Genomic DNA, 111,096 nt, shown 5'->3' with positions numbered 1-111,096 from the left:
ACACTGAACCTCACTATGGTTCACCATCTTTACCTGCCAAGCCTGAGACATCATGTGTTACATATTATGTGCAAATGGTTTACTCTGTGTCATATAGTGGTGTTAGTAACATACAGCTTGTTAGGTGATGCTGAACCCCATCTGTGACTTAGCTCCCTCTGCTGGAGATGACACAGTACCTCTGGAGAGAGAATACCTGCAGAGACAACAAGTGCTAATAGACTGACTGAAAGGCAGGAAAGCAGACAGACAAACAAATAGTCTGGAGTTGTTCCCATGAGTGATTGTAACTGGCTGTAGTGTGTAGACCCTGAGGATGAACAACCTGCATCCTCAACCAGGGCCAAGCAGCTGGCCTTTTATTCATTACATTTTTTATGTAATTTTTTTATATTTTTGATTGTCTACATTCCACACTCTCGGTATTTGTGATTTAATGGTGCGTACCATTTGTGATTAGCAGATATTTCCAAGCCCTGCAGTGCTCTAAAATCTTGACTTCATTAGGGAAAGTGCTGGTGTGTACTATATACATACTTACACACAAGCAGAGACACACATAATGCTTTCGAAAGGTGATCTAAGGTGTAGACCAATAAGTAGCATTAAGAGAGTCCACTCCACACCATATATGGACCTATCTTGAGTAGGGAAGTTCAACACTAACGACAACAAAAAAGATTATGTTTACCAACACTCATATCCAAAGAACTTTCTGAAACTTTCAAATGGTTCCTTTTTTATTTACACAAAATATACAAACGTATGTGGACACCCCTTCAAATTAGTGGATTCTGCTATTTCAGCCATACTCATTGCTGACAGGTGCAATCGCCATCGATAAACTTTGGCAGTAGAATGGCCTTACTGAAGAGCTCAGTGACTTTCAATGTGGCACCGTCATAGGATGCCACCTTTCCAAACAAGTCAGTTTGTCAAATTTCTGCCCTGCTAGAACTGCCTCGGTCAACTGTAAGTGCTGTTATTGTGAAGTGGAAACGTCTAGGAGCAACAACGGCTCAGCCGCGAAGTGGTAGGCCACACAAGCTCACAGAATGGGACTGCAGAGTGCTGAAGCGCCTAACGTGTAAAAATCATCTGTCTTCGGTTGGAACACTCACTACTAAGTTCCAAACTTCCAGTGGAACGTGTTCTCTGGAGTGATGAATCACACTTCACCATCAGGCAGTCCGAAGGACGAATCTGGGTTTGGCGGATGCCAGGAGAACGCCACCTGCCCAAATGCATAGTGCCAACTGTAAAGTTTGGTGGAGGAAGAATAATGTTCTGGGGCTGTTTTTCATGGTTTGGGCTATGCCCCTTAGTTCCAATGAAGGGAAATCTCTAGAGCATACAATGTGGAAGAACTTGACTGGCCTGCACAGAGCCCTGACCTCAACCCCATTGAACATCTTTGGGATGAATTGGAACGCCGATTGCGAGCCTGGCCTAATCGTCCGACATCACTAAGGCTCTTGTGGCTGAATGGAAGCGTTCCTGCAGCAATGTTCCACCATGTGGTGGAAAGCCTTGCCAGAAGAATTGAGGCTGTCATAGCAGCAAAGGGGGGACTAACCCCATATTAATGTCCATTGTTTTAGTTTACAATGGAGCCCCTAGTTCCACTCTTCATACCTCTGATACCTCCTTTGTACCACCTCCCACACATGCGGTGACCTCACCCATTACAACCAGCATGTCCAGAGATACAACCTCTCTTATCATCACCCAGTGCCTGGGCTTACCTCCGCTGTACCCACACCCCACCATACCCCTGTCTGCGCATTATGCCCCAAATATATTCTACCATGCCCAGAAGTCTACTCCTTTTATTCTTTGTCCCCAACGCTCTAGGTGACCAGTTTTGATAGCCTTTAGCCCCACCCTCATACTACTCCTCCTTTGTTCCGCGGGTGATGTGGAGGTAAACCCAGGCCCTGCATGTCCCCAGGCACCCTCATTTGTTGACTGTGATCGAAAAAGCCTTGGTTTCATGCATGTCTACATCAGAAGCCTCCTCCCTAAGTTTGTTTTACTCACTGCTTTAGCACACTCTGCCAACCCTGATGTCCTTGCCATGTCTGAATCCTGGCTTAGGAAGGCCACCAAAAATTCGGAGATTTCCATACCCAACTATAACATTCTCCGTCAAGATAGAACTGCCAAAGCAGACGGAGTTGCAGTCTACTGCAGAGATAGCCTGCAAAGTAATGTCATACTTTCCAGGTGCATACCCAAACAGTTCAAACAACTAATTAAAAAAATGACTCTCTCCAGAAATAAGTGTCTCACTGTTGCCGCCTGCTACCGACCCCCCTCAGCTCCCAGCTGTGCCCTGGACACCATTTGTGAATTGATCGCCACCCATCTAGCTTCAGAGTTTGTTCTGTTAGTTGACCTAAACTGGGATATGCTTAACACCCCGGCAGTCCTACAATCTAAGCTAGATGCCCTCAATCTCACACAAATCATCAAGGAACCCACCAGGTACAACCCTAACTCTGTAAACAAGGGCACCCTCATAGACGTTATCCTGACCAACTGGCACTCCAAATACACCTCCGCTGTCTTCAATCAGGATCTCAGCGATCACTGCCTCATTGCCTGTATCCGCTACGGGTCCGCAGTCAAACGACCACCCCTAATCACTGTCAAACGCTCCCTAAAACACTTCTGTGAGCAGGCCTTTCTAATCGATGTGGCCCGGGTATCCTGGAAGGATATTGACCTCATCCCGTCACTTGAGGATGCCTGGTCATTCTTTAAAAGAAACTTCCTCACCATTTCAGATAAGCATGCTCTGTTCAAAAAATGCAGAACTAAGAACAGATACAGCCCTTGGTTCACTCCAGACCTGACTGCCCTCGACCAGCACAAAAACATCCTGTGGCGGACTGCAATAGCATCAAATAGTCCCCGCGATATGCAACTGTTCAGGGAGGTCAGGAACCAAGTCAGTCAGGAAAGCAAAGGCCAGCTTTTTCAAGCAGAAATGTGCATCCTGTAGCTCTAACGCCCAAAAGTTCTGGGACACTGTAAAGTCCATGGAGAACAAGAGCACCTCCTCCCAGCTGCCCACTGCACTGAGGCTAGGTAACACGGTCACCACTGATAAATCCATGATAATCGAAAACTTCAACAAGCATTTCTCAACGGCTGGCCATGCCCCCCCCCGCAGCTACTCGCCCAAGCCTCCCCAGCTTCTCCTTTACCCAAATCCAGATAGCAGATGTTCTGAAAGAGCTGCAAAACCTGGACCCGTACAAATCAGCTGGGCTTGACAATCTGGACCCTCTTCTGAAACTATCCGCCACCATTGTCGCAACCCCTATTACCAGCCTGTTCAACCTCTCTTTCATATCGTCTGAGATCCCCAAGGATTGGAAAGCTGCCGCAGTCATCCCCCTCTTCAAAGGAGGAGACACCCTGGACCCAAACAGTTACAGACCTATATCCATCCTGCCCTGCCTATCTAAGGTCTTCGAAAGCCTAGTCAACAAACAGATCACTGACCATCTCGAATCCCACCATATCACCTCCGCTGTGCAATCTGGTTTCCGAGCCGGTCACGGGTGCACCTCAGCCACGTTCAAGGTACTAAACGATATCATAACCGCCATCAATAAAAGACAGTACTGTGCAGCCGTCTTCATCGACCTGGCCAAGGCTTTCGACTCTGTCAATCACCATATTCTAATCGGCAGACTCAGTAGCCTCGGTTTTTCTAATGACTGCCTTGCCTGGTTCACCAACTACTTTGCAGACAGAGTTCAGTGTGTCAAATCGGAGGGCATGTTGTCCGGTCCTCTGGCAGTCTCTATGGGGGTGCCACAGGGTTCAATTCTCGGGCCGACTCTTTTCTCTGTATATATCAATGATGTTGCTCTTGCTGCGGGCGATTCGCTGATCCACCTCTACGGAGATGACACCATTCTGTATACTTCTGGCCCTTCCTTGGACACTGTGCTATCTAACCTCCAAATGAGCATCAATGCCATACAACACTCCTTCCGTGGCCTCCAACTGCTCTTAAACGCTAGTAAAACCAAATGCTTGCTTTTCAACCGTTTGCTGCCTGCACCCGCACGCCTGACCAGCATCACCACCCTGGATGGTTCCGACCTAGAATATGTGGACATCTATAAGTACCTAGGTGTCTGGCTAGACTATAAACTCTCCTTCCAGACTCATATCAAACATCTCCAATCGAAAATCAAATCTAGAGTCGGCTTCCTATTCCGCAACAAAGCCTCCTTCACTCACACCACCAAACTTACCCTAGTAAAACTGACTATCCTACCGATCCTCGAATTCGGCAATGTCATCTACAAAATAGCTTCCAATACTCTACTCAGCAAACTGGATGCAGTTTATCACAGTGCCATCCGTTTTGTTACTAAAGCACCTTATACCACCCACCACTGCGACCTGTATGCTCTAGTCGGCTGGTCCTTTCTACATATTCGTCGCCAGACCCACTGGCTCCAGGTCATCTACAAGTCCATGCTAGGTAAAGCCCCGCCTTATCTCAGTTCACTGGTCACGATGGCAACACCCACCCGTAGCACGCGCTCCAGCAGGTGTATCTCACTGATCATCCCTAAAGCCAACACCTCATTTGGCCGCCTTTCCTTCCAGTTCTCTGCTGCCTGTGACTGGAACGAATTGCAAAAATCGCTGAAGTTGGAGACTTTTATCTCCCTCACCAACTTTAAACACCTGCTATCTGAACAGCTAACTGATCGCTGCAGCTGTACATAGTCCATCGGTAAATAGCCCACCCAATTTACCTACCTCATCCCCATACTGTTTTAATTTATTTACTTTTCTGCTCTTTTGCACACTAGTATCTCTACCTGCACATGACCATCTGATCATTTATCACTCCAGTGTTAATCTGATAAATTGTAATTATTCGCCTACCTCCTCATGCCTTTTGCACACAATGTATATAGACTCTCTTTTTTCTTTTTTTCTACTGTGTTATTGACTTGTTTATTGTTTACTCCATGTGTAACTCTGTGTTGTTGTCTGTTCACACTGCTTTGCTTTATCTTGGCCAGGTCACAGTTGTAAATGAGAACTTGTTCTCAACTAGCCTACCTGGTTAAATAAAGGTTAAATTAAAAATAAAAAAATGTTGGATGAGCAGGTATCCACCTAGTTTTGCTAATATAGTATATGTACTGTATCTCTAAAGATGCTTCAGAGAGACTGTAGTGTAGTGGCAATGGTATAAAAGCTGTTGATTTGGGTTGTTGCATGGACAGGTGCAGTCTGGGGCCTGAGTCTGGTTCTAGGCCCTGCAGGGCAGGTAAGCAGTGTCAGGCAGCGACCGACCGGAGTCTCCTCTCCTCGGACTGTACAGATTTGACAGGAACAGGAAGAGATGCAGACGATAAAGCCCTTGCTGTGTTTGAAGCTGTTCAGCTCAGAGCGCACAAAGACACAGTCACACAGGGCTACAACCATCACCCCCTTGTTGCACGCAAAGGCATACCCCCTCTCCTCAGTCCTCAGACTGGACCAGGCCAGAAGGAAAAATCAAGGCGGCAAGGCAAAGCTTGCAGTGGTTTGGTTTGGACGGTCAGTGGTTCCATCTTTGCCATTCTTTCTCTCTCCCTCTCTCTCTCTCTCTCTCCCTCTCTCTCCGTTTGTTTATAGTCTGTCTCTGACAGGAGAGAGCTGATCAGAGGTCTCCTCAACTCATACAGTCCTATTTGGGTTTTAGAGACAAGGTTTCACTGGAGGAAAGGAGTCAGTTCAGTCAGTTCAATGTCTCTGGTTTACAAGAGTCAGTTGATTAATTAGTTCCCTTTGGCTTATCGTTTTGAGTGACCGTTGCCGTGGGCAGGGTTATGGAGTTCAGGTATTGAGCATGAGCTCTCCTTGTCCGGAGCTCCACTCTCCGAACCCTGTCTCTCCGCTGGAGTGGGGCGGGTTGTCTAAGGAGAGGCCCCGCCTCTTCCCAAACACTTGCTCCTGCAGCTCGATGATGTCAATGCGAATGTCGGCCATCATGACCAGGAGGAAGTCGAAGGAGCCGGGAGGTCCCTGGGGAAAGATATGGAGGCTTTAATTAATATCTCTGTCCACACATCAGTAAATTAGATTTCAACCTGTAAAGCATGTTGCATGCTTTAGGGTGGATTTATTATATGCTTGGAATCTGATAATACATAGAATAGATCAACAAGATGACTATGATGATAATGCATTTAAAAATACTTCAAAACCTAGCTAGCAAATATAGAGAGCAGACTCACTGGTAGACCTCTGGGACCAGGAGTTCCCCTGTCACCCTAAAGAGAAGAAAACATCCAGAAACATCCAGTTACATATTTCCAACATTCACACAGACTTCTATAAGAGTCCACATCGGCAGCTCAGAGCTCTCAGAGTGGGGAGAAAAGTGTTAGTGTTCCAGTTAACAGCTTTGAAAAGTTTACAGGATAGTTTTAACACATACAGGACACACACAAGTGTGTACTAAACACCACAGACACATGGATAGACTGTTATACTGACCTTCAGTCCATCTCTGCCTGGTGCGCCAGGAGGTCCCTGTTGGAAAAAGGAGAGACAGAAATATGGTTTTAAATGTTTTTATTTGGGAGCTACAGTTCCTCCCATGCAACACTTATTGTAATGATGTATCTCTGCAGCTATGGATGTGTTCAGGTCTGCTTGGACTAATAGGCCCAACAGCATGTTATCGGGGAAACAATAATAAGATTACCACAGCTCCTCTGCGACCCCTCTTGATGTGCTCCAGGTCAGGCTCGGGGCCCATAGGGCCCATGTCTCCCCGTGGCCCCAGGGGGCCGGTCAGGCCTCTCTCTCCAGGTTCTCCCTTCTCCCCCGGCACTCCTGATTGGCCTGGGATCCAAGAATAAAGGGATGTAAGAGGAACCAAGGAGATAACCTGAATGTCAGCCAACAAACAGCTGACATAGGCAGTAAACAGAGAGATACAGAGAGAGAGAGAAAGATTGAGTTAGAAAGATTCAGAGAAAGAGCAGCCAACTCTTACCTGGGACCCCACGGGATCCTGAAGAGCCAGGAGGACCAGGGAGGGCGGGGGTGTCAGGACCTTTCCCCAACCTCCCAGCAGAAGGCTTATCACTGCTGTTAGCCAGGCCAGGAGACAACACCTACACACACACAGGTAGTATAGTACAATAACCTGTCTCACTGTGGTCTGAATTTGGTCAGACTTCCATTGTGAGACATCAAGTCTGGCAAGGCTAGTTTATGGTTAGTGTATCTCTGGTTAGTGTATCTCTGTGTTTGTATGGAACAGCAGTGTAAGTAGGATGTGCAGTAGTTAGTGTTGTGATGTAGATGTACCTGGTTAGGTGACTGAGTGCTGCCCAGCCTCAGTTTGAGCTGCATCAGGCTGTTCCTCATGTTGACAAAGTCCTGACAGGTGAGGGAGCAGGAGCCAGCACTCATCAGGGTGTCAGACTTCCCCGACGAGCTCACTGACAGAAAGACACAGAGACAAAGAGACTCTCAGAGAGACAGGCTTGTCACAGAGTAAGTAACACAACAGAATAAGTAACACAAAAACAAAGTCTAGTAGTCTATGTTCACCGTCTCACAGTACTGTACCCTCAGGCTGAAGACACACAGGAAGGTACTAGTGAGCTAAGCCCAGAGGTAGTGTAGCTGTAGTAGCCAGCCTCATGTAGACAGTAGGACTAAAGTATAGTAGTATACTCAACACCCACGGTTGTGACTGGGTATACAGGAGTGCTTGTCCGGTGCCAGGATGTAACCCCTGTGACAGCGACACAGGAAGCTGCCCACGGTGTTCTCGCAGCTGTGATCACAGACACTGCTGTCAGACTCCATACACTCATCGATGTCTGTGGTGTGGGAGACACAACACCAGCTGTTACTTTACACCTGATTAAGGCTGCATTTATGCTGCTCTAATCAGAGAGAGGGAGAGAGAGCGGTTGCTCTGAAGCAGGATGTTAAATGAAGATTCATACAAAAGAAAACAGTGCTGATTGACTGATAAACAGGCTGATAAAAAGCTGATTGGCAGATAAACAGGTAGTGGACTTACCTAAACAGTAGGTCTGGTGGTTGCGATGCCTCTCTCGATCAAAGCGGTATCCGGGGTAACAGGTGCAGACAACGCGTCCAAAGTTGTCTGTGCACTGCTGTTCACAGGGGGAGCCAGAACACACATCCACATCTGGAGCAGAGAGAGGGGAGGGATTGGTTCAATAGGGACATGCACAGATAGGATCTTACATGCAAAGCTAACAGCTCCATAATAACCCTGGATGTCCAATAATATTCCTGTGTAATGTTGCCCTCTATTGGTCATGGTGTGTCATTGTACAATATTGACAATTTATGGAATGATGCTATTTTACTTTTGAAACAATTTGCAGTTCAGTAATGGGTTAAATTGGCATTGTAATGTGCATTCTGTCTGTGTACAGGTGCCCAGGTGTAATTACAGGCACTGAGTAAAGTATCTGACTTGGGGTGAGTAGAACTGCTGTATTTCTTTAACCTACTTTCAGGTATGCACTGGCCCATCACGAACCTGAAGCCCTCACAGCATTTCCTCCTGTGGATAAACACACAGACAGACAGTAGCATGAGCCAATAACTAATTTCCCAGCTGCTGTATCCTTCCCTTCACATAATGAACAGCTCTACACAGCCACTGAATGGGAGTCGTTGTCCCAAAGGCGGGAAGGCAGACGGTCTGCTTATCAGTCTGCTAATCGTGGACAGATTTTGACAGGAGTAAACCCTCTCGCTTCGCCTCTTCTTCTCTGGTAACACCCAGCCTGTCAATTGTCTTTTGAACCAAAGCTCCTCATTAGCACCAGATCCCTTACCTCCATCCCCACTTCCTAGCAGCACTAGCCTAGATGGTCAAGAGACAGCTGAACAAAGAGCATCATCCTCACACACAGCAAGCCAAAACACCACATGTTACAGGTATTAGGGATGGACCTGCGGAATAGGAAACGATGGAAAGGGATATTGGAACACTCATAGAATCACAGAACCCAAATAACACAGACCCTAGACGAGGAGGGGGGAACACAACTCCTGCCCTGAAAACTGCACGCTCTTGATGGAGGGAAGTTAGCATGGTACCTCACTGAAGGTCCCTCAAGTCCACAACTTGCTTTTATTCTTCTCCAACCTCCATGCAACATAACCCTAAATCACTCCTCTAAGACCCTCCCCCACTCCCTCTTCTGAATGATAAATAACTTACAAAACTATGGGCCTGGCCAGGGCCTGATTAAAGCCACATGACGGACTGAAGCTTTCATCTGTGGCTCATAGCTGGGATGTGCTATTTGAGCTGGGGATGGGATGGGACAGTACTGGGGGGCTGCTAGGGGACTATGGCCAGGGGCCCGAAGGACATCCCTCTCCAGGCCACCTCCTGTCCCTCCAGTCAGTGTGCCAGCAGAGGAGAGGGCCAGGCTGGGCTAATGGACAGCAGATGTGGGCCCTGTTTGTCTGTCTGTCTGGGCTGAAGATGTACAGCCAGCAAGGGGAGGCTATGGCTGGCAGCCTCTGGTCTCTCTGAGTGTCCACTCATAACATCAACACACAACCTCTGCTCTCATAGTCCACTGCTCCACTGCTCTACTCAAAACATCAACAGACAGCCTGTCAGTCACACAGTGACCTGACCCCACACTGCCCCTGATCTGATCTGGGACCTGCAAAAAAAAGAAAGAAAGCATTTTGTGAGCTAACTTTACCCCCCCCCCCCTTTCTTGCTATCTTTTCTGATAGCTACTTTATTGAGGAAAAATTGACTTACTATGACTGAGCTATGTGGTTGTCCCACCAAGCCATCTTAAGATGACTACTAACTGTAAGTGGCTCTGGATAAGAGCGTCTGCTAAAATGACTCAAATGTCAAATGAAATGCTAGAGGTGTCTCTGATTGATAATACATGCTCTTCAGTAGTCTGTATAAACTGCTCAGGTTAATAGTTACACCGTGTGATGACCTGTCTGTTGATGTTTGGGAATGTAGGGGTCTCTGTTGATTAACACTGTTCTCGGATCTAAAAGGGAAAAGACCAAACCAAACCATTAAAGCTACATCACTGTCCTCCACAGTGAGATAACCGCTTCTCATACTCCCCCGCGTGCATGTGTGCGTGTGTGTATGTGCGTGTGTCTGGGGCCCAGAGAAGTCAGTAATTGGGTGCATGTTGTTAATATCAGGAAACAAGGGCAGGGGTTATTAGTGAGAGTGATGTGTGACACTGACAGGACTGTTAAACACAGCCTTGAGGAGGAGAGCTCCCAGACCAGGCTCTTCCTTCAGTTCTCTGCTCACTTCACAATACAGACAAACATCAAGGTCAAGTGACTAACAAGGTTAGGAGAGTACCTATCTAGAACCTTAGAGTTTTAAGCTGTAAGGTAGAACTCTTTTAGGTTCCATGTTGAACCCTTTCTACAGAGGGTTCTACCTGGAACCAAAAAGGGTTATCATATGGGTACTGCTGAAGAATCCATTTGGAACCCTTTTTTTTATAAGAGTGTATCAATCTCTACTCCCAGGTTATCAACACTGATGGTCGGATTCTATGGTATTTTTGCCCATTCGATTCTTCTGTGTTTCTACATTCTGCATCAACATGTCTTTTGCAAGCATATTGTCTGATTAAGTTCCTTCAGAAGATGAGTGGAGTCCCTGTGTCACCCTGAGGGTATTGCTGCTGTTAGACACTGCTTCTCTTGATGCTCCACACTCTAACATAGTGTCTACAGACCCCCCAGGTCTGTCTGACCATGCAAGTCACCCAGCTACGAGTCCGTCTTAGGAGCACCATCCCTGGACATCCCTGTCCCTGTGTCACCCTGAGGGTATTCCTGCTGTTAGACACTGCTTCTCTTGATGCTCCACACTCTAACATAGTGTCTACAGACCCCCCAGGTCTGTCTGACCATGCAAGTCACCCAGCTACGAGTCCGTCTTAGGAGCACCATCCCTGGACATCCCTGTCCCTGTGTCACCCTGAGGGTATTCCTGCTGTTAGACACTGCTTCTCTTGATGCTCCACACTCTAACATAGTGTCTACAGACCCCCCAGGTCTGTCTGACCATGCAAGTCACCCAGCTACGAGTCCGTCTTAGGAGCACCATCCCTGGACATCCCTGTCCCTGTGTCACCCTGAGGGTATTCCTGCTGTTAGACACTGCTTCTCTTGATGCTCCACACTCTAACATAGTGCCTACAGACCCCCCAGGTCTGTCTGACCATGCAAGTCACCCAGCTACGAGTCCGTCTTAGGAGCACCATCCCTGGACATCCCTGTCCCTGTGTCACCCTGAGGGTATTCCTGCTGTTAGACACTGCTTCTCTTGATGCTCCACACTCTAACATAGTGCCTACAGACCCACCAGGTCTGTCTGACCATGCAAGTCACCATGCAAGTCATCTAAGACGGACACGTCTTAGGAGAACCATGCCTGGGCATCCCTGTCCCTGTGTTCCCCCTGGTCCTCCTTTGTGCTGGTGGTGACCGAGGCTCTACACTACAATGCTGCTGCCAAAAACAGCACAGAGACGCTGGAGAAATAGCAAGACAGGATCCAGAGTACAGGCCAGAGCAGGATCACTTTACACTCCAGATTATGTACTTTAGCAAGGGTCTCCCTCCAGGGAGGAGAGCTCAATGTTATTGTTTTCCATCCAGGCTGGCGTGATTTATTTGTGCGTTCGCGGCAGGAATGCGCTACAAAGACTGGATATTCATTATAGACCCCCCCCAATCGTCTGCAGCCTGGACAGACAGCACTGAGGTTACACAGAGACAGCAGAGCAGAGACCAATCTGGAATGATGCTTTCCATAAACCAGACGGAAATCACTATGTATTATCAGTTCCACTCACTCAGTACAGGATTGCTCCCTGGACCTCAGATAGTGTTTCTGTTTCTAGATTTGGGGAAGATAGCGAAGAGGGACAACAGTATCATTAGGTGTCTTGTGACGCAACGTTATGTATCATATTTACTCTGTCAACTCCCAGACTCATCAGAGAGAGAGGGGAGATGACTTAAGGGGGTTGTTATGGCGATGGAGGAGGAAACGCAGCGTGGAGGAAATGAGACAGGGAGATGTTGACACGTCGAGGAGAGGAAGAGAATGGACGGAGAGTGAGAAGGAGAGATGTAGCTTTTGTGTCATTTGTGCTTGATGGTCCTTCATGTGGTGCTCTGTGAATCAGAAACACAGGATGTGGACCTCGGTGGAGGTCACGGACCCCTTGACACTTCAGGACAGAGGAGACCGTGTCTGTGTGTGTTTCTACTCTTACATATCTGTCATGTTGATGTCTTTGTGTGGGTGTGTGTGTGCAGTGTGCTTTGCAGTTTTTTAATGAATGTTATCCTGTTTATAAGTCTGCCTCTCTATGTATGGATGATTGTCTCAAATCAAATTAAATTGTATTAGTCACATGCGCCGAATACAACCTTACAGTGAAATGCTTACTTACGAGCCCCTAACCAACAACGCAGTTTTAAAAAATGAATACAAAAATACGAATAAGAATAAGAAATAAAAAGTAACAAGTAATTAAAGAGCAGCAGTAAAGTAACAATAACGAGACTATGTACAGGAGACCCGGTACCGTTACAGAGTCAATGTGCAGGAGAACCGGTTAGTCGAGGTAATATTTCCATGTAGGTACAGTTATTAAAGTGACTATGCATAGATGATAACAACAGAGAGTAGCAGCGTTGCAAAAGGGGGGACAATGCAAATAGTCTGGGTAGCCATTTGACTAGATGTTCAGGAGTCTTATTGCTTGGGGGTAGAAGCTGTTTAGAAGCCTCTTGGACCTAGACTTGGTGCTCCGGTACCGCTTGCCGTGCGGTAGTAGAGAGAACAGTCTCTAACTGGGGTGGCTGGGGTCTTTGACCATTTTTAGGGCCTTCCTCTGTTTTCTCTGTGTTTCCTCATATAGCAGGGTGTTAGGCTGTTATGTAAAGGTGTGTGTGGGTATGTACGGGTGTTAGTGTATAAGCGTCTTGTTCTTGTGCCGTGTGAGTATACACGTGAAGGTGTTAGTGTGCTGAGATGTGAGCACGTCCTCTCTCTGTTTATTTATCCTGTCAGCACACTTCCAGCCTGCGGTCTCTCTGGGGACACATCAGAGTGGGGAAGGCTGTTAGTCAGACAGTGGACGCTTTCACTGAGAGCACAGGAGGTCTGCACCACTTCCACAAGCACAGCCACGTTACAGTTCCCAAACAGCACCAACACTCCTGCGTCACCTCTACCCCACCTCCTACCGCTTCTGTCTTCACAGGTCCTCACTCCATCACCAATGCCTGGTCTAAAATTCCAACAACCTATCTCTATTCCCACGGCTGACCTGGTAACACATCAACCATAATGGCTGGAAACGTGCTAGGAAGGACAATGTGGAAAATAATATATCAGAGCCAGCCCAGCACAGTATGGTTTGTGTCTGCACGGTAGTGTGAAAAGGGTATAACACCACTCATAAAGCCATAGCCAGTTAATGTTGGGCCAGAGAATGACACAAATCGTCCCCTCTCTCGCCCCCTATTCCTCTCTGTCACTCTCCATCTCTTTTATGACCCTTCTCATTACAGGCCCTAAAGTTCCCAGGTCTATTCCCAGTGCCAGTGCCTACCCTCTTTTCCCCCCAGGCAATATGAAGGGCCGCTGGCCTCTGTGACCCAAGGTCAACCCAGGGCCGTGTGTCACCCCAGGAATGTGCCATCTCTGACCCTTCTGAGCTTCACAACCTCTCAACGACAGACATGTGAACTGGCCTGGAGCCTTACCTGACGAGAGAGAGAGAGAGAGAGAGAGAGAGAGAGAGAGAGAGAGAGAGAGAGAGAGAGAGAGAGAGAGAGAGAGAAGAGAGAGAGAGAGAGAGAGAGAGAGAGAGAGAGAGAGAGAGAGAGAGAGAAGACTTCTCAGAGAGACAAACACCAAATCGAGACTCTGCACGCAGAATTCTGCAAAAATATCCTCTGTGTAGAACGTAAAACACCAAATAGAGAGAATAGTGAGAGAATAGTGAGAGAATAGTGAGAGCAGCCAGTAACTGAGAAGGGAGTCTAAAGCCAAACTAATGATGGATCTGTCTTAATGACATGTCAAAATCAAATCAAATTGTATTTGTCACATACACATGGTTAGCAGATGTTAATGCGAGTATAGCGAAATGCTTGTGCTTCTAGTTCCGACAATGCAGTAATAACCAACAAGTAATCTAACTAACAATTCCAAAACTACTGTCTTATACACAGTGTAAGGGGATAAAGAATATGTACATAAGGATATATGAATGAGTGATGGTACAGAGCAGCATAGGCAAGATACAGTAGATGGTATCGAGTACAGTATATACATATGAGATGGGTATGTAAACAAAGTGGCATAGTTAAAGTGGCTAGTGATACATGTATTACATAAGGATGCAGTCGATGATATAGAGTACAGTATATACGTATGCATATGAGATGAATAATGTAGGGTAAGTAACATTATATAAGGTAGCATTGTTTAAAGCGGCTAGTGATATATTTACATAATTTCCCATCAATTCCCATTATTAAAGTGGCTGGAGTTGAGTCAGTGTCAGTGTGTTGGCAGCAGCCACTCAATGTTAGTGGTGGCTGTTTAACAGTCTGATGGCCTTGAGATAGAAGCTGTTTTTCAGTCTCTCGGTCCCAGCTTTGATGCACCTGTACTGACCTCGCCTTCTGGATGATAGCGGGGTGAACAGGCAGTGGCTCGAGTGGTTGTTGTCCTTGATGATCTTTATGGCCTTCCTGTAACATCGGGTGGTGTAGGTGTCCTGGAGGGCAGGTAGTTTGCCCCCGGTGCTGCGTTGTGCAGACCTCACTACCCTCTGGAGAGCCTTACGGTTGAGGGCGGAGCAGTTGCCGTACCAGGCGGTGATACAGCCCGCCAGGATGCTCTCGATTGTGCATCTGTAGAAGTTTGTGAGTGCTTTTGGTGACAAGCCGAATTTCTTCAGCCTCCTGAGGTTGAAGAGGCGCTGCTGCGCCTTCTTCACGATGCTGTCTGTGTGAGTGGACCAATTCAGTTCGTCTGTGATGTGTATGCTGAGAAACTTAAAACTTGCTACCCTCTCCACTACTGTTCCATCGATGTGGATAGGGAGGTGTTCCCTCTGCTGTTTCCTGAAGTCCACAATCATCTCCTTAGTTTTGTTGACGTTGAGTGTGAGGTTATTTTCCTGACACCACACTCCGAGGGCCCTCACCTCCTCACCTCCTCCCTGTAGGCCGTCTCGTCGTTGTTGGTAATCAAGCTTACCACTGTTGTGTCGTCCGTAAACTTGAAGATTGAGTTGGAGGCGTGCGTGGCCACGCAGTCGTGGGTGAACAGGGAGTACAGGAGAGGGCTCAGAACGCACCCTTGTGGGGCCCCAGTGTTGAGGAACAGCGGGGAGGAGATGTTGTTGCCTACCCTCACCACCTGGGGGCGGCCCGTCAGGAAGTCCAGTACCCAGTTGCACAGGGCGGAGTCGAGACCCAGGGTCTCGAGCTTGATGATGAGCTTGGAGGGTACTATGGTGTTGAATGCCGAGCTGTAGTCGATGAACAGCATTCTCACATAGGTATTCCTCTTGTCCAGATGGGTTAGGGCAGTGTGCAGTGTGGTTGAGATTGCTTCGTCTGTGGACCTATTTGGGCGGTAAGCAAATTGGAGTGGGTCTAGGATGTCAGGTAGGGTGGAGGTGATATGGTCCTTGACTAGTCTCTCAAAGAGAGAGAGAGAGAGAGAGTGCTCTACTGCCAGGAAAGGAAACCAGGCTACAGACTGGTCTTTTTGAAGGATTCTACGCTGAGATCACACCAAAGAACCAGGGCTGAAGGTAATGGACTGATAAGACATGAAAGTCTTCCAGAACCTTCCAGGACTCAGAGGGAGACGACCTGGAGGTGGGAGGGTTGAAATGGCCCCACTGCATGGAGAGATTATGTTTGTTGTGTCCGACTGTGACTCCTCATCTTTACCACTGCAAACTTCCTTTATTTCATCTCTCCCTTTTCATTCCTTCACCCCTCCCCCTTTTACAATTCTGTGATATAAAACATGTACTGTCTATACAGTACACAGCTGCTTCTCTGTGCTGTACTTCAAACAACATGCTGACGATGCCATTACAGATTTTAATCACCTAGTGGGTGATTTGTATTGTTCACATATTAGTGTTGACATCATAGCCGTACAGAAATGTGCTTACCCGAGGGCCTCCCGGGTGGCGCAGTGGTTAAGGGCGCTGGGTTCGCGCCAGGCTCTGTCGTAACTGGCCGCGACCGGGAGGTCCGTGGGGCGACGCACAATTGGTCTAGCGTCGTCCGGGTTAGGGAGGGTTTGGCCGGTAGGGCTAACCTTGTCTCATCGCGCACCAGCGACTCCTGTGGCGGGCAGGGCGCAGTGCGCGCTAACCAAGGTTGCCAGGTGCACGGTGTTTCCTCCGGCACATTGGTGCAGCTGGCTTCCGGGTTGGATGCGCGCAGTGTTAAGAAGCAGTGTGGCTTGGTTGGGTTGTGTATCGGAGGACGCATGACTTTCAACCTTCGTCTCTCCCGAGCCCGTACGGGATTTGTAGCAATGAGACAAGATAGTAGCTACTAAAAAACAATTGGATACCACGAAATTGGGGAGAAAAAGGGGTAAAATTCAAGAAAAAGACATTTAAAAAAGAAATGTGCTGCTCTGTGGAACGGTAATGAATAACAGGCATTGTGTTTGTACAGAGCGCTGTTCAGGTGAATGTTAATTAGAAAAAGATGTACAATGATTACTTGATATTTACTGGAGTCCAACAATAATACCGATCTACGCAAATTATTAGACTTATTAGACTTTACCATTAAAGACAGGAAGTGAACCTCTTGTAAAAAAGCATTTTGTGAGAAACAGAGAAATGGATAATATTTCCCCTGAAATGAAACAGTATTACGGCAGTACTCAGAACAGTGTTGCATTGCTAAGAGAGACACTTATGTCAACTACAAGTGTGAGACAAATTAAACAGTTTCATTTTCCCACAGCTTGATTGACATTCAAAACACACTGAGGAAGAAATGGCAAATATAAAAAAGTATACTAGTTAGAATAGGACACCCCATGGAATTCCTACATGCAATGTAAACAATGTGTGATAGATCCCAGTTTCACTATGTGTTTAGGGTGAATGAGCTGTCCTGATGTACTCTTGGCAAGAGAAGACATGTCTCTGTGAACCTTTTATAATCTAAGCTTGTACCATTGGGTGGAAGTGGTGAGATATTTCACTCCTCATTTCGTGGCTAACGTGCTGGTTGCTGGTGGTGTAGTGAGTCTGATGAGGGCTTGGCTGAAGATAGTAACCCTGTCAGAACCTTATTGGAGCACAGCGTGGGGTTCAGACCTGACTGGATACACACACACACACACACACACACACACACACACACACACACACACACACACACACACACACACACACACACACACACACACACACACACACACACACACACACACACACACACACACACACACACACACACACACACACACACACACACACACACACACACATCTGGTCCTCGTTACTGCTTCGGAGCCTATTGCTCCGGACCTAAATCACATCGTCTCTGCCCATTCTTCACTATGTGTTTCCTGACCCTGACATGACTCGTTTTAGCACCTACTCTCTGTTTATTGTTGATCAATTTAGTGTCAGTGATTGACTGACAGGGCTTACCAGGGTAGGTATGGTGTATGTGTTATATAGTCCCTTGTTTTATGGCTTGTAGGGGGAGACCTCTTAGTTTCCTGGACAGCGAATCACAGGGGGGCTTAGTAGAGTTCAGCTCTGCACCCCAGCCACAGCCACAGCCACACACACACACACACACACATACATACACACACACACTTTGAGGATGTTGCAGGCCTGCTTCCTACCACCTGCTTTAATGATAAAACCAGAGCACAAAAGAGAGACAGGACTGTGAGAGCTTGGTTCAATATGTTCTGATCCCCCCTCTCCTTTTTCCTCTCTCGCTCCTGTGCTGCCTCCCTCTTTATTCTTCCACGGTGAGCTCAGGGGCCGTGGGATAGGATGGTTTCCAGACCTTACAGCAGGAAGCCACGTGTACTACAACGATGTTGAGGGAGAGAGAGAGATGGTACTGTTCTGGTGTTGAATCCCTCATTACACTTCAACAGTTTTAGCTCCAACACTACTGGCTTTGACTCTACCAGTGTTCCACCACATCAACTGGACTACGGGGCACCAATTGCAGCAGAATACAGAGGTTCATAAAAGCCAGACCTCTGTCCTATAGAGCTTCCCTTCCTCCTGTGATTTCCCCTTCCTGGTCCTTTTTATAGACCTTGACGTGGTGACGTGGTTTTCCAGGCAAGCCCCCTGCCGAGGTGAGCACACGGCATTGCCAGAATCCAGGTTTATTTCATTTGGATAAAAACAAATCTTAACGTTTTTCCCACCTTCTCCCCTCCCTCACTCACTCACTTTTTTACAGCCGGCCCCACCGCGGCCTGTCGACATGTAGGGACCATAGGGGGAGCAGAGCGGTGACGGAGGGAGTACGGAGCCCACAGAGAGAACACTACAGAGGTGAGAGCCAAGTCTAATGCAGTAAATCCACAAGGAAACAAATAAAGAGAGAGAGATGAGAGGGAGCGTAACACTCAGGAGTTAGTAGCTACAGTACGTAGTACATACACTCTGGGCCTGCATGCACTCCAGGCATCTCCTGCACTATCAGCTGTCAGAGCCTAGGACACAAGCATACAGGCACACTCGAATGACACACACATTATCACTCACTATGTGCTCTTTAACACCAGGGAGGTCACACACATTGCACTCAGAGAAGGAGGAAAGGAGAGGAGACGAGGGGAATGCAGCCAGTGTGAGTAGCCTGAGTGTTGTTCACCCTGGCCTGGAGGTCCCAGCCAGACTCTGCATCTCCCTGCTCAGTGTTATCTCAGGGTTTAATGGCTGAAACTCTACACATCTCTCTGAGGGACAATGACACCCGAGACCCTCTCCCTGGCGTCATTATCAGCCCCCATCAGCCCCCATCACCCCCCATCCCTGAGGAGGGAGTCCTGTGTGAGGAGGCCTGAGCCCGTAACACATACAGTAGCCCTGGGTTTCTCAACCTTCGTTCCCTGAGATGCTTGATGCTTGTAACCAGTCCCTTAGATGGTTGGCTGACATCAGAGTTAAAGTCAAGTTCTAAGGGCTTATCCAAGGTACTACTACTCCTTGGTACAGCCCCCGGTACAAAATCAAGTTGGGAACCTCTGGGCTACACTGGGGCCTGAGGCCTGTCAAGGTTTCAGCCTTCCAAACGAAGGCAGAGTCACAGTTAAAAGAGAAATGCTGTGTCGTGTGGAAGGGCAGATTGTGACCAGGCATGGAGCAGTCTGTCTTACTAATGAACACAGACCACTTGAAAGCCAAGTGGTTGACACACAGGGGAAAGGGAATGCTCAGACTTGGCATTTCTGATGGAATCCCGGTCACAGAGGCATATGATTGGGTGCAGAGTCAAACCTGTATAATGAGTTAAGCAGCCGGGTTTAACTGGGGTTTGCAGAGGAAATCTAGTGGTCGGAGCAGGAATGAACTGAATATTATGTCAATTCTTGTGATTTCTTTGAGAGGTTTGATGAGTGTGTGGCAGGCAGGCCCAGTGAGTGACTGAGTTCACAACAGTTTTCTTCAGAGTAACCCCACTCAGGCCCAGACTTGACAAGATGGATGGAACATTTAGAAAAAAATGTCATGTTCATAAGTGAGTCAAGGTAGAAAAGATCATATCATGGACTCCAGCAAGAACATTTCACTGATGCCAATGCAGCCCAAAGCCGTTTTGACTAAGTCAGTAGATATGTCTGGAAGCAAACTAGACAAACATTAACAGTAACCAACTTATCATCCACAGTTGTTATGCAAGTAACAACTGGAAACCGGAATTTCGGTACAATTTTATAAATGCCGACAGATCATTTGTTTGTTCGAGATGTTGGGATCTGTTTGTGTCTGTAAAATGTAATATGCGACAAATGGCGGTGGAAACGCCTTGTACAAATACTAATATAATAACCATCATGTCAAAGTAAACTTGGAGTCACGTGATGATATGGTGTGTGGTTCTCCCACTACGACTTGGAAAACCATGCAGTTTATTAGGCTACAGATAAAATAAGTTATGATGAACTTTACAGGTTGATGAAAGTGCACTGTGATGAGCTTGATGCTCCTTTCCAATAAATATTGAGGGTCTTATTCTGGTGACATGATGATCTATGCTTGACTGTTGTTTGACAACAACAACAAAAATTCCATCTGACCATAAAGGCCTGATTGGTAGAGTGCTGCAGAGATGGTTGTCCTTCTGGAAGTTTCTCCCAGCTCCACAGAGGAACTCTGGAGCTCTGTCAGAGTGACCATCGGGTTTTTGGTAACCTCCCTGTCCAAAGCCCTGTGGTTCATGGTGGTTCCAAACTTCCATTTAAGTCATGGTGGTTCCAAACTTCCATTTAAGAATGATGTAGGCCACTGTGTTCTTGGGGACCTCCAAACCTGCAGAAATATTTTGGTACCCTTGCCCAGATCTGTGCATCGACACAATCCTTCGACCTCATGGCTTGGTTTTTTGCTCTGACATGCACTGTCAACTGTGTGTGTGTGTGTTTGGGGGGGAACCACAGTGGAGGGGAGGAAAAATGCATCTCAGTGGCTGTGTGGGTTTGCTGCCCGACACCATAACAACCCAGTGTAATTGTGCTAACCACAACCACAGAGGTGGAGACATGGGAAAGCCTGCAGACTGCCAGGACACACTGAGCTATATGGTTAACTCACTCTGCTTGCACGGTTAGGCAGACCAGACAGAATCATTTTCATGAATGGCCATCATCTAAAGGATATTTTGCAGCCTGGGGCAGTCCTTTACCACGCTTCCCTGGGAGACATGGCAGGAAAAAATAGAAAACTAGCTAAAACTCCACCACCACCACACACATCTTGTCTGGAGCCAAAAATCAAATGAGACAACTTCTATTGCTGTGGTATAACCTTGACAGTACACAGATCATATGCTTCGGACTTAAACCAGACCTGCAGACTGGGGGTTTCTCGTGTGTGTGTGTGTGTGTGTGTGTGTGTGTGTGTGTGTGTGTGTGTGTGTGTGTGTGTGTGTGTGTGTGTGTGTGTGTGTGTGTGTGTGTGTGTGTGTGTGTGTGTGTGTGTGTGTGTGTGTGTGTGTGTGTGTGTGTGTGTGTGTGTGTGTGTGTGTGTGTGTGTGTAGGATATTGACACAGAGGATATTGGTAGAGTGGTGCGATTATAAAGACATTCAGTATGGTGGATGGTTGTGAAGATGATGGATGGGACATTTTTCGGAACAAACCACCCTATTTTGTCCCTGAACTATATCGGCATCGAACACATCACCCTCCCTAGGAGAGGGGGTGACCTTGACAATTTATTGTTAAAACGAGGGGCCATCTGCATCTTTGATTTAAAAGCCCTCGCTCCCTTCAGTCTCAACATAGAGTTTGATCTGAAGCCATTCCTGTGATTGTGTTTTTGTCATCCATTGTAAATAAAGTGATTGTAGGCCTATATGATGTAGCCTAATTGTATCTATGATCGTATGTTATCCATTCATGCTTTTTTATATGTTCTATTGATATTTGAAAATCGACCAATGAAATCATGCCACACCCGGCCATGATTACAGACACCTGTGTGTGTCCTTTGAAACTATATCAATTAGTGACCCGCAGTGTTTGTCATTAAACCCTGATGGAGACAGATTGGCTGTCGAAACGTTGCTATTAAATTATTGCATCTGAGCTCCTAGAGCAGCATTCCCCAGACGTGGTCCTGGGGACCCCAAGGGGTGCACGTTTTGGGTTTTGCCATAACACTCCACAGCTGATTCAAATGATCAAAGCTTGATGATTAGTTGATTATTTGAATCAGCTGTGTAGTGCTGAAGCTAAAACCAAAATGTGCACCCCTCGGGGTCCAGAGGACCGAGTTTGGGAAAGCCTGTCCTGGAGTGTGCAGCTCTCCTTTTCTTTTTAAAGGATGGGACACTCTTACCTGAGACAGGTGCCATCCGTGCCCCTTGCTGTAATACAGGGGTACTCCACGGTCACTACCTTGTTTTCTGGACACTCCTCCCTTTACAAAGCCACGAGAAAGGAGACAAGAGAGATAAGTGTAATGGTAATAATGTTGTTACTATAGTAATAGGAGTGGTATTAAAGAGAAAGTCACTCAATTAAATTGCAGTTATTTCATAGTGGAAATTTCCTTTCAAAGCAGTTCCCAAGCATTATGGCTACTGTAGTACATCATGCTACAATACATAATCACAATTCTATGGCAGCAACTATTGTATGTGAAGCAGTAAGAACATTTCAAAATGAAAGTAATAAATACAACTGATTGTGCCATGCAGTGGCCAGCACATTATTGCATTATTTGTAAGAAAAACGTTTGTTTAATAACCCTGCAAAGAGGTGCATTTATCATCAGGCTTTGGATGATTTAAAGCAGGTGTGTAGTGCTAATGCAAAAACAAAAATGTGCACCCCCTCAGGGTCCCCAGGACCAGGATTAAGAAACACAATAACTCGTTTGAAAATACAGATGTCTATAATTTTCTTTGAAAAATAAACTGAAATAATAATATCATGAAATCGTTTACAACTGGAATGCTGAACTAAGAGGTAATAAATCAAATCAAATCAAATCCATTTTTATTTGTCACATACACATGGTTAGCAGATGTTAATGCGAGTGTAGCGAAATGCTTGTGCTTCCAGTTCCGACAATGCAGTAATAACCAACAAGTAATCTAACTAACAATTCCAAAACTACTGTCTTATACACAGTGTAAGGGGATAAAGAATATGTACATAAGGATACATGAATGAGTGATGGTACAGAGCAGCATAGGCAAGATACAGAACGGACGGAATTCAATGATCATTTCTGAGAAAAATTAGATGCTTCAAAGTTCTTCTGGTCTATACTTAGCCCACTTAATTCAAACTATTGTATGTAGGCTATGAACTCCCTCTCCCTGGTCCAGACCTCTCTATGTGCACCTTAATAACCTATGTCACGCTATGGGCAGAATTTACAGCTGGCATGCAACTGAGATATTCCGATAACTACTCCTCTGTACTTGAGTGATCTCATTCAATATTCCAATCACATCTCAACAGCCTTTTACTTGCGGACGCACGGATCATTGGATAGGTAGGCTTGATGATTGGAGCAACGTGGTGGTCTTTCTTTGACTGTTTGTCAACGTTTTTCACAAGCAAAGTATTGTTTTTATTGTCTCTCACACATCACACATAAATATTAAGTTCAGTTACTTTTCGGTCTAAATAGAACATTTATCACCATGTCCAACCGGATAGCAAGTTACCGGACAGTTTTACTAATTCCCTACCAATCCTTCATTTGAATGTGCATGCACTTTTCTATATACTTTGATCAAGTGTATATTTTATTTATTTTTCTGATAGGAAATAACAGACTGATATCTACAACGTTCCCTCACAAATGCGCCCACTGCCAACTTACCTTGAAGTGAGCACTGCAAATCTTGTTTTTATTAAAGAACTGGCACCACAATCCCAAATAAAAACAACGCAGATGACACCAAATGGTAAGAGTGTTGCAGCGCAAAGCTGACCCATGTCCCTGGCGAGCTCCGTGACAGCCTTGTTTATATTTTCTTGATGCCTCGAGAACGAAGACGCTGCACTTCTGCAAAACAGCTATATGTTTTAATTTATCAATGTCGCACATGTACTGATTTAAAGCTAACATAAATTATAATTATACTCAGAGGTCAAACACGTGAGACGCTGTACATTAATTACTACACTCAAAACTTCCTCGCGGTACTGCAGTGCGTCAGAGTCCTGTCCCAACTGTTGCGCACTGAATCAGACCCCCTCGAGCGATTCTGGACAAGTTTATAGACATGCGCCGTGATGAGCGCGATTCCTCTCACTAATCCCCAGTGGAATTACCTTCCTGTATTCATGTTTCTAAGAAACTGACTTTGACGAAAAGGAAAGATTTAAGACACAGCAGAAAATACCTCTGTCGTCCTCTTGACGAGCGAACTCTCAACCAGAATCATTTCTCTAATTCCACATGCGTCTCTCTCTCATCCTCTCCTCCCTACACATTAGTGCATTTATTTAATTTGATTTAGGAAATACATATGAGGGGGAAGAGGTCCATTTTCTATGTAAAGAACAGAACCAATTTAGAGGATATCGATTGACTGATTGTTTCCTATTCTCCTCTCACCCTCTCTTTCATCAAGGACTGTAGCATAACACATTTACTGATTGATTCCTATTCTCCTCTCACCCTCTCTTTCATCAAGGACTGTAGCATAACACATTTACTGATTGCTGAAATGAACTTTTCCGTTTATATTCACCCCATAAATTGTTGATATAGGCACACTCTTTAATCACTGTCCAGAAGATTATTGTTTAGACTTTCTACTCATGTTCATCTGCATGTTATATGCACTATTGGCATACTGAAGTTTTATGAACATATATTTTTAATCATAATCGAGAAAAATACAGGCCTGTATTTGTAAAATATTTTTGTAATTCTAAATCAAAGCTGAAATAACAAGATAACTCTTCAGTTTCTCAGGCCCTAAAGCTGCCACTGTTTTCCTAATTAGATTTTATTGCTTTAAATTCAATCTTCCTAAAACAGAGAAGCTGTTGTCACTGAAGGAACTTTGTAGGGGACATCTTTATTAATATGTTTACACAACACAAGCTACTTTATTATTTTCAGATTCAGTGAGAAAAACTATGATATAATCACACATTTAAATGACTGGTAGACACATTTGATTGCTCATTAAGTAAATCATCAACTGCTGATATTCCCTTGACAAATAATTTAGGAGATGCAATGCAATATTACCATATTTGTCTGCATGAGGGAAAATGAAACATTTTGTGCTTCATCATTTTTTTGTGCTGCAGTGCTAGGATTGTTTGGAATCTGGACAGTTTGCAAGGTGAGTGACTTGCACAGTTGAGCTCTGTCTCTGAAGATGGTAAGGGTTATGGTTACCACATTGACAGGGCAAAGCAGCCCACCAGTCACCCCAGTGGTCAGCCTAAAGTGCCAATGGTCAGTCAGTGTCAGTGGTGATGTTATGTAATGCTGTGTTCAGTTGACTTCTGTCCAGCCTCTCTGCATCTTTTCCTCCAGTGGATTTGTTGGCCACCAGTCAATTGCAACAGATGGTTTTATTCAACACAAACAAATCTGTCCTTTAGACTCCACTCCCACTTGCTTCCCTAGTCTCATTTTGTTACGTTCCCACTAGAGTCAAATAAATGTATAAAATATATAAAAAGCATTATTAAAGAACCACAGAGAAAAGCGATGGTATAAACTGCAGTCTCTAGTTCATTATGATGACCACAGAGCCCATGCCTACTCATGTTCCCACGGAATGGAGCTCCTCTCTTGGTTTACTTTGGTTTTGGGTTTTATTTGGTGTTTGCCTATCTGCATATATTGAAACCAGTATAAATGTGTTTTTCATTGCAGGCTGGGGCCACATGCTGCACACAGCAGTGGTTTTAGTTACTGTCATATTTTCTGGGTGAAACAGTCCTGAAATGTACTGTATGCAATAAGAGATAACACTTTGACAATATCCCAGCTAGACTCTCTGTTTCTTTAGTAATGTTTCTCCAACTGTTGTAAGGAATGTATGTCTTCCCTGGTCCTCTAGTCCATGGTTCCACATCACCAGAAAAAGAACACTGATAAACACCCTCTCTGGATCAAGTGGAGAAATACATCATATTATTGAGATGGGCCTCTTTGTACAGTCACTTTAGACAGCTATTTCACTCATCTATTTGATGTTTACTTGTTTCTGCCATCTATGCACTGCTGTAGCAACAGCTCCATCCAGAACTGTCATAGGATGAAATACAGCAGTTGAGATGTGTGAAGCAAGCAGGGCCTGTGCTGGAGGCTGGTCCCCCCTTTGTCTTGTATTGGTTGCAGTAACACATAGCAGTATGTTTATCTATTTGTGTTGTGTCTGTGTCACCTTAGAAACCCTGGAAGATAGTTTTCTCATGACTCCAGTACAGCAGTAAACGCCTGACAGATCCGACAGAGTATCACAGAGGTGATTTATCACATCTGGACGTTCAAAATAAATAAATAAATCATGGAAATATGCTTTTCTCACATATTAAGAGTTCCTTATGTAAACGAATGGGGCGATTAGTTGTAGGCATTGGCAAAATAAAAAAATGTACCTGGTCAAACTTTGGACAAACGTTTTGCTTTTGTTTTCAGAGAAATCTGTATTTTATAAGACTGTCTGTCTGTACTGTACAGAAGCAATAAGAATGTCCCAACCTCTCAAACTGAGCGGACTCTGACAGCAGATAGATTTTTACATTGTTCTTTATTGGGCCTCATTGTTACATTTATGCATGACCTGAGGTTGAGGGAACACATGTGCTTTATTTGTCATGCGCCCTACATAGCAGGGTTTTCCAAACGCAGTCGTAAGGGACCCCTTCGGTGCACATTTTGGTTTTTGCCCGAGCACTACACAGCTGATTCAAATAACCAACTCATCATCAAGCTTTGATCATTTCAATCAGCTGTGTAATACTAGGGCAAAAACCAAAACGTACACAATGGGGTGGCCCCAGGACTGAGTTTGGGAAATCCTGCTTTACAGCACGGGGAAAAGGCAAGGACTTGTAAAAGAACAGGGGCATCAACTCCAGTTGTTTAATGAAATTCAAACTGCAAAAACTCTGATTCCTAATTGTGTTGATTTCCTGTTTCTAATAATGTCCAGAGGGTTGATCCTGCTGCCAGTGGAACTGATTTTTTTAGTACGATTTACAGATTTTGTCACATCAGCTCCTGCAACGCCCTCTACAACTCATCCTGTGTCTCCTTGACCTGCCGCCACTCCCCTAGTACTCTCTCCCTTCCCTCTCTCTCTCTCTGTGTGTTACTTCATCCCAGTCTCCTCATCTGAGTCTGCTCTTGGGTTGCCCGGTTCTACTCCGCGTAACAGATTTACAGACTTTTCCTCCCTCGTCCTGCTGTTTTTCAGCCCCATGACTCCCAGCTGTGTCTACAGGCCTTTGCTCCTAACAGTGATTTATTGACACGTCTCCTCTGCACGTGTATGGAGTTTGATAGGGGTCCTAAGCTCATTTCCATGCAGCCAAAAACCTGTTCATGTGATGAAATGCATGTTGTTCTTGGCGTACTAGAAAAGGAATGACACTAAGTCACTCTGCTGTTGGTCCCTGTTACGGCTTTGGGTACACTGGGATCTGAATGTGGATCTTCCATCTTCCAGAAATGTCCATGCTATCATAAAAGAGAGAGGGTCTAATGGTTCGCTTAGATTACCCACACCATACCACCCCTTTAGTATGACTGGGGCTCCACCAGCTCTCTCTCTCCGTGTGTGTTGGTGTGTGTGCTTGTGTGTGTGTTGGTGTGTGCGTGCGCGCCATGTACCTCCATGTTCCTCTGCCTCCCAGCAGCCAGCAGCCAGCCCAGAGACAGAATAGAACAGACCGGAGCCTCCCAGCAGCCAGCAGCCAGCCCAGAGACAGAATAGAACAGAGCCGAGCCTCCCAGCAGCCAGCAGCCAGCCCAGAGACAGAATAGAACAGACCGGAGCCTCCCAGCAGCCAGCAGCCAGCCCAGAGACAGAATAGAACAGACCGGAGCCTCCCAGCAGCCAGCAGCCAGCCCAGAGACAGAATAGAACAGACCGGAGCCTCCCAGCAGCCAGCAGCCAGCCCAGAGACAGAATAGAACAGAGCCGAGCCTCCCAGCAGCCAGCCCAGAGACAGAATAGAACAGACCGGAGCCTCCCAGCAGCCAGCAGCCAGCAGCCAGCCCAGAGACAGAATAGAACAGAGCCGAGCCTCCCAGCAGCCAGCAGCCAGCCCAGAGACAGAATAGAACAGACCGGAGCCTCCCAGCAGCCAGCAGCCAGCCCAGAGACAGAATAGAACAGACCGGAGCCTCCCAGCAGCCAGCAGCCAGCCCAGAGACAGAATAGAACAGACCGGAGCCTCCCAGCAGCCAGCAGCCAGCCCAGAGACAGAATAGAACAGACCGGAGCCTCCCAGCAGCCAGCAGCCAGCCCAGAGACAGAATGAACAGACCGGAGCCTCCCAGCAGCCAGCAGCCAGCCCAGAGACAGAATAGAACAGACCGGTCCTCCCAGCAGCCAGCAGCCAGCCCAGAGACAGAATAGAACAGACCGGAGCCTCCCAGCAGCCAGCAGCCAGCCCAGAGACAGAATAGAACAGACCGGAGTCTCCCAGCAGCCAGCAGCCAGCCCAGAGACAGAATAGAACAGACCGGAGCCTCCCAGCAGCCAGCAGCCAGCCCAGAGACAGAATAGAACAGACCGGAGCCTCCCAGCAGCCAGCAGCCAGCCCAGAGACAGAATAGAACAGACCGGAGCCTCCCAGCAGCCAGCAGCCAGCAGCCAGCCCAGAGACCGAATAGAACAGACCGGAGCCTCCCAGCAGCCAGCAGCCAGCCCAGAGACAGAATAGAACAGACCGGAGCCTCCCAGCAGCCAGCCCAGAGACAGAATAGAACAGACCGGAGCCTCCCAGCAGCCAGCAGCCAGCCCAGAGACAGAATAGAACAGACCGGAGCCTCCCAGCAGCCAGCAGCCAGCCCAGAGACAGAATAGAACAGACCGGCCTCCCAGCAGCCAGCAGCCAGCCCAGAGACAGAATAGAACAGACCGGAGCCTCCCAGCAGCCAGCAGCCAGCCCAGAGACAGAATAGAACAGACCGTCCTCCCAGCAGCCAGCAGCCAGCCCAGAGACAGAATAGAACAGACCGGAGCCTCCCAGCAGCCAGCAGCCAGCCCAGAGACAGAATAGAACAGACCGGAGCCTCCCAGCAGCCAGCAGCCAGCCCAGAGACAGAATAGAACAGAGCCGAGCCTCCCAGCAGCCAGCCCAGAGACAGAATTGAATTTAGAGCAGAGCCTCCCAGCAGCCAGCAGCCAGCCCAGAGACAGAATAGAACAGACCGGAGCCTCCCAGCAGCCAGCAGCCAGCCCAGAGACAGAATAGAACAGACCGGAGCCTCCCAGCAGCCAGCAGCCAGCCCAGAGACAGAATAGAACAGACCGAGCCTCCCAGCAGCCAGCAGCCAGCCCAGAGACAGAATAGAACAGACCGGCCTCCCAGCAGCCAGCAGCCAGCCCAGAGACAGAATAGAAAGACCGGAGCCTCCCAGCAGCCAGCAGCCAGCCCAGAGACAGAATAGAACAGACCGGAGCCTCCCAGCAGCCAGCAGCCAGCCCAGAGACAGAATAGAACAGACCGGAGCCTCCCAGCAGCCAGCAGCCAGCCCAGAGACAGAATAGAACAGACCGGAGCCTCCCAGCAGCCAGCAGCCAGCCCAGAGACAGAATAGAACAGACCGGAGCCTCCCAGCAGCCAGCAGCCAGCCCAGAGACAGAATAGAACAGACCGGAGCAACTCCAGTTGTTTAATGAAATCAGCAGCCAGCAGCCAGCAGCCAGCCCAGAGACAGAATAGAACAGACCGGAGCCTCCCAGCAGCCAGCAGCCAGCCCAGAGACAGAATTTTTTAACAGACCGAGCCTCCAGCAGCCAGCCCAGAGACAGAATAGAACAGACCGGAGCCTCCCAGCAGCCAGCAGCCAGCCCAGAGACAGAATAGAACAGACCGGAGCCTCCCAGCAGCCAGCAGCCAGCCCAGAGACAGAATAGAACAGACCGGAGCCTCCCAGCAGCCAGCAGCCAGCCCAGAGACAGAATAGAACAGACCGGAGCCTCCCAGCAGCCAGCAGCCAGCCCAGAGACAGAATAGAACAGACCGGAGCCTCCCAGCAGCCAGCAGCCAGCCCAGAGACAGAATAGAACAGAGCCGAGCCTCCCAGCAGCCAGCCCAGAGACAGAATAGAACAGACCGGAGCCTCCCAGCAGCCAGCAGCCAGCAGCCAGCCCAGAGACAGAATAGAACAGAGCCCCAGCAGCCAGCAGCCAGCCCAGAGACAGAATAGAACAGACCGGAGCCTCCCAGCAGCCAGCAGCCAGCCCAGAGACAGAATAGAACAGACCGGAGCCTCCCAGCAGCCAGCAGCCAGCCCAGAGACAGAATAGAACAGACCGGAGCCTCCCAGCAGCCAGCAGCCAGCCCAGAGACAGAATAGAACAGACCGGAGCCTCCCAGCAGCCAGCAGCCAGCCCAGAGACAGAATAGAACAGACCGGAGCCTCCCAGCAGCCAGCAGCCAGCCCAGAGACAGAATAGAACAGACCGGAGCCTCCCAGCAGCCAGCAGCCAGCCCAGAGACAGAATAGAACAGACCGGAGCCTCCCAGCAGCCAGCCCAGCCCAGAGACAGAATAGAACAGACCGGAGCCTCCCAGCAGCCAGCAGCCAGCCCAGAGACAGAATAGAACAGACCGGGAGCCTCCCAGCAGCCAGCAGCCAGCCCAGAGACAGAATAGAACAGACCGAGCCTCCCAGCAGCCAGCAGCCAGCCCAGAGACAGAATAGAACAGACCGGAGCCTCCCAGCAGCCAGCAGCCAGCAGCCAGCCCAGAGACAGAATAGAACAGACCGGAGCCTCCCAGCAGCCAGCAGCCAGCCCAGAGACAGAATAGAACAGACCGGAGCCTCCCAGCAGCCAGCCCAGAGACAGAATAGAACAGACCGGAGCCTCCCAGCAGCCAGCAGCCAGCCCAGAGACAGAATAGAACAGACCGGAGCCTCCCAGCAGCCAGCAGCCAGCCCAGAGACAGAATAGAACAGACCGGAGCCTCCCAGCAGCCAGCAGCCAGCCCAGAGACAGAATAGAACAGACCGAGCCTCCCAGCAGCCAGCAGCCAGCCCAGAGACAGAATAGAACAGACCGGAGCCTCCCAGCAGCCAGCAGCCAGCCCAGAGACAGAATAGAACAGACCGGAGCCTCCCAGCAGCCAGCAGCCAGCCCAGAGACAGAATAGAACAGACCGGAGCCTCCCAGCAGCCAGCAGCCAGCCCAGAGACAGAATAGAACAGAGCCGAGCCTCCCAGCAGCCAGCCCAGAGACAGAATAGAACAGAGCCGAGCCTCCCAGCAGCCAGCAGCCAGCCCAGAGACAGAATAGAACAGACCGGAGCCTCCCAGCAGCCAGCAGCCAGCCCAGAGACAGAATAGAACAGACCGGAGCCTCCCAGCAGCCAGCAGCCAGCCCAGAGACAGAATAGAACAGACCGGAGCCTCCCAGCAGCCAGCAGCCAGCCCAGAGACAGAATAGAACAGACCGGAGCCTCCCAGCAGCCAGCAGCCAGCCCAGAGACAGAATAGAACAGACCGGAGCCTCCCAGCAGCCAGCAGCCAGCCCAGAGACAGAATAGAACAGACCGGAGCCTCCCAGCAGCCAGCAGCCAGCCCAGAGACAGAATAGAACAGACCGGAGCCTCCCAGCAGCCAGCAGCCAGCCCAGAGACAGAATAGAACAGACCGGAGCCTCCCAGCAGCCAGCAGCCAGCCCAGAGACAGAATAGAACAGACCGGAGCCTCCCAGCAGCCAGCAGCCAGCCCAGAGACAGAATAGAACAGACCGGAGCCTCCCAGCAGCCAGCAGCCAGCAGCCAGCCCAGAGACAGAATAGAACAGACCGGAGCCTCCCAGCAGCCAGCAGCCAGCCCAGAGACAGAATAGAACAGACCGGAGCCTCCCAGCAGCCAGCCCAGAGACAGAATAGAACAGACCGGAGCCTCCCAGCAGCCAGCAGCCAGCCCAGAGACAGAATAGAACAGACCGGAGCCTCCCAGCAGCCAGCAGCCAGCCCAGAGACAGAATAGAACAGACCGGAGCCTCCCAGCAGCCAGCAGCCAGCCCAGAGACAGAATAGAACAGACCGGAGCCTCCCAGCAGCCAGCAGCCAGCCCAGAGACAGAATAGAACAGACCGGAGCCTCCCAGCAGCCAGCAGCCAGCCCAGAGACAGAATAGAACAGACCGGAGCCTCCCAGCAGCCAGCAGCCAGCCCAGAGACAGAATAGAACAGACCGGAGCCTCCCAGCAGCCAGCAGCCAGCCCAGAGACAGAATAGAACAGAGCCGAGCCTCCCAGCAGCCAGCCCAGAGACAGAATAGAACAGAGCCGAGCCTCCCAGCAGCCAGCAGCCAGCCCAGAGACAGAATAGAACAGACCGGAGCCTCCCAGCAGCCAGCAGCCAGCCCAGAGACAGAATAGAACAGACCGAGCCTCCCAGCAGCCAGCAGCCAGCCCAGAGACAGAATAGAACAGACCGGAGCCTCCCAGCAGCCAGCAGCCAGCCCAGAGACAGAATAGAACAGACCGGAGCCTCCCAGCAGCCAGCAGCCAGCCCAGAGACAGAATAGAACAGACCGGAGCCTCCCAGCAGCCAGCAGCCAGCCCAGAGACAGAATAGAACAGACCGGAGCCTCCCAGCAGCCAGCAGCCAGCCCAGAGACAGAATAGAACAGACCGGAGCCTCCCAGCAGCCAGCAGCCAGCCCAGAGACAGAATAGAACAGAGCCGAGCCTCCCAGCAGGCGGTGGAAGAGCTTTGACACGATTATGACCTCATCTGGAACCCAAGCACCCTGCCTAGCCATCTGCTAGTGTGGATCATGGTCGATCCTACACTCAGGCCCAAGCAGCAGGATGTAGAGAATATACATACTCTAACAGACTGGAAGTGGTGAAGAGCAGGGAGTGGTCTACACATCAAATGGAATGAGGTGATTAAAACAAGCCACTCAGAGAAGAGTAGGGAGACTTGAGAGGGAGACTGGGAGAGGGACTGGTGCTGAACCTACAGTACAGTAGCACCGTGGCCTCAGAATTGGAGATGGACCAGCCACTGACTTCACACACTTACAGTAACTCAATGGATACTAAAGAGAATGGCTGTGGAGCACTAAACCAGGAGTATGGGGATGGAGTAAACTACGTTCTTATGTCCACACTAGCAAACCACTTAGAATATATTGGGCATTCCTTCTAAGTAGTGTGGTAGTGTGGATATTGGGACGTGCAGTATGATGGGACACATTGCTCAGACACTATAGATAAGACAGAAAACAATAGCAAGCAATTGAAACCAGATCTGAAAAATGATTTCCCTGAGTTTAAAGAGAAAAGCGAGAGCAGACAAAAGGCAGGGAGGCAATACTGAACCCCCCCTTCACTTCAAACTACTTCTGGCCTATGTCCCTGGTGGAGCTGTGAATTAAGTACCTCTGAAAAGATCATGTGAACCTCTTGTCAATTAATCAGACCTCAGTGTGATGTGCTGTACCTACTGCAGCGGAGCTGGCGCCCCAGGGTAGCCTAGTAGTGGAACACACACTATGACAGAGAAGGAGAGAATTCATCATGTCATTTGCATTAAAGCAAATAGTTCAGCATCCTAACTCAGTTTGGAGGTAACATAGTCCCAGAGGGAATGGAAGTGTGTGTTAGTGTGTGTGTGTGGTGTAATTTCTCTCCCTGAGACAGAGGGAGTTTAGCAGCTGGCCTGAAGCAAAGTCCTGCTCGTTCCGCTTTAATTCAATGAAGGAGAGGAGCAGGGAGCATCCTTCTCCACATGATCATAGCCTAATCAGATATACCATACAATCTCTGACACCCCCTCTCTCTTGCTGCAACAGGAAGCACATATACAGACAATCAACCACTCTAGCTCTGTGATCAATGTTGACATTATCAAACTACCTTAATCAAACAAGCCCTGCAGCTACCTTTCCCTCTGCGATACCAGCACAGCCTATCAGATATACCCTCTGTGCTCCTAACGTTGTTGAACCAGAGAAATCTGTGGTCAATAAAGTTCATTTATTTATGTAGCTACTAAGGGCCCCAGTGGACTACAGGTCATGTGTTGAAGGTCTGAAAGGGGCGTAGAGGCCTTGACTTAGTTATGTGCTCAGTGATACCAAACAAATTGGACCGCAGGCTACAAATAAACCCAACAGTCTTTAACAGCAGACCTATTATATAGGACGAGGAGGTAATCTTGAAATGGGTGAGAAGTGGTTGTTTTAAACTGTAAATGTACTGGTAAGCAGAAGCAGATGGTGACAGTGAGCAAACCCCCCTCAGAAAGGAGACCTAAAAATCCCTCTGTGTAAATGTTTGGTTTTACTATTTCATTCTTGTAAAGTATCCATTTGGAATTTGAGTAGGTCTTGATTGTGGAAGCAGTGGCAGTGTATAAGAAGCTATATCACAATGGGGGTTGTCGTTAGTTCAAACTATCTGGCTAATAGTCCTGCACTTTAAGCATTATAGCACGTTAGCATGGGACCAAATTACTTGAGATTCCACAATATGGTTTTCTCAATGACTGTGGGTTCTGTGTGTGTGGTTAAGTTGTAGGGCGCGCTGAAGCATTCAAGTCTCAGCAGTGAGAACTTTTGATGTTCGCCTTTCTCCACTCCAGCGTATAACTGATCACAGTCCCGCTTTGAAAGATCCAGATTAAGAACAAATACCCTCTGGTCTGAAATGACATGTTTGCGAAAATCAGGAACAAAGATCAGGGAGAAGACAAACAAAATATCTGGCATGGCTCTGTCAGAGATGTCATTCCCACATGTGGAGTTGGAGTTAAAATGTACTGCAGCTTGGGCTCACATAAACAACCATGTTTAGTTTTCCTTATGACAGCCGGCTGTGTGGTATTTGCTCTCCTCCAGGCAGTGCATGTGGAAATCTCTAGTCTGTGTGGTCTGGTCCCAGAGCAGGTCCCAGACACTGTGAACACCACCCTGAGTGTGGAGGAGATAGGGGACAAGGGTTTGATATGAGCTGTGGGGGCGGTGGTGGTGCTCTTCTGTCCCTTAGGACACCAGAACAAGCTCTGATGGCAGCTCCCCAGCATCAAGGCTCACAATCTCTCTTCCTCTCTCCTCCCATCGTCATTGCTCTCTTCCTGTTAAACCAGCCTCTGCTGGCTGGCTGTGCATCACATTTTGGGATGGATCTCTGCCCCCTAACGACATCACTGTCACATAATATGACTCTCATATGTTTACTCTCTGTTTTTGGTCTCATTTATTTATTTTGTCTGGCATGGGAACAAAGCTGAAGTGACGCACTGGGAGAGTTGAAGAGAGGCTTTGGAGTGCTTGCAAAAGGAGTCAGTGCTAGAGACACACAGAACTGAGAGTCTATAATGATCGTTATGGGATACAATCATTCCTGTGTGTGGTAACTATGGTCTTGGTTTAGCAATGGCAACAGTACTTGTACGCTTGGCTAACCAGCTAGTGATACATCTGGTATGTGTGTAGGACACATGCTGGGAGAGGAGAACCACAGCAGAAGCACAGAACCTGGTCTGGCTCTTTTCACCCAGAAGACAAGGTGATGACACTGATAAAGAGTGATGAGAACCAGTAGAGAGGCATCATGCCCATAGTGAGCACATGTGCCCTCATATTTGTCCTGTTAAAAAATAAATTAATTTGTTGTTTCTCTGTAATACTACTAGCTAGCTATTTTATTCCGTTTGCTTTGGCTATCCCAGATAGGCTCCCAACCTCAACTACAGCTACCTGTACCAAGAAGCGATTTCAATCAAGTTAGACTAGCTAGCTTGTTTATTGATAACTATCTTAGCTGACAAGCCTGCTTGCGAGGTTGGTAGACTTTAGAAAACTCACACTCTTTACAAACAGTTTCCTTTAAAGTTGATGCAGCAAAAATGTAATGAGCAGTTTAATTCAACCATTCCCACACCTTGTGTACCTGCTCATCACCAGTCTTCACTCCCCTTCCTGTTATGTCACAAGAATGATCTGAGTCAATTAGTGACTTTTCACACAGGTGTAATTGGCTCAGGGCAAGATGCAGATTGAAGAGCAGACTGAAAACCCTCAACCACCTTATTTGTGGTTCTTTCATTGAGGAAAATGGAGAGGGGGGAGAGCAAAGATAGAGATAGAGAGACTAATGAACTTCTTGTGGTGGAGAAAGAGAAGGGAAAGGGGAAAGGGGGGATGAGGAGGAGGAGTGAGAGGGGAGGAGAAGGAGGAGAGCAAACCAGAGATAGAGAGACTAATGAACTTCTTGTGGTGGAGAAAGAGAAGGGAAAGGGGAAAGGGGGGATGAGGAGGAGGAGTGAGAGGAGAGGAGAAGGAGGAGGACAATGGGTGGCAGAGGAGAGAGACTAAGTTCTTGGGGAGGAGGAGAGGAAAGAAGAAGAGGAGGAGATAAAGGGAAGTAGAAGAGAGGGAGGAAGAGTGGCACTGGGCCATTTGTCAGAGCTGGTAAACAGGGAGTGGTGGATGGAATGCTCAGTGTTGAGGGTTGTGGCTTAAGAGTTGGCAGACACCCTTATTGACAGTGTTACTCGGGACAATCCAGGACACCAAGAAACAACCTTCCAGGATTTGAAATCCTTCCTGTTAAAATTCCTCCTTTAACAGTTCTCAAAAGCCTCATTCTCAACTCATATAATTCTCCTCAAAGGCAAAACATTTATTTAATTTGACAGAGAGTAACGCCTAACTGTACGTGGCTTTGGACAAGAGCGTCTGCTAAATGTCTAAATTGTAAATGCAGTATGAGTCAAACTGGTTATTTTCAAACCTCAACCAACCTTCTACTTTCTACTGAGGTGTGGAGCCTGGTGTTCTCAGGTCTCAGAGTCTTAGGTCTGTCAATGAGGATGGAAGTCACTTCACATCCTCTGCAAAACAGCAGATTTCTCCACGATGAAATAAAACAGTTGAACGGAAAAATATATATTCGGCACAGAAAAAAGTCTGGAATGCCCAATTACTGGAGCAACAAGAGAGAAAACTACAATAGAATCACGTATGTCTCATGTGTTTTTGTTTAAGCCTGCCCAGCTCTTTGTTTACATGGAGAGAGGCACTCTGAGCTGGGTTGGTCTGGAACAATTCTGTCTGGGAGTCTTTGATGGATTGTGCTGCTTCAGCTATGCTTACTTGTATTTCTGTTATTCAAGGGGCTTAGTTAAACTATACTAAGATGTTTAATCCTTGAGTCTTTCCTGAAGAGAAGAATACTCTTAAATGGAGAAATCCTGTTTTATGAAAATGATTTACTATGTGTATCATGCTGTAGGATGGCTGTCATGACAGTGTGATGGGGTTGTTGTGATGTTTACATGTTTGCTTGGCGTGTTTCTCCATCCTGACAGACAGGCCTGTGGTTCCACACTCCAAGCAGCCAGGTCTCCGGTCTCATCCTATCGACATGGCTTTGATCTGCAGCCTCCCAGGCTGAGCCCTCTGACCGGCCTGCTCTGTGAAGTCAGCGCACTGTGTAAACCGAGCAGGGTGGACGAGAGCGCAGGTCCGGGTGTGAGGGTTGTGAAAGCGGGTCTGCCCGTGCTGTAGCATTTATTAATCATCATAATTGTTTGTCCGAGCTCTCATAAAGGAAAAGGGCTGGTAGCAGTCTGCACAGACTTAGTCACGACTGACTGTTCTTCTACAAGGTCTAGAAGACCTAGACCTACAGTAGTGAGCTCCAGATGTGAAGAGAACATGCTCACACACACACACACACACACACACACACACACACACGATTTAGCAAATCAAAAGCAGGATTTGGCCCCCAAAAAATAAAATCAGATTGTATTTGTTTCAACATGACACAAAGTAGGACGTTACTGTAATGAAAACCACAGGTTTATGAATGAGGGGGGATGTCACGATCAGTGTCACATGGTTGGGGTGGTTTGGTCAGGCTGGCTCAGAGAGAGAGAGAGAGAGAGAGAGCTGGACCTCAGCCTGCCAGGACAGATTCAGACAGACAGCCAGATGGCCAGGCCAGCTCTTTGAAGCCCTGCAGAACATCCATTACAGAAATCTGCTGCGCTAGGCTGAGAGCGAGAGTGGAGTTAAGCAGGACCTAGGGCCACAAGAGAGAGAATGGATCCCAGCTCAGAGTCCGCAGAGAAACACTAGAGCCCAGCAGTTCCTTCGCTGCAGTCAGATCTCATGAGTTCTCACTGCACCAATATTCATTATTACACACAAGCACAGAGCTCAGCTCACACTCGCCTATGTTTGGTTAAATTTAACTTCACCTGACTACAACAACACAACTATAGCTATGGACTCAAGCAGTTCAAGGTATCTACAGTAACTCCCAGCCCACCACAGTATAATATTACCGTGAGTTACGGCAGAGCCGTAAACAGATACTTTTACTCATGAAACCACAAGAGGACATCGGCCAAGTATTTCATAGGAATATTACTCAAGGTTCCACAGTTCCCACAGGCAAACCAGGAAATTACATTTTAAATGGTTAGATTGAAGGAAAAAAATGGAATGAAATGTATCAAATATATGAATCAAGGCTGAGCATATCAAACCCAGAGCCATATATACATGCCATTCTTTGGGGGGGATATAGCATATCTAACCTTCCCCCGTTCACTACTCAGCTTTTCTAACATCATTTTCACATCCCTCATCCATTAAAACAGACAGAAACAGTATAAAGAAATGTCTTTAAATATATTTTATAAGATGCGCTACTTATGTTTTGGCATTTTAAATATAAAACATCTTATTACTTTTATCTTATTACTTTAATCTTATTACTTTCTCATGACATTATTTCAAAAAAAAGTTTAACATATTATTCACTGAATATATACAGCTCTATTTCCTGGTTAAAGACTTTAGTAGGGTTTAAAAATTCCAGATATCCCAGTCAGAAGATTCCCAGAATTAGGAGAAAATAAGCAGGAAATCGAGAATTCAGCAATAAGGATTTCTGGAAATTCTGGACATTTTGGGAAAGTTTCAGGAAATTTGCAACCGTACACATGAGTTAATTCTCAACAACACAAGACAACAGTATCCTGATGCTACACGATCGTGGAAAGATCTCTGGACCATCAGGTAAGAAGCACCATCTCTAGTCTACTGGGATGACTGGTTGTGGTTCTTCCTTTCCTGCCAGGACTTCTTCCTCAGGTCCAGCTCAGTGTCTGTGAAGGCTGCTGGGCCCCAGTTAGTCATCCTCTGTGGTCCTTTATCGCCTTCACAGACATACACAGACAGACGGAGAAAGAAAACATCACAGACTGTATTCAAACAATAGATCAATAGAACAAAGTCATCAATAGCATTGTAATATGAGTATGGGGATGAGAACAGAACATGAACATGCAGTGGAGGACATTCTACTATGGTGATGTTGGCCTCTCTCATTCTTACTTACCTGGCTGGACGAGACGGACCAGTCCCTCATGCTTGGCCACCTTGTCTTTCCAGCTCTTGGTCTTATTAGCTGCCTGCTCCAGTTTCATTCTCACCTCCTGTAACACAAACACACACACAGGGTGTATCCATATATCTCAATGATGGCAAGTACAAGTCTGTTTAAATAATAAATACGTTTTGCGGTTGTTCTTGAAGTAGAGACAGTTCTCAGTGATATCACCACTAGATGGGAACAGAGTGCAAGGAGAGACCTCTATGACGGTTTTGTGTTGCGTTGACGGAGGAGTAATTTGAGAAGAAGCCAAGTTTGGCGCCAGGGACTGTTTCTGGTTCAAACGTCAGGCAGCCTTCCACTGACTCAACACTATGTTCAGCCGAATAAAGGCCAGTACTTGCTCACAGACATATAGGTCTAAAGAAAGTACTTCCTGACAAATTTGTTTTTATCTTGTTTATGAAATGGTCCAGCAATACCTTACTTTAAGTGAAGTGTTAATAGGGGACATGGTCCCTACTAACAGCCATATTGAAACACAGACAGGGTGTTGTTCTCTGACCTCGTACTGCTCCAGCGCTCCATGCCTCTCTCTCTCAAGACTCTCCAGCTGCAGCATGGCTGCCTGCAGGGCCATCTCTTTGGCCAGCCGGTCGCTCTCCAGCTCCTGCTTCTCAGCCTGGGTCTGGGAGATGGCCCTCTGCTGCTGCAGGTGGATCTGCTCTAGCTCCGCCCGCTTGGCTGACTCCTCCTCCAGAAGCCTGGGTACATGCAGAAACCGACACACCACATGAACCAGTCACAGACAGACACTCAAACAAATGTTGGGTGCAGTTGCCTGAGAATGTGAATGTTAACATCTATACACAGTCTTCTGATACACAACTATTTTTGTGCACTAATGTACACTCCATCTGTGTGTGCTGTGTACCACATGACACCCGTTTCCCTATATAGTGTACTACCTTTAACCAGTGCACATACACTGAGTGTACAAAACATTAGGAACACCTGCTCTTTCCATGACATAGACTGACCAGGTGAATCCAGATGAAAGCTAGGATCTCTTTGTCATGACTGACCACGAGAATCCATAGGTCAGATCAGGTTTGCAATGAATAACTTCAATCAGACCCCATTTCACCCGTAGAGGGGGGAGGAAAGAACTAGGTGATTGACACTCAAGTCATGTTGTAAATAAAGGGAGAAGATCCAGGCTTGCACTCTCCAAATTCACCAAAGGAATGTGCTTTGTCTCAACAGACCTTTTCCCGCTGAAACTCTAACACGTTAAAAAGCAAATAATGGAACAATATTTCTAATGTAGAACTGTGGGGAATTGTCAGAGGCGATCTATACAACACAAATGTCATATTGTTTGTTATTTTGTGATGTCATTAAAAAAGGAAATACTGTAACTTGGAAAGTATACACACTACATGGATAAAGTTTCCATACTATTGGTTGTGCATGTAATATGGAAAATTATTCAAGTGTTTTTGAAAAGTGAGGAATGTGATTTGAGAAGTTATAAGAGATAATTGTTTTCCAAAACTTTGCACAGTGAGTAATCACCGCCCCAGAGTGAGGTCAGGGAGCATGCAAGCCAGCCGGAACCGGCTCAAAATATTGAAACAGAAAAAGCGGTAAGCGGCAACTACATGTTTAAAATGGTTTGAACTTTGAATCTCAACAGGAGATGGAGACGATAAACTCACCTCCAGGACAATCACTGGTACGGCTGATTAGCTGTCCTAAGTAAAGTATCTTCAAAAATGAATTTAAGTAGAGTAACCATCCTGTTACTCTGCTCAAACCATGTATTATGCTACATTCATCACCCCACTGGGAACCCATTGATACAGCTGGCTAGCCTATAATCTAGAATTTTATTTTACCTTTATTTAACTAGGCAAGTCAGTTAAGAACAAATTCTTATTTTCAATGATGGCCTAGGAACAGTGGGTTAACTGCCTGTTCAGGGGCAGAACGACAGATTTGTACCTTGTCCGCTCGGGGATATGAACTTGCAACATTTCGGTTACTAGTCCAACGCTCTAACCACTAGGCTACCATGCCCCCCGAAGAATGAATGGAAGGAAAATCAACTCTGTAGTTCTGTTTAGGACTACATGACTAGTCACCAGATACCGGACAATTACGAAGAAGGACAACAGTAGAAGAGTTGTTGAAACCATTTTGGACAATCAGAGCCTTACAAGCGTGCCGCGAAAAGGCCCAACACCCTTTCCAAGGCTGCCCTGTTCACTGAGAAATCCCCGGCGAACCCAGGCATTTCACGTAAATACATTCATGATGTCTTGCTCAAAGCGGGCAGCGGTTCTTGTGCAAAGTATATGGTTATTGTAGGTGACAGTAGGTTCTGAATGTGGCAATGTTAAGTGTCTCTGTCCCGCTCCATCTCTTCTTTAACAAGCATCCATGTTGTTGTCATTCCGCTAGGGACCTGTTTTCAGAGTATTACATCTCCAGTCTATAACCGGTGTGGAGAGTGTGTGTGTTTAGCCTGTGTTCCCATTTAATTAGCTAGTAATTAAATAATTAAACCAATTTGTGGAGTACTGAATCATAATTAAGGCTCAGGTTTTTGCAGATGCAAGGAGGTTACGACTGTTCAGAATGATGATATGACACAAGGTTATGATTAATAAGTTGACTGTTTATAGATGTGATAGGTAAAGACCTTTTGGATTTTAATTCAGGAGATGGTAACTCTTTAAAGAACCGCTCTCGTGGTGCCCCAGATCCTAATGAGTTCATTGTTACATTATTCATTTAATTGTATAACAATTAAACATAGTTAGTTAATTAGATAAACATGAGGGCAAAAGGGGAAGTAACTCAATATTATAAATGTGTTCCTAATGTTTTGTACACTCAGTGTATGGCTATGAGTGTGTCAAGTGTGTGTCAAGTGTGTGTTGCGTCTCACCTGGTCTGTAGTTTGCGCATGGTCTCCTCATCCTGCCTGGCCTGTCTCTCATCCTCTAGTGCATCCTCCAGGCGGTGGTACATGTCCTCCAGCTCCCTGACACGCTGCAGGTACTGCTCCAACTCACTGGACTTCTGGGCCACCTGCTCCTCCATCTGCTGACGAACCTGACAGGGGACAATGGACACACAGTTTGATATGATAATCTGGACACACAGACATGAATGCATGCACGCACACACACGTGCACACACACCACCACAGTACAAAGTAGCATGTGGTGTGCATATGACAATTCTGTTTAGTGTAGATTTTCCCAGATAACTCCACAAATAATACTGTTACTCATAATGTGAGTAATAGTAATACTAATAGTAATACTACATTGTTATTCATCAAACGCAATGATTCAAAGTCATGAGATAAGTCTTGCTGAGCAATATGTTGTTTGCAATGATTCTGAGTATGCACTTCCTGGAACAGAGCTAGTGTAGCTTTGTGGTTGGTTACCATTTTCTCTCTCTCTAGGTCCGTTCTGTAGCGGTCCTGCAGGTCAGTCTGGGTCTGTTTTCTCCTCTGCTCCTCCAGAGTTGCTGTGGCCACTGCCTCCTCCAATTTCTGTCAGGAGCCAAGGGAGAAGAAGCCTTAACACTAGAAAAGCCTGGCCTCAAGGAAACGAGTCACCAACACTCTGGATAACATAAAAACAGCCTAACCAGCTCTGCTAGGGCAAGTAGTGAGGTCAGAGTGAGGTGTTCTCTCATGTCTGGAAGTAGCTAGCAAACGTTAGCTTGGGTGCTTGACTGCCATTGGAGTTGAACGCTCGGATCAACCCTACTCCTTGGCCAGAATGTCCAGTGTGCGCTCTGAATTTACAAACAGACAATCTGACAAAACTCTGGATTTACAAACGCCCCGAGTGCACTCTGGCACTCCAGATTGAATTTACGAATACACCCAAAATCGTAAAATGACTTGCTAGTAATTTGTTATGCTAACAAGCTAGCAAGAGGTTGCATAGCAACAACATCAACCTCCGGTAGACAGGAGAAGCACTAGTGCTCAACTGAAACGATACCGTTTGTTTAGAGCAGGGGTGTCAAACTCAAATACCCAGTGGGCCAAAATGTAAAACCTGAACAAAGTCACAACATTGAACAAATTAACCTTTTAATATGGACCCAAACAAGTTTTGCTTTAACATTGAATATGGAACAAGCATCGCTTATTACCATGCAGTAGTTTATGTGTCGGGGGGCTAGGGTCAGTTTGTTATATCTGGAGTACTTCTCCTGTCCTATTCGGTGTCCTGTGTGAATCTAAGTGTGCGTTCTCTAATTCTCTCCTTCTCTCTTTCTTTCTCTCTCTCGGAGGACCTGAGCCCTAGGACCATGTCCCAGGACTACCTGACATGAGGACTCCTTGCTGTCCCCAGTCCACCTGGCCATGCTCCTGCTCCAGTTTCAACTGACCTGAGCCCTAGGACCGTGCCCCAGGACTACCTGACATGAAGGCTCCTTGCTGTCCCCAGTCCACCTGACTGTGCTGCTGCTCCAGTTTCAACTGTTCTGCCTTATTATTATTCGACCATGCTGGTCATTTATGAACATTTGAACATCTTGGTCATGTTCTGTTATAATCTCTACCCGGCACAGCCAGAAGAGGACTGGCCACCCCACATAGCCCGGTTCCTCTCTAGGTTTCTTCCTAGGTTTTGGCCTTTCTAGGGAGTTTTCCTAGCCACCGTGCTTTTACACCTGCATTGTTTGCTGTTTGGGGTTTTAGGCTGGGTTTCTGTACAGCACTTTGAGATATCAGCTGATGTACGAAGGGCTATATAAATAAATTTGATTTGATTTGCTCTCATGTCTGGATATAAATAAACGTTTGATTTGACAATATATAATTTAATTTACAAACGCCCGAGTGCAGGCACTGGAGACATGCAAAATTCTGAATTTCAAATGAAAAAACACATCAATGGCATTCATTTATTAAATAAATAACAAATTTAAATAAAAATTTGCTTTAACATTTGGATACAACAATATATAATTTAATAGTGGAGACATGCAAAATCGATTTCAAATGAAAAAACACATCAATGGCATTCATTTATTAAATAAATACAATTTAAATAAAAATTGTATGCCTCTTTTCTATTTGCAGCCTTCTGATTTAAATACCAAAATCAACTTTTTCCACTGGCTAATAATTTTACAAATAAAATGATAATAAATCAATCAACCATTCAAGCCCATGCCTTGTAGCAAGAAAAAGTGCACAAAGAAAACGTTAATTATTGCACACTGGTCTAATCTGATGTGCCCAAGCCAGATACCTGGCATCTCTTCTTGGATGCTAGTTCATCAATGTCTGGGCTCAAGCTCTGAGCTGAAGAAATCCTCAGTATCGAGCGAAGATGTTCATCAGTCAGACGTCTCCTGTGAGTTGTTTTGGTCATCTTCATCGAGGAGAAAAGTTGCTCGCATAGATAAGTGCTGCCGAACATGGAGAGCATCTGAGCAGCTTGGGTGCGGAGCTGAGGCATTGTGTCAGGGATGAACCGTGGAAACTGTGCGGCGCCCACAGCATCATACTTTGACTTCAGCGTGTCGTTGCACTGGAGTTCAATCAGCTCCATTTGGATGTTGTTTGGTGCATTTTCCACATCAACTGCGAAGGGATTACTAAGCAGTTCAAACTTGCATTTCTGGGCATCGAAGTCGGCAAATCGCCGGCTAAACTCAGCGGCGAGAACACTGAGTTTTTCAGCAAACTGTGCGCATGGGAACACGGCGGTAGAGATCTGCGCTTTTATGGATTGGCAGCAGGGAAAATGGCAAGGGTTTCCTTGCAGCATCTGATTCTCCCACAGGCACAGTTTAGTTTTGAAGGCCCTCACTGCAGCGTACATGTCTGTGATGATGCGCCCCCGCCCCTGAAGCTGCAGGTTCAGCGCATCGAGATGGCTCGAGATGTCACAGAGAAAGGCCAGCTCACACAGGAACTTTTGCTCCCGGAGCTCTGCTGTATCCTTCCCTTTGGTTTCCAGGAATTTACATATTTCCTCACGCAGCTCGAAACATCTGTTCAGTACTTTTCCTCTGCTTAGCCATCTCACCTCTGTGTGATACGGCACCGTCTGCGTATTCCGAACCACACTCCTCCAGAAAAGATTTAAACTGCCGGTGATTTAGACATTTGGCTCTTATAAAGTTAACTACCTGTGTTACTGTGGTCATAACATGTTCCATCTTTAGGGCTTTGGCACACAGTGCTTCCTGATGTATGATGCAGTGGTAAACAGTTAGCTCACCTGCACAGTTCTCTTCCCGCATCTTCTCCCGAACCATGCCCACCAGTCCACTCTTTTTACCGCACATCGCTGGCGCACCATCTGTCGTTAATCCAACAAGTTTATCCCACGGCAGCTTTATTTCAGTTACACATTTGGAAACCTCCTCAAAGACTTCCTTTCCTGTGGTTGTGCCATGCATTGATTTGAATCCTAATAGCTCCTCCGTAACACACAGATTTGAGTCCACTCCACGGATGAAGACTGACAGCTGAGCAGTATCAGATGCGTCGCAGCTCTCATCCACAGCGAGGGAGAACGCAACAAAATCTTTTCCCTTTTCCATCAGCTGGTCATACAGATTGGTGGCAAGATCACATGTGCGATCAGCTACTGTGTTCCTGCTCAGGCTCACGTTTGAAAATGCTTGTTTTTTCTCTGGGCATACGAGGTCACAAACCTTCATCATGCACTTTTTCATGAACGCTCCCTCATTAAAGGGCCGGGCTGATTTTGCGATCTCTGCTGCCACTATATAACTAGCCTTTACAGCAGCCTCGCTTTGTGATGTGGCTTTTTTAAACATATTCTGTTGTGAAACCAAACTTATTTTCATCTCCTCTACTTTCTGGCTCCTTTGAGTCATGTCCAGGTCCTTGTATTTGTCATGGTTTTTCGTTTCATAGTGTCGTCTAATGTTGTACTCCTTACTTACAGCCACGTTGACTCCACAAACAAGACAAACAGGTTTGTCTTTTACATATGTAAACAGATATTCTGCCTCCCACTTGTCCAGAAAGCTCCTGTTTTCTGCCTTTCTTTTCGCCATTTTTGGGAAGGGTTAGCTCGCTGACAGTTGTAGCGTCTATGTTGCTATGACTACTGTCACAGAGGAGAGAGCGTTTCTGGGTCCTGTCCTGATTGGCGCGCGAAAACAGCAGAGCATTATGGGATTCGTAGTATTAGTGGTGAATGCCGGCGGGCCAGCTCTAGTAGTAATTTGGTATTGTCTCGCGGGCCAAATATAATTACCCCGCGGGCCAAATTTGGCCCACGGGCCAGAGTTTGACACCCATGGTTTAGAGTATACCTTAATTAACTAAGAGTATGTAGTATATACTCATTAAGTATGTATATAGTATGTTAGTATGGGTATTTGAACACAAAGTGATTTATTAGACATGATTTAAATAATAACATTAAAAAGACAGCATGGGGGCTTTAAGGAACATTATGAATTTAAGAAAATGCTTTTCAAAAGAACAGAATAGCATATTTTGAGTTTAATATATATTACTGTGGTTTGAGTGTTGCCATGGAATCGCAGTAAATCTGCCAAAATGTTATATTTTGAAATCGAGTTCAAGGGGTAATTTTTAAGAGTTGTTTAACAAGGATATGCGATTTAGAATCTGCTCTTTCTAATACTATAATACATATCTAGACATCAAAACGTCATACCTGCTTGAGACTCTGTAGGAGAATGTAGGAGAAGTCACTTTTTGGAATTCCTTCCCCTGCCTCTGTGTCAAGATGTATTACTACCAGTACACTGCTGTTCATTGGTTATTGGTTTCCAATACCATAAGTATTTATCCATTTATGCTGCTACTGGTCATTACTACTCCTGTTTACATGAATAAATTACCATTAGTATATGTCACGGATCCCTCTGGAACTGTGTCATTACGCACACCTGGTCCCCATTTCCTTGATTAGTAATTGTTCACCATGGTCTTGTCAATTGTGTATTTATTTGAGGTACTCCTCGCTCTTTCGTTTGGGTCTCAACCCTGTGTTTTGTATACGTGTTTGTTTGGGCTTTGTCCCCATGCCTTGACATGGCACGCTGTTATTTGGGTAAATAAAAACCCCTGTTACCTATTTCTGCGCCTGTATCCCTTTATACCAACGTGACAGTATATTACCATAGGTATTTATATATTCCTGCTACCAGTCACTTTTCAGCACTGCCATACTGCCCCAGAGTGGTGCAACGGTCTAAGGCACTGCATCCCAGTGGAAGAGGCGTCACTACAGTCCCTGGATTGAATCCAGGCTGTATCACATCTGACTGTGATTGGGAGTCCCATAGGGCGGTGCACAATATAAGAATTTGTTCTTAACTGACTTGTCTATTTAAAGAAAGGTTAAAACAACAACAACATGTTTGTACATTTGGTACTGGCACTGACTCTGTATATAGATGTCTCTTGTTTTTTTATTATACTATTTTTATATGTCATACTTCACTGTTGGTCAGGGATTGCAAGTTATGCATTTCACTGTACTTGTGCATGTGACAAAAATCCAAACTTTGAATTCCATGCTGCGCTATTAATCAGATTCTTTATATACAATTTATCAATAGATAATATTCTCACCCATCAGCTGCTCCATGGGTGCCCAGTGTGGCAGCCCCCTGCTCCAACCTTTCCAGCCTGCACATGTATGTGTTTTTCAGAGGGGTTGGGATAAAGCAGAAGTCACATTGCAGTTGGACTTTGTGTACATTTGATGAATAAAGTGATATCAATCTTAATCTATTGTCAGTCTTGGCTAACTCGATTATTATTATTATTAATATTATATGTGTGAAATGAATTCGTATATAGTTTAGGTGTAGTTTTGAGGGGCCATCATCTGCCTCACAGGCTGACTGCCAGTGAATGACTGGCAGTGAATGAGGTGCAGGGGGGAATGTCCTCATAAAATTGCTTAGAACACAAATTCTGTTTGTGATATTAAGATTCTAACAACAACAGTGTGTTATATATACTTATTTAGGAAAATTCAAGGACGGGTGGGACATGGCTTTAAAAATTACAATTAAAAAAGTACATTCGCTTGATGTCAACTTGATGGTGTTAATTCAGCCATTACACTCTCAACTAAAGGTTACTTTGGGGAAACTGATAGAGAAAATCCCTCAATTCAACAGGCTTTAAAAGGAACTCGTCTTTGAGTTTGGTCTAAAGGAGAAAACAATTATATTGGACAGGCTGCTGCTTTTCAGTGGGACAAGCTACACTCATTAGACTTATCAGACCCCTGTATAATATGTTTATCCTCTAGAATTGTGACAATACAGCAACAAAATAATATAAAAAGATAAGGACTTCTTTCAATTGGACAGTGGTAGTTGATCTGATTTTTAAATAATTTTAGTCATTTAGCATATACACTCTTATCCAGAGCGACTTACAGTAGTGAGTGCATATATTTTCATACTCCCCCACCCCCTTGGGAATCAAACCCTCACCCCTGGTGTTGCAAGCGCCATGCTCTACCAACTGAGCTATACAGGATTTGAGTTGAGAACTTGAGTAGAAAAGAATGATGCATAAGAAGAAAAGCTGGGCCTCCAGATGCTGGTGCAAAGGGGGAAGTGGGTAGTCTGAGACAGATCTAAATAACCAGCAGACCAGCACCGGAATACAGGCATCAGCTCTTTCACAGGTGTCCCTGAGCCAGCTACGTTTGCATAAGTGCTTTTCCCCCCTCTTCTCAGATCTAATGAAAAACAAGGCAACAGTAAACATGTCGTCCCCCACGAATGATGCAGCACCCCCATTGGGCCAATCAGTGTAATTTTGTAAATTACGGATCTCTATGGCAAGACGAATCATTCACCCAAGTTTAGTCAAAATCGGGCCAGTGGTGTCTGAGATATCGCTTGGGTTAGCTAGACTCATATCCCTGAGCATGTGGGCCAAATTTCATCACTCTGAGTCAAACAGATTAAGCCTCTAAGGTTGATGTCCGCGCCCCGTGAAAATGTAATTAGCATAATACATCGCATTGGATTCGTCTCAATTCACTGCATCTGCCTATGTCACACTTCCACATCTGAGGTGAAAGCTGACAAAGATAGAGCGGTCAGACCATGAGACATCCCAAAAATCGGTCTTCTCACAAAATCATCTGTAGCGTCTGAAAGTTTTGGCATATAAACTATTGTTCTGCTCTAGGACGCCCACAGGCCTCACAAGGTCCCCCAGTACCAGTAGAAAAAAATGAATGGATGTACTGTATATATGGAAACTGCTTAGTGCATTAAATACATGTAAAAAAATATATATAAATATACTAATGTTTCCTGATCTTTCTTATATCTCTCAGATATAGGACAGACACTTCAGAACAAACTTCCTTTAGATTTTTTTTTGGGGGGGGACTATCTGTTGTTCCATGTAGTGCATTTGTTATTTAATGAGTTTGTATGGGCTAATAGCAGTAAGGCCAAATAACAACATTCATCAAAACAAATGGTATATATTTGTATATATAGGGTTGAAAAGCGGTTCCCAGTTATGGTTACCGTAACTCCCAACAGACACAATCCTGTTTCGGAGCTCTACGGACAATTCCTTCAACCTCACGGCTTGGTTTTTGCTCGGACATGCACTGTCAACTGTGGGACCTTATATAGACAGGTGTGTTCCTTTCCAAATAATGTTCAATCAATTAAATTTACCACAGGTGGACTCTAATCAAGTTTTAGAAACATCTCAAGGATGACCAATGGAAACAGGATGCACCTGAGCTCAATTGAGTCTCATAGCGAAGGGTCTTTTATGTTTAATAAACTTGCCAAAAACAGTGTTCGCTTTGCCATTATGGGGTATTGTGTGTAGATTGCTGAGGATTGTTTTTATTTCATCCATTTTAGAATAAGGCTGTAATGTAACAAAATGTGTGGGGGGAATCAGGGGTCTGAATACCTTCCGAAGGCATTGTATAGCTAGCTACATCTATGGGCTATGTTTTAATGAAATGTGTAATGTGCAGCAGCCTATATCATATGTGTATTGGATAATGACACAATAATTTGGGCTTGGGCTAATAAAATGTATTTAATGTATTTAATGAGCTCATCAGGCTCAGGTAGCATCAGATTGAATTTTTGATCAAAGCTCTAATCAAATCCAGACAGGCCTATTTATATGCTTTATAATGACACTTCCGGTTTTGGCGGGAAATACCGAACATTTGTAAAATACCGGGAAAATATTCAACCCTATTCAAGGGGTCTTAAAATTCAAAGTCATATAAGAAAAGGATCCTTGGTATGACCTTCTTAAAACAATTCCATGTAGCTTAGTAACCCCCCCCCCCCCTGTTTATTGCCAAAAATAAGGGGTTAAATACATGTAAAAAAAATGTTCCCTAATTTTTCTTATATCTCTTTGTAAGCCATGAGACAATTGAGACATGGATTGTGTATGTGTGCCATTTAGAGGGTGAATGGGCAAGACAAAATATATAAGTGCCTTTGAACGGGGCACGGTAGTAGGTGCCAGGTGTACCGGTTTGAGTGTGTCAAGAATTGCAATGCTGCTGGGTTTTTCCCACTCAACAGTTTCCCATGTGTATCAAGAATGGCTCCACCTGAAGAACATCCAGCCAACTTGACACAACTGTGGGAAGCATTGGAGTCAACATGGGCCAGCATCCCTGTAGAATGCTTTCGACACCTTGTAGAATACATGCCCTGATGAATTGAGGCTGTTCTGAGGGTAAAAGGGGTGCAACTCAACATTAGGAAGGTGTTCCTAATGTTTTGCACACACAGTGTCTATGCATTTATGTGCCAGACCATGCCCAGAAGGAATGTTTATTGATCAATAGAGGCCATGTTGTTCTATATACTAGTCTGGAAAATACTGCATTGAGAGACCTTTGTCCATAGATGCCACATATCAAGTTTTGTGCAAATTGTTCATTTGGTACAAGAACAGTAGTGTTTTAAGTCTGCTTCACAACTTTCAAAATGGCGGAAAATCCATCATGACGGACCTTATGTGTCCTTAAGGCAGAATTGTTCCTTGTGAGGAAAGGGACCTATGTAACGAATTTTATGACTTTATGTCAAACGGGGTGAGGGGTGTGAGCTTTCAAAACTAGCATTTTGAATCTGTTGTTATAGAGCCACCATCTGGCCAATCAGTGTACTTTTGTAAATGCCGGCTCTCTATCGCAAGACACATCGTTCACCCAAGTTGTCAAAGTCGGGCCAATGCTGTCTGAGATATCGCATCTGACTAACGTATGAACGTACGAACGTACTAACGGACGGAGACAGATCCACAGTCCCCTCCCCGATTTTATCATGGGGGACAATGAATGATCTGCTTCTGAAATTAATAAACATTTCTAACATAATATGTTTGATTCACTGCAGTTGGGAATTAAAACCTCTTAGGGATCCCCTATGGCTAGAATCCCGTTAACGGGACCGATTTGACAACATCCAGTAAATTGCAGAGTGTGAAATTCAAAAATACTAAATTCGTATTATTAAACATTAATGACGATACAAGTGTTTTACATCATTTAAAAGATAAACGTCTTGTTAATCCAGCCGCTTGGTCAGATTTCAAAAAGGCTTTACGGTGAAAGCATACCATTCAATTATCTGAGGACAGCGCCTCACATTCAAAAGCATGAAAAACATTTTCCAACTAAACAGATGCATCACAAAATTCAGAAATAATGCTCAAATGAATTGCTTACCTTTGCAGATCTTCATCTTTTTGCAATCCCAAAGGTCTCAGTTACACAATGAATTGTTGTTTTGTTCGATAAAGTCCTTTATATCCCAAAAATTTCAGTTTATTTGACGCATTAGATTCAGAAATACACAGGTTCCAACTCTCCCAACATGCCTACAAAGGATCTAATAAGTTACCTGTAAACTTGGTCCAAACGTTTCAAACAACGTTTCTAATCCAACCTCAGGTACCCTAAAATGTAAATAATCGATCAAAATTTAAGACGGAATAAACTGTTTCCAATATCGGAGAAAAACAACGAGGAGCACGGTCTCATTCACACGCACCAAAAGACTAGAGTCCACCTGAGTGACACTTAGAAAGAATACAACTACTTCTTCATTTTTCAACAACAAAAAATTGAACAATTTCTAAAGATCTAGTGGAAGCCATAGGAACTGCAATCTGGATCCTAATAATTCGAGTTTCCCATAGAAAAGCATTGGAAAATCCAATGACCTCAACAACAACAAAAAATCCTGGATGGATTGTCCTCGGGGTTTCGCCTGCCAAATCAGTTCTGTTATACTCACAGACATTATTTTAACAGTTTTAGAAACTTTAGAGTGTTTTCTAGTTTACTTTGGGCACCTCAGTCATCCAAACTTCCAAATACTGCCCCCTAGCCTTAAGAAGTTAAGGTATGTTTTTTAGTTTTACACTAGTCAAACATGGGTCAAAGTTAAGCATGAGACTTCACGGTAATAGTGTTCATTAATGAGGAACTGAAACTCCTCTGGGAGTAACAGAAACCACAGCCCCCCAGATAATACTATGAGAGCATCTGAGTCGTGGTGTGATAAATAACAAATAAACCTTCACTAAATCAATTGTTAATCTAAACAGCAATACTTAACTACTTTGTATTTATATTTGTATACATGTCAACAGTATATATAATAAAGGGTATAGGAGAAAGCAAGTAGAGAGAGAGAGAGAGAGAGAGAGAGAGAGAGAGAGGGGGGGGGGGGTTCCTTGACTCGGGAAAGGGAGGGTAGGTAAGCTCTGACCTTTCATTCTGTCCATTATAATTGAAAGTAGTAAAGAGTAGCGAGAACTCAACCATATAATCAGCCTATTGTCTTTAACTATCACACCTCCTTCACACAGCCACTGGACTTTTCCATCAAGTTCTTTCACCACAGACTTGGGAAGTACTGAAGCATTTTACAAATACTGTAACATGCTCATTATAATATATTTTATACCTTCAGGAGTAGGCTACCTGTAAAATGACATCATGGATCAGGTTTACTGAGGTCAATCGACAACTGGTAGTATATTTCCCAAACTACTATAATAACCCTACAATATAACTACTACAATCACCCCTGATGGATCATGAATGTGTCCGATTTAGTCTGGGTTGTCTCAGCTGAGAGAGTGGAAGAATGTGTGACAGGTCTGTTGTAAAATGCTTGGAAACAGGCCTGGATGAGGACAGAACCTGTGCCTTTGACCATAGAATACAATCAACATTGTTAATTGTTCATTAATTCTTAAGGGGCTTACAGCCCCAAGGCAGAGAAGTTAACTGTCATTTACAGCAGACAAACAGAGGACAATACAAGTGTGATTGGTAACAGGGAGAGGTGTGAGGATTCCCTGTCCTGAGAGAGCAGGTCAGTTTCTGTGGGGGTCTATAGTTCTGAATGAAAGGTGGTTTAACACACTGAATAACATTTTAATGACAAGTAGTGTGAAGCTACATAGCAATTATGTGACAGAGAGAGGGAGAGAGAGAGTGAGAGAGACAGAAAGCGAGAGAGAGACAGAGGGTCTGCTATATAAATGGATGGAAAGTGGTGTTTGGGGAAAAACATACAACATCGTAAAATCCACGTACACAACAAGTGTGCGGTTAAAATGGGCAAAGAAAACGCAGACTTCTTTCCACAGGGCCGTGGAATGAGACAGGGATGCAGCTTGAGCCCCACCCTCTTCAACATATACTGTATATTAACGAAAAGTTAATATACAGAGATGGCCACCTCGCTTCGCAATCTTAGGAAACAACATTGCCGCAGAAGGGGCAGATAGAGTGGTCTTCTGGCCAGGCTCCGTAGACGGGCACATCACCCACCGCTCCCGAGTATACTACTCTCTCGTCCAGTCTCTTGACAACAAGGTAGATGAAATCCGAGCAAGTGTTGCCTTCCAGAGAGACATCAGAGATTGTAACATTCTCTGTTTCACGGAAACATGGCTCACTCGGGATACGTTATCAGAGTCGGTACAGCCACCTGGTTTCTTCACGCATTGCGCCGACAGAAACAAACATCTCTCTGGTAAGAAGAAGGGCTGGGGTGTATGCTTATGATTAACGAGTCATGGTGTGATCATAACAACATACAGGAACTCAAGTCCTTTTGTTCACCTGACCTAGAATTCCGTACAATCAAATGCCGACCGCATTATCTACCTAGAGAATTCTCTTCGATTATAATCACAGTCGTGTATATCCCGCCCCAAGCAGACACCTCGACGGCCCTGAAAGTACTTCATTTGACTTTGTAAACTGGAAACCACATATCCTGAAGCTGCATTTATTGTAGCTGGGGATTTTAACAAGGCTAATTTGAAAACAAGGCTCCCTAAATTTTATCAGCATATCAAATGCTCAAACCAGGCTGGCAAAATTCAGGATCATTGTTACTCTAACTTCTGCGATGCACACAAAGCCCTCACATGCCCTCCTGACCACGACTCAATTTTGTTGCTCACAGCCTATAGACAGAAACTAAAACAGGAAACACCCGTGCTCAGGTCCGTCCAATGCTGGTCCGACCAATCTGATTCCACGCTTCAAGATTACTTCGATCACGTGGACTGGGATATGTTCCGGATAGCGTCGAACAACAACATTGATGTATACGCTGATTTGGTGAGCGAGTTTATTAACAAGTGCATCGGTGATGTTGTACCCACAGCGACTATTAAAACCTTCCCCAACCAGAAACCGTGGATTGATGGCAGCATTTGCACAAAACTGAAAGTTTCGAACCACTGCTTTTAATCAGGGCAAGGCGACCGGAAACATGACCGAATACAAACAGTGTAGCTATTCCCTCCGCAAGGCAATCAAACAAGCTAAGCGTCAGTATAGAGACAAAGTATAGTTGCAATTCAACGGCTCAGACACAAGAGGTATGTGGCAGGGTCTTACATTCAATCACGGACTACAAAAAGAAAACCAATCCCATTGCGGACCCCGATGTATTGCTCCCAGACAAACTAAACAACTTATTTACTCGCTTTGAGGACAATACAGTGCCACTGACACAGCCCGCTACCAAAACCTGCGGGCTCTCCTTCACCGCAGCCAAAGTGAGTAAAACATTTAAACGTGTTAACCCTCGCAAGGCTGCCGGCCCTGAAGGCATCCCTAGCCGCGTCCTCAGAGCATGCGCAGACCAGCTGGCTGGTGTGTTTACGGACAAATTATATCAATCCCTATCCCAGTCTGCTATTCCCACATGCTTCAAGAGGGCCACCATTGTTCGACCTAAACGACTATCGCCCCGTAGCACTCACTTCCGTTATCATGTAGTGCTTTGAGAGACTAGTCACGGATCATAACATCTACACCCTACCTGACACCCTAGACCCACTCCAATTTGCTTACCTCCCCAATAGGTCCACAGATGACGCAATCGCAATCACACTGTACGCTGCCCTAACCCATCTGGACAAGAGGAATACCTATGTAAGAATGCTGTTCATCGAGTACAGCTCAGCATTTAACACCATAGTACCCTCCAGACTCGTCATTAAGCTCGAGACCCTCGGTCTCGACCTCGCCCTGTGTAACTGGGTCCTGGACTTTCTAACGGGACACCCCAGGTGGTGAGGGTAGGAAACATCTCCACCCAGCTGATCCTCAACACTGGTGCCCCACAAGGGTGTGTTCTCAGCCCTCTCCTGTACTCCCTGTTCACCCAAGACTGCGTGGCCATGCACTCCTCCAACTCAATCATCAAGTTTGCAGACGACACTACAGTGGTAGGCTTGATTGCCAACAACGATGAGGCGGCCTACAGGGAGGAGGTGAGGGCCCTCGGAGTGTGGTGTCAGGAAAATAACCTCACACTCAACGTCAACAAAACAAAGGAGATGATCGTGGACTTCAGGAAACAGCAGAGGGAGCACCCCCCTATCCACATCGACGGGACAGTAGTGGATAAGGTGGAAAGTTAAGTTCCTTGGCGTACACATCACGGACAAACTGAAATGGTCCACCCACACAGACAGAGTGGTGTAGAATGCGCAACAGCACCTCTTCAACCTCAGGAGGCTGAAGAAATTTGTCTTGTCACCAAAAACACTCACAAACCTTAACAGATGCACAATGGAGAGCATCCTGTCGGGCTGCATCACCGCCTGGTACGTTAACTGCTCCGCCAACAACCGTAAGGATCTCCAGAGGGTAGTGAGGTCTGCACAACGCATCACCGGGGGAAAACTACCTGCCCTCCTTGACACCTACACCACCCGATGTCACAGGAAGGCCAAAAAGATCATCAAGGACAACAACCACCCGAGCCACTGCCTGTTCACCGAGGTCAGTACAGGTGCATCAAAGCTGGGACAGCTTCTATCTCAAGGCCATCAGACTGTTAAACAGCCATCACTAACACTGAGTGGCTGCTGACAACATACCGACTCAAATCTCTAGCCACTTTAATAATAAAAAAAATTGATGTAAAAAATGTATCACTAGTCACTTTAAACAATGCCACTTTATTTCATGTTTACATACCCTACATTACTCATCTCATATCTATATACTGTACTCTATACCATCTACTGCATCTTGCCTATGTCATTCGGCCATCGCTCATCCATATATTTCTAGTGGGGCAAAAAAAGTATTTAGTCAGCCACCAATTGTGAAAGTTCTCCCACTTAAAAAGATAAGAGAGGCCTGTAATTTTCATCATAAAAAATCCAGAAAATCACATTGTAGGATTTTTTATGAATTTATTTGCAAATTATGGTGGAAAATAAGTATTTGGTCAATAACAAAAATGTATCTCAATACTTTGTTATATACCCTTTGTTGGCAATGACAGAGGTCAAACGTTTTCTGTAAGTCTTCACAAGGTTTTCACACACTGTTGCTGGTATTTTGACCCAGATCAGTCGTCCTGGTCCCTTTGCAGAAAAACAGCCCCAAAGCATGATGTTTCCACCTCCATGCTTCACAGTAGGTATGTAAGTCGCTCTGGATAAGAGCGTCTGCTAAATGACTTAAATGTAAATGTAATGTAAATGTGTTCTTTGGATGCAACTCAGCATTCTTTGTCCTCCAAACAAGTTGAGTTTTTACCAAAAAGTTATATTTTGGTTTCATCTGACCATATGACATTCTCCCAATATTCTTCTGGATCATCCAAATGCTCTCTAGCAAACTTCAGACGGGCCTGGACATGTACTGGCTTAAGCAGGGGGACACGTCTGGCACTGCAGGATTTGAGTCCCTGGCGGCGTAGTGTGTTACTGATGGTATGCTTTGTTACTTTGGTCCCAGCTCTCTGCAGGTCATTCACTAGGTCCCCCCGTGCGGTTCTGCGATTTTTACTCACCGTTCTTGTGTTCATTTTGACCCCACGGGGTGAGATCTGGGGTGGAGCCCCAGATCGAGGGAGATTATCAGTGGTCTTGTATGTCTTCCATTTCCTAATAATTGCTCCCACAGTTGATTTCTTCAAACCAAGCTGCTTACCTATTGCAGATTCAGTCTTCCCAGCCTGGTGCAGGTCTACAATTTTGTTTCTGGTGTCCTTTGACAGCTCTTTGGTTAATAAACAAGTAGAGAGAGAGAGAGAGAAAGGCTATGTGCACACTGCCCACAAAAAGAGATGGAAAGTGAGCTGCACTTTCTAACCTCCAGCCAAATGTATGATAATATAAGAGACATATTTCCCTCAGATTACACAGACCCACAAAGAATTTGAAAAAAAAAAGTTTTTTGATCAACTCCCATATCTATTAGGTGAAATACCACTGAGTGCCATCACAGCAGCAATATTTGTGACCTGTTACCACAAGAAAAGGACAAGTGAAGCACAAAAAACAATGTAAATACAACCCATATTTATGTTTATTTATTTTCCCTTTTGTACTCCAACTATTTGCACATTGCACAAATGTCTACTATTTTACTGTTCATTTCTGATTTTTTATTTCACTTTTGTTGATTATCTATTTCACTTGCTTTGGCAATGTAAACATATGGTTCCCATGCCAATAAAGCACTTTGAATTGAATTGACAGAGAGAGGAGAGAGGGACAGAGGGAGCGAAACACAGAGAGAGAGAGAGAGAGAGAGAGAGAGAGAGAGAGAGGGAGGGACAGAGAAATAGACAGTACCTTCGTCATGGACTCCAGCTGTCTATGCTTGCTTTCATTGGCTATCTGCAGCAGCCTCATCCTCTCCTCCAGCTCCCCATGCTCGGCCTGCTGTTTCTGCCTGAGCTCCCTGCGCCGTAGCCTGGCCTCACGGTGCGGAGAGGGCAGGCCCAACCTCAGCAGCTGGATGCATGTTTGGATGGCTGGGAGGGGAAGTGAGGAGAGGAGAGTCAGATAAAGAAAGGCTGGCTGCTTTATCTAATGCAGCGCCCTCACACCCTGATACACTCACATCACTCTGGCCCAGCTGTATGTTTAAGTTCCTCTGAGATTTAAAATAAACCCTAATGTGGTGAGAAAAAAGCTTTGCCGTTTACAGAATATGTTAAGATGGTGGTTTGGGATTGGTCACTTTACCTTGAATCCATTCTTGTTTCCTCTTCTTATCTGATGCGCTGATCTCAAAGCTTTTGTCGCTGCACTTGACTATAAAGAGGCATTTCTTCCCCTCCTTGTCTGGTAGAGACTGCAGAGAGAACAAGACGTCACACACTCACTGCACACTTCCTTGCGTTGACCACATTAACCCTCTAGAGTTTGATGAAACATTGAATTTGTGACTCATTTCAGGAAACTAGGTGTATGTTGTGTGTCACTACTTCACAGGAGAACCCTTTGAACGTAATTTTTTTGGGGGGCAGAAATGCCTTCTGGAACATGTGAACTTTCATGTGCCTTAATAACAAACTTGTGGGCCTCCCGAGTGTGCCACTAGAGATTCTGGGTATGAGTCCAGTCTCTGTCCCAGACGGCCGTGACCGGGAGACCCATGGGGCGGTGCACAATTGGCCCAGTATCGTCCGGGTTAGGGGAGGGTTTGGCCTGCAGGGGTATCTTTGTCCACTCGCACACTAGCGACTCCTGTGGCAGGCCAGGCACTGTGCACGCAGACACGGTCGCCAGGTGTGCGGTGTTTCCTCCGACACATTGGTGTGGCTGGCTTCCGGGTTAAGTGGGCATTGTGTCAAGAAACAGTGAGGCTTGGTTGGGTTGTGTTTCGGAGGACGCACGGCTTTCGACCTTCGCTTCTCCAGAATCCGTACAGGAGTTGCAGCGATGAGACAAGACTGTAACTACCACAAAATACCACAAAATTGGGTAGAAAAAAAGGGGTAAAAAAAACAAAAATCAAAAGATCAAAAAAATAACATTTACAAGCTTGTATGCCATCTGTAAATACTAATAATATTGTTAAATTATGAGCCTAGTTGGTTTAGCCACAGAAAAAGACAGAAACGTTTCCGCTAGCCATGATTGGCTGAGATAATGGATGGGCTGGACATGCCAAGAGATGAGTTCGGATTGGTCTGCCATGTAGCTCGATTCTGTCTATAACATGAGCTGGTCAGAATGTGTAGGTAATCCTTTCTAACACAGCTTTTTTGAAAGATATCACGTAGTAGAACTGCAAAGGTGTTAGTCTCCACTTTCTGGAGGACCGAGTTTTGAAATCAGAATGCGGACGCTACAGACGTTTTCGTGAAAATACTGTTTTTTCGGGATGTTTCATGGTCTGACAAACACCGCTCTAGCCCTGCCACCTTTCAGCGCAGATACGGAAGAACAATATCGGTGGATGGGGTGGATTGAGACACAGCCAATGCAAAAAAACATATATCTCCAACTTAAACAGATAGATTTTGATGGGGATTGTTTTATTATGTTAATTATATTTACGTGGGGCCGCGGAAATCGTAGGCTATGGGTTAACAATGCCAAAGGAAGCTGGTTAACAAAGGTGGGCTAGCATGCATTCCAACACTTCACACAATTTATTTAGGACTGAAATGATAGCGTTAAGAGTGACGAATGGAATAATACATTGTTCTTACCTCCACACAACAGTTGCGGTCCAGCAAAATGTCCCCCTTCTTGTCAGTGAGGTCCTCACTCACATAGTATGACATAGAGTTTGGTCCGAGCACAAACCAGCGCTCTGTCCAATTTTTCCTTTTGTGGCCTTTTTTCATCATGTAGCCCTTCAGGAAAAAATACATGAATCTGTCACACTCAGGATTGTAATATCTTATCTATATCCATTTTATTGTTACCCCCAGCAGAGGTCTGAAGGAGGTCAGTGTAGAGTAGACAGTCACTGTGTCCCAACTAGCACCCTGTTCCCTATGTAGTGCAGTACTTTTCAACAGAGCCCTATGGGTTCTGGTTAAAAGTATTGCACTACATAGGGAATATGGTCCCATTTGGGATGCATAAAGAGTAGAGAGAGAGGGTACCGCAGGCGAACCTGTCTGAGAACATCCAGTATGAGCTCCTGGAAGACCTCAGAGATGCCCATGGACAGGGTCTGGCGGTTCATGCCCTTACTAAAGTGGCCCATGCCAACCAGCTCTATCAGCTCCCAGGCACTCGGGCATTGCTGCTTCCTGTTCAACATGAGCTTGTAATCATCAAACCTCTCCTGATTCCAAATGCCTCCCATGGCCTCCATCAGCTTCCGCAGGAAGTACTCAATCTGGAGGGGGGAGGAGAGGAGGGGAGGACGAAAGGACACAACTAGTCAGTCCTGTGGTATGAATGGGAATTATTTTAACTGGAAGAGCATAACTACTGCTGAACAAATAAGATATGTATGTGCATTAGAGGTGTTGTCTTGTGTCTCACTTCCTCTGTGATGATGACCAGTGGGTATCTGTCTTCAGACAGGAAGTTGAAGATGCACCAGACCTTGAAGGCATCATCGTTGGAGATGAGAAGATGGCTCATGTTGATGTTTTTCTTGAAACACAGGGTCCAGCACACATTGTTGAACTCCAGTATGTCAAAGTTATCCCTAACCTGTAATTAACATAAATAAAGCCAACATTTACACAAAACAGAACAACTTCCCCTATTTTTCTTCAACATACTGTAAGTAAGGGCAATAAGATTAAAAAGGGTCAGTAGTAGCCTAATATTTCTCTGCCCTACGTTGTAGCCCACATGATGTGAAGTACAAACATAATGTTCTTCGTCTCTTCATTTCAATTCAAGTCAGATTCCGGAGGAGAAAGGCAAGGAAATAGCCCCCAAGTACAAATAGCGCTAGGACTAAAGCAGTTTACTAATTGACATCAGTGTTGGTGTTATTGCTATGGAAACAGTTGGCAAGCCTTGCAAGTCTACAGATGTGGGCTATATCTGATGGTCTGCCAACTCGAGAACGAAGGACAAAAACTTTGAAGATCACTTCATGCTTTATCACTGGTGTTTACAAAGTCAGTGGATTCATTACCAATGATGACTGCTTGAATATTAATAAGGACATCAGTAATTATTATCTCTCCGATGCCAATAGATGGGCCTTTAAAATGTTACTTCCCATGCACTGCCGAAGTCATAATAAAACTCCTTGTATGCTATTTTCTTTTTTTATCTCACTCAAGTCGTGTTCTGATTGAGTCGGTCTCTATAAATTTGCTATCACAAAAAGGCTCCCAGGCCCCAAAAAGTTAGAGAACTCTTGCAATACGAGTAACAACAAAGTGTTTACCAATCAGATTGTGAAGCTTTTCTAGAGAACAAACTCAGCGAAAACCAAAGACTCTGCATCATGCAATCATCATGTTCTGGAATAGATCTATAGTAGTGTGCATGTTAACCCTTCACTTCTAAATGCAATGTATGACACATGAGGAAATGGTAGTAGCGGATGTAAGTTGAATGGACGTTTGTTTTGAAATGAAGGCTATATTTTCTTGTACTCGTTGCAGTAATTTTCAGCACACATGTTTTTTTCATTCGATAACTCACAATGGTGGGTCTCACACCTCCTTGATGGCTGTGAAACAGAACGATTCTGCCACTCACACAGTAGACATACCATAACAATGGCAGCCTTGTTCAAGGTCAAACAAATCCTGTTTGCTCCATTTATTTCTCAAAAACCAATACATTTTAATATCAGTGACATGCATATCTTAAAAACTAAGATAAATACTGAAAATAGCAATAACGCTCATCATATTATGAGCAAGGAAAGTTATATACAGAAAAACATTGATTTAAACAAATTTTCTAAAGGCACCCATAAAACACTTCCCATTAAGTCGTATCATCCCCTATGGGGATACGGCACTCCAGAGTTACACCTCATACTCCTAGAGATCTAGAGACTATGTCCATTCTAGTGGTTATATTTCTATGGACCTAACATCCCAATGAAATCCCCAAACAGAGCCCTCCACTAACAAACCCACTGAGGTGAGGAGGATGACGCAGTAAAATGTCAAACTGACATTGCACTCAGGCTGCTGAGCACCTGCATTGTTAGGAGCTAGTAGCTACACTTGCTACAACATCTACTAAACTGTGATCAGATAAACTTTGATTTGAAGTCTGCCAACTCCTTGTCACTTTTATTTAATTTAAGTTAGTTAAGAACAAATTCTTATTTTACAATGATGGCCTACCTCAGCCAAACCCTCCCCGGGTGTGATACAGCCTGGGATCAAACCAGGGTCTGTAGTGACGCCTCTAGCACTGAGATGCAGCGACTTAGACTGCTGCGCCACTTGGCAATGGAGTTGGAAAGAGCACAAACAAATCTGGGACCAGGCTAGGTGCTCTTACTGCTCACCTTGTCCAGTATGAATCTATTGAGGTAAGGCATGTAACCCTGGTTGGACACAGGGCCCTCATCATCATCCTTAAAATGCTCCTCCAGTGCCACCGGGTCATGGGGTACCTTCATCACGGTGCACAGGTTATGAGAGAGCACCTGTAGAGCCACAGTCAGATCAGATCATGCAGTCAGGGAAACCATTGCCGTCATAGTAATATCATTCACCAGATACCACCACCCCCAATGCTCAGAAGCATTTTATACAGGATATGCACAATGAGTCTGGGGGCGAGGTTACTGCCATACTGTTGGTATTCACTTGGCATAGTAGAGATATGACGCTACAGTAATATTGGGGTGTCCAAAGGGATATCAAAAGGATTACTCATACAAGTGGGCATCATACTTCCATTAACACAATTACATGGAGATTTTTCAAAAGGATCTCTGTTTAGTCTAAGATCACATTGACATGCATGACTAAGCATGTGTTGCTGTCAGTTCAAGCATTGCTGCCCAAGCATTACTTCTGTTCCTTCCTGGAAACATTTACAAAAAGGGTGTTGAAAAGTTCCTTGTTGAGATGTAGAGTGAAGTAAATATATAAAAATAAATCTTATGATATTTATAAACAAGCCACTCATGAACATCTATAATCTAGACAAATGGAACAGACTGGACTGTCTGAAAAATAATATTAACAATGGATGGTTGACAACATTTCCCGATAGGTGCTGAATGAAAGGTGAAAAGACTAAATTTCCAGACATTGAAAATACTTATTTTCTGGATGTCGAAAGTATGTATATACACGTCTATGATTGGTTCAGGTTTTGTCCAGTCCGGACCAAAAATCAACGTCCTTGGATGTTGAAATCAAGGCCTGTCTGGACTGCACCAAAATGAAACACAAAAAAATACAGTCAGTGCAGACAGCACCAAAAAAAACGGACCAAAGAAATACGTCCATGAGACGTTGAGGTCGGTAAATGTTTAGTGGAGTGTCTTCATCAGAGCCTGGCTGGTACACAGACCACCAAGCAGACAGACAGACCCAGACAGGAAAAGAAGACCTAGCCTTCCAAAGCAGTGCCCCTTGCCTTTTACAATCTCAACACTTTTACTGTAGATTCTGTTCAAATTACAGAATATCGCGTGTAAAGCAAGATTATCATCAAGGAATGCATGTCCCACATTCATGGGTATCTGTCAATCAACAAAGGCTATTTCCATAGAACCATTGTTATTCCTGTTTTTGTGAGAAAATGCTAGACATAGACATGAGTAAGAGAAAATACTACTGATATAAGCAGAAACTGAGTAGCCTGTGAGTTGAGGGACAGCAGAAGTTTGTCTTTACTTTGCTGTCGATGTTGCCGACTGAATTATCACTTGGCAGTTGACAAGTGAGGGAAGCGAAGCAACACAAAAGTATAGTGTATAGTGAATTATACATGGTCAAATATTTTTTTATCCAACTGATCAGAACTTTTTGTTTGGGTCTGATATTTGGATCAGCTAAATGAGAAAATATTCCACGGTTAGAATTAATTTAGATTTCGGTTAATTTATCAAAAAGCAAACAATCGTTAATTTGACTTCATTATGAAATAATACTGTAGGCCTAATTACTACGCTTTAAAGCCTACCTTAAGCTGTGATTTGGACACTTTCCCACTTTGATCCACGTCCAAGGCTGTGAATGCATGCCATATTGACTTCAGAAGTTCATCTCGTAGTAGTCCCATGTTCGTAGCCCCTAGTGCGCTCGATGTCAAAGTAAAGCTGCAACTTTTTCGGACACTGACACATAAGACAGTCACGTGATCGAGTGTCGCAGCAGGAAACTGACACCGTATCACCCAATGACCGTGGGCTCTACATAGCGCATAGTTGTGAAGCTTTCATCAGTATTCAATTGTGATGAGTAAACGGTCAATTGGCAACAAATAATAGCTTAATAAAAACATGTCCCAACAATGAACAAGTCTGTTGCATAATGGTACAGACGATCAATTTACAATAGACTATGAAACAAAGTTTGTATAATCTGAAAGACCACCATCTCTAATTTATCTTCCTTAGATAACGCGGTCTTTCCCAGACTACCATGTGTAATGCCAGTTATTTTTGTTTACAGCAACATCCATACACAAACATGACAGTTCCAAGTCTTCCATATTATCGGGAGAGAATTTATTAAAATTGGAACAAGTAACATGACGCCAATAGCAGTCAAAATAATCTACATTGTTGTAAAACATGTACAAATGTAAATGAGTCAATAATGCTACAGTCGCGATGTTAGGTGCAAGCTTAAAATACTGACTTTACTAAAACAATTGTCCAGTGGCTCTTTGCATCATATATAAAATAAATGACACCGGGGCTTGACACAATGATCCACTTCGACCAACCCATTACACAGATTGGATGACTCATCATGAATAATTAACATGAATAATTAACATGAGTAAAACATCTTAAACAATCAGTGTACACAACTCAGTACATAATGAACTTCAGATAGGAAATGTATTACAGATGCAACACATTGAAACACCATGTTTTAAAGAAGAGATTGATTACTGAAACTATTCTAAACATCTGAATGGAATTTATAAATTCACTGAACTCCACTCCAGTTCAAGACAAACCAACATATATAGCAGCAGTATGCATTTTTAGATCTAGCAGACGCTCTTACCCAGAGCGACTTACAGTAGTGAGTGCATACACTTTTATACTTTTTTTCCGTACTGGTCCCCCGTGAGAATCGAACCCACAAACCCTGGCATTACAAGGCCATGCTCTACCAACTGAGCAAAACAGTTTACATAAGGCTAGTTCAAAGTGCTCATTGTATCATTCCTAGTCAATGGTCCAGTTCCACTACCTGACATCAGGTATAACAGACTACGGTGCAAATTTGTATCACACCATCCCAAACCCTCACACTGGCTACAGAATGTTCTAGCATCCGCCCACATTTCATTAAAAACAAATATCAGCTTTGTTATTTAATACAAACTGGCAGAAAATGCCAAGTGCTTGGGAAGGTAACAACCCTTTCACTCTTTAGTCAAATAATTTTTGTCCATGGTCTAACTAACCCTTTCCAAGTGCCAAACAGTAAGAACTATCAGTCGGTTTTGACACTCTGAAGCCCATCTCTCCATGTCTGCCGAGGGAGGCCTGCCCAGTTCACTGTTGAGTGCAGTCAGGGTCGTATTCATTTGAGCACACAGTAGGACAACGTTTTGCAAAAAAAAAAATAAGCATGTCTAATTCGACAATTTCAGGTAGTCCCACTCCGTTTTGGCCTGTACACCCCCCCATGTCGCATCTAGTGAACACGACCCTGTCGGATACCCATTTGGGTTGGCAGTTGGCCCGCTCAGTAGATAGTCAGGCTGACTGAGCGGTTCATCTTCTTGCCGATGAGCCTGGAGCTCCTGCTGGACTGAAGGGTAGAGCGCGTTAGGACCCTATCAGAGATCAGAACCTTCTCCTCTGCGGCTACTTTGGCCTGCTGGGCCTTCTTCAGCTCCCTGCACGAGGACAAACACATTGTTAGAGAAGCCATTCATAACTACCAAGAACATAGTAATTGCATCTGAAATGGATTCCTGAATCAATAAAAAGTAGGTAGCATTACATCATTTCTTCACAAAACAAACACTATATCGTAGTATTATCCATAACAGTCCTACTTACAATATGATACATGAAAAAGGAAGGAAAGCCTTGAGACATGACATATGAAGAGGGTACGTACTTCTGCAGTAGCGCATTTTTGAACTTCTCTGCATTGAGTTCCACACGGAGCTGGTCAGCGCTCATGCGGGAGGCAGTGAGGAGGACGGGGTGCTTGGTGAGGGAAGAGGCAGACGGCCTACTGGCAGGGTCAGGGTGGATCATCAACTGCAGCACACAATACATTAAAACCACTAATTAAACATTATTACTACTGCTTGTCCTGCACACAAACCACCATTACAGAATGAAGCACTGCATCCAACATGGCACCCTAAACCCTTTATAGTGGACTACTTTCGACCAGGGCTCAGGTCAAATATGCGCACTATGTAGGGAAAGTGTACCATTTGGGAAGCACCCCTGGTCATTTCTAGTCATACCTTCAGTAAACTTGGGAATTCCTGTGAGAGCACTTGAGGTATCGCAGGTAGTTTTCCTTGTCTGATGTCATGCCACTTGTCACCATTAGTTGGGAGTGGTTCAGCTCCTGAGGCACTGATCACAGTCAGTGCCAGGGCAAAAATATCTGCCCTGGTGAGGTTTCTGTAGTCCTGAAAAACACATTGGTTCAGTTGTTACGTCACATGATTTTGGATAATTTAACAAATGTGGTATGGGGAGGAGTTATCCAATTACCTCTTGTAAGACTTCATTGGCCAGGTACCTGCTGTCCCCTTCTTCAACTTGAGGATTGTCCATTCTGGTCACATGGCCAAGATCACCTGAGGGAAAAATAAATAAAAAAACATCAGAATCCATCTGCCTGGTTGACAACTACACTCAATTATTAGCTTGTTTCATTTACATGATGTTTTCTATTGGATTTTTTTTTGTTGAAGTACCTATTTTGTAAATAACATTTGTATTTGGTCCTTCATCATCGTCAAATTGATCGACACACACCACAGTCCTTCGGGATAAGAAGATGTTGCCTGAGAAAAGTAAAGCACGGCAAGTGTTAAATCATAAATATTTTAAATGATTTCATTAGCTGAGCTGTATGCAAAACTTTGCAGCTACTTACTTGGCTTGATGTCCATGTGAACCAGAGAGGTGGAGTGAATGTACTTCAGTCCACGGGCCACCTGAAGGAGAAGGTCCTTGAGGTCCAGCTCAGAGAAGAAGTGCATGGTTCTGTAGTTCTCTGAGACCACGTCTGCCAGTGTGCCGCCGTTACAGTACTCATTCTGAATGAGCATGTGGTCGTCCTCTGACCAGGCAGAGTAGTACCTCACCACATGGGGGTGCTGTCCCAAGACCGCGTGGGCATACACCTCCCGGAGTGCATTCTGTCTGAGGAAAACAGAACACAATATTAGCACAAAAATGGCATAGCATTAAGGTCAACAAGGCATTTAAATTTACACTTGGATTGTCAGCTTTTCAAAATCCAAGAGATTCTCTTACTCGTCTACAGATCCAGCGAGGGGCTTCTTTGAGCGTTTGATGGCATAGATGCAGCCATCGAGTCTTTTCACACATTTGAAGACAGAGCCAAACTCCCCAGATCCTATCTTCTCCAGCTCATGAAACTCTGTGGCATATCTTGACATCATGTTGCTATCCAGAAGAGTCATTCTCTGCAAGAAAAGGACAGAGATGCTTATACACTTACAGTGCCGTGCGAAAGTATTCGGCCCCCTTGAACTTTGCGACCTTTTGCCACATTTCAGGCTTCAAACATAAAGATATAAAACTGTATTTTTTTGTGAAGAATCAACAACAAGTGGGACACAATCATGAAGTGGAACAACATTTATTGGATATTTCAAACTTTTTTAACAAATCAAAAACTGAAAAATTGGGCATGCAAAATTATTCAGCCCCCTTAAGTTAATACTTTGTAGCGCCACCTTTTGCTGCGATTACAGCTGTACGTCGCTTGGGGTATGTCTATCAGTTTTGCACGTCGAGATAATTTTTTTCCCATTCCTCCTTGCAAAACAGCTCGAGCTCAGTGAGTTTGGATGGAGAGCATTTGTGAACAGCAGTTTTCAGTTCTTTCCACAGATTCTCGATTGGATTCAGGTCTGGACTTTGACTTGGCCATTCTAACACCTGGATATGTTTATTTTTGAACCATTCCATTGTAGATTTTGCTTTATGTTTTGGATCATTGTCTTGTTGGAAGACAAATCTCCGTCCCAGTCTCAGGTCTTTTGCAGACTCCATCAGGTTTTCTTCCAGAATGGTCCTGTATTTGGCTCCATCCATCTTCCCATCAATTTTAACCATCTTCCCTGTCCCTGCTGAAGAAAGCAGGCCCAAACCACGATGCTGCCACCACCATGTTTGACAGTTGGGATGGTGTGTTCAGGGTGATGAGCTGTGTTGCTTTTACGCCAAACATAACATGTTGCATTGTTGCCAAAAAGTTCAATTTTGGTTTCATCTGACCAGAGCACCTTCTTCCACATGTTTGGTGTGTCTCCCCAGGTGGCTTGTGGCAAACTTTAAACAACACTTTTTATGGATATCTTTAAGAAATGGCTTTCTTCTTGCCACTCTTCCATAAAGGGCAGATTTGTGCAATATATGACTGATTGTTGTCCTGTGGACAGTCTCCCACCTCGGCTGTAGATCTCTGCAGTTCATCCAGAGTGATCATGGGCCTCTTGGCTGCATCTCTGATCAGTCTTCTCCTTGTATGAGCTGAAAGTTTAGAGGGACGGCCAGGTCTTGGTAGATTTGCAGTGGTCTGATACTCCTTCCATTTCAATATTATCGCTTGCACAGTGCTCCTTGGGATGTTTAAAGCTTGGGAAATCTTTTTGTATCCAAATCCGGCTTTAAACTTCTTCACAACAGTATCTCGGACCTGCCTGGTGTGTTCCTTGTTCTTCATGATGCTCTCTGCGCTTTTAACAGACCTCTGAGACTATCACAGTGCAGGTGCATTTATACGGAGACTTGATTACACACAGGTGGATTGTATTTAATCATCATTAGTCATTCAGAGAGAGAGTTTGCTGCATTGAAAGTAAAGGGGCTGAATCATTTTGCACGCCCAATTCTTCAGTTTTTGATTTGTTAAAAAAGTTTGAAATATCCAATAAATGTCGTTCCACTTCATGATTGTGTCCCACTTGTTGTTGATTCTTCAAAAAAATACAGTTTTATATCCTTATGTTTGAAGCCTGAAATGTGGCAAAAGGTCGCAAAGTTCAAGGGGGCCAAATACTTTCGCAAGGCACTGTATCTAAAGTAGTGTGTGTAATAAACCAAATTTTATGTCACATGCACCGAATACAACAGCTTACAGTGAAACACTGAACTACAAGCCCTTAACCTGTTACTCCTACCTCCTACTTTTTCGAACATTCTGTTAAAAATCGGGCAACATTTCAGCGCCCTGCTACTCATGCCAGGAATATAGTATATGCATATGATTAGTATGTGTGGATAGAAAACACTCAGACGTTTATAAAACTGGTTAAATCACGGCTGTGACTATAACAGAACGTGCGTTTCATCGAAAAGTGCAGGAAAATCTGATCACTGAAAATGGGAAAATATATCCATACGCCACTTCAACCCATTGTTAAACGTGAACCACATTAAATGGGGCCGAGGTTGCAATACCTACAGCTTCCACACGATGTCAACAGTCTTGTCATTTGCCTACGATTTGTTTCTTGGTCAAACAGACACGAGGCAGCGCAGTTCTTCCGGTCTCTGACCGGATATTTTGGTTGAGATTTACCCGGACATTATTTCCAGACGTACAGCTATAGAATATACATCGCCTCGTGATCAATTTGATCGCTTATTAACGTTTACTAATACCTAAAATTGCATTACAAAAGTATTTCGAAGTGTTTTGTGAAAGTTTATCGTCAACTTTTTTAATTTAAAAAAATGACGTTACGTTATAAAACGCTATTTTTTCCCCCGTTGATCACACAGTCTTCATAGATCGATATCTAGGCTATATATGGACCGATTTAATCGAAAAAAAGACCCAATAGTGATGTTTATGGGACATCTAGGAATGCCAACAAAGAAGATGGTCAAAGGTAATGAATGTTTTATATTTTATTTGTGCGTTTTGTGTAACGCCGACTATGCTAATTATTTTGTTTACGTCCCCTGCGGGTCTTTTGGGGTGTTACATGCTATCAGATAATAGCTTCTCATGTTTCGCCAAAAAGCATTTAAAAAATCTGACTTGTTGCCTGGATTCACAACGAGTGTAGCTTTAATTCAGTACCCTGGATGTGTATTTTAATGAACGTTTGAGTTTTAACGAGTGCTATTAGCAATTAGCGTAGCGCATTTGCATTTCCAGATGTCTAGATGGGACGCCTGCGTGTCAGGTAGGAGCAAGAGGTTTTAACCAACAATGCAGTTAAGAAAATACCCCCCCAAAGTGAGAGATATGAACAAATAATTAAAGAGTAGCAGAAAATAACAATAGCAGGGCTATATACAGGGGGTACCTGTACAGAGTTAATGTGCAGGGGACACCAGTGTCGAGGTAATATGAACATGTAGGTAGAGTTAGATAATAACAGAGTAGCAGCAGCGTAGAAGGGGGGGGGCAACCCAAATAGTCTGGGTAGCCATTTGATTAGATGTTCATGAGTCTTCTGGCTTGAGGGGAGAAGCGGTTTAGAAGCCTCTTGGACTCCGGTACCGCGCAGTAGCAGAGAGAAGTCTATGACTAGGGAGGCTGGGGTCTTTGACAATTTTTAGGGCCTCCCTGACACCGCCTGGTATAGAGGTCCTGGATGGCAGGAAGCTTGGCCTCGGTGATGTACTGTGCCATACACACTGCCCTCTGTGGTGCATTGTGGTCGGAGGCCGAAGCAGTTGCCATAAACAACTATAAAAAGTTAAACGTATATTTGTGATTACAAAAATTCACCTTTGATGGTGGAACGATGTCCTCTTCACACTCCGCATCACTGGCTTCCATGTCCTCTCCACATGAGCTTTAGAGACAAAGGAAAGTTAACAAAATGTGTTATATAACCTTCCAACCACTGGAGGGCAGACAATCCCTACAAGTGCACATTGTGAGTGTAACCATGTGGCTTTGGGTTGCTGCCAACAAGCACGCAATAGTCAACTGATTTAATGCACACAGATCTAGAAGCATGTCTGAATCCATTGTCAACTAAGAATAGGCCATGCTCCATTTACACCGACAGAAATACAAATCTCCCAATTCTAAGATGCTTTTTTTTTTTTGCACAACAGTCATAAAATAAACTTGAGTTGTGGCACAGTAGTAAAATATGATCTACTTTACAACACTAACTGCAACTACTTTTGAGTTTTATAAAATGGTTCTGACAAGAGTTCCACAACTACATAGGAAACTCAAGTCCCACTCCCACTACACCCACAAAATCCCAATGTAACACCTGGTAAATCATGACATCAGTATAAGGTGCTTCTCTTACTCATTCCTCTGTGATCTCTTTCGGTTGTTCCTTTGTAACGTTGCTCTCTGGATCAGTAATGAGTCAGGGGTGAATGGATTGATGTTGATCATGGGTGCCGGTCTACTCCTGCTGTCTGTGTGTGGTCTGCCTGTTGAGTCCCCATTCATGTTGACACCTACTCCTGCCCGGCAGACTGTGGATCCTATGGCCACTGCCCTGGCTCTGGACAACAGACTCTGAAAGGGAAAACAAAACATTCCATGAGATAAGAATAACATGTGTATAGTTGGTGAGGGTCATATGAATACAAATATTGAAAATAAGTCACAAGGAGATCAATGACTCAGAGGAAACTCCTCTATCCCATTGCCTGTAACACATGGTAATATAATCAAACTATGTCTTCTCATGTTCAAACATGTTGAAGACAGAAATAGTCAGTGCTGGTTATCTCTGGCTGAAAACTCTAAAAAGTTAATTTGATTTTACATTGTGGATCTGATAGAATCATTTGAAAACAACATGTTACTGTAGTTAACCTTAGGTGTGTGTGGGACATCAAATAGCCGGAGTTTTCTGAAGGTTTTATGGGGCGGTGTGTCGGGACAACCGGGAATGGGAGAGCTTCCATCCTCCTGATTGTAGGAAAATTCCGGGGACGAACTGTTGTAATAGGGCCGGGCCCCTTTTCTCGGAGAAAGTGACCCCTTCATCAAGTCAGTCCCTGGTGATTTTAGGGGGAAAAGACATCCAAATCCCTCCTCATCCCAATGTTCAGCGCGATCCTCCGCGGTAGCGGTCTTCATGGTGCTGTTACAGACGTCTTGGTTTAAGTAGGACTTCTGTCTCGGCGATTGCACTGGGGAGTCCATTTCGGCAAGAATCGACTCGGCTCCAATGCTGTTGTTGCCATCGTCCTCTCCGTCACTCTGGTTGAAGTCTAGTCTCTGTCGAATAGGTCCCATCTTCGGGGACGTACTGACGAACATTCGGCAACTGAAACTCATCACTTCCCAGGCGCAGTAAAGTTCGCTATAATGTAAAAGTGGCGAGTTAGCCAAATCGTTTCAAATTATCCCGAGTAGCTTGACATCCGTGTGCCCATGGCGCTACAATCTTGAGTCAATTTGTAATCCAAAATGACGTGGCTAAATACATTAGCTAACGTTTGCTGACTAACTTTGCAAATACGTTAAAACGGTTAGCTAGCTACAGTAGCACGGTAACGCGTTATCTTCGTCCCATGAGGAGCACACCGTACCGGCAAACACACGATATATTATGCTGAGCGCTTATTTACTACATAAAAACGAGTTTAGTACGTGTCTAGCTGTGAAAATACTCCAGTCGACTATTTGTTTACCCGAAATATTGTCACAATTTGATCTGACAACACTGCTGCGATTCCCGCGACCGTTGGCAGAATTATTCCAATCAAAAAAAAAAAAAGATTCCAATCTTCAGCCAATGAGAACACATTCCTGAAGTTTGAAACGCGGGCGTTACATCCTTCGAAGCGTAGTTTTACGTCACTAATTGAACTTTTGAAGTGCACGTCACTTTGGCGCGAATTGAATCCTTGGATCTTAATTTTTTTTTTTTTATCCTTTGACGCTTTTAATTAATTTGTCCACAACATTAGTCCCCATTGTTCTGTATTGTAATTCATTGCCCTTGATCTTCTCAACCTAATCTTCTAGCATTCACAAGAGACACTGATGCTTTCTGAAATTGCTTCTTAGTATATCATTAAGTATTTAACAAAAAGCCAATATTCCCAACAATCTTAAATTGATAAGAATTGTCCAACAGCTCATATAATAGTATGAGCTGATGACGTAAATATGTGGTAGAGACATTTTAAGCACTTGCTATAAACAAATATACTGGGTCTTACACATACAAATAAATTAAATACTAAATAATATCCTGTTTCAAAAGTAATCAAGTAGATTTCAGATTATAAATCCACAACATTATCACAAAAACAATTAGTGAAAATATATAGAATTGTACTGCTTTATTTAACAACCAATGTGTACCCATTATTTGTACATATTCAAAGGTAAAATATATGCTGGATTCAAAACATTGGCTATTTACTGTATATACACAGAATACAATATTCACACAATGAAAAATGGTACAAAAAGTCCAAAAACACATTACATTTCTATAACTCATTCATGCAGCAACACACATCTTACTCATGGATGTTTCAGCATTACAGACTGTGCAGCCATATCAAAATGTCTATTTACAAATCTTAATAAAGAATTTCATGTTTGATTTAAGAACAATACCCTTGAGTCAGAAAACTGCAGAATATGTATAGATCTTGTTCTCATCAAATATTTCAATAGGAGTCATAGTACTGAAAGGATTATCTAATCTAATCATCCAATCCCATCTCTCCTTGTTGTATTCTTGATGCAATCCTGATGGCTTCTTCGAGTGAAGGTTGTTCACTGAGCTAAGAAACACAAAGGTTGAAATCACACAGTGAGAAAACATAATATTATTTATGCAAAATTGGTGTGATCAGGTGTAAGTAACATATTTTGTATTATCTTGTCATTATATACTTTAGTTTAAAAACTAAGGCTCCTCCCATTGCAGTAAACAGTAGCTCATGTAGGCGTCAAAGGGAAGCAAACCGACATAGCAGACTGACTGGGTGGAGTCTACAGGGATGAGTCAAGACTAATCTTATTTACTTAAAATACCTTGTATTAACATCACAATGGAATGACTGATGTGATCATTGAATACCAACACACTGAATGTTATTGTTTCTATTTACCAACAGATTTGTCAGGAATAGTCAGCAGTCTGGAATAGACAGGAGTGGTGCAGAGTTCCTAAAACACGTGTACCTCAAGACTGAATAGGACCCTTAGTGATGGTCAATGATCTCAGATTCACACTGCTGTAGGCCAGCTCAGTGACTACAGTAGAATGCACTGTACTTCTTTATAAGTACAGTGAGTTAGGCTAACAAACAGCTGTTTGTGAGTTAGGCCAACTGTGAGTTAGGTTAACAAACAGCTGTTTGTTAAAGCTACTGCAGTGTCATTTGAACTCGTTATGCTTCTCAGCATCCAATGGGAATATATTGTGTGCCCTGCTTGTCTCTTAATGTTACAATATTTGGTGTTTTGTGTCAGAGGGAGTCCCCTACCTGGACAGCGATCTGTGTGCCGTTTGAGGTGGCTAACAGAGTGACAGGGTGAACCCCCTCTGTCTGCATGCCCTGAAATGAGGCCAAATCAATGGCCACCTGGGGGGGGAAAGAGGTCCAAGATGTATTAAGACCTGAAGTCCAAAACGCATCACAAGTCTGAAGAGGGGGTTTTGCCCTTTAAGTGGAAAGTACCCAGTTCTATTGGTGTTTGCTGTGGGTGTGTTGATAGAAATAGAATCACTAGTCATCATTCTAGTTCTGTCACTGTTAAGTTATCAAACAGAACTAAATCAAATAAAATTCCAAATCAAATCCATTTATAAAGCCTTTCGTACATCAGCTGATATCTCAAAGTGCTGTACAGAAACCCAGCCTAAAACCCCAAACAGCAAGCAATGCAGTTGTAGAAGCACAGGTACACATTTGGGGATTTCAGATCATGGTGGTAAAGTTTTAGTAAAACTCACCTGCTCTTCTGTACCATCTGCTGCTACCATGGTGACTGAATGTGTTCCATCTGCATTAAGCATTTCATGGGAAGGAACCGTGAAGGTGGTGCCATCACTGGTTACCATGGTAATTGTATTTCCCAATGCCTGCATGTCAGCCTGGGAGATACTGACCTGGGAATGAAAAGACATGTAACATTTTAATCATACACTATATATATATATATATATCTTACCATTTGCCCTCTATGAAACATTGTACAGCTACACAAATCAGTCTTCTGTGGGAAGCACTGGAGTCAACATGGGCCAGCATCCCTGTGGAATACTTTCGACACCTTGTACAGTCCATGCCCAACGAATTGAGGCTGTTCTGAGGGTAAAGGTGGGGGGCGGGTGGGTGAAACTCAATAATAGGAAGGTGTTCTTAATGTTGTGTACACTCAATGGATAGTGTTTATGTGAAAACTATTTAAGATGCATACTTTCAGTTTTTCCAAACTCACTTCACTCGCGCATAAGAGAGGCTTGCAGTACTGGCACATGCGCAGATCAAATGCATTGCTAGAATGCCAATTGAGCTGTTTACATGTCCTAATCATTGAAAAACCAGGTGTTTTAATTTGCATATGCTTATTTCGATTATGACCATACACCGATTAAGATAAGCATAGTTAGGTGTTTACACGACTAATGCTATACTTGGCCCTCTGTCATAATCAGTTTCATATTTAGTTATTAGCGTGCATGTAAACATACCCAGTGTATGGTGCCATGGGTATAGAGGTGTGCAGATGTATGGGGATAAATGGGGTTGTTGAGACATTAATTAAGAGAGGTAACATAGAAATAGAATGAATATGCTCATTCTAGTTTAGTATTTGCTAACCTGTTGGTTAGTGAAGTGTGATCAAATGCACATCTCTCAACAGGGTGCAGGCCCGAAAAAACTAGGTATAAAATAAATACAGCCTGCACACGCATAAGCTCCACCACGCACCTTTATTCACCATTTCCTGTGAACGCCATCTGATTTATTTTTTATTATGACAACTACTGTTGGGTATTAACATACGTTTTGTCTACCTGATATAAATGTCTACACAGTTATAATATTCAATCTATCTATCTATATATATATACACAGTGCCTTCAGAAAGTATTCAGACCCCTCGACTTTTCCACACTTTTGTTACGTTACAGCCCTATTCTAAAAATTATCCTAAACAACCTACATACAATTCCCCATAATGACAAAGCGAAAACAGGTTTAAAAATGTTTACAAATTTATAAAAAAAATAACAACAGAAATACCGTATAAGTATTCAGACCCTTTGCTATGCGACTTGAAATTGAAGGTGCTTTCTGTTTCCATTGATCATCCTTGAGATGTTTCTATAACTTGACTGAAGTCCACCTGTGGTAAATTCAATTGGTTTGACATGATACGGAAAGGCACACACCTGTCTATATATATATAAGGTCCCACAGTTGACAGTGCATGTCAGAGCAATAAACCAAGCCATGAGGTAGAAGGAATTGCCCGTAGAGCTCCGAGACAGGATTGTGTCGTAGCACAGATCTGGGGAAGGGTACCTAAACATTTCTGCAGCATTGAAGGTCCCAAAGAACACAGTGGCCTCCATAATTCTTAAATGGGTGAAGTTTGGAACCACCAAGACTCTTCCTGAGCAATCGGGGGAGAATGGCCTTGGTAGGGGGGGATGACCAAGAACCTGATGGCCACTGACAGAGCTCTAGAGTTCCTCTGTAGAGATGGGAGAACCTTTCAGAAGGACAACCATCTCTGCAGCACTCCACCAATCAGGCCTTCATGGTAGAGTGGCCAGACGGAAGCCACTCGTCAGGAACAGACACATGACAGCCCGCTTGGAGCTCACCAAAAGGCACTGAAAGACTCTCAGACCATGAGAAACAAGATTCTCTGGTCTAATGAAATCAAGATTGAACTCTTGGACCTGAATGCCAAGTGTCACGTCTGGAAGAAACCTGGCACCATCCCTACGGTGAAGCATAGTGGTGGCAGCATCATGCTGTGGGCACGTTTTTTAGCGGCATGGACTGGGAGACAAGTCAGGATCGAGGTGAAGGTGAACCGAGCAAAGTACAGAGAGATCCTTGATGAAAACCTGCCCCAGGGCTGCCAAGTGGCTCAGCGGTCTATGGCACTGCATCTCAGTGCTAGAGGCGTCACTGCAGACCCTGTTTCGTTTCCAGCCTGTATCACAACCGGCCATGATTGGGAGTCCCATAGGGCAGTGCACAAGTGGACCCGCATCATCTGGGTTAGGGTTTGGCCGTCATTGTGAATAAGAACTTGTTCTTAACTGACTTACCTAGTTAAATAACATTTTTTAAAAAAGTGAATCTTCCAACAACCCTTAGCACACAGTCAAGACGACTCAGGAGTCTCTGAATGTCCTTGAGTGGCCCAGCCAGAGCCCAGACTTGAACCCAATCGAACATCTCTGGAGACCTGAAAATAGCTGTACAGCAACGCACCCAATCCAACCTGACAGCACTTGAGAGGATGTGCAGAGTAGAATTGGAAGAAACTCCCCAAATACAGGTGTGCCAAGTTTGTAGCGTCATACTTAAGACTCAAGGCTGTAATCACTGCCAAAGGTGCTTCAACAAATGACTGAGTAAAGGGAATGAATATTTATGTAAATGGAATATATCAGTTGTTTTTTAGATTTCTAAAAACAAGTTTTTGCTTTGTCATCATGGGGTATTGTGTGTAGATTGATGAGACAAAAAAACTATTTAATCTATTTTAGAACAAGGCTGTAACGTAACAAAATGTGGAAAAAGTCAAGTGGTCTGATTACTTTCCAAATGCACAGTATGTGTGTGTGTACACACACACAAAAAATATCCCCTTTCAACTTAAATATGTATAGACTGCTCTAATTGATGCTTGTCCTATGTCTATAAATATGGGTGTGGTACACTTCCGGTGAAATTAAAAAATTAAATGAGTGTGAAGACTCCATTTATTTTATACTAACCTGTTGAGTTCCATCAGGGTGTGTTATGAGCTGCACATGCTGCTGACCAATGGCCTCAGACTCAGTCATCTGTTCCGAACAGGACTCCTCTTCCTCCTCCTCAACCGGGGCAAAATTCACTGAGGGATCATCGATGGCCTCTGAATCACATGGAATAACAACAATGACATTTCTCAATTAGCGTCTCGTGACTCAGTCATTACTCTGGTTGCAGTCCTAATAAGGGCATAACAGCAGTCAGTGATTCATCGAGAGTCAACCTTTAAACAGAGGTATACGTCAGACTTCAGAGGTAATCTACAGGTAACTGCCAAGATAAAAGCAAAAGCTTGAGTAAATTAGGGGGACACAGTATATTGCAAGCAGGTTCTTCCACAAAGGTGTGGTTCTTGAGTTAAATAAGCAATTAAAAAACATCCCATCATGCCCAGATGCTCATTACTTTGGCTACCATAGCTAGAATACTCAGTGACTTTGAAAGAGGGGTCTCAAAGGAGCATAGGGGGTTTAAAGTGTGTGTCTCAGTCTCCAGATCTCAATCAAATTGTAAACTTATAGGAGATTCTGGAGCGGCACCTGAGAAAGCATTTTCCATCACCATCAACAAAACATCAAATTATGTAATTTCTCATGGAAGAAAGGTGTCACATCCTTCAAAATGAGTTCCAGACACTTGTATGCCAAGGCGCATTGAAGCGGTTCTGGCGGCCCAACGTCCTATTAAGACACTATGTTGGCGTTTCCTTTGTTTTGGCAGTTACCTGTATGTTTATGGTTATTAGGTCACCACTAGTTACACCTTCGTACACATAGGTTGGGTTCTTTTTTTTTCTCCTCCCCAAAAAACAGAGGAGAGGAAAGACAAATAAGATGAAGTCATCCATTGATGACTAATACATCTGTGTAAGGTGGTGTTGACTTCCAAGCCTGACCTGTAGGGGGTTCGTAGTAGGCCTCCTGCTCTTCCTCAATGGGCTCTGTGACGTTATGCGCTGTGCGTTTGTGCATGGCCAGGGTAGAGATCTGCTTGTAGGTCTTCCCACAGTGGTTGCAGTTGTAGGGCTTGCATGGTGTGTGGACAACGTGGTGTTTGTAAAGGCTGGAGTACTCTGTGAACCGCTTGTCACAGCCTGGGACTGTGCATACATAAGGCTTCTCTCCTGTAAATACATTCATTTCATTAATCACACTGTAAAAAGGCCACACTACAAAAGGACTGAATAATGTTGTGTGACTTTTAACATAAAGAAAAATATAAGGACTACATACCTGTGTGGATCCTCACATGGTTCTTATAGTTGGTGGCACTGGCGAAGGCTCGCCCACAGCCAGGCTCTGCACAGTAGTAAGGCCTCTCCCCTGTGTGTGTGCGAATGTGCACCTTCCTGATGTTAGAGGTAGTAAACGATCTCCCGCACCCCTCAAATGGGCACATGAATGGCTTCTCTCCTACAGTACAGCGGGGATGATGAGCTTGTTCAAGACCTCTTCAAGTTCATGGTAGAGATTATTTATAAACAGCATGATCACATGATTTCTAATCCAAATCCGAGGACAAAAAAAAATTAGTTGTACACTGTAGATTGCATGTGTAGGGATAAGATTAGGTATGAGTCTGACTCTGGACAAGTTTTGTACCTGTGTGGGTTCTGATGTGCTTTTGGAGGTCACCTGACGTCTTGAACGACTTTGCACAGTGCACTTCCTGGCAGCGATAAGGCTTCTCACCAGTGTGTGTCCTGATGTGGCTTTTCAGACCATACCCTTTTGGGGAAAAAACAAACACATTTTGCCGAGTTGGAAACATGCGCTATACGTTTAAGGATCACAGTCACACTGACCGACATTGTTCAGATAATGAGAAATTGTTCAAACTGAGGAAACTGGTATCTCCTTAGGCATTTAAACAACAATGTTACTGTGACTTATGCCGAGAGCCCCTCCACTTCATATCTCAAAGGATTATGGACCTTTGCATTAGTCTGAAGGTCGTTTATTACCTGTAGCAAACTTCTTTCCACAGCCCAGATGATCACACAGATATGGCCGGTCACCTGTGTGGTACCTCTCATGTACCTGCAGAGGGCAGAAAAGAGCAAATCAAACAAGATTAACAGATTAGTCATTTGGACCAGTTGAGTCTCACTCATTCTACATTCAAGAACCCAAATCGTCTTCAGAGAGTGAGTGTGCTTTACCTTCAGATGGTGTGCGGTTGTGTAGAGTTTCCCACAGCCCTCATAGTCACAGCGGAAAGATTTCTCTGTCGACTGCTCCCTAGAACTACGACCACTCTGCCTTTGAAGCACAATCTGAAAGAAATATGTATCCAATGTAAGCTGGTGGTAAATATGATATGACATAGATAAACATGAGAAGTATAGTACCTGCATCTGCACACCACAATCTTGCTCAGCTCTCATCAGTACGGAGTTGACATCATCAGCTTCCACCTGAGAAAACAAAGGGGGAAATAACCAGTGACCATTTTACCTCAAACACAGATAGGGTATTTGAAAATTGCATATGTTGATGAGCTGTTAAGATACAATGTCAATAGCAAACTACCTTAGCGGTGTATTGTTCCAGCACGTTGATGGTCTCTTGGTCGAGGGTTCCATCAGCGTTCAGGTCTGACACTGTTCCATCTGCCTGGATGGCCAGGATGGTGTTGGTCTGAGGCATCTGTACTGTGTGCTGGATGTAAGCTGTGGTGCCATCCTCCAGCTGAACAGCCTGCAGGGTATTCTGGTCATAGGTATCTGTGAGGGATTTTTAATTTAGTACCCTCTGCAAAAAGTTATTTTAATTTTAAATTTACCCATTCAAATTTCTCCTCAAATATTTAGACACTGGGTAAAAACACATTTATTGACAAAGCGATTACAACAATCTTAAAAAGATGCAATATGCAGAAATCACTCCAGCATTTCCTAGTTGCTAAAATTATTACATTTGCTTAATTTCAGTTTGTGATAAAACAAGCAATTTAGAGAATCACTGTACCATCTTAATCTCTGAAATATATTTTCAATAACCAAAAATATTGTATTTTCAGCTGTTTGAAGCATGTGTACAAAACCGAAAGTAAAAGATGCAAAAACTAAACTTAAGATCATAGACAAAGTGCATATTTACCACTTATTAGGCTTTCAATGTGAACTGACAGATCTATGACTCCCATCTCGATGTGAATTTGGTCAGGTCACCCAAAAGGCTACATGTTGCAGCTTTAAGATTGAGACAAACCTTTTGGTGTGTGGATGTAAGCCGTTGTGCCATCTTCCAGCTGCACAGCCTGACCATCCTCAAGTCTCAGACCATCTCCTCCAATTACATCACACAAAGGGGATCCTGTCCATCTGTTGGCCTCCTCTGATAAGTAAAAATGGGGAAATATTGATATTATATTACTTTTCCCACCACAATACAGTTTAATCTTAAAGTGAATAGTGACATGAATAAGCAAAATGCCTAAATTAAAAACAAAATAAGCAATGATTCATTAAAACACAGCAATAATTAACATTGCTAAGAGGAAAACAGACCTGCTCTTGGCATTGATACATGTTGGACATATGCAGTAGATCCATCCTCCAGCTGAATGACCTGTCCATCCATGAACTTGCCATCTGAAATGGAGACTGCACTCTTCAATCAGACTGCTCTCATCAAATAATGGACTAAATCACGATAATAATCAATAGAAAGAATAAATCTGCCATGACTTGGCCAAGCAAGGTTATCAACTCTTTCTACATGGTCAGACCGTTTGGGGGTTACTTTAAGGGGTAGTGTTCACTGTTAGTCAAGCCAATACCTTCGTGGCCACTTTCCATTACTGTATGTTTATGGAGATTATTGAGATTTGAGTTACCTTTAGGGTTGTGCTGTATGTAAGCTGTGGAGCCATCTGCAAGGGTCACAGCCTGTAAACTCACAGTGTCCATGTCCATTTGATCGCCATCTTTTGAACACAAATGACACAAGGGAGAAAAAAAAACGGGCTCTAAATGTATAACAGCATGTGTAAGTAACTTTTTGATTTGTTGGAAACTTGGCAGAATCCCCACCGATAATGGAAAGGCATGGATGAACTCACCTGAAACAGCCTCTGCCAAACAGAGGGTGACCTGCTGAGTGTCTCCACCTGCATTTTGGAACTCTGCAATGCCCTGGGAGTCCCGGTTAATCTGAGCCAACAGCATTGTCGCTCTGCCAGACGAACACACACACATACGTTAAATTCAGTGTGTGGCTGCATTCGGTGCACTCAGTCACTTTCCATACAACTCTTGTAGTCAGACGCACAAAGATCATTTATGGATCCGACTAGACCCACTTTATTTAATTGGATAGCAGTGTCTGTTGCATTATTAGATCATATGTACATTAATAATACAAATCAAACGTCCAGCTGACATGTTGTACAACAGTTGATATGAGCAGCGCAGATTCAACAGTTCATGTTGTTGCAAAGTTGGATGGAACTTGATAGGGCAGTCAACAGTGCAGCTTCAGCTAGCTGTGTCAGACATAACGTTACCGTAACAACTATAAATGTGATTGGTATATTTGTTACCTATACATAGCTAGCTATAGGTAACGAACTAAATTAGACAGAAACGTTAGCTAGCTAGCGTTAGCTGAGAACAAGTTTTTGTTCAATTAGCGTTAGTGAATTGATCACCGAGTGTCGGTTAGCTGACAAGTTCGTGATTCATGTATTTACTAGCAAATGTTGAGAAAAGGCAAGTTAGTTAGCTAAAGAAACAGTCAATGAGAATCGAGTTTATAAATAAGACTGTTAAACGAACTGCTAACGTTAACTAGTTAGCAGGCAGCAGTTAGTAACGTTAGTGTGAAGAGCGCGGACAAATAATTTGCTAGTGCTAATTAGCATGTGGCTAGCGAATAACATCTATATTTTTTTTTAGACAATACATGATTTAAACTATGATTTAATGGAGTATATTTCTCATTTCAAACGGCGAGCACAGATATCCCCTTCCGTCTCCCAAACTGGATATGGCTGTAGAAAGGCACACTGGGTAAAACCACATTTATACGAACCTCTAAAATTTCCAACAATCCCTTCGGTTCGACCACCATGCATCAGGGCAGGAAATGTTCTCCTGTGCGCGCACCCTGGAACATGTACAAAGATAGCTCTTGGCCCGATGATTGGCCAATATTTCAGTCACGCAAGCTTCTAGTAATCTCATTGGTTCAAAGTCAATTTCAATCATTGACTAGTGACCTCCCATACCCATTAAATCTTCTCATTCTACTTTTGGGGTACGTTCCATACTCCATTCTGGATCACAATTGCGACCGCTTAACTTTGCAAGTAAATTCAAACGATTTCCAATCAAATATTTAACCTCATATGTTATTATACCCCATATTAGTGCTGTTCGTTCAGCACAAGAAACAAATATAATCCTAAGAAACGTTTTCGAAGTTGGAAACAGCCATTTTGGAACCGCAAAGCCTCATGGTAGCATAGAGGTCGAGCGAGGTAATGTGGGCAATGCAGTTGAATAAAACTCCAGGGTATTTGTAATACATTTTATATACATTGACATTAGCCAGCGGTGTCTGTTAAATGAAACTACCCAGATCCAAGAAAACGATACGCAGTTTGAAGCAAGTTTACGGCCACGTTCTAGTTCGTCTATATCGTGCTGCGCAGTATGCAGTCATATCGGTCACTGATAATGTACACTAAAGCTCTACTAGTGGGAGTAATCAACGCTAGCCAAGGAGGACAAGACACCCCTCTTAACCCATAGTAGCAAATGGAACTAGAATTAACTGGCTGCATAGTTCCAAATAGATTACACTTCACCTGATCTGAAAGAGTATACAACCACCCGAAATAGGCTCAAAATCAAATTACCGAGTGCACAACTGTGTAGCTGTTAGTAAACAGTCAAATGCATGCACTCCAACTTAACTTTTTTTAATATGTTGTGTATATAGATGGTTCATTCATACACCAATCAAATGCTTGAGACCTTCACAATCAAGTCCAATTGTACATGCTTCAATGAAGCATCCAATTGACTTTGTGCTCACAACACGTCTTGTATCCAAACTGAACACCAAGAGCATTCTCTTTTTTCAGGAATCTAGAATGTTTCCACTTTAGCAGCAAAGTGATGCCACTCATTATTCTACACCGTAACCAAAGTTACAGCGGTTTGTGTTTTAAATGGTCTTAATTGATTTAAAAATTGCAGTCTGATACAGAAGGCTAGGAGACCTGAACAATATGAAAGTGCTAGTCATTAAATTTACAGAGATCAGGCATCACCATAGTGCCATGAAGTATCCAATATGCTACATATGAATACACTTGACACCTTACAAATGCCTCTGGTTGTTTTAGCAAGGCTACTTAAAAATCAAGAACCTTGGCTTGTATATACATAACAAACATGAGAATTTGTTAATGCAGAAAATAACAGACAACACTACTGCCAGAGGTATAAGCTTATCACGCACGGCCTTTTGGCCAAAACAGTGAAAATGATGAAACACTTAGTCCCATTATCAATTTCAAATTGTTAAGCCCTCCCATTTTGTTTAAGAGGGAAGAAAAAAGTCCCCGTCCTAGTATCCTCCACAGTGGATCCCAGAAGACAATGTTGTTTTGAGCTTGTTTTTTCTCTTGCTTCAAGCTCAAGTTCTTGGTTTGTTTTCCCAGCCATTTGTTGCATTTGGTTGTCTTCCCACTTCTTCTGGTGCTATTTCCAATTTGATAGTCAGATTGAAGAGTCAGTGAGAAGAACCAGTTCTGGAACCACTACTTAAGGGAACAACACAAGCTTTTTTCACTTCACTACAATCAGTCAGAGTAATAAAAGGGAGAAGGGACGACTCAATTCATTCCTGGAGCGTTGCCTCCAAAGTTGAAATTAGTTGGCACCACTTCTGGCACTGTGAACTTGTATCCGCCGTGCTTCTCGATCATTTTGGATTCTAGAATGAAGAAAATAGGGCAATTATACAACAGGCCAAACATGGTAAGTGTTTATTTCCTATGATATTAAAACAATTAAATAAAAATTAACAGCTGTCTTATTGTATGACGGGGATACATTTACTTACCATGTGCTGCCCGTCTCTGGTCTGCAAGTGTGCCAATGTCATGAAGGTGTTTTCCTTGTTCCTCATCAAGGGTTTGTGTGAGTGCCTGGTACCATGCTGGGTCACGGGTCTGGATATCTGAGTTGGAGAAAAACATAGTTAACATAACTTAAGTTCCCCCTCCACTTTTATGTATGATTTACACTTAAGCAACATATTGCATTCATGTCTTCAATCCCGAGATCTCGTTTGTATTGTGTTTTTAAACCTTCTCAGACAAATGCCTCGATGTCTTCAACTGAAGAACATGCTGCTGTGGGGAATTGAACGTGACCCTGATCCAGTGACCACTGACAGTGTCCCGTTCCCGAATCATTATTTCATCACTTAAGATCTTGTAATAATAATGCACTTTAAATAACAGACCTTAATAATATTATGAAACAAATTTGTGAGTGTAAACACTTATTCACTGTTTATGTCCAATTTGTGTCCTTAACTTGACGACCCATCACTAGCTTTGTGTGCTTGAAAGGTGGTCTCCTTACTCTGTAGTATGGCCTTGAAGATCTGGTATTCATCCACCAGGTTGTCTTCGTCATCTACAGCTGTAGTGTAGCCCTCCAGTGCAGTCTCCTCTGCGTCGTCCTCATCCCAGTCCTCATCATCCCCATCCTCTCCTGCATGCTTGGCCAGCATCTCCAAGTACTCCTGGCCCTCCTCATCAATGTCATCCTCATCACTGCCCAGCTCGACTGAGGAAAGGCACAATGGATTAATTTATTACTGATCAATCTACTAACACAACTCAAACCATCTACCAATGAAGTGCTCCTTGCAGCTGTATTTTGTTCTATTCAATATAGTAGGAAGCTTAAATAAGGGAGTGTGACAATGGGACTTATGAGTTCAGAGGATAGCACAAATGCCGTACCATTCTCCTCATCCTCCTCTCCATCTCCATCTTCATCTTCATCCTCATTCTCGTTCTCTGCTTGACAGGCGTAGGCCCTCTTGAGGCCGTTGAAGAGCAGGATGGCTGCGGGAAGCAGTTGGCCGGCCACCTGGTTGACAGCCTGGGGCCTCTGCTCCAAGTCAATGAGGGCACACAGGCCAAGCACACAGATCTTCCTATCGTGGAGCCTGGGGAATAACATTACATATTTTTTTTTATATCTTACAGTACATTTTTCCTCTACTTGATATCAAACTATATGGTGGACCAGAGAAACCAGACGAGCTGTAAATATATTAAACGTGAGCATCTTTCCTGGTCTTACCCCAGGAAGCAGTCAACGTCTTTGAGCCATTGGGAGATGAAGTGGTTGGTGATGGGCTCAGTGTTGTTTGGGAAGCGCAGGTTCTCCAGGGTGTTGAGCAGCAGAGGGGGGCTGTAGTACAGGGCTGCGATGGCCACTTGCAGACACATGGTCCTCAGTTCACTGGTCTTCACCTCCCTCGTCAGCCTCTCCAGCGCAGCCGCCACAAACAAGGGAACAACCTGCAGGAGCGGAAAAGAAAGTCTAACGTGACTGTATAGTACAGTGCTTCTCAAAAGCAGTTACTTTGAATACAGTCGTAGCCATACAAGATTTAGTGTAGAAGCCAGACGCTTACCTGATCAATTCCACGCCCTTTGCACTGCAGAATAACCACCTCCAACAGCTTGGCTGCATGACACTCTGGATCCTCACCTGGATCGCCAGTCAGAACCTGCATGGAAAACAGATGATCAACTTGTTCACACCCAGCAAAAATACACACCACCAATGTGTGAAAAAAATTGCATAGCGGCTGTAAGTTACTGTACCTTCTTGCACATGCTGTAGATTATCTCCAGGTATTTAGTGTCAGACAGGAGAGTGTCTGTGTCAACCGTGACGTAGTTGTGAAGGAGAGGCATCATGTCTGAAATAGTCACATTCCCCATTTAATATAGTGTTTGTGTATATAATAGTCAAATCACCATAACAGGCAAAGTTGAGACTAGCAGGTTGGTGAGCAGTATACCTGTGAAGTAGTCAAAGCCATCCTGCTGGAAGACCTCAAACACCAAGGGGAGGAGCTGCCACATCTGTTGGGACACCTGCTGGCAGGTCAGGCTGTGTGCCAGAGACAGGATCTCCTCGTAGAACTCTGAAAATCAGCACACACACACACAGGCTGGGTGTCAAAGAGGTAAACATAGGACAACCCCCACAGAGTGAGTCAGTCACGTAAATGACTCTAGGCACCCGGTTTGGAATGTGGTGGGACAGGAAGGAAGAGCAAGGGAGACTTACCCAGGACGTGCTGCTGCAGGACTGTGCCAATCACCTGCAGACATATACCCTCCAGCTGCTGGGTGATCTAAAACAGAAACCCCATTAATTTAGTTAGAGCACTGGAACACACACACAGATTCACCATGAACATACAAGTGGTGTTGAAAGAGTATATTTGATGATTTCATTGTGCAAGTAATTTCCAGAAAACCAAATACCTGTGGGTAGGCACATTGATAAAAACAACGTCATAAGTCAACAGCTTTACTTTACAGTCAACGACAACGAGTAGCATACCAAGAAGACATATCTAACTGTTGACCAACATTTGCTGGGTTGGCTGGTTCCAAGCCCCACGGTCCTGTGCGTCGGCGGACGTACGGGAAGAGAGCCACAGTGCTATTTCTAGAGGCATCAGCCTGCAACGCACTTTGAAGAGAGAACAGTGTGTGTTTCCAGGAGCGGGTGGGCAGCTGGGAGTGTGCTGGCAGGCAGCAGTATGAGCTGGGAGGGAAGTTGCTGTACTGAGTGGGTGTTTGGTTGAATGGCTGTAAGTAAATATGACTTGTCCGAACTAGAATGGCCAATAGGGCAGGAGCCCATATCCTGTTTCTGTAGCATGAGACAGCTTGATGTACAAGTAGACCCCATGGACAGAACACCATGGCTGTACTCACCTCTTTGTGGTCCTCCACCACACTGAGCAGTGTGTCGATAGTGTTGAGGATGCCCATGGCTGTCACCGCCTTGTCGTCCCCTCCCTCCTCGTCAGGCCCCGTCTGGATGACCTGGTTGAAGGTCATCGCCTGAGGAGAGACGGGAATAACAGCCATAAGTGGGTTTTCCTGAGAGTAGAGTCTTTAAAACCAGACCAACATGGAACTAGGAGAGATGGTAATTGGACCTTATTTCCTCTCTCCATGGCTGACAAACAGAACTGTAAATTGATCAAAGGAAGGAGACTTCCTGTGCAGGGCCTTTTTATGAGTCAGGCACAGCACACACTTCTCACCAAGTGCTGTGTCATCTCCACAGCGATGGGCGTGACCTCTTCGCTGTACTCGCAGATCATCTTCTGGATGACGTTAGTGAGGTCATCGTTCTCCGTTTCACGCACAATGTGCAGAAGGGCCTGCATCACAGGCCGGATGAAGGGAGTGATATACTCTTTGGCTAGGAAAGAGGAAAAACATGACAAAGGAGCACTTAATGATAATCAGCTATATCATTTGGATTCAAGAAGAACATTAACTATTAATGTTATTCAGCAAAGAAAAAGACTCCATATACACCTATGGTGTGTTTCTGAGTCTGACAGTGGAGAGATAGCTAGCTACCTTTCTCCTGGTTGCTTATGAGGACCTGCAGGGCGATGGCTGCTTCCACTTTAACAGGCATCTCGTTGTCGTTGATCAGGCAGAGGCGGGTCAGCTCCAGGGCTGTCTGCAGGTTCTGGTCACTCTTAAACTTGACCTCACAGAAGTAATGAAGGACCCAACAGGCCTATGGGGGAAACACCAGAGATGGTGGTTAACATAGTTAACAAACTGGCTATACTTTTGCAGAATTCTCCTAAATCTAGAATTTCTATCTAGAACCATCAAGTTGTGAAGAGTTGAAAAGCCACTGCAATGACAGAGGCAGAACTGTCAGAAAACACAGGTGTTTTACCAAATCATTGTCATTAATATTATTGATACACTCAATCAAATGTATTTATAAAGCCCTTACATCAGCTGATGTCAAAGTGCTGTACAGAAACGCAGCTCAAAACTCCAAACAGCAAGCAATGCAGGTGTAGAAGCATGGTGGCTAGGAAAAACTCCCTATAAAAAGGCCAGAACCTAGGAAGAAACCTAGAGAGGAACCAGCCTATGAGGGGTGGCCAGTCCTCTTCTGGCTGTGTCGGGTGGAGATTATAACAGAACATGGCCAAGATGTTCAAATGTTCATAGATGACCAGCAGGGTCAAATAATAATAATCACAGTGGTTGTCGAGGGTGCAACAGCTCAGCACCTCAGGAGTAAATGTCAGTTGGCTTTTCAAAGCCGATCATTCAGAGTATCTAACGCTCCTGCCGTCTCCAGACAGTTGAAAACAGCAGGTCTGGGACAGGTAGCATGTCCGGTGATCAGCTCACATGCTCTCCCCTTCTCCCCACTGGAGCCCTGGGACAGAATGATCTGGCAATGTGACACTTACTCTGGCTCTCATATAGCCCAGCTCACTGCGGAACAGAGTGAAGACGTGGTTCTGCAGCATGAACTCCATCTGGTCTTTATAGACCTTTTTCTGTTTCCAGGGGAGAGAAGAAAATGAAAATCATGGTTAACAAAAATGCATTTAATGTATTTGACTGCCACGTGGGAGCCATAAAGGGAACTTAAGTGATAAAACAATTTGGCAAAATAGTTACACGCCGAGTCAGCTACCTCATCTGACGAGTACATGGTCAGACCAAAGGTCAACTAGAAAAGAGATAGCAGGTGGTGTTGGGGGTTAATCACCTTGAGCAGAATTTCAGCCAGAGAGCCAATCATGTGCAGCGCTCCATCCTTCTTCCTGGGGTCAGAGGTGGGCTCAGTGAGGATCTGATAACAGAAGCCCATGGTTTTCTGAAGAACCTAGAGAATAAAGAAATGCATTCAGTCAAATGTGCTGCTTCTGTGTATCCTGGCTAATTGCTACACATTAACACCAAACACCTCTGATATGTCCAAATGGCACACTAATCCATGCATAGTGCACTACTTTTGACCAGGGCCCATGGGTTAGTGCACTATGTAGGGAATAGGGTGCCATTTGAGATGCAGGCAAGGAGAGTTTTTGGGAGAGTATGGAGGCTGGCCCGTGGTGAGGAGTCACAGGTCAGTACTATGATCTCCAGTGGCTCTATGGCTGCAGGTGTGGAGTGACCACCGCCGCACAGACTATAAGACACAGCCAGACGACAGCACGTAACATGGACAGGCACCACACACCCCGTTCACCCACAGCCACAACGGAATTGGACTACACGCCAAAACAACACCTTACATTTAGAACAGAAAGAAAGCCGTAATACGTAACACATCTGACTAAGGAGCTACAGAAACTAAAGTAGTGCTTTCTCCCAGCTATGCTCCTTTGTTTGCCAGTGTTCTCCTGGCTCAACACGTCCACAGACCGGTTCCAACAGCTCTGTACTGTTGTTTTCAGCAACAGGGCGCTAATGAGATCCACAGCAGGACAGGGCGGAGGAATGGGCAAGGCCATAAATAAGGGCAGGAGTGAGGCCAGTAGAGAGAGAAAAAATAAAATAAAACAGGCACCGGGCCATGCGTCCCAAATAGCACCCCATTCCCAATATAGTGCACTACTTTTGAACAGGGTTCTGGGCGGAAGAAATTAGTAGTGCACTATATAGGGAATAGGGTACCATTTGGGATGAAACAGGATCACATCATGGCAGGCTGTTGACCCTGCCAGGACCAGGAGGACTCGGCTTTCACATCAGAACCACAACTCACTTCTTTCCTCTTGTTGCAGGAGGTGAAGAGCAGGGTCTGAGCTGCCGTGGTGGGAGAGATGAAATCCTCGAACACATCTGAGACAGGACAGACAGTCAGTAGATCAGATGGCACATTGCATTGGTTTGTTAGAAAAGCTTTACACAGTTAAATCTTTGAACTGATCACTTCCAGGCAGTCTGATTCCAGGACATTCCTTCTGGATGATAAACCCTTTGGAAATCAAAGAAATATTCCGTAAACAAGAATGGCGCTTACCAAACTTCATGCGAATGTACTCGTATGGGTCCTCCTCCCACAACTCCTGGTCACTGTCCGTGTAGCACATGAGGGGGAAAACCACGTCCTGAATGATGCCCTGGATATGTGGCTTCAGGTTCTTCCAGGTGACAGCGTGTGCGATTCCCTGGTTAATATAGTTGAGTGTCTGCTGGAGGACTCTGGGAGCCACGTATTGCTTCTCCTTGTACTGATATAAGACCTTCAGCAGCACCTATAGACAGACAAATCAGTTCCCTCTGGTTGAGATCAGGCTCCCATGCAGACAGACACAGTTGAAAGGCAACCTTCTGTCCCTCAGTCAATCCCAGTCATGCATCACACATCTTTTAGCTCAGACAAAGCCAAGAGCGGCCTTGGCCTCTCACCTGTTGTGCTGCCACTGCGTATCCCTTGAGGAAGAGATCGGCAAACTCTGTGTACTCTTTGGTAGTGTTGCCTGGGCTGCCATACCTGGGAGGGGATTAAAGATGCTTTCACATGTAAATATACACTGAACCAAAATATAAACACAACACGTAAAGTGTTGGTCCCATGTTTCATGAGCTGAAAATTAAGATCCCAGACATTTTCCATATGCACAAAAGGTTACTCTCCAATTTTGTGCACACATTTGTTTTACATCCCTCCTAGTGAGCATTTCTCCTTTGTCAAGATAATCCATCCACCAGACAGGTAATAATGATAAGTGACATCATTAAGGGGTTATCACTTTCACCTGGTCAGTCTCATGGAAAGAGTAGGTGTTCATAATGTTCTGTACACTCAGTGTAGTACAGTGACAGTGTGCTGGGGTGGGTTGAGTAGGCTTACCTCTCAAAGAGCCTGGCTAGGATGTGGAGGGCCCACTTCTTACACTTCCACCAGGGCAGCTCAGGTCTCTCGTCCTCATCCACCTGCAAGGTCTCCTGTGAGGCACAGACGGGGAAGGAGGAGAGAAAGAGAGAGAAAAATAAAAATCAGCTCTTTTAACTAGCAGCAATTAAAATAAAGCAAACAAACTACAGCTAATCTGTTTGGGAGCTACTTGATTTGCAGTCAACCTATTTGTGCTCCCCTCCTTGCCCTACCACAGTAAATCTGCCCTCACCGGAGGCACGTCTCTGTCCACCACTGTCTTCAGGATCTCCATCCACTCAGTCAGGTTCTGTCGGTTGATCAGCTCCAGGGGGAGGTTATACTGTGGACAGAGAAAAGGGGAAACCCTGTCTATTCAATTCAAAAAGCTTTGTAGTCGTTCCAATGGACAGACAGAAAACCCTAGACAGCAGTGCAGTCTGGCATGCTGAGGGGGACAGGTCTAGCCCAGTGGCCCTGACATGGACCAGATGGTCCTCAGCCCTCCCCCTCCTACAAGACAACCATAATAGACCCATCTCCAAACCCAGTATTATGGAAGTAGTAGCTAAATACCTGGACACTACAGCTATACATCCACATTTAGACAAGTACCATACACTCACTATACAATCAACACAGACTAACATATACACAACTTCTAAGGTGAGCGTGACAGATATGGTCAGTAGTACCTGGAAGAGGGCGTAGAGGATCTTGAAGATCTGTTTTTGCACCAGGACAGATTCACTGGAAGGGTCAGGGAGCAGCTGGATGAAGCGGTCCTTCAGCATGGGCATGAAGATCTGCATGGCCGCCACCAGAGGACTGCGCTCGTCTGGCTTCTTGTACCTGTCAAACACACAATCAGAAACATCAGCCACCCGAAGACATAGCAAACAGCTCTATAATACAGTCTCTGTTCCAAATGGCACCCCATTCCCTAAATGGTTGGGACACAAACATGGTCACTCTAAAACAAGGAGTCCTTACTCATAGTTTTTAACCAGCTGGTAGAGGCAGAGCAGGATGCCCAGCCAGCCGGCACTGTTATCTGACTGCAGGTAGAAGCCAATCTTGTCCACGATGGCAGTCCACTTGCCGGGGTAGTCTTGTTTAATCATGTGGTGGATGCATGTCGTCAGCTGCACTCTGAAGGGTTAGAGAGGAGAAAGGTTGGAAGACGACCTGGTTGAGCAGAGCTACCTCTACCCCCATCCCCCCTCTTCTGGCGCTGTGCAGTGAGCTGAGCAGCCACAGGGTGGTGGTCAGTTACCTGATGCGCTCGGGGGAGTGGATGATTGCCTCCACAATGTTGTCACGGATAAACTGCCTGTCCTCCTCTGGTATGTTATTGACAGGAGTCTCCGTGCTGGTACCGTCCCCCTCGCTCCAGTGCTGGGTCACCATGTTCTTTAGGTAGATCACCCCTGGGGAGGGGAGAGGGGGACATTCAACTGACTAAACACAAGACAGGCTTCATAGAGATCATATTAATATTGGATTACATACAGCGCATTCGCAAAGTATTCAGACCCCGTAACTTTTTCCACATTCTGTTACGTAACAGCCTTATTGCAAAATTGATTGAAATGGTCCCCCTCCTCAAAATACTCCATAATGACAAAATAAAATTTACAGAAATTGCACATTTATTAATAATAAACTGAAATATCACATTTTTTCCCCCTGACCTTTATTTAACTAGTCAAGTCAGTTGAGAACAAATTCTTATTTTCAATGACGGCCTAGGAACAGTGGGTTAACTGCCTGTTCAGGGGCAGAACGACAGACTTGTACCTTGTCAGCTCGGGGGTTTGAACTTGCAACCTTCCGGTTACTAGTCCAACGCTCTAACCACTAGGCTACCCTGACTACATTAGTATTTAGACTCTTTACTCAGTACTTTGTTGATGCACCTTTGGCAGCGATTACAGCCTTGAGTCTTACTTGGTATGACGCTACAAGCTTGGCACACCTGTTTTTGGAGAGTTCCTTGCATTCTTCTCTTCAGATCCTCTCAAGCTATGTTAGGTTGGATGGGGAGCGTTGATACACAGCTATTGTCAGGTCTCAAAGACATTGAGACTTGTACCGAAGCCACTCAGTTGTCGTCTCGGCTGTGTGCTTAGTTAGGGTCGTTGTCACGTTGGAAGGTGAACCTTGGCCCTAGTCTGAGGCCATGAGCGCTCTGGAGCAGGTTATCATCAAGGTCTCTGCTCTGTTCATCTTTCCTTCGATGCTGACTAGTCTCCCAGTACCTGCCACGTAGGGATGGTATTGGCCAGGTGCTGAGCAATTGACGTGAGGTCAATCTTGGTTTCATCAGACCAGAGAATCTTGTTTCTCATGGTTTGAGAGTCCTTTAGGTGCCTTTTGGCAAACTCCAAGCGTGCAGCCATATGCCTTTTACTGGGGAGTGGCTTTCGTCTGGCAACTCTACCATAAAGGCCTGATTGTTGGAGTGCTGCAGAGATGGTTGTCCTTCTGAAAGGTTCTCCCATCTCTACAGAGGAACTCTAGAGCTCTGTCAGAGTGACAATCGGGTTCTTGGTTACCTCCCTGACCAAGGCCCTTCTCCCAAATGCTCAGTTTGGCTGGGCTGCCAGCTCTAGGAAGAGTCTGGGTGGTTCCAAACTTCATCCATTTAAGAATGATGGAGGCCACTGTGTTCGTGGGGACCTTCAATGCTGCGGAAACGTTTTGGTACTCTTCCTCAGATCTGTGCCTCGACACAATCCTGTCCCGGAGCTCTACGGACAATTCCTTCTACCTCATGGCTTGGTTTTTGCTCTGACATGCACTGTCAACTGTGGGACTTATATAGACAGGTGTGTGCCTTTCCAAATCATGTCTAATAAATTGAATTTACCACAGGTTCCAATCAAGTTGTAGAAACATCTCAATGATGATCAATGGAAACAGGATGCACCTGAGCTCAATTTCATGTCTCGTTGCTAAGGGTCTGAATACTTATGTATATAAGATTTTTTCTTCATATAATTGCAGACAGTTAAAAAAATATATAATTCCCCCCGCTTTGTCATTGAGGGTAGATTGATGAGGAAATGTTTTTATTTAATGTATTTTAGAATAAGACTAATGTAACAAAACGTGGAAACGGGAGGGGTCTGACTACTTCCGAATGCACTGTACAGCTGGTATTCCACCCCCTTAGATTTAATTAATGCAAATCATATGATATTGAAGTAAAAATCTGCTTTGATAATGGGGTTTAAATTTAACCCTTCCAATTCCTATGGATTTCCATGGAATTGCAGCTGGTTAAAGTGGCACAATATTCCCCACATCTCTTTAAATCACTTAATATCAGGGAGATCTCTAAATTGTTAGAGTGAGTCAGTGTGACATTGGGAGGTGTGAAAGAGTCCATCAGCCTAGATAGCAGCAGTGGATCTCATGACCAGCCCATTCACTGTGCCTCCTCTCATGTTGTGCTCAGGCTGAGAGGGAGTAGCAGTCGGCCAGGGGAATAAGAGGAGTACTTCTAGGCCCCTTGAAGAGCCCACACCTCTCCTCGGTCTCAACACACTAGCATGGCCCTGTTCATTAGCACCCCCCATCCAAACAAGGAGTCACTCAAATATTCATCCTTCCTCTACCCCCTGAAATTACAGCTCACATCTCTGCCTCCATCTTCAACTGATAAAATCGGAGCAGCAGAAAGAGGCCTAATTCCTTAAGTGAGTCATAGAACAGAAGTGTAAAAGTGTAATTTAGTTAGGTGTTTGCAATAGTTCCCCCTCTCGTGTTCCCCCTCCGAATTTGGAGTACGGGTGTGAATTATTCTACAGAGCCACAATGGAGCGTCTGAGGTCAGTGGCTCGCAGGCAGGCCGGGGCGGTGGACGGAGGGGAGACCGGCCAGGCGGTGGACAGAGGGGAGACCGGCCAGGCGGTGGACAGAGGGGAGACCGGCCAGGCGGTGGACAGAGGGGAGACCGGCCAGGCGGTGGACAGAGGGGAGACCGGCCAGGCGGTGGACAGAGGGGAGACCGGCCAGGCGGTGGACAGAGGGGAGACCGGCCAGGCGGTGGACAGAGGGGAGACCGGCCAGGCGGTGGACAGAGGGGAGACCGGCCAGGCGGTGGACAGAGGGGAGACCGGCCAGGCGGTGGACAGAGGGGAGACCGGCCAGGCGGTGGACAGAGGGGAGACCGGCCAGGCGGTGGACAGAGGGGAGACCGGCCAGGCGGTGGACAGAGGGGAGACCGGCCAGGCGGTGGACAGAGGGAGACCGGCCAGGCGGTGGACAGAGGGAGACCGGCCAGGCGGTGGACAGAGGGGAGACCGGCCAGGCGGTGGACAGAGGGGAGACCGGCCAGGCGGTGGACAGAGGGGAGACCGGCCAGGCGGTGGACAGAGGGAGACCGGCCAGGCGGTGGACAGAGGGGAGACCGGCCAGGCGGTGGACAGAGGGAGACCGGCCAGGCGGTGGACAGAGGGGAGACCGGCCAGGCGGTGGACAGAGGGGAGACCGGCCAGGCGGTGGACAGAGGGAGACCGGCCAGGCGGTGGACAGAGGGAGACCGGCCAGGCGGTGGACAGAGGGGAGACCGGCCAGGCGGTGGACAGAGGGAGACCGGCCAGGCGGTGGACAGAGGGGAGACCGGCCAGGCGGTGGACAGAGGGAGACCGGCCAGGCGGTGGACAGAGGGAGACCGGCCAGGCGGTGGACAGAGGGGAGACCGGCCAGGCGGTGGACAGAGGGGAGACCGGCCAGGCGGTGGACAGAGGAGACCGGCCAGGCGGTGGACAGAGGGGAGACCGGCCAGGCGGTGGACAGAGGGGAGACCGGCCAGGCGGTGGACAGAGGGAGACCGGCCAGGCGGTGGACAGAGGGAGACCGGCCAGGCGGTGGACAGAGGGGAGACCGGCCAGGCGGTGGACAGAGGGGAGACAGAGGGGAGACCGGCCAGGCGGTGGACAGAGGGGAGACCGGCCAGGCGGTGGACAGAGGGGAGACCGGCCAGGCGGTGGACAGAGGGGAGACCGGCCAGGCGGTGGACAGAGGGAGACCGGCCAGGCGGTGGACAGAGGGGAGACCGGCCAGGCGGTGGACAGAGGGGAGACCGGCCAGGCGGTGGACAGAGGGGAGACCGGCCAGGCGGTGGACAGAGGGGAGACCGGCCAGGCGGTGGACAGAGGGGAGACCGGCCAGGCGGTGGACAGAGGGGAGACCGCCAGGCGGTGGACAGAGGGGAGACCGGCCAGGCGGTGGACAGAGGGGAGACCGGCCAGGCGGTGGACAGAGGGGAGACCGGCCAGGCGGTGGACAGAGGGGAGACCGGCCAGGCGGTGGACAGAGGGAGACCGGCCAGGCGGTGGACAGAGGGGAGACCGGCCAGGCGGTGGACAGAGGGGAGACCGGCCAGGCGGTGGACAGAGGGGAGACCGGCCAGGCGGTGGACAGAGGGGAGACCGGCCAGGCGGTGGACAGAGGGGAGACCGGCCAGGCGGTGGACAGAGGGGAGACCGGCCAGGCGGTGGACAGAGGGAGACCGGCCAGGCGGTGGACAGAGGGAGACCGGCCAGGCGGTGGACAGAGGGGAGACCGGCCAGGCGGTGGACAGAGGGGAGACCGGCCAGGCGGTGGACAGAGGGGAGACCGGCCAGGCGGTGGACAGAGGGGAGACCGGCCAGGCGGTGGACAGAGGGGAGACCGGCCAGGCGGTGGACAGAGGGGAGACCGGCCAGGCGGTGGACAGAGGGGAGACCGGCCAGGCGGTGGACAGAGGGGAGACCGGCCAGGCGGTGGACAGAGGGGAGACCGGCCAGGCGGTGGACAGAGGGGAGACCGGCCAGGCGGTGGACAGAGGGGAGACCGGCCAGGCGGTGGACAGAGGGGAGACCGGCCAGGCGGTGGACAGAGGGAGACCGGCCAGGCGGTGGACAGAGGGAGACCCGGCCAGGCGGTGGACAGAGGGAGACCGGCCAGGCGGTGGACAGAGGAGACCGGCCAGGCGGTGGACAGAGGGAGACCGGCCAGGCGGTGGACAGAGGGGAGACCGGCCAGGCGGTGGACAGAGGGGAGACCGGCCAGGCGGTGGACAGAGGGGAGACCGGCCAGGCGGTGGACAGAGGGGAGACCGGCCAGGCGGTGGACAGAGGGGAGACCGGCCAGGCGGTGGACAGAGGGGAGACCGGCCAGGCGGTGGACAGAGGGGAGACCGGCCAGGCGGTGGACAGAGGGGAGACCGGCCAGGCGGTGGACAGAGGGGAGACCGGCCAGGCGGTGGACAGACAGAGCGGTGGACAGAGGGGAGACCGGCCAGGCGGTGGACAGAGGGGAGACCGGCCAGGCGGTGGACAGAGGGGAGACCGGCCAGGCGGTGGACAGAGGGGAGACCGGCCAGGCGGTGGACAGAGGGGAGACCGGCCAGGCGGTGGACAGAGGGGAGACCGGCCAGGCGGTGGACAGAGGGGAGACCGGCCAGGCGGTGGACAGAGGGGAGACCGGCCAGGCGGTGGACAGAGGGGAGACAGGCCAGGCGGTGGACAGAGGGGAGACAGGCCAGGCGGTGGACAGAGGGGAGACAGGCCAGGCGGTGGACAGAGGGGAGACAGGCCAGGCGGTGGACAGAGGGGAGACAGGCCAGGCGGTGGACAGAGGGGAGACAGGCCAGGCGGTGGACAGAGGGGAGACAGGCCAGGCGGTGGACAGAGGGGAGACAGGCCAGGCGGTGGACAGAGGGACAGGCCAGACAGAGGGGAGACAGGCCAGGCGGTGGACAGAGGGGAGACAGGCCAGGCGGTGGACAGAGGGGACAGGCCAGGCGGTGGACAGAGGGGAGACAGGCCAGGCGGTGGACAGAGGGGGGCCAGGCGGTGGACAGAGGGGAGACAGGCCAGGCGGTGGACAGAGGGGAGACAGGCCAGGCGGTGGACAGAGGGGAGACAGGCCAGGCGGTGGACAGAGGGGAGACAGGCCAGGCGGTGGACAGAGGGGACAGGCCAGGCGGTGGACAGAGGGGAGACAGGCCAGGCGGTGGACAGAGGGGAGACAGGCCAGGCGGTGGACAGAGGGGAGACAGGCCAGGCGGTGGACAGAGGGAGACAGGCCAGGCGGTGGACAGAGGGGAGACAGGCCAGGCGGTGGACAGAGGGGGCCAGACAGAGGGGAGACAGGCAGGCGGTGGACAGAGGGGAGACAGGCCAGGCGGTGGACAGAGGGGAGACAGGCCAGGCGGTGGACAGAGGGGAGACAGGCCAGGCGGTGGACAGAGGGGAGACAGGCCAGGCGGACAGTGGACAGAGCCAGGGGTGACAGGCCAGGCGGTGGACAGAGGGGAGACAGGCCAGGCGGTGGACAGAGGGGAGACAGGCCAGGCGGTGGACAGAGGGGAGACAGGCCAGGCGGTGGACAGAGGGGAGACAGGCCAGGCGGTGGACAGAGGGGAGACAGGCCAGGCGGTGGACAGAGGGGAGACAGGCCAGGCGGTGGACAGAGGGTGGACAGAGGGGAGACAGGCCAGGCGGTGGACAGAGGGGAGACAGGCCAGGCGGTGGACAGAGGGGAGACAGGCCAGGCGGTGGACAGAGGGGAGACAGGCCAGGCGGTGGACAGAGGGGAGACAGGCCAGGCGGTGGACAGAGGGGAGACAGGCCAGGCGGTGGACAGAGGGGAGACAGGCCAGGCGGTGGACAGAGGGGAGACAGGCCAGGCGGTGGACAGAGGGGAGACAGGCCAGGCGGTGGACAGAGGGGAGACAGGCCAGGCGGTGGACAGAGGGGAGACAGGCCAGGCGGTGGACAGAGGGGAGACAGGCCAGGCGGTGGATAGGAAAGGGACAAACCAGGCAGGGGTCAGACAGACTGCTGACACGTGACCGCTGGCTGGGAAGTCATAATCCTGCCAGTCAGTGCTGACACAGCAAAACCCTCACAACCACCCTCCCCAACCCATTAATGTCCCCCTCTGCCCAGTCCAACACTCAACATAACCCTAGCCCACACAATGAGGCAGGGAATAGATGATTCCTGAAATTGCAAATGATGCAATTGCCTATAATAGTGTGACAGGTTTGAAAAAAAACTAACCATGACAAAAAATATGCTATTATCTGCCATTAGCAGGCAGGCATTTGCCTTCAATAGGAGAGGGACCTGGGTCTGATCGCACTGCCTTTATGGAATCCCAGACATTTGCCTGCTAGCTACAGAATCGCTTAGCTCCTCCCTTTGTGTCAGATTACAGCAAATGAGCCTCATTTACCGCGGAACTTGTGGCCAACGTGCAGAGTGAGAAATTCCCGTGGAAGTGCCAAGCCAACATTTAAGCATCTGTTAACCAATGGCGTGCCACCATTGCAGCTGCATTAACTTAACGCAATTGGTCAGAATCGGAGTCAGGTGCAGCAGGGCTCAATGGCAGGCCAAAGAGCAGTCACAAGAAGGATAGCATTTCTGCTCAACACACCAGTTCCTGGAGAGGTTTCCTTAGAAATGTTCAGGCCATCTGTTTGACAAGAGGCACACAGATTAGCACCCAAAGCATAAGGAAGGATGGGCTGCTGCCATGTTATACTTTCCTCCAGGCAGTCACATTACTATTGTGTTGTTGAAGCAAACTACAATTTAGAAGAACTGACAAGATAGAAGTTAGGACATGATGCTATGGGTGAGCACAATTGAATACGCTAGTGTGGAGTCTAGCAGCACGTTGAAAATGACAGGCTGTCTGGTAGCCACCTGAAGACGGCACACATTTTAAATGTAATAAAAGACAATGAGCCACTGATCAAGAGCAGATCGTCCTAACATAATTGCACATCATTACCAGAGTGGCATGTGTGATACATGGACAGGCTACCAACAACCCCTCACACGGAGCATCTCAAACATGTGGAAGGTTATTTTATAACAAAGGCAGCTGTATCAATGACGAGACACACTGTCCAGGCCAAGCAACTATAGATTTCACTGGAGCCCACTAGCAGACTAAAAGAAGTGTGAAATCTCAATGCCATAGGACAGGATAAAATAAGCTGCAACAGTAGCATAATAAAAGATGGCATCATATACAACAAAAACACCTTTCTTCTCTTTCTTTCATGTGTGTATCTTGGTGAACAAATGTACAAGTTCATGGTAAATTGGTCAGTCTTCACAACATGACTGGTGTCATCAGTGCGGGAGCTGTGGCAGTCAGGGCAGGGGTCATCTTTGAGAAAGCGTGCTCAGTTCATTTGAGCTACAGTTGTAGATACTCTTCTCACCTTCCAGTTCCGGTGAATTTCCATCTGCAAGAGAGCCCAGAACCCCGCCCCACATCATCATAATAAATACCCATCCTCTGAAACTCACCTGCTTGTCTGACGGGCAAATCTAACTGATCAGACATGGTGACTTGCAGCAGAGCTGACACAAAATTCACCTGGGTGTGACCCTGTAAATGAAAGCAGGAAAGGATGCATGAATATCAAACACTGATGTGTATTTGACCTACATATCAGCAAAACAGTGTATAAACAATCATCTTCAGCCATTTGACTCCTTGCTGTCCCCAGTCCACCTGGTCTTGCTGCTGCTCCACTTTAGTAGTAGTAGGTTTAATTGGTTTCTCAGTCATAGACTGAAATGTACACCAATTTATAGTCATAACATCAATCATATATAATTATCAGATCCTAAACTAGCAAAACACTTAATATAATAGATTGGTAAAATATACAATATATGTAAACAAAACAACAATGACAAGTTTAAGGGTGGCAGCTTTAGAAAGCACATCTTTAGAGTTCTTAGGAAGACATTTGCCCTGGGCTATATGGTGTATGCATGATCAGTGTAGTGAAGAATGGGATGGTAGAGCTCTGACAGCGGCCTGTACATGTCATGGGAGTGTTCCGTTTGTGGCTGTTGCGGGTTTTCTGTCCAGTAATCTTCTGTCTGCTTGGATGGAGCCAGTCTGCAAACTGGGAGGTCGTACTCTGTTTATGCAATCAGAAGAGAGGGGTAGCACTCCTCGAACACCCACTATTTTATCTAGTGCACCAAATTACCCCTCACTACCGGTCTTTGTTGCCGACTGCAGTACCCAGCAGCGACCGATAACGGGGGAGGCTAAGGTAAGTGATTCATCAACAGTTTCAACTGTTCTGCCTGTTGCTATGGATCCCTGACCTGTTCACCAGAAGTGCTACCTTGTCCTGGACCTGCTGCTTCCAACTCTCTCTACCAAACCTTCTCTCTCTAACTCAGAATGACCAGCTATGAAAAGCCAACTGACATTTGAGGTGCTGACCTGTTGCACCCCGTACAACCACTGACTATTATTATTTGACCCTGCTGGTCAACTATGGACGTTTGAACATCTTGGCTATGTACTGTTATAATCGCCACCCAACACAGCCAGAAGAGGACTGGCCACCCCTCAGAGCTTGGTTCCTCTAGGCTTCTTCCTAGGGAGTTTTCCCTAGCCACCATGCTTCTACATCTTCATTAGAGGCCGACCGATTAATCGGCATGGCCGATTAATTGGGGCCGATTTCAAGTTATGACGGTCGGTAATCGGCATGTTTGCAAGCCGATTATGGCCGATTACATTGCACTCCACGAGGAGACTCCGAGGCAGGCTGACCACCTGTTACGCGAGGGCAGCAGAGAGCCAAAGTAAGTTGCTAGCTAACACTAAACATATGTTATAAAATACAATTTCTTCCTAACAAAGACCGTAAATAATTTGCCAGAATTTTACATAATTATGACAAAACATTGAAGGTTGTGCAATGCAACCGCAATATTTAGACTTAGATGCCACCCATTCGATAAAACACGGAACGGTTCATTTGTTTTCGAAATGATAGGTCATTAATACAGTCAAATCAGGAAACCAAGGCTCGTATATCCTTGTGTTTTATTATAATTAAGTCTATGATTTGATATAGCAGTCTGAGCAGTGGTAGGCAGCAGCAGCAGGCTCGTAAGCATTAATTCAAACAGCACTTTCCTGCGTTTGCCAGCAGCTCTTCGCAATGCTTGAAGCACAGCGCTGTTTATAACTTCAAGCCGACAAACTCCCCGAGATTAGGCTGGCAATACTAGTGCCTTATAAGAACATCCAATAGTCAAAGCTAAATGAAATACAAATGGTATAGAGAGAAATACAGTCCTATAATTCCTAATAAATACTACCTAAAAATTCTTACCTGGGACTATTGAAAACGCATGTTAAATGGAACCACCAGCTTTCACATGTTCTGAGCAAAGAACTTAAAGTAGTAGCCTTTTTAAAACTTGTTATTTTTTACATGGCACATATTGCACTTCTACGTTCTTCTCCAACACTGTTTTTGCATTATTTAAACCATATTGAACATGTTTCATTATTTATTTGAGCATAAATGATTATTTATGTATTATATTAAGTTTTTTTAAAAAAATTAACGTGTTAATGCAGTATTGTTGTAATTGTCATTATTACAAATATACGATGTGTATATAAATATATATATATTATATATAAATATGAACATCGGCCGACTAATCTATATGGGCTTTTTTTGGTCCTCCAATAATCGTTATCAGTATCAGCGTTGAAAAATCATAGTCGGCCGACCTCTAATCTGCATTACTTGCTGTTTGGGGTTTTAGACTGGGTTTTTGTACAGCACTTTGTGACATCGGCTGATGTGAAAAGGGCTTTATGAAATAATTTTAATGATGACAGCAATGCCATATAACCATTATGTTTAGGCATGGAGCTCCGTTAGCTGAAGCCTATACACATACAGCTACTTAAGAATGCCAAGTATGAGAGTTTAAGAAACCTTAATGCAACAGGTACATTACATAATGTAACACCCCCATAAACACACAGAAAAAGAATCCAGACCTCCACATGGCTGCAGCATCTGCATCAAACAGTGAGTGTCACCTGTCCCTAATCTCTAGACACTAACTAATAAAGATCAAAATTAAGATATCCAGTATATAGTGGGACAAAAAAGTATTTAGTCAGCCACCAATTGTGCAAGTTCTCCCACTTAAAAAGATGAGGCCTGTAATTTATCATAGGTACACTTCAACTATGACAGACAAAATGAATCCCCCCAGAAAATCACACTGTAGGATTTTTAATGAATTTATTTGCAAATTATGGTGGAAAATAAGTATTTGGTCAATCACAAAAGTTTCTCAATACTTTGTTATATACCCTTTGTTGGCAATGACAGAGGTCAAACATTTTCTGTAAGTCTTCACAAGGTTCACACACTGTTGCTGGTATTTTGGCCCATTCCTCCATGCAGATCTCCTCTAGAGCAGTGATGTTTTGGGGCTGTTGCTGGGCAACACGGACTTTCAACTCCCTCCAAAGATTTTCTATGGGGTTGAGATCTGGAGACTGGCTAGGCCACTCCAGGACCTTGAAATGCTTCTTACGAAGCCACTCCGTTGCCCAGGCGGTGTGTTTGGTATCATTGTCATGCTGAAAGACCCAGCCACGTTTCATCTTCAATGCCCTTGTTGGTGGAAGGAGGTTTTCACTCAAAATCTCACGATACATGGCCCCATTCATTCTTTCCTTTACACTGATCAGTCATCCTGGTCCCTTTGCAGAAAAACAGCCCCAAAGCATGATGTTTCCACCCCCATGCTTCACAGTAGGTATGGTGTTCTTTAGATGCAACTCAGTATTCTTTGTCCTCTAAACATGACATGTGTTCTATTTTGGTTTCATCTGACCATATGACATTCTCCCAATCTTCTTCTGGATCATCCAAATGCTCTCTAGCAAACTTCAGACGGGCCTGGATATGTACTGGCTTCAGCAGGGGGACACATCTGGCACTGCAGGATTTGAGTCCCTGGCGGCGTAGTGTGTTACTGATAGTAGGCTTTGTTACTTTGGTCCCAGCTCTCTGCAGGTCATTCACTAGGTCCCCCCGTGTGGTTCTGGGATTTTTGCTCACCGTTCTTGTGAACATTTTGACCCCACGGGGTGAGATCTTGCGTGGAGCCCCAGATCGAGGGAGATTATCAGTGGTCTTGTATGTCTTCCATTTCATAATAATTGCTCCCACAATTGATTTCTTCAAAACAAGCTGCTTACCTATTGCAGATTCAGTCTTCCCGGCCTGGTGCAGGTCTACAATCTTGTTTCTGGTGTCCTTTGACAGCTCTTTGGTCTTGGCCATTGTAGAGTTTGGAGTGTGACTGTTTGAGGTTGTGAACAGGTGTCTTTTATACTGATAACATGTTCAAACAGGTGCCATTAATACAGGTAACGAGTGGAGGACAGAGGAGCCCCTTAAAGAAGAAGTTACAGATCTGTGAGAGACAGAAATCTTGCATGTTTGTAGGTGACCAAATACTTATTTTCCACCATAATTTGCAAATATATTCATTCAAAATCCTACAATGTGATTTTCTGGATTTCCCCCCCTCATTTTGTCTGTCATAGTTGAAGTGTACCCATGATGAAAATTACAGGCCTCTCATCTTTTTAAGTCGGGGAACTTGCACAATTGGTGGCTGACTAAATACTTTTTTGCCCCACTGTACAAGAGTGCAGCATACTTTTTACATTATCATTGATCACATAAGTTTTTTTATTTGATTTAACTAGGCAAGTCAGCTAAGAACAAATTCTTATTTTCAATGACGGCCTAGGAACAGTGGGTTAACTGCCTTGTTCATGGGCAGAACGACAGATGTTTAACCTTGTCAGCTCAGGGATTCGGGAATGAAAATGGGTCTCAATGCTTTGCCCCCCCCACATATCCTTATATCACTTGCTATATTAAATGAATACTGTTCAGGCTTAACTGCTCCAGATGAGTCAAATGTAAGATAGGAAAAATAGCCTACTACCCTCCTTTCCCGGTAGATAATGCACTCAAGACCTCTCCCTGGATACCACACAACATGACTCAGATCTAACAATCCAACTGTACATTCTTGTTCTGTGGATTGAAAATCCGGGCACTGTATATTCTGTTGTCACGAAAAACAAAACGACCTTAGATTGTTGAGTGGAGATGTTCATGTACAGTTGTGGCCAAAAGTTGAGAAAGACACTATTATTTTCACCAAGTCTGCTGCCTCAATTTGTATGATGGCAATTTGCATATACTCCAGAATGTTATGAAAAGTGATCAGATGAAATGCAATTAATTGCAAAGTCCCTCTTTGCCATGCAAATGAACTGAATCCCCAAAACTTTTCCATTGCATATCAGCCCTGCCACAAAAGGACCAGCTGACATGTCAGTGATTCTCTCTTAAACACAGGTGTGAGTGTTGACAAGGCTGGAGATCACTCTTGTTATTCTGATTGAGTTCGAATAACAGACTGGAAGCTTCAAAAGGAGGGTGGTGCTTAGAATCATTGTTCTTCCTCTGTCAACCATGGTTACCTGTAAGGAAACACATGCAGTCATCATTGCTTTGCACAAAAAGGGCTTCACAGGCAAGGATATTGCTGCCAGTAAGATTGCACCTAAATCAATAATTTATCGGATCTCAAGAACTTCAAGGAGAGGGGTTCAATTGTTGTGAAGGCTTCAGGGCGCCCAAGAAAGTCCAGCAAGCACCAGGACCATCTCCTAAAGTTGATTCAGCTGCGGGATTGGGGCCCCACCAGTACAGAGCTTGCTCAGGAATGGCAGCAGGCAGGTGTGAGAGCATCTGCACACACAGTGAGGCAAAGACGTTTGGAGGATGGCCTGGTGTCAAGATGGGCAGCAAAGAAGCCACTTCTCTCCAGGAAAAACACCAGGGACATACTAATATTCTGCAAAAGGTACATGGATTGGACTTCTGAGGACTGGTGTAAAGTCATTTTCTCTGATGAATCCCCGTTCCGATTGTTTGGGGCATCCGTAAAAAAGCTTGTCCGGAGAAGACAAGGTGAGCGCTACCATCAGTCCTGTGTCATGCCAACAGTAAAGCATCCTGAGACCATTCATGTATGGGGTTGCTTCTCAGCCAAGGGAATGGGCTCACTCACAATTCTGCTTCAGAACACAGCCACGAATAAAGAATGGTACCAACACATCCTCCAAGAGCAACTTCACCCAACCACCCAGGAACAGTTTGGTGACGAACAATGCATTTTCCAGCACGATGGAGCACCTTGCCATAAGGCAAAAGTAATAACTAAGTGGCTCGGGGAACAAAACATCAATATTTTGGGTCCATGGCCAGGAAACTCCCCAGACCATAATCCCATTGAGAACTTGTGGTCAATCCTCAAGAGGCGGGTGGACAAACAAAACCCCACAAATTCTGACAAACTCCAAGCATTGATTATGCAAGAATGGGCTGCCATCAGTCAGGACGTGGCCCAGAAGTTAATTGACAGCATGCCAGGGCAGATTGCAGAGGTCTTGAAAAAGAAGGATCAACACTGTAAATATTGACTCTTTGCATCAACTTCATGTAATTGTCAATAAAAGCCTTTGACACTTATAAAATGCTTGTAATTATACTTCAGTATTCCATAGTAACATCTGACAAATTATCTAGACACTGCAGCAAATTTTGTGGAAATTAATATTTGTGTCATTCTCAACTTTTGGCCACGACTGTACATTTTATTTTTGAGCCTTGTTAGGCCTACTCTTATCAAACTAAAGTTAGCTAATACTACGTTCGAGCTGATGACACACAATATGGACATATCACAGAAACAACAACTTGACTTTAAAGTTCACCTAAACCCCAGTTACATGACAACACCGTACATCTATCGTTCTAAGGATATCATAGCCGATAACAGACCAGAGTATATTTGACACTTGCCCAAGACTTCCTCCTGCAAGCTAGCGAGCGAAACATGGCTAACTATGTGACTAAAATAATTCACGCCGTCCGTATATGTTAGTTATCAATGGCACGTCTACATTTGACATATAGTCGACATCTAGACAATGATAATAGGCCATGTTGCACATAGCTGGCTATTTAATTTGTAAGACTAACATTAGCTAAAGAATTTGCGCACGCGGACAGCTCATCGAATGACTCAATGTAATTGATGTAACACTAGCCGCAAAAGGTTGCTAACGTAGCGCTAGCCAGCGAACATTCACTTTCCCATTCACAAATGATGTACAAACAAAACGTTTGCCACGTTAATAAATGCGTTGCTATTATTAATAATGATTGCTATTGTTTACGTTGTGTCTTGCAAGTTAACTAACGTTGGATAAATCAAACCTACCTAGCTAGTTAGCAAATTTTAGTTAGCTTGCTAGTCAGCTACGTTCATGGAAGTCAAAGCCAGCAAGCTAAATAATAATGTAACATTAGCTACCTAATGATAGGAACGTAGTTTGATGATAAAAGCTTGAATAACTAACGTTACACCTGTCAATTTGTCCGATTAGTCAGCCAAAATGTTACCAACCAGTTTAGTTATAGATATCTAAAATCAACGGGCTAGCTAGTTAGCATTATTGCTGTGCATGTCAGCAGTAAAATTTAAAAAATACACCTGACACGTGATTCACTTAGCCAACTTGCTAATACAGATTTTCGAACTTTTAGCAAACGCTACTTACATTCGTATACTATATCGCATGATTTAGTTAGTTTAGACCAAACTTTTATAAATAATGGCAAAAAATGTGTCTTTCCAACGATTCAAACATGATACATCAGCTAGGCCAAAAGCAAGCATTGTGCAAAAAGGCTTTTTACTGCGTAGCTAGCAGCTAATTATCAAGGAAGCTAATGCTAACTTCCGCACGTTTTTAAAGAACCAACTGCGGGTACACGGGGTAGATTCGCTTGGAGTTGCCGATCTTGGTGTTCAAATATAATTCGAAACTTTGATATTACACCCGTAACGGCAAAAGTCATATGTATTCACCGAAACATATGTTGAACAGAGAATATTTGATCTGTCAAAGTTCTGGACTGACTCTGGTCTCCCACAACCACAAGCTTGGAGGACTCCATTTCATCTTTGATGTGTGACACAACAGAAGAGGCCCGATTAGCACCATCACAAGTTTTTACCTCGTTCAGCTGTCTCTCCGCGGCCTCACGCAAGTTTGGGTCCATGGTACCCCGAAGGGCCTCGATCAATACGTTCGGATCCATAGCTAAATCTGGTATGGCTCGGATTCAATATTTCTGTGGTCTATGAATTCCCAGTCAATGCGCACATGGACGCACGGCTCTTCAGTTACCGGCGCGAAAGGAAGAAGTGAATGAAGTACCCGGATAGATCAGCGCCAAATTTCTCCAACACGAACATCCGCTTCGAACTATTGCACTCTAGGAGTTGTAGTTTTACATGTGTGATATCAATTCAATTCAAGGGGCTTCATTGGCATGGGAAACATGTGTTTAACATTGCCAAAGCAAGAATTACACATACAGAAGTTTCAAAACTCTCTCTCACACGGTCTTACGGTCAGTAAATAAAGACAATGGTGGTAATGAGAACAAAATATGAAAATGGAAAGCATGTCATTGCAGTTGGCTAGTAGATTAGAATTTTTCAGCACCATTGAGGTGTCCAAATATCTTAGAAAATATGGTAGTAATCTTGCTAAGACCAGAAGAGCTGAGGAGGAAAAGGTGATCATTCATTCCCTTTCTCAGAGGGGAGGAGAAGATGGAACTAATTGAGTTACAAAATAAACTGGATAATATATATAAATTAAAAGCAGAAGGAGCCTTTATTAGATCTAGGAAAAAATGGATTGAGGAGGGAGAACAGAATTCATCCTATTTCTTTAGACTTGATCAATTTCACTCTAAAAATAACACTATCCATAAGTTAAAGATTGAATCTTCTCCTTTCCCCCTTCTGATGACCAGGTGGCGAATCGCATCTCTGCATGTCTGGCAGACATATCAGTGTGGATGACGGATCACCACCTCAAGCTGAACCTCGGCAAGACGGAGCTGCTCTTCCTCCCGGGGAAGGACTGCCCGTTTCATGATTTCGCCATCACGGTTGACAACTCCATTGTGTCCTCCTCCCAGAACGCTAAGAACCTTGGCGTGATCCTGGACAACACCCTGTCGTTCTCAACTAACATCAAGGCGGTGGCCCGTTCCTGTAGGTTCATGCTCTACAACATCCGCAGAGTACGACCCTGCCTCACACAGGAAGCGGCGCAGGTCCTAATCCAGGCACTTGTCATCTC

The 111,096-nt window shown here is 45.5% G+C and overlaps 5 protein-coding genes and 1 non-coding gene across 12 annotated transcripts; all 6 read right to left on the bottom strand.

Annotated features, from left to right (window-relative positions):
* Positions 1–722: 722 nt before the first annotated feature.
* On the bottom strand, positions 723–24,029 carry LOC118362920 (collagen and calcium-binding EGF domain-containing protein 1-like). Its single transcript, XM_035743655.2, has 11 exons — positions 23,682–24,029; positions 22,182–22,262; positions 8,541–8,593; positions 8,078–8,209; positions 7,734–7,871; positions 7,351–7,484; positions 7,034–7,154; positions 6,740–6,879; positions 6,529–6,564; positions 6,267–6,302; positions 723–6,054 (listed from the first exon to the last, which is right to left on the bottom strand). Exons 1-11 carry the CDS (start codon positions 23,795–23,797, stop codon positions 5,866–5,868), a joined length of 1,176 nt encoding a protein of 391 aa, XP_035599548.2. The 5' UTR covers positions 23,798–24,029; the 3' UTR covers positions 723–5,865.
* A 14,641-nt stretch (positions 24,030–38,670) lies between these two features.
* Positions 38,671–64,985, bottom strand: LOC118360567 (switch-associated protein 70-like). 2 transcript variants are annotated; one of them, XM_052484233.1, is made up of 12 exons: positions 64,817–64,985; positions 63,183–63,323; positions 61,229–61,402; positions 60,852–61,079; positions 60,439–60,585; positions 58,964–59,072; positions 58,568–58,749; positions 42,854–42,961; positions 42,344–42,510; positions 39,953–40,151; positions 39,394–39,490; positions 38,671–39,211 (listed from the first exon to the last, which is right to left on the bottom strand). In XM_052484233.1, exons 1-12 carry the CDS (start codon positions 64,913–64,915, stop codon positions 39,093–39,095), a joined length of 1,770 nt encoding a protein of 589 aa, XP_052340193.1. In that variant the 5' UTR covers positions 64,916–64,985; the 3' UTR covers positions 38,671–39,092. The 2 variants fall into 2 exon arrangements, with proteins under 2 accessions (XP_052340193.1, XP_052340198.1); XM_052484238.1 differs by lacking the exon at positions 63,183–63,323 and having other exon boundaries at positions 64,817–64,961.
* A 361-nt stretch (positions 64,986–65,346) lies between these two features.
* On the bottom strand, positions 65,347–73,791 carry LOC118360557 (wee1-like protein kinase 1-A). The gene is made up of 10 exons (XM_052484230.1): positions 72,856–73,791; positions 72,335–72,552; positions 71,794–71,860; positions 68,334–68,506; positions 67,951–68,219; positions 67,769–67,858; positions 67,563–67,648; positions 67,307–67,477; positions 66,946–67,091; positions 65,347–66,718 (listed from the first exon to the last, which is right to left on the bottom strand). Exons 1-10 carry the CDS (start codon positions 73,321–73,323, stop codon positions 66,565–66,567), a joined length of 1,842 nt encoding a protein of 613 aa, XP_052340190.1. The 5' UTR covers positions 73,324–73,791; the 3' UTR covers positions 65,347–66,564.
* A 530-nt stretch (positions 73,792–74,321) lies between these two features.
* Positions 74,322–84,547, bottom strand: LOC127913010 (zinc finger protein 143-like). Of its 6 annotated transcripts, none has more exons than XM_052484213.1 (16): positions 84,056–84,547; positions 83,085–83,197; positions 82,860–82,949; positions 82,531–82,626; positions 82,232–82,357; positions 81,551–81,744; positions 81,370–81,435; positions 81,181–81,294; positions 80,983–81,058; positions 80,621–80,746; positions 80,252–80,431; positions 79,915–80,142; positions 78,983–79,122; positions 75,968–76,123; positions 75,498–75,596; positions 74,322–74,789 (listed from the first exon to the last, which is right to left on the bottom strand). In XM_052484213.1, exons 2-16 carry the CDS (start codon positions 83,188–83,190, stop codon positions 74,709–74,711), a joined length of 1,878 nt encoding a protein of 625 aa, XP_052340173.1. In that variant the 5' UTR covers positions 83,191–83,197; positions 84,056–84,547; the 3' UTR covers positions 74,322–74,708. The 6 variants fall into 6 exon arrangements, with proteins under 6 accessions (XP_052340173.1, XP_052340177.1, XP_052340181.1 ...); XM_052484217.1 differs by lacking the exon at positions 84,056–84,547 and adding an exon at positions 83,374–84,031; XM_052484221.1 differs by lacking the exon at positions 84,056–84,547 and adding an exon at positions 83,405–84,031.
* A 384-nt stretch (positions 84,548–84,931) lies between these two features.
* Positions 84,932–110,158, bottom strand: LOC118383670 (importin-7-like). Its single transcript, XM_052484204.1, has 24 exons — positions 109,955–110,158; positions 102,294–102,375; positions 94,244–94,397; positions 93,961–94,119; positions 93,663–93,819; positions 93,221–93,310; positions 92,944–93,038; positions 92,499–92,583; positions 92,110–92,344; positions 91,852–91,928; positions 90,850–90,966; positions 90,545–90,634; positions 89,679–89,844; positions 89,354–89,514; positions 89,019–89,147; positions 88,360–88,426; positions 88,088–88,213; positions 87,888–87,985; positions 87,695–87,790; positions 87,358–87,578; positions 87,012–87,220; positions 86,626–86,832; positions 86,099–86,215; positions 84,932–85,969 (listed from the first exon to the last, which is right to left on the bottom strand). Exons 1-24 carry the CDS (start codon positions 110,036–110,038, stop codon positions 85,869–85,871), a joined length of 3,123 nt encoding a protein of 1,040 aa, XP_052340164.1. The 5' UTR covers positions 110,039–110,158; the 3' UTR covers positions 84,932–85,868.
* On the bottom strand, positions 91,165–91,333 carry LOC118383671 (small nucleolar RNA SNORA23). Its single transcript, XR_004825673.1, has one exon. It is a non-coding gene; the product is annotated as a small nucleolar RNA SNORA23 (small nucleolar RNA).
* Positions 110,159–111,096: the final 938 nt, after the last annotated feature.

The sequence above is a fragment of the Oncorhynchus keta genome, chromosome 2 (assembly GCF_023373465.1).
Source record: "Oncorhynchus keta strain PuntledgeMale-10-30-2019 chromosome 2, Oket_V2, whole genome shotgun sequence".
NCBI lineage: Eukaryota > Metazoa > Chordata > Actinopteri > Salmoniformes > Salmonidae > Oncorhynchus > Oncorhynchus keta.
The sequence above is the reverse complement of the archived record's forward strand: the minus strand, read 5'-3'. Positions and strand labels throughout refer to the sequence as shown.

Coding starts and splice junctions, on each gene's coding strand:
- LOC127913010 (XM_052484206.1), bottom strand. CDS start 83,220: ATGTGTGTGTGTTCGTCTGGCAGAGCGACAATGCTGTTGGCTCAGATT. Junction 82,950..83,084: donor TTTGGCAGAGGCTGTTTCAG/GTGAGTTCATCC, acceptor TGTGTTCAAAAG/ATGGCGATCAAATGGACATG. Junction 82,627..82,859: donor CATACAGCACAACCCTAAAG/GTAACTCAAATC, acceptor TGAAGAGTGCAG/TCTCCATTTCAGATGGCAAG.
- LOC118362920 (XM_035743655.2), bottom strand. CDS start 23,797: ATGGGTCAGCTTTGCGCTGCAACACTCTTACCATTTGGTGTCATCTGC. Junction 6,565..6,739: donor GGGGTCGCAGAGGAGCTGTG/GTAATCTTATTA, acceptor TTTTTCCAACAG/GGACCTCCTGGCGCACCAGG. Junction 6,055..6,266: donor CTGGTCCCAGAGGTCTACCA/GTGAGTCTGCTC, acceptor ATCTTTCCCCAG/GGACCTCCCGGCTCCTTCGA.
- LOC118360567 (XM_052484233.1), bottom strand. CDS start 64,915: ATGGGACTACTACGAGATGAACTTCTGAAGTCAATATGGCATGCATTC. Junction 61,403..63,182: donor ATAGATTCATACTGGACAAG/GTGAGCAGTAAG, acceptor TGTTAATTACAG/GTTAGGGATAACTTTGACAT. Junction 59,073..60,438: donor ACCGCAACTGTTGTGTGGAG/GTAAGAACAATG, acceptor TTCTCTCTGCAG/TCTCTACCAGACAAGGAGGG.
- LOC118383670 (XM_052484204.1), bottom strand. CDS start 110,038: ATGGATCCGAACGTATTGATCGAGGCCCTTCGGGGTACCATGGACCCA. Junction 94,398..102,293: donor TTTGCCCGTCAGACAAGCAG/GTGAGTTTCAGA, acceptor TCCCCTCCCCAG/GGGTGATCTACCTAAAGAAC. Junction 94,120..94,243: donor CACTCCCCCGAGCGCATCAG/GTAACTGACCAC, acceptor CTAACCCTTCAG/AGTGCAGCTGACGACATGCA.
- LOC118360557 (XM_052484230.1), bottom strand. CDS start 73,323: ATGAGTTTCAGTTGCCGAATGTTCGTCAGTACGTCCCCGAAGATGGGA. Junction 72,553..72,855: donor ATGTCCCACACACACCTAAG/GTTAACTACAGT, acceptor TTTCCCTTTCAG/AGTCTGTTGTCCAGAGCCAG. Junction 66,719..66,945: donor AAAAATGCGCTACTGCAGAA/GTACGTACCCTC, acceptor GTCCTCGTGCAG/GGAGCTGAAGAAGGCCCAGC.